Here is a 144,179-nt window from a genome sequence, read left to right as displayed (position 1 = left end):
TTTACAAAGACATAAAGAAGGATATATGCCTCAATTGTATGGTCTCAAATCACACGATTGGCACAAGATGATGTAGAACATGTACATAAATAAACATTTTTCTCGCTTTTGTCTTTTATGACATTATATGTCACCTTTTTCTATAGTTTATACTTATAATACCTTACTACTCATAAAGACGGGAGTTTGGAATGTCACCTATAAATTAAAGGGGTGGCAAGGTTATAACTTTTCATTGTTCACAATTATAAATTGATTGTTTCATAAAATATAGTTTGCATTAACATAATTCTCTTTTGTCTTTCTACATTTTAGATGGATATGCCTCACAAGAGGTCCATCCAAATTCTATTAAGAAGGTTAGAGTTGAGGTAATCAAATGGGTGTATTATGATTAAAGATAACTTCCCAATAATTATACTCAATAACTCAAGCACCTTATGCTACATTCGGTGCATTCGGTGATGGGGATGCGAGTTACCTATATGTGGTATTTTTTACAATCGGTGGATGTTCTTCCTTAAAAGATTCATGAAAACCTTTAAGGTTTTGGCAAGCCCATAGGGGAGCATGGCAGTTGGTTGGTGTAAGAATCCTTGTGTATGCTTACATTTTAGGTGGATATAGCCTCACAAGAGCTCCATCCAAATTCTATTAAAAAGGCTAGAGTTGAGGTATGATTAAAGATAACTTCCCAAGAACTATACTCAACAAATCAAGCACCATATGCTACATTTGGTGGTGGATGAGAGTTGGCTATATGTGGTTGTTAACCATCTGGCATGGTTATTAACATGAAGTCTATGGGCTTTGCTTAATACAATTTGTCTCATTTTAGCCCTAACTCCACTTGTAAATGTAATATGAATATACTGCTTATCTTCTTCAAATAATAAATATGCACTTGTTTGACAACTGCTTTGTCATTTTTTCCATCTTTTATTGTTTGTAAGCAGAATCAGATCTATAAGGCTGCCCACTATATGCTTCATTGTTCAAGGAGGAGAGTTACTAGAGTGTAGAGCTCAAATATTTATTTTGGGCACTCTAGTGTGTACACACTTACTCTAAGTGTGGACACACAAAATTTGTATATAAGTTGATTTCCTCTCATAATATGATACTCTCCCAATAGCACAATTCAGTTTTTCTCTTGTGTTAACCTTTTTCCTAATCTCTTCTTAATCGCATGATGCTAGGAAGTGTGAGAGGGAGATAGAGAGTGTGTAATGCAAGAAGAGGGGAGAGTACATGTAGCAGAACACGACAGTGTGACAACGTACATGGGAAATGAATGTAGTTTCCCACACCGAGAGGTGGAGCTCTTGGAGCACTGCTCAAGCTCGGCCAATGGGGGATAAAGCCGACAACATAGCAAAAGAGGTGAGTGAGTGCACTAACCACTTTCCATTTAGCGCTGATATCGTGGATCAATCCCTTGGCTTATTCTTAGATTTTCTCTATTTTCTATGCAAATATCCATTCACTTTCTAATTGTAGTTTGCCATGAGAGTTGGATTTGATGGAGAATAGTGTGAGATTTGTGTAATTTTCATGGTTTTTCTCTCTCTCTTTTATGTACAAAAAGGATGCAGATTTTTCTTGTTTTCTCTTAATATTTGCTTGTAGATTATGTTTTTAACTTTTAATGTATGCTAAAAGTAGTTTAGATTCAAGTTGAGGGGTTATTTGCATCAATTTGCTTTGATTTTGCTTAAGATTTGCATTTGTAGCTCTCTTTAGAAGAGGTTTATGTAAACCTAGAGCAAACATCTCTAATTTTGGGCATAAATCTTGGTTTTTTGTGCAATTTGTTCGCATAAGCTTGTGTAGGATTTATTTCAGTCCATAGCTATGCATTTAGAATGCTTAAACTCTTTGGAAATTCCATAATTTTTACTTTTTTTCTTAAGTGGACTAGTTTTTTGATTAGTGAGGCTAATTAGAAATGCAAAAATCTCAAAAAAAACTTTTAAAAAATGGTCATGATTGATGCATGTGTTTGTGTTTGGAGGCTTCACTGAAGTGTTTTATACTCACATCCATCATCAAACATAGTCACAATACACAGATTTGGCAATTAGGTGCTTGCATTAAGCCTCTTTTTCCCTCTTTGTGTATATTTTGATTGGAGGCTTAATTAGTCATTAATTATTTCCCAATGGGATGAAAATCAATGCTAAGATGCTTGGAGCTCATTTACTTCGATCAATTTTTGAATTAGCATCTCCCATTAGTAAATAATTAGTGAGTGATTAATGGCAAATTTTGGCTTTTTGTTGATTTTCCATTAGTCCTTAAGCACTTTTCACCATTAGAGAATAAGAGCATTGAATGTTGGGAATATAAGTGTGGGCATGTATAAGAATGAGGTGGGTGGACAACATCCAAGGAAAGGGAGTTGGGTTTGTTATAAACCTTCATGAAGGGTGTCCTCCTTTGCTGCATGTAAAAGGTGTATCCTTTTTCCTTGATTTTTTTTAAAATATCCCCCTTCCTTTATTTTTCTTCTACTTCAAAAGCCAATAAATTACTTTTTATTTGTTTTCATGTAAACATGTTTTGGTTTTTGTATATATATAATCTAAAAAATAAATCAAATCTTTCCTTTTCTCTTCCTCCCTCTCTCTTCTCTCTTCCTCTTCATTTTTGTAAAAAAGATTTCCTCTTTGGGTAAGTTATCATTTTGGGTAAGTTTCCTGATTAGGAAACTTACAAAATAAAAAGTGTTTCTAAATAAATTAAAAAACTTTCTCTCTCTCTCTCTCTCTCTCTCTCTCTCTCTCTCTCTCTCTCTTTTCCATTATATATGTATATGTATATATATAACGTGCATGATATCGATGCCTACTATTGCCGTCCACTAGGTAAAAGCCACAAAAACAACAATAGAAAATAAGTAAAATAGAGGAAAAATATTGGGATGGGAAGAAATTCGAGTTGTTATGTACACTATAAGGACCGAGGGGGTTTCACTTTTTGATGCTCCTAAGGTCAAGACATATTATAGGGAATGAAATTGACCTAGAAGATAGTGCTTCAAATCACCCCAGATCTTCATACCAATGGAGTGCATGATCAGTGCACTCTCGGGAAACACAATTGAGTTGTCACGTGTGGGTGATTGGTGAACATCATTAACAAGTGAGAAATCCATAGAGAAAACAAGAAATGGAAGAGGCCACCAAGCTGAATACCCCACTATGTTTAAGAGAACAATAGATTTTAAACCGCTTTGTAGAAATGGGATTATTCAAACATAATCCAGTGCCTCATGAGGGAACACATGCACGGAATTACAATCCACCAAGCGATATTGGACCCTCACATTCACACACAACAATCAATCTAGAAGAGGGACTCCCTATAAACCACACACCCCAGACTAGAGTTGTGCGACTCACCCACGAACCTGAAACACTCAAAGAACCTCCATCAATTTTTGTTGAGCCCTGTACGAGTAGAGTGATTGAAGAGCTTGTTTTAAATTATGAGAACAATAAAGATCTTAAAGCCGATGAATCGCATGCATGTCTAGACATTGAGCATAGAGCAAGAATGGCTAGATATAACAATGAGGCTCCATTTCCCTCAACTCTAGCAAATCAATATGCTACTCTAACACTATAAGAATTGGGAGGAAATTCGAAACTAAAAACTTGAGGCATACGCACTTTCTCACACACATGAACCTACTTCTTCTCCTGACAATCGAGGTCCTCAAGGAAGGGAATTTTAAGTTCCAATAACCACTAACTAAGGGACACAATACATGAAGAAAACATGGCACTAGATGTACATGCTAGTGGAGATCAACAACATTTTTGAGGTTGGCAAACCCTCCACGAGAGCGAAAGAAATCAGTCAAACAAGAGCTGTATATTACATGGCGGATGCAGAGAATTTGTTCAGATCTCAAGAATTCCTAGCAGAAGCAGCTCGACACCAAGGAGAACTGGAAGAAGAGACTTGACAAGCAAGGAAAAGACCAATCCAAGGTATTCCTCTAGCAACCGATGTACCTCGAGAAACTATCATTGTAAGGGGAGCACAAACAATTGTAAGACGTGTCCTATAAAGAGAAGGAAGGGGATGAGGGATACATGAACCATCTTATATAAACCCCTTCCTATTGACCATGCAAGACCAATTCCTAGAAACCATGCACGCCTTGCAATGAGGCCAATAATGAATCATGGTGTTCCACCACCACCTGGCTATCATTATGCTACATCACTAGGGGTTGCACCTCCAATAATACTCCCATAGAGACACCACCTCATGATCTTTTAGGAATGGTGAGAGAAGTAGGAAGGGGAGTAGCTATCGAACTTGCAACAGTAAGAGATTTGAAAACTAATTAAGTGAAACCAATTCACATTGCCAAATAATGACCAAATTCATAGGTGATGGTGGGTGGTGACTCCATCCAGAATTTGGAAATGTTTGAGAAAATTTGTGAGACCCATGGTGGGAATCTCAACAACCTTACCAAGGTTCATGCCTTCATGCAAACCTTAGATGGAAGAGCAAGACAATGGTATCATGGTCTTAGACCCAAAGAAAAAGCTAACTTCCATGTTTTGAAGTCTCTTTTTATGCTAGTGTTTCTTTTTATGCTAGTGTTTGCACGGAGTGGTGCACATTGGAGTGCAACGATACAATTAAGTAATTTGAAAAAAACTAGGGTGAATCAATTAGAGATTACGTGTCATGCACCAAGCACCTTAACTCACATTGCAAACCATAGGTGAACAATTATCACCAAAGTTTCGATTAGGTTTTACTTAATAAGAAGTTGCATGATTATTTAGTTCTGAAGGACCCAATAACCTTTAAGGAGTGTTTCCAAATGGCAATCGACATCATGGATGATAATATGATGAATATGGAGGAAGAAGTGAGTGAATTTTTTATTCCATCACTTACGTCTAAATCAGATACATTAGACAGAGCCACCTCTAAGGTAAATGCGAATCGACGAGTGGGACATATTATTGTAGAAGAGTTATCAATGCTTTGGTCGAGAAAATCAAAGTACGTGAGGTGCAACCAAATGGTAAACTAACACCTCTATCTAGGATGTGAGTGGGTTTATTGTGCTATGTGTCATCAGAACCACACAAGCACACAGAGTGCTTGCATTTGAGGGATAGGCCCCAATTGTGTTGTGCACATTGCCAAAGATACGACACCAGCCAATGCTATAGTCAACGTAACCCACAAAAGTGCACAATTATGGATAAAGACTATTGCATGTCCCTTCTCAAAGGAAGGTGCTAGCCCTACTTGCTCCTAATTCTACGCAGCCACAAGCTGCAAACATTGTTGGTGTGACAATGTTATGGGAGAAGAGTGACAAAAGTGGCTTCCCACACCAAGAGGTGGAGCTCTTGAAGCAGCGCTCAACCTCTAGCCAACAGATAGACCCCATGACATAGCGAAAGAGGCGAGTAAATGCACTAACCGCTTTCTATTTAGTGCCGTTGATGTCGCCTTTGCCTACTATGTGGCCCCCCCCCCTCTCTCTCTCTCTCTCTCTCTCTCTCTCTCTCTCTCTCTCTCTCTCTCTCTCTCTCTCTCTCCCTTTTTCTCTCTCTTCTTCTCTCTCTTCTTCTCCCTCTCTTTTCTCTCTTCCCCTTCATTTTTGTAAAAATATTTTCTCTTTGGGTAAGTTATCATTTTGGTAAGCTTCCGGATTAGGAAACTTACTAAATAAAAGTGTTAGTAAAAAAAACTTGTCTTCCTCTCTCTCTCTCTCTCTCTCTCTCTCTCTCTCTCTCTCTCTCTCTCTCTCTCTCTCTCTCTCTCTCTCTCTCTCTCTCTCTCTCTCTCTCATTAATTTACTTATTAATTATTTTTTATTTTTTAAAATAAAAAAACCCTGCTATCACTTGTCGTGCCCGCGCCTACCACCTCATCTACCACACCACCGTCTCCTCCACCTCCATAGCCACCTATTCCAATTGTAACACCGATAAGGCATGTGGCTATTGAAGAGCAACTAGAATATAAGATTTTTGAGCTTGAGGAGGTTGAGTACATAGAAACTCCTAAAGCAAGCTACTATATGGTACACGATGAGTACTCGGAGCCAATTCTGGTCTATTATTAAGCAAGAAATTCAACTAAGGTCATGAACCTGAACAACCCTATACGAAGACAATCCTTGCAATGTTACCATTACCAAGGTCTACGCAGGATTGCTGAGTGTCGAACCAAACATCCTAAGTTCTCGAATAACCCAGTACTAGCCCATGTACCAATTATGCAAGAGGGGTACAACTGATTGACACCTAATCTAATGGACTTGTCTATGCCACGGATAGATTCACCTACGTGTAATGAGTGTGGAGTCACTCATCTTTATAAATGTTACCCACTCAAGGAAACTGTTGCATTGAATGACTGAATCTCGTATCTCTACGAGTTTGATTATTTTGAGTGTCAACAATGGAGTCATCAAATCAATTCCATTGAATGTTATTATCAAACTTTAGGCAAAACAAAGGACTGTAAAAAAAAGGAGTTGGACATCTCAATCCCTAGCTCAAGAACAAGTTCCTCAAGGAAATGAAGGGACTAGAAAAGGTTAATTTCCCATCTAGCATGAAAAGAAAGTTTGCAAAGAGTGCCAAGAAACACATTGCTAAAACGCAAGGTAAGGAAAAGAGAATGTTTCTATAAAGAGCGTCAAGCAAGCGCCAAGCAACGTTCGTATTGCTAAAACACTAGGCAAGGGAAAAGAGATTGTTTCTATACAAAGTGAGTCTGAGGATTCAGATACAACCTCTTTAGGACTTCATTTGCCTCACTAGGAAATCAACGAGCTACTAATTCCAAAAGATAAAAATGTTATAAATGTAGCTCCCAAAAATTCACACAAACCTCCAAGAAAACTCTTAAAATTCCCCAATCCAATTGTTGAAAAGGATTAAATCAAACAGGCACAACATTTGGTCAAACAATTGCAAGAAGAAATTGAACCCTTACTTGAACAAGTGACTGAGTATGAGCCACTTATTGCCCAAGAGACTAAGGAGATCCACGACCCACAACCTATGCAAGAAATGTATCCACCTTTAACATCAAAATGGATTAGACAAGAGACCCTTGATTTACCACAATTAAGGACCCCTTGAACCCATCCACAACTCTTTTAGATGTAATAGTTAAGGATACAAAAGAAGGCTATAACAAACTACCTATGGGACAAGACAAACTCTTTTCTTGAGTGATAGGAGACAATTTCTTCAGTGAGCATGATAATCCACATACTAAGAACCATCCATTAAATCAGAGATCCATGACATTTCCTTATGCGATTTCCAATATCTCTAGCCCATCTCCTAATGAGTCGGGATATAGATCTCATGATGTTGTAGGGTTGACCTCATTCTTATCTTAAGTGCAAGTTCCAGTAGGATCACTCCTACAAGGAAATGTGTATCTGTGAAAGGATTCAAAAGATTGGATGGAGGGCAAATTGCAGGCCAAAGTGGATAAGCAAGATGATGACAAGATGATGGGATAAGTTTAGTCGCAAAAGTACCAATGAATAAATTGGGCCAATACTTTGAGAGTGATGACCTAAATGGGGTTTTATCTGTGGAAAACAAGAAACAACAGTCCTAGATGGGGGCGTTGGTGTCAGCATTGTCAGTAAGAAATGTTGGGAGTCTTGGGGAAAACCACCCCTCGACCACACAAACCTAATAGTAAAACTTGCAAATGGGAACACTTCCAAACCTATGGGAATTCTCATTGATGTTAAAATTAAAACCTTGGGAATGGGCTTCAAACACACATTTGTAGTCATAAATTTTGAAAGCTCGGGATTGTATAGCATGATTTTGGAACGTCTTTACATGCATAAAAAGCATGGTTAATACATGATTGGGACACCAATTAGATCTATTTGCATAAGGGTGTGATCCCACAGTCAAAGTAGATTTGAAGACATGGAAGGCACATCCCCTTGCACGAAATATTATTTCGAATGAGTCTAACACAATAACAAGATCCACTACAATTAACATTTGTCAAACATGTAATAACTGTATGATGGACGAGAGTTCAATGCAAGACAAAATTTGCACCTACTCTCGAACCTAATGATTCAGAGAATTGGATGCACATACCACTATCAAGACTCTAAACCATAAATTGGGAACATGATTTGGGTGTCTTAATGGCATAGAAATCAGGTCATTATATACAATAAGCACATCCACTATTTTGAGTGACTCCTATTCATGACTCCACGTCAGATAGTGATAATTCTATAATAGAAGAGACATGTGCTCAAATCAGAAATGGTTGGAAGCCTTAAGATGACAAAAGAACCAGCCAAAACCTCAACCTAATACATAAACTCAAATTTTAATCCACATGGTTTTTCTTGAATCAATTGATGAGATTGAAAGAATAATCAATCCAGCTCGCATTAAGTTGGAATTCCCACAAAAATATCATATAGTCGCGGACATGCAACCTCGATATATGGAGAGAATTCATCCACTTGCTCTGGTGTACCCTAACTTCAAAATTGTTTCTTTACTTTATTGACCTGCATTCATGGAATTAACTCTCAAAGACCTTATGACTAGGATAAACTCCTTTCTAATTGTCACTTAGAGGAACTCTAAGGCCATATTATTTATTAGACTTAGTAATGTCCCTATCTAACCATGACTGACCTTATAATATATGCTAATGGAGTATACCAAGTGCTCCCACACTCAACCTTTAGTGAACTTTAGGTGAGTTGTAGGTTTAAAATAATAATTATAAAAATCAAATAAAATCAAATAACAAAGGTGAGTATGTCTTGTAATAACCCTTGTGTATAACCCTCATGTACAAAGTAGCATTAAATAATATCCAAAATAATTACATAGCAAAAATATCTATCCTTTGCCAGCTTAGGTAGAAAATATCTTCTTTTCAAAGACCAGCCCCTTTTATGGCCATGTGTGGAAAGGAATGAGAAAGAAATTCCTTACCAAGTCTACCATATTGAAAGATTAAATTTGCAACATTTACGCCAAAGCAAAAAGTTCCAAAACTTTACAAAAGTAGACGACGGCACGGAGTGTCGAGGTGTGGGCAAGGAATTCTCCCCGTTTATCTTTGACACTTGCCACCCATGGCAGGTGAGTTTGTAAGGTCCTAAGAGGTCATTGTGTTTGTGTGTGTGTGTGTGTGTGTGTGTGTGTGTGTGTGTGTGTGTGTGTGTGTGTGTGTGTGTGTGAGAGAGAGAGAGAGAGAGAGAGAGAAAGAGAGAGAGAGAGCGAGAGAGAGAGAGAGAGATTCATTCATTCATTCATTCATTTTGTGTTATGGGGTTGGTTCAGAGAAAATGAGAGAGATGGTGAGATTACCTAAAGGGAGTGGTGGGCTTGAGGATGAAGGCATACAAAAAAGGGAGGTGCCCTTCAATGAGGCTCAATATGGTAGTGAGATAAATGTCGAGCCGGGGAGGCCCACGGGTTTTGCTTTAAAAAATGTATGATATCATGCATATGATACCATTTTTAAAGGAGTATTATTTAGAATGCTTACATTTATAAGAGATGTCCTATTTATTAGCTATTAGTGTATTCAACTTACAATAGCAACATAGAATATTAATACGAAACAAATGTAAACATACAAAAATTGATATTTATATTCTTTAAAACCATATATACATATTGTATATTCCTAAACACCATGTGTATAGACCTATTTTGTCTACCCCAGGTGATATGGAGGTTTTCTTAAGAGTGAGGCCATACCAAATGATGGTGGTTGAAGGTGGACTTATAGGTGCTAGAAGGAAGATACGAGTGAAGGGAGACCAAGCTGCCAATATGTGGTGTGTGGCTGCGTAGGATGGATTGTTGAGAAGGATAGACCCTAGTGCATTGCACAGCCGTCTCATTGAGGTTTGTGAAATGAAGATGAGATATGGGAAAATCACCATGAAATGTTACAAGTAATTAGGATGTTATTCACATACATATTCATAGTGCCTAAGTGATTTAGCCTCTCACCCCAGATGTAAATAGCCTTCCATAGGCCCAAATATATGTAAGCCAAAAGGCTCCAAGATTATGTCAAATGATAAAATGTCCAAAAGATATCAAGAAGGTACAAAGTGTATAGGCCATATGCCTTTTATAGTCCCAAGGCCACATGTGCCCTAATCCCACATGTATAGAGATATCCAAAGCCCATGTGCCTAGAACCATACCCCAGTGCATGTGCACCCTAAGTTGTTGCTTCATTAACCATCCCCTACAATGATTTCATCCTTGAAATCAAAGGGTGATCATGCACAAAATAGACACATATAGAAGGCTATATACAAAATCCAAAACTAACCATACTAGGTGTTGATACCAAAGCAAATGGATGCCAAAAACATGAGTCATGCAATGTCAACACCAAAGGCACATGACTCCCAGAATCATATAAAAAAGAGTCATATGGCCTCCAAGCTTAAATGGAAAGGATAACATACAATAAAGCTAACCACAAAAATTTTTGGATCAAATGGAAATCCTAATCATCCAAACTTGAGAGCAATAACTCCCTGTCCACCTGGGTTGAATGGAAAATGTAGGGAATTAAGGTCAATGACAAAGTTAGTCGTGTCTCCACCATAATCAAATCGATATAGCCATGGCATACATCACGGATCTCGTAGACCAATGTAGTAATAACTCTTGGGTCAAAGGGAAAGCTTGCTATGGATTATGAAAATTATAGAAATATTTTTATGGTATATTTTTCATGGATATTTATTTTTAATTATTTTCCACAAGGGTCAGTGACTTACCACCAGGTAGTACTGGTTGCACCATGTCAGGTAAATAGTCATTGGATATAATCTTGTGCATGTGTTTGTGATAGTAGTTCAGTGTCAGGGCTAGTACGAGCGGTATGATGATGGTTACACATTTTTGGCATGCATATTGGATGTACACTTTGGCATCATTATGTTTATGGGGCGATATTATATTTTTGGTGACATTATATTTATGCGACATTCTATGTAGTGGCTTGGTGGCCGTCATTATCTTGTACATAAAATGGCAGCACACATATTTATTATGCACATTTGTTATAGAGGCATATCTATTCAAATGGTTTGTTTACCCTTAGTAGATAGCCCACACTTTGCTAAAGTCAAGGCCCAAGATGGTTCACACTACTTCATGCATAACACTTTCCTAAAGTTTAGGGGCAAGGCCCAAAGTAGAGTGTAAAATTCATTTTTGGCTCACAACATAATAAAAAAGGATATCTAAATACACTTCAAGGAAGTGTATTTAGATATCCTTTTTTATTACGTTGTGAGCATATCTAAAGCAGAGTGTAGAAGTCATTTTTGGCTAACAACGTAATAAAAAAGGATATCTAAATACACTTCCTTGTATCTAAATACACTTCAAGGAAGTGTATTTAGATACCCCTTTTTATTACGTTGTGAGCCAAAAATGACTTTTACACTCCACTTTGGGCCTTATCCCTAAACTTTAGGAAAGTGTTATGCATTAAGTAATGTGAACCATCATTGGGCCTTGACTTTAGCAAAGTGTTATGCATAAATTAATATGGGCCATCTACTGAAGGTAAACAAACCATTTGAATAAATATGTCCATATAACACATGTGCATAATAAATATGTGTGCCGCCATTTTATGTACAAGGTAATGACGACCACTAAGCCACTACATAAAATGTCACATAAATATAATGTCACCAAAAATACAATATCACCATGAACATAGTAATGCCAAAATGTGCATCCAATATGCATGCCAAAAATATATAACCATCATCATGACGCCCACACTAGCCTTGCCCCACTGATCTACTATCAAAAACACTTGCACAAGATTATATCCGGTGACTATCTATCTAACATGGTGCGACCAGTACTACCTGGTGGTAAGTCACTGACCATGTAGCAAATAATAAAAAATAAATATCCATGAAAAATGTACCACAAATATATTTCAATAATTTCCATAACCCATAACAAAGCTCATAAGACTATCCTCGCGACCAAGGTATAAAACTGACATCCAAGATATCCACTAAATGAAAGAACAACTCATGGCTAGAATGTCAAATGACCCTGATGCAAATGAATCATCATGTAGATCAAGACTAAGACATGCATCTAGATGGTATGCCACATGCTCATCTATTATACATCTCAAGTGGCATATGATGCACCCAAAGATCCAAAGATAATAGGATCATGTTAACAATCATGGAAGCCAACGGAGCACATCTCATGGTCGGAATCATGTAAGAACAAATGTGAATCAATGCCATCATCCACTGTAGCACCACTCAAACAATCAAAGGCATGATCTACTGCATCAATGTGTGTATGGGCACAATCCAAAATATGCACCAAATCCTCATGCGCAAATCCCTCTATGTGTGTGTGATCCTTTCAGGCAAAATCAGGATCATTATATGCCTCATCATCTCACTGAAGACTAACAATGTATCCACACATGAGAGATAAGTGGAATCATCCATAAAGTCACTAATCTTGGAATCTAGTCGAATGTAAAACTCTCTAGATTCATATGTATAATCATGTGTCTGCTATACGAGGTCTCACCTCAGTAAAGTCATCACTACCCTCATGCTCAATGCTTGACTGCTCAAATATATGCACTATACCCACATAAATGCTACCATGTAAACTGTGAGAACTAGGAGTAGTGGTATCAAGAATGTCTCCACATGTGAAAGCCCTAGAAGAATAGCCTAATATATCTAGCACAAGAAACTCAGGCCTATGCTCATGTGACTCCACATGCAAAGTATCACTAACCTCATTTGTGTTGATGGATGTATCACATGATCATCTAATGCCAAACTATGATCCCTAGGAAGGTCGGTAGGCCTAGGTGTATCAACACTCGTAATGCTCGATGTTGTCCCTACCCTCAAGATTATGCCCACATGATCTAGTTCACACACATTATCATCATGTTCACATGTATCACTATCATCATGTGCACGTGTGTGTGATACATTAATATCGTGTCATGTGTATAAGATACATCATCATCTCATCATCATGTGTATAAGTATAAGATACATCACCATCATCGTCGTCTACATCCTCAGGGACGTATTCATGATGGCTCAAGATTATGGGACACTTGTACAAGTCACCGTAAGAAGAGTCATCCCATGCAAAGAATATTGAGCCATCCATGTGTCGAGGTAGCTGAGCAATGAAACTACAAAATCACCATGTACACACCAAGTGGTAAGTACATCTTCCTCATCGAAAAGATGCCTCAAGTGGCTAGGCATCAAGCCCTCGAGCTAAAATATCCACCCATGGCATGAGTAGGTTATCTCATCATAGCATGAAGTCAGTGAGGGAGGGTGTGGAATTCTAAGCCTCAAAGTGCAAAAGGTGTGTGTGAATGCAGCAAAAGATACGTGTACTAAGACACAAAGTGGCAGCTCAAGATAACAAGTGTAGAGCCATGATAATAGTGCATGAGCACGTCTCTTTTAATCAAGATCTGAGATGGTAGAGCAAAGGGACGTCGATGATGATGAGAACTCACACTGTGGAGATCATAGGAAATGTAGAGATGGTAGAGCAAAGGGATGTCGATGATGATGAGAACTCACACTGTGGAGATCATAGGAAATGTAGAGATAGTAAGAATAACCCATGGCTAGTAATCACTCAAAGTGTGCAAATCGAGCCCACAATGGACTAAGTGTGTGAACAAGGGCTAATAATGCACCAATGAGCGTGAATAAGCCCCAACAAATCCCAAACTGTGTAAACATCCTACACAACACAAGGCATGTGAAAAATCTATACAAAATACCCCTAGGTGTGCAAACACCCCCCAAAGCACATAAGATGTTTAAGCATGTCCACGAGATGTGTAAACATGTCCATAATACACTAATGCACATGAACAAGCCCAAATAAAGCCAAAGGAATGTGAAGGAATGTGAACGAGATGTGTAAACATGTGTAAACATGTCCATAATACACTAATGCACATGAACAAGCCCAAATACAGCCAAAGGAATGTGAAGGAAACACAAGCTCGTGAACAACAACAAGGACTGCTCATAAATGCCCTCCCCCACAACACCCTAATAGCTATGTAGTGTGTGAATAACTCAAACATAGCATGTGCCCCAAGTACGTGAACACCATCTCTCATATAGGTGGTGAGGGTTTGGGTAAAGGTAGAAATGAGGAGGGTTAGTGTGAATGGACAAAAGACAAGGTACGTGGCTAGATGATCCAAATGCGTGAATTGTGGACAACACTACTACATGTTAGCCTAATACCGGCGCTTATACCGGCGTCATTTAACGGGGTCTAAAAAAGCCTCGTCATCGGTATAAATGCCGGTATAAGCGCTGGAACCACAGCGTCGGTATAAGCGTCGGGTAACAATACCGGCGCCTATACCGTTATCTATACCGACGCTCACCGGGGGTAATACCCACGGCTAAACCGGCGTCTATACCGGTGCATATACCGGGTTGTATACCGGGGTGTATACCGACGTAAATACCGAGATATATACCAATGAATATACCGACGCCAGTACCGGGGAATATACCGACGCTGTAGAAATTTTTTTTGGGCAGAATAGTGCTGCCTGGCTGTTGCCTGGCTGCCTGCAATGAGCAAGATCAACAACAGCAAACAGACAGCACCATTCTGTCTAAAATAGAGCACAAAAACAACCGTGCTCGTTTTTTTATTTTCCTGATCGACAAACAAGAAATTAAATTAAACATTAATACTCAAGAATGTTTTGATCATATTTCATTAGTTTGAAGGTCATCTTACATCATGGTAATGCCTCCCAATTGACGGTCTCTCCTTCTTCTTCAAGCATCTCAAACAAGGCCACAAGGCCATGTTTGTGAGCGTACTTCTCCTCTCGCCTACTTGGTGGGCGATTCATGGCCAACTCCTGCACAAACGATTAACAATTATAACTTTCAGAAATCAACATTTAGCCCACATACATACATTTACATAAATAAAATTGCTACAAACACTTACGAATTCATGGCGCATGGTTTCATAACCACCACTCCCAAGATGAGAAGCCCCTACTGTTTGGAGTCTTGCCCTTGCCGCCTCTCTTTGTTGTTGAAACCTCTCTGGTGTCTCGGTGAGCTCCTAAGCAATGGCTGCCCACTCCCTGTCATCTAGCCAAATAGGTTTCTCTTTCCCCTCTCTAAATGCGTCCCTTGCCTCTAACCTACGATGCCCCATCAAAATGCGAGCTGTATACTGTATCCACTCATTAGAGACGACATTCATAGGGTCAGATGGCTGAAACTCTTGCTTTATCTTTGTATTTATATAATTTTTCTTCCCCTTATCTTGCTGATCCCATTTAGTCATGACAGAGTCGTGAAACTGTATAGTGCACAATTGTCGAATGCGTGTCTTCATTGCCTTCCCTGCACTATCCATTATTGGTGCCCCATCCCTAATTGTGTAAATCTTGCTGTTGTCATGGTCATGTGCACCCCAGGGAGTGGAAGGTGACCCTATGGGTGTGCTATCAACAGATGAGAGCGAAGGATGACGCTCACGTGGTGGTGGTGTCACAGCATCTGTGGCACTACCACCACAACAACCTCCCCCTAAAGACCTACTACGTGAGCGCCGTCTATGTGAAGAGGTGGTAGATCGAGCTGTAAGAGGAGTGGAAGGCTGTGTGGTATGAGGTGTGGGAGCTGCTGTCGTACCCACGGGTGTGGGAACTGGCGTCGGGAAGCCAGATGGTGAGGCAGATGTCCCTGCTCGAGAATCCCAATAACTCTGAGCCATGGCTCTCTGCTCTGGAGTCATGGACGAAAGAAAACCATATAACTGCTGGGGACTCATGCCCTGCGGTGTAGGATTAAATGAGAAATCTAGACTGTAGTCGTAGGGCGGTGAGTCACCCATGGCCTGTTGGACAAAAAACCATATGACAAACTTGTGCGAAATGAAAATTACACGGTAAACAATATATGAAAGAACCATATGACAAACATTAACAATGATAAACAACATTGGTAAAACTATATCAACTTGCTCCTACAGTAGTGATTATGATGGTAAACATTAACAATGGTAAACAATGAAAGGACCTTCAATGTCATAAAACCATTACAAATATGTCATAACTATTTGCATAATCATTAAGATACATCATTTTAAAAATCATTATCTATTCTATCATCCTCATTAAGATCAGTAGTCCCAAAGAGATCTATGTCTATGTACATTTCAGCATCCTCATCATTAAAAGTCCCTTGATGAAGGATGTCTTCATCATCTATGTCTTCTTCCTCAACATGTTTTTCAGCTTTCTTGGTTTACACCTCTTCATTTGGATCTTGCTCTAGTTGCTCCTCTTCAATTGCTTGCTCCTCTTCATTGTTGATATCGGCTTGTTCTTGCTGCTCTCCATTACCCTGTGCATCCACATCACCTTGTTGTAGCTCAAATTCTTCAAAAATTTGCTTACTGCGGGGGGCGACTTGAACCACAAACAGCCAGCGTGGATCTTTTGGATCCGCTTTTTAGACCTGCTCACAATGCTCTGGGCGCACAAAAGTATCTTGCTGATCGGTCCATACCTTTGTGGAGTCCACTTGGATGAGGCCACTCTTATCTCTACGTACAGTTGCATGTGACCCATTCATGATTACCTTGAACCCAAAGATAAACAACTCAAAACTTCTGAAGCCAACCTTTAATATATCTTGAATGGTTCTAAAGTAATCAAGCATTCCAGTAATTGTGTTATCATCACTTGCACTTGCACGACTTTCTTGAACAAACTGTGCTGTGACACCACAATCAAAGGTTGCTCTTCTTTGGTCTATTCGTTCTACTCGAAAATGACGTCCATGTGACCAAAACGCCCCATATTTGTGATACTACAAATAGCACAAAAAGATTGTTGATGGAGAATCAAACACTGAGACATGTAGAGAAAAAAGAGAGAGACATGTAGAACTTAAACACTTACATGCCAATCGCATCCTTTTGTAAGCTCCTCCTCCTCCTCTGTTATAGTTAAACCAGCACGTTTGGCTTCTAAAATTGTAGCTTCTAGCCATCTACCTGTGGGAAAGTCCGGAAGAGCTTGCATACCTTCTGGATATGGGAGATTTCTTGTAGTGCGATTCCTTCTGAAACTTAAACAATCTTGTACTCGCTGTCGCTTGAGAGCTTCATATGTCTCAATCCACTTCTCCATTACATGAGAGTTCAAGATGCAAAATTTGTTGATTTTTTTCCTCAAATTGTTATCCATCTTTCTCTTAATGCCTTGGCCTTGAGGTTCCTCACCAATGACTCGCCTGTTAGACTCTTGAGACCATAGTCGAGGTATCTCTGGATCTGAGGAACTTAAATATTCAGTGATGTAAACAAGGGACTCTTATATCAGCCACCCTTCTGACATACTACCCTCTGGGCGAGCCATTTGGCGAACAAATCCCTTTAATGTCTTCATAAACCTCTCCAAAAAGAACATCCATCTTGAATGGACTGTTCCAGCAACTGCAACCTCATCTACAACATGAACTAGCAAATGCATCTGGATTGTTAATAAACTTGTAGGGAAAAACTTCTCTACCATGCAGACTGCCTCTATGGAGTTTAAACGCGCTGTCTCCAAAGTGTCTCTCTTTATCTCTTTTGAAGAAATCTAGCGCACCAATGTGCCAATCTTATAGATAGTAGCTCTAATGTCTTCAATGAGGCAATCTTTTATTGCTATGGGTAGCACAAATTGTAGAAACTTGTGCCAATCATGACTCTTGAGGCCACTAAGATCATCATCCTTTGTAAATGCACTTTTCAAGCAATGCATACAACCTGTAGGAGTCCGAAACTCTGAAATTGTCCTCTTGACTTGTTGTTCCTCCATCTTGCTAAAAACCCATGGGGCTCTTGGAAGTAGCACCTTTCCATTGGGTCTAGTGCGAGCCCACAACTCTTGCATGCAACCAATCTCTTCCAAGTCATCCCTTTGGCCTTTAGTCGAGTTTTTTCCTGTCATGGTCTTCCACAGAATGTCAGCTACATTCTTGAAAATATGCATCGGGTCAAGCAAATGGTTTATAAGGAGATCACCCCAATAGGGGAGTTGGTGAAAGATAGAGAGCCTCTTCATCCCAGGACATGCCAAGTTGCCACATTCCTCCCATTTGATCTTCCAATCGCTTGCCTTCAATGCACTTGGAGGAGGTCTTCCTAGATTACCATCCCGCAATTCATGATTTTCTGGAAGATACCTAACATGTCCTTGGTAGACATTCTTTCGTAATGCTTTTGAGTATCTTGAATCAAGTCGAGGACCACATACAGGACATGCATTGTAACCCGATATAGACAAACCTGAGCATTCTCCATAGCCAGGCCAATCATGCATTGTCCACATGAGAATACCTTGCACAGTTGTAAGTCTTTGGCCACTCTGCTGCTTTGACATGTCCTTCACTTCAATTCCGTTCCACAAGGTGCGTAACTCATCAATAAGCAGTGCCAAATATACATCCATGTTCTTCACCTTGTACTTTCCTGGAACTATTAATGAGAGCAACAAATGACCTTTCTTTATTGCTAACCATGGCGGAAGATTATAATTCACAAGGCAAACAGGCCATGTGCTCCATGAAGAGCTCCTTAAACCAAAAGGGTTTACACCATCCATTGCTAGGCCAAGACGGAGGTTTCGAGGTTCTTCCTTAAAAGCCGGCCATTTCTCTTCAATGTGTCTCCATGCGGGTGAGTCAGCAGGCACACGCATCACTTCATCTGTGGATCGAGTTGTGGCATGCCATGTCATCAAGCTTGCTATAGATTTGCACCTGAACATGCTTTTTATTCTTGGGATGATTGGAAAGTGCCTGAGAACCTTTACCGGGACAGCTTCCCCCTGATCATCTTCTCTATATCTGTTAGAGCCACAATGGGGACATTCTTGCAAATGCTCATATTCATGGCGGAAGAGGCAACAATCATTGCGATAAGCATGAATATTATTGTAATCCATGCCTATGGATTTCAATAACTTCTTGGCATCTGCACGAGATGGAGGCATCTCGTTGCCAGGGGGCAATATCTGGTCTTTCAAAAGCCTACAAGTATGGCAATATCTGATCGTTACTATCAAGATTTTCTCAAATACAAGTTGATAATTTATCATTTCAACAGTAGGTGTAATCTCCAAAAAAAGTCCATACTTGAATAGTTCAGTGACACTTGTATTAGACCATCCAAAAATTGACTGCAAATTTAGCATCGTAAGAGATGCACGCAATACAGATATGTTGGCACCATTGTATAATGGAAGGCGTGCAAGTTTACGCATGGCCTCTTCCTCTGGTTCATAATTTGACCGTTGAGAATGTCGTGGTTGATGATCTTCATGTTCATGCTCCTCGAAGAGAGCTTCTTGTTGCTCGATGAAGGCATCCAACATTTCTTCCATTGGACCTTCTTCCATTTCCTGACCTTCTTCCATTCCCTCGGGTGCTGTTAATTGAGCTCCATCTGTCACTCCCTCCTGCGATATCCTCATCCTTTGTTGGGGACAAGAATTCACAGGCGCAATGTTATCAAGATGCGGCTGCACACTTGCTTGGTTGTACGATTGAAACCGTAAATTTTGCAAGCGCTCCATTGGAAATATGCCAGCGTCATGAACATGCTGGTTGCAAATCTTTCGTTTTCGAAAGATTTGGTACTTACATCGCATGCATGGACACGCTATTCTCTCTTCAAGATTGAGAGGCTCCATCTAGCAGGATAACATGTATATGCAGCTCATTAAACACAAATCATTATGCATTACACAAAGCACTATGTAAACCATAAAACAGGGCTTCTTTTCCCCAGCCGTGAGGGAGATTTTAAAAAATAACATTTAAAGCGTCAAACGGGCTTCTTTTTCCCAGCCGTTGAGGGAGACTTTAAAAATATTTAAAAAAGCGTCAAATGGGCTTCTTTTCCCCAGTCGTTGAGGGAGATTTTAAAAATAACTCATACATTAGCTTATCTCCTCTCCATACAAAATTAACTCGAATTTGAACAAGGATGGAGAGAGAAGCTATCTCTATTCATAAATAGCTATTTATAAAGGCCTTATGCAAAAATCTAAATGCATAGATTCTGTAAATAGAGCCTACACATTGAGCTCTATACGTAAGTCTTATGCAAGCTTTATGAATAAGGTTTATGCAATCGTATGCATAGTAAGGCTTGTAAGCCATAAGTATAAGCTTGCATAATAAGGCTGCAAGACTTATGCATAAGCTCTATGCATAAGCCAACTGCATAAGCCTTATACATAAGCCTTATGCATAAGCTCTATGCATAAGCCAATTGCATAAGCCTTATGCATAAGCTCTATGCATAAGCCATATGCATAAGTCTTATGCACAAGCTCTATGCATAAGTCTTATGCATACGCTCTATGCATAAGCTCTATGCATAAGCCATATCCATAAGTCTTATGCATAAGCTCTATGCATAAGCCTTATGCATACGCTCTATGCATAAGCCTTATGCATACGCTCTATGCATAAGCCTTATGCATACGCTCTATGCATAAGCCATATGCATACGCTCTATGCATAAGTCTTATGCATAAGCTCTATGCAAGACTTATGCATAAGCTCTATGCATAAGCTCTATGCTATAAGCCTTATGCACTATGCTAACCCTTAATCCCATCACCCAATGGTGTAATAAACATGATCTTGTTTTACATGGATAAGAGATCTTACCTTGATAACATATATAAACTCTATGAATAAAGAGAATACCTTATGCATAGAAAAACAGAGCATAAGACTTATATGTTATATGTATAAGAGAGTATAAACATTCATGTGAGCATTTACTCATTTTTGGATATCCAAAATATCTCATATTTTTTATATTACTCATAGTTTCTTACTAATAAACCTTGTACATAGTCAACTCTTCATCTTATGTGAGCATTTACTCATTTTTGGGTATCTTCTTTTACAAAATTGGATTTATCTCCTCCCTACACATGGATCGATGCTATTGGCCCATAGGAACCTTAATTGGACCATAATCCAAAAATTTCTGAAAATCTAGACCCTTAGGCTAAGGTCCTTCATATCCATTTTCAATTAATCCTAATTGCACATTGTAAAGTTCTTTTTAAATTTCTGTTTCAGGGGAACTTATTTTAATAAGAACATAAAACATTATGTATTAAGCTTTATGCATAGATCTTAATTCATGCATTCAGCTAGATTCATATAGCTCTATGCATAAACTCTATGTATAGAGCTTGCATGAGCTTACAAGCCCTATGTATAGAGCTTTCATAATCTTACAACCTCTATGTATAAAGCCTATACATAGAGCATATGCATTGAGCTTTTACAAGAAGGCTATGCATAGAGCTTTCAACAAGAAGGCTACGCAAGCTCTATGTACAATGTCCATGCAAGCTTTCAAGAAACCTATGCATAGAGATTTTATAAGCTTGCAAGAAACCTATGCATAGAGATTTTATAAGCTTGCAAACTCTATGCATAAAGCCTATGCATAGAGCTTATGCATAGACATTTCACAAGCTCGCAAGCTCTATGAATAGAGCTTATGCATAAAGCTTGCAAGAAGGCTATGCATAGAGATTGCAAGCTTATGATAGGTTTTATGCATAGATATTAAATTAATCCTATGTATAAGCTTACAAGAACCCAAAACTAACCCTAAACCATAAAACAAGGATGCAATAATTCATAGAAAATAGCATAAACAAGAAAAATCGAAAGAGGATCTACCTCTTTTTTGCGAAGTTGAAGGAGAGGATTGGTGAAAGATTGGTGAGGTGAAAGAGCTGCAAAACAAAATATTAAACAAACTAATTAGTAAATTAAACACAAGAATAAGAACTAATACAAAACCCTAAAATCTCTGTGCATGCATTAGGAGATCTATGCATACATAGAGAGCTCTCAACATGCATAGAGAGCCAAAAAAACACAAAACCCTAAACGTCCTAATTCTTAAATTAAAAAGTAAAAGCAATTGCAAGAACATATTAGGAGAAGGAGAAGAGGAGAAAAGAAGAAAGAAGGAGAAAAGAGGAGAGAGGAAAAAAGAGGAGAGGGAGAGAAAGAGACCTTCTCTGTAACGCGTTGTACTCTGCGAAAAAATCAGAAAATAGGCTCTCGGCTGTAAAAAACTTACGAGCGTCGGTATATGCTACAGAATATACGTCGGAATATGCGTCGGTATATACTACGGAATGTGCGTCAGTATATGCGTCGGAATAAGCGTCGGTATACGCGTCGGTATATGCATCGGGAAACGAAAATTTGAAAATACCTCGCCCGACTTGTCTCCTCCAACATTACGACGGGCATACCGACGTTCGACATTTGCGTCGGTATTTTAGCGTCGGTATGCCCTCAAGCTCTTGTAGTGCAATAAGTGTGAACAAACCCACGTAAACCCTAAGGTTTTAATGGAAGTAGCCGCCCTTCTTTTTTTTAAAGCTCAAGCAAAATCCCCCCCCTCCTCACGTTTAATGGTAGGCCAAAACTTCCTCCTCTTTCACTCTACGCTGCAATGTTGTTGGCTTTCTCCCTTTCTACTTAGAGAGCTTATGATAAATAATCTTTACCTATAAATAATCTTTCTTGGTCTTACCTTTTAGTGTTTCGTGTCAATCTCATAACATTTCATCCCCATTGATAGAAAAGTTTTTGTCCTCAAAAATGAATTTAGGAATCCTTTTCTTCAGTGTAGCCACTCTTTCCCAAGTTGCTCCTTCTTCTGGTCTGTCTTTCCACTTTCCTCTACATTCTTTAAACACACAATGTCTAGTTTTATTTTCTCTATATTCAAGAATCTTTTCAGGCTCATGTGCAAGAATAGGTAGTTCTATAAAATCAACTATTGCTTCTTTTCCAATGATGTTATCATTGTTTCCCATCTTGCATTTCAATCTACTAACATGAAACACAAGATGTCCTTCAGGTAAAGCTACCTTGTAAGCTACACTTCCAATTTTTTCAAGTATTGTATAAGGACCACAATACCTTGGGACTTAACTTTGGAACTTTTCCACTATTTAAAGTTTCAGACTTTTCAAAAACCTTTACATAAACTAAATCACCTTCCTCAAAGTTAATTGGTCTTCTTTTACCTTTCTCATAACTAATAAAATGATCATGCGCCCTTTTAACGTTGCTTCTTATAACATTTAACATGTTTTTTAAGAGAAAGTCTTTTACACTCTTAATTTTTTCTTTTTGTAACCCAACTACTATGTATACTCTAGGTTGAAATCCATACATTAGCATAAATGGACTAAAATCGGTAGTAGAATGTTTAGCACTATTCTAATAATGGAAGATACTCATCTCAATCGTTTTGCTTATGATTAACATATGCCTGAAGCATATCTTCTAAGACTTGGTTAATCCTTTATGTTTGTCCATCACTTTGTGGATGTTCATACATACTCATATTAAGTTTGGTGTCCAACTTTTTGAGCACTTCTTTCCAAAAATAGCTTGTAAACTTTGTATCTCGATCGCTTACTATATCTGTTGGCAATCCATACAATTTGTATAGATGATGTATAAACATTCTAACCAATTCTGATGTTTTCACTTTTGTCATTCTTTTTAAATTGCACATGTCCACCATGAAAACCCATTTTAGAGAGTAATATCTCACATTGCTTTAAACATGCATCCGATAACTCTTGTGGCAAAATGGAATGAGCATAGTCAACATGAAGCTTTAATAGCTTATCTAGTATTCTAATTTTTACATGTAAAGTACAAATGTGTCAACTATTTTTGCACTAAAATCTGTTAATTCTACACACTTGCATCAAAATGTCTTGGAAATGCATCAGAATGTTTTTGTACTAAAATCTGTCAATTTCGCACACTTGTATGAATATCTTTGAAATGCATTTTGTACAGTATTGTTTCATTCTACACTTTTTGTAATTCAGAACATGCACCAAACGTTGTTCTTTGTCCATTGTTTTGTTCCTTTTTGAACCTTTCTTTGCAAACTTTGCATGTACAACAAGTTATTTTTGCAAGAAAATGTACAAGAACTATAAAAGAATGAAAGATTAATCTCTTACTTATATGCACAGCTCTATCTAGGCAAAGATTTATAATTTGATCAAGCTTTCCATTGCTGGAACTATTGTAGAGTACACAATATCTATTTTCTTATCTTTTCTCTTCAAAGATTTGTAAAAAAAGCTCTAAGAAACACCAAGAAATTCTTCTTAAACTTTCTGTTACGCTCCATCACTAACATTTCCATCAAAAACTTTGTAAAACAGTCTTCTTTGCAATATTTCTCCAAAAAAACTTCAAGAAAATGTTGTTTAAGCTTTTTATTGTTATAGTTTGCACCAAGATTTGATTTCTACACTCTTGTCTTTGCAAACTTTACATATATGTACCCATATTCTTGTAAACTGTGTATATCTATACTAAGATTCTTGTAAACTTCACTTTGCATAGTAAACTTTGTCAAAAATCTATTAACAAAACTGTTAACTGCATAGAAATTTGCATAAAATCTTCAACATAACTGCAATCTTCACATAGATCTGCTAAAATCTACTATAGAATTGTAATCTCACACTTTCTTGATAAACTTTGTACCAAGATATGCACAGCCACCAATAGTCCTTTCCAAAATGCTGACTTCCCAAAAACTAGGTAAATGTGGAAGAAAACCAGGGTTTATGGATACATGTAGCAAGAAGAAATCCTAATCCAAGTAAATATTACATTAATAACATAGATTATGTGTCCTAAATTCTGTTGCAAATCTATACTTGAAATTAAAGTTTACTAATCAAGATTATGTTAATAAAAAAAATTGATTATCCTAATAAACTCTAATAAGAGATTAAAGATCAAGAACAAAAAAAAAATGAATGCTCATAATCTGCAGAATCTCTATTTTGAAAATGATTAAGTGCTTTAATCACTCTCAAATCAAAATACCATATCAAAGCCAAGAGCTTTGATACTAATTGAAATGAAGTTGAGATATGGGAAAATCACCATGAAAGCTTGCATGTAATTAGGATGCTAATCACATACAAATGCATAGTGCATAAGTGATTTAGCCTCTCACCAAGAGAATGGAAATAGCCTTTCATAAGCCCAAATCTATGTAAGCCAGAAGGCTCCAAGATTATGTTAAATGATAGAATGTCCAAAAGATATCAAGAAGGTACAAAGTGCATAGGCCATGTACTTTTATAGTCCCAAGGCCACATGTGCCCTAATTCCACATGTATAGAGATGTCCTAAGCCCATGTACCTAGAACCATGCCCTACTGCATGTGCACCCTAAGTTGTTTCTTCATTACAGTTTGAGCGGTGGAAGAGACTATGACTTTAGTTCTGATTAATTAATGAAACCAAACCTAAAAAGTCATAGCCTCAATAAGCCCTCTATAGGAATGCAATTAATTCACTAAGAAATTATGTAATATTCTTCTAACTCTAAGGTTTTTGATTGAACTTTATTTTAGAACAAAATCTTAGTAATCTTCTAGCCCAAATATCAATTTTGCATGTAGTCTCTTTTTTAAACTCTCTCTCTCTCTCTTTGTGTGGGGTTCTCCTTTAGTAGGGGAGAGGCCGATAGACCTCTCTCATGTGACTTTTGTAGGAAAGGCAACAAATTCCTTTCTCTCTCTCTCTCTCTCTCTCACACACACACACACACACACACACACACACACACACACACACATTTTATGCCATCAATTTTAAAAATAAATAAAAATCCATTTTGAGCTTTAGTTTTAACCTTCTTATTTAGCAAACAAATCCAATAGAATATATTGTTTGACATAAGTAGCCTATATGCCATTTTTTGGGTAGAGAGAGAGAGAGAGAGAGAGAGAGAGAGAGAGAGAGAGAGAGAGAGAGAGAGAGAGTTTTTGTATTTGGGTTTGGTAGACGAGGCACGAACATGTGTTTTTTTTAAAAGAATGAACTTGGTGTTTTCTCTCTCCCTCTCTCTTTGATTTACCTAGTCTGTGTGTATGCAAAGACATGTATTTGTTTCATTGATGCGTGCTTGATGTTGCCTGGGTGATAGGGGCCTTGCTGTTGGCCATTACTATGGTAGCAAGAGAGCATTGGAGGAGAATGCCTTTGTCATAGGCACTCGAGAATCTCTTCCTCTTTAGCTCCCATTTGTGGCTCTCATGCCGAGATTAAGGAAGTAAAGGCGTTGAAGGCATGCAAGGGATGGCTTGGGGGAGCCTGGGATAACAAATGATAGAAGATTGGGGAGGGTGGTCTAGAAAGCGAAGGTTTAAGTGTCGATTTTTATAAGGAGACATGCAAGGATGTGGTTGGGGAGTGTAGCACGATGAAGAATTGTGAAAGAGATAGTGTTGAGATATTGAGCTCAACTAGTGCGAATATGGATGATAGGCTAAGATGACACCTTTGCACTTATGCCACTGGCATAGTTGGTGAGATTATGCTTGATATGCTAACAGCCTCTTTGGTTACTCGAGTTATGGCATAGTAATATAGGCTACTTCACACTATGAATCTTGTATCTTTTAGTAATAGAGTAGCAATAATAAACACTCCCTCCCCTAGCACTCCTAATTGAGTTGGGCGGCCACACGCGGGCACGAATTTGGTTTAGCTACCCTTTTTTTGAGCTTTTCTGTCAGCAAAGTTCTCATCATCGCCATAGCCAGAGCAGGAATGATCGTCAGAACATACAAGAGGAGAAATAGGGGAGAACACCTCGGCTCGCAGAGCAGCACGAGCCTGCTTACCGATGCCGACGACGAATTCCACCCTCTTGGCTTGCGAACAGCTGCAGCAGACAAATTTTCTCAGGAGGACGATGAAAACGAGCCTGTTTCCTCCTTCTGGAGCTCATCGCAGCAGGCCCGCCTCTCCTTTTCCCTCCCATCCTCCCAGGGCTCGTCGGACGATGGCATATTTCGCGCTTCGTCCATGTCGATGCAGAGCTCAGAGCTTCTGCAGGAATTCATCCCAACCCCAGCCTCAACCGATTCGCTTAAAGGGAAATGCGAGAGAACGTCCTCAGCAGGCCAGAAACTCATCAAGGCAGAGAGTTCGTTAAAAATGGCCAAGACCAGCTCGAGCGGAAGCGGAGGCCGTGTCAAAGCTAGGGCAACAAGCTCTTTGACGGGAGATGGCCATGGCCAAGCTATGGGAAATTTTCATGGACAAGCGAGGGCAACGAGCTCTATGGTCGGAGATGGCCATGGACAAGCTAGGGTAACGAGCTCTGTTACAGGAGATGGCCATATCCAAGCTAGAGCAACGAGCTCTGTAATGGGAAATGGGATGGAGGTCATGGCTGCCTCTGCCAAAATTGCAAGCGTTATGGGACCATGTGCCCCCCCTACGTCTACCCTCTTGGAGGCACAGGAGTCTGGAGAGATGATGGAGCATGTGGATGAGGCAAACTTTGCCATGGATGGCCTTCGCTCTGGACAACCCCTGCGCATCCGCCGTGCTAGTCTCATCTCCCTTTTGTCCATCTTTGGCACCAGGCAGCGTCGCCGTCTTCTTCGAACTCATGGGTATGGTTCTTTTTAGTATTTGGATTGAGAACAGGTCTCTCTCGCTTCTTTCTTCACTGTGTTCTTTGAATGCTATGAACTGTTTTTGCAACGGGCCTTCAGACAGTGCAGCAAGTGAAACTTTGGTCTTTGCCTGTCATTGATACTCATTATGAATGGTAAACATCATTTTGTTAGACTATCGTTGGCTGCTGAGGGTGGATTGTGAGAAGAGGGGTCTTTGGGTATTTTCAGCTATCGGTGCACATTGCCTGTTCTCTTACTCCCTCTCTCTTCATCCACATTACATTTATAAGAAGTTTTAGGGTAAGACATTGGAATGGCAAGCCAAAAGAGTCTTTGAAGTGTCATGCTCAACCGGCATCATCCATGCACCCAAATCTAAAATTTTACCAAGCTAGAACCTTGAACCTTGCATTGTAATTTGCAGACAGTTTCTCAATGAGAACTCTATTAGCACCAATCTCTGGCTTATTATGGGCAGCTTGGCATGAAGACTTTTCTTAGGTTACATCATAGGAGCAGATACATGTGGGAGAACCCCTAGAAGGGGTGCAAGGTGGCTTGAGGACTTTGATTGAGATTTAGTATGAAGCAAAGAACTCTAGCCTGCAAGGTTAAAGAGGTCAAGGAGAAAACATTGTCAAGTATGGGCTGAAGAATCTTTCCATGTTCTTGCTGTGCAGAGGCTTGAGAATTTGATGGTTTGTGTCAATGGAAGTTGGGACCAACAAGCCATCAGAGATGTCACAGTCAAAGTGAAGAACTCTTCAACACAATTGTCTCGAGTCCACTTTCTTATGTTTCTGCTGCGTGTAGCTGAATGTATTCCAAAGAATAGGGTAAAAACGGGAGAAAGGAAAGCAGTAGCTTTATTTATGGGAAAAATCATTCAAAGACAGGTTGGGGTCAGAGGGGCAGTGCAAGTTTGTGCTATAGTTGTGCCTGTGTTGATATGCCATGGCTGTTTCTCACTGTTATAATCTTATCTGGCCGTTTTTCACTGTTTTGGCCCAGTTTTTATGTTTTGGCTCAGTCGGGATAAGTGCAAGATTGTGCAATTTTGTGGCTGTTTATGGAAGGCAACCTAGAGGCGCTAGCTCCACTAGAATGATCCACACCATTTTCTCATTCATTCATAGAGTATAATCTGTTCTTGCCCCATGGAACTTGTTTGATACGATTTGGCTGTTTTTGTGTAACATAGCGGAAGCCTTCATGCCTTAATGGCAGCCCTTAAGCACCCTACAGTGCTTGGTGATATGGCTGCACGTGATGCACTGGTACTAATGTGACATAGCGGAAGCCTTCATGCCTTAATCGTAGTCCGTAAGCACCTTGTTGGAGCATTAACACAAAACGCATGAGAGGAGATAGAGATAGACAGGTTTTCTAGTGTATATATATTATGTACATGGAAAGGTTACCCAAAATGGGCTACTTCTACTTCTGACTACTTCTATTGGTTCTATCTGATCAAACTCCAAAGAGGTGAGAGATGAGAAACGAGCTAACATGCTATGTTCTTATATATGAATCATGATGCTGATATGTTGGGTGGCCAGCTTCAACTGCTGTTGGCCAGCTGATTTGTCCTCTGACATAAAATACGTAGCAGAAAATGCTAACTCTTGCACCTAAATTACTCATAAATGGTGTTGAATTTCACACAATGCTGCTGACTGATATTCTTCTGCTGCCACCTGATGCATGCTGATGAAGATTCCCTAAATGCACCTAATAGTGCTTCCTAATGAGGGATATGATCAGGGATTAGACATGGTATTGCCTTGTTAGGTGACATCCCCTCCTGCTGAGGTACTCCTTTGATGACCTAACTTCCACAGGCTAAATGTTGAGGATTCACCCAATGCATGCTTGACCTTTTTGATGCTCCGTAACTGCTTGCGTTTACCAAGCTTGGACTTGTACACCCCTTATGACATTGCCCTTGAGAACTGCGACAATGCCCTTGTGGTGCAAGTATGACGCCCTTGGGGTGGAGGTTTGGTCCTTGCGCGATGAAGATAGGGTGGGTGTGGCTATTAGTCAAGGCATGACTACTAGTCTTGGCATCACAACTTTACATATTCTAATGTGAAGCTGTGGGGCCTGTAGTGCTTGGTGATATGCCTATACTTGATGTTCTGATACCAATGTGACATAGTGGAAGCATTGAATGCTAACTCTTGCACCTAAATTACTCATAAATGTTGCCGACTCTCACACCATGCTGTTCACACAATGCTGTCGACTGATATTCTACTGCTTCCGACCTGATATATGTATGTGCGTGGAACTGTTGCCGACGTGATGCATGTTGATGAAGATGTCCTAAATGCTCCTAATGCTACTCCCTAATGAGGGATTTTATCAGGGATTAGACATGGCACTGCCTTGTGCACGAGACAGTTTGACTATTTTGGCTCATTAACAAATTTTCACCAGCGTTGACCTGCCTACTCATAGTTGGCCAATGTTCAACTCACATTGACCTGTGTTGACCCTTTCACTTGGGTTGACCAATGATCAACATTTGACCATCAAGGAATATCTCTTTACTATTTTTCTGCCTATGTCTTGATGGGAAAGTTCTCAATCATGAACAGGGTCATAAAATGAGTATGGTACCTTCAAGCTTGGATGCTACTGCAAAGAGAAGTAATTTTTCGTAAAAGAAGTGCATGATGCTCTTTGAGATCTAGATTTTTGATTTGATTTGATGGGTTCGTTTCGTTTGTGAACAATGTGACTCAGTATCAATGCATAGTAGATTTGATTTAATGGGTTCGTTTTGTTTGTGATCGATGTGACTTGGTATTAATGCATAGTAACAATAGGCAGTTGATTGCAATTGAAAAGCTTTCAGATATGCTTCAAGGAGTGCCAGAAAGTCCTTGAAGTAGTCTTCATCTACCCACTTTGCATGTGTGAATGGGTAGTTCTTGAATTTCAGGAGAAACCTCCGCTGAAATTTCCTACCTTTGAGCTTTCGTTCTTTACAGAAAATCATTTGCCAAGGTTGGAGTGCTTCCATCTCTTCCATTTCTTGTGGATCCTCAATGCCGGCTTTGGGTTTTGATACTTTCTTCAAGAACTCACATAGCAAGCATTGTGAATCCTCCAATAATATGGTAACCCAAGTCTAAAAGCCACCAGGTTGATCTTTTTTGTAATCTGAAAAGGCCTTGAGAAGCTAAGGACTCTCTTTAGTAGAGGACAATTGCCTAGAAGTCGGAGGGGATGTCTAGCTTGATTTCTTTCTTTTAAATTAATTGGAATATAGGCTTGGAAGATTGGAGTGTAGCATGCAAGAGGTTGATCGTCGTAACGCACAACAAAGCCTTCTTTATACCCGTGAGTCTACGCAATTCCACTTAGAGAGAGAGAGTAGAAGAGAGAGAAAGCGGACAAGAGTCGACACAGTATTGGGTCCCAATTTACCCACTGAAAGGTCCCCCTGCAAGCATGCAAGCAGGAGTATTTGCTTATATTATTCTTTGGAGAACTTACAATGAGCGTGAATGATGATTGAGGATTGCCAGACACAAGGATGATGTGGACCAAACATAGTCTGATCCAAATGTTGTGCAAGCTCCGTTGAATTGCTCTTCAATGACCACTACGCAACCCCAAAACTGAGGGATGCACATATGCTGGCTGACAGCTGAAGATGCCCTTTGTGGAGACCTGGGAATGCTTGGAACTGATCTTGACTTTGCTGAATTTCTCTGAATACCTGAATGATTGAATGTGGAATGAAGCGCTTGCATTTATATGCTTCCAAGCTGCAGATAGGCCAGTTGCTTTTGGACCAAAATTAGCATTAAATGCTAAATAAATGCGCTTAATGGAAATGCTTTATCTAATGCTGCCCGACTGCATGCTGATCCACACCATATGTTGGCCGACTGAGAACCCCTACTGGCCGACTATAGCTATGAAGCCTTAGATGTTGTAGGTTGAGTCCTAGTGTTGGCCAGGTGTTGCTACTGCTGTCGGCTGGCTCATAGGGTTGTAAACAACCCCACACAGGTTGTCGACTGAAGCCTGTGGCCATGTGCTGGCCTTTGGTTGGCCCATGGGCATTCTTTATCATGCACTTAGCCCCTAAATGCTTACTGATGCAAACCTAATACTAAGGTTGACACTACATGCACTATCTGATAAATTCTCCAAGTGGGTTGAGAGGATTGACACTTGCAGACACTCTATGGCTGTGGAGATTGGCCTACGTAGCTCGTGCTTGACATATCCCGAACTGGGGCTCACAATGGGGCCACGACATATGACAAAATATTCCTAACAAAGGTAAATCCTATTGATGAATGATGCACTGATGTAGAGCTAGTGTGTCACATAGCACTCCAGTGCAAGGTGCATGTGACATTCGCTCCTGCTTAGCTTGGGGGCAGGTTCATCGCTGTCGAATCCCCACGGATCTCCTCGTGATCGTTCTTGGTTCGAGACTCGAATCCTGCAAACAAAACAAACAAACAAACAAGGGGGGTGCAGGCCTGACTCACCTCCCAACCATGACAGCCGTGGGCAAGCTCACAGTTTTGGCTGTCCCCATCGAGCCACGAGCTGAGCTAACTAGGTTGACATACCGACCAATCTCCTCCTCGCGACGTCCCATGCCGCCACGAAGCTGCCCTCGCGGGCCTCGAGATTGCTGCCGGCCTCGGCTGCATAAAGCAGGTGCACGTCTGCACAAGATCCAGGCTCCAAGACCATAGAGCTCTCACAAACTCGCGAGACTCTCTATGTCTCAATAACTAACCTTGGCCACCCTTTTATAGGCTCTTGGCCGGTCATCGGGCGTCCACACTTGGGCGCCCGCCCGTCCATACTTGGGTGCCCGCCCGTTAGTATATCCCTAACTCAGCTCGTCAATCAGCCTGCCTAGTTCCAAGCTTCCCCTAGCCTCGAAACTAGTCTTGCATGCGTGTAGCACACGGTAGATACACACTGTGCACATGACATACTCCCCTTCCTCTAAGAGCTCACTCCTGAGCTCACTAAAAAGCGAGGGTTATCTCTCTGAAGAGTAGTCAATGTCTCCCATGTAGCGTCCTCCTCAACACGATCCTTCCACTTGATCTTGTATTCCGTGATAAGCGTATTACGCAATCTTCGTTTACGAAATCCAAGAATCTTTTTCAACCTAGATCACCTGATACAGTAGGATTCTGAGGACTTCAGCATGATGCAGCACGTAATTTTTTGCAAGATATGCAGGAAATATTACAAGTTGCGAAGGAATCTATTAGAAGTGCTCAAGACCGAGACAGGTTTTATTCTAATAGACGTCGTTCACCCAGAGAATTCTCTGAAGGAACGATGGTGTATTTGTGAGCTCCTAAAGATTTCGAGACTTTACGGACAGGTCGATCTCCGAAATTATCCCCTAGATACTGTGGACCATTTCGTATGACACGACGGATTGGTTCAGTTGCATATGAATTGGATTTGCCTTCTCATGTGAAAGTTCATCCTGTATTTCATGTTAGTAGACTTAAGGAAGTACTGGGTGGAGCAGATCAATTAGTTACTCCTCAAGAAATTATAGATGTCGAGGACATGACATTTGTTCCGCACGAACCTGAAAAGAAAGCATGAAAGGACTAAAACCTGTACTTGTATGCTTAGTACTGTTATATGCAAATTCTAACATAGGAAGATAATCCTCCCATGAACTCTGTCTTTTGGATACATATGCTCGAAGCATATCCTCCAAAATCTGATTCACTCTTTCAGTCTGGCCATCAGATTGAGGATGATTAGAGGAACTCAAATTCAAAGTTGTTTCCAACTTCTCAAAAACAAGTTTCCAAAAATCACTCGTAAACCCTATCACTGACTATGTCCTGCAGTAACCCGTACAGTCTAAACAATTGCTCGATAAACTGCCGTGCTAATCGGGTCGGTAAAAATCTAGCCATTTTTGTCAAGCGATCCAAGGTTGGATCAAAACGTACGTACGGATCCGTTCCGTACCGTACATCCGTACAGCACGGGGATCCGTACGTTTTTTTTTGGGTGGTCGTTTCGGGTTTTGCCAGCGATAGTGTCTCGTATCTTGTTTTTTTGGGTTCGCCGATACCGCCTGGACTTCGTACAGCGTGTGGTGGTCGCCGATACCGTAAGCTGTTCGCCCGTCTGTGTGTTCGCCGCCTGCTGTTCGCCACCGCCCTCCCTTCTGTGTTCGCCGGTTGTAAGCTGTTCGCCTCCCTGGGTTCGCCGATACCACCTGGACTCCGTACAGCGTGTGGTGGTCTCTCCCTTCGCGCCCCTTTCCCCACCCACCCTTGCTCAGGCCCCCAAGGCAGCAACATAACTCTCTCTCTCTCTCTCTCTCTCTCTCTCTCTCTCTCTCTCTCTCTCTCCCTCTCACACTCACTCTCACCTGAGCTGCCCACTAAATATTATGCATTGCATGATTGCTGAATCCTGATTGAAATTGTATGGCTGCTGGCATTGTGCATTGAATTTGTCAGAGCAATCATGCCGAAGCGAGAGAACCCATACTGGAAGGAGCACACAAACGTCATTCGCATTGTGACTACTCCAGGGCAGGCAGGTAGTGGCACTCGACAATGGCAGTGTAAGTACTGCAATTTCACCCTCACGAGTACAATTACTCGTGTCATCAAGCACCTCACAGGCATTGGCACCACCAACAATTGTGCAGGGTGCAAGAGAGTGCCACAAGCATTGAGAGATCAGTTGATTGCTGAAAATTTCCCTGCAATGGGGGCAGCTGGAAGAGGAAGAGGCACACAAGAGACACAGGATGCGCTTCATGATGCTCTTCTTGGGGACTTGGCTGGTCCATCCACGCAGGTTGATGAATCTCAGCCTGCCTCTTCTGAGCAGGCATCGTGTGCCAGAAAGAGGCCTTCTGTCATGCAAGTTGAGAATGAGGGTGATACATATACGGAAAGGCAAACCACCTTGCCTTCTCGTGTGTATGCACAGTCTTGGGTCAAAGAAAGGCAAAAGGTGGCTGAGATGGAGATTGCTCGCACTCTCATAGAGTGCAATATCTCCTTCAATGTTTTGAGGACTGACCAATGGAAGAGGATGGTCAGAGCTATAGCCCAGGTTGGACACACGGAGTCATGGTCAGGGCTTGAGTACAAAAAGATGCGCACCACGATGCTTGATGAGCAAAAGGCCTTGATAGACAAGGCATTGGTGCCAGTGAAAGCAGTTTGGCAACAATTTGGTGGTATTCTTGTCTCTTCATGTCTTGGTACGTATTTCTTACGCGCTGTGGATGCTGGGAAGGCAGGCGAACGCATCATTGCTGAGAGTATCTATGAGCATATTCGCTAGGCAATTGTTGAAGTTGGTCCAGAGAATGTGGTGCAGGTTGTAACAGACAATGCTGCTAATTGCAAGGCAATGGGAGACATGGTGGAGGCGGAGTTTCCTCGCATTGTGTGGACTCCCTGTGCAGCCCATTGCCTTGATTTGCTTATGGAGGACATAGACAAGCTGAGTTGGGTGCAACCCACAGTTTCTGATGCCACGAAGATCACTACATTCTTCAGAAAGAAGCAGCAGGCATTGGCTATCTTTAGGAGCCACAACAACCTAGATATGGTGCGGCCATCCAAGACAAGATTTGCCTATATGTATTTGGTGCTACACAGGCTTTTCAAATTGAGAGATCCACTATTACAGACAGTTGTGGATCCAAAGTGGAGAGATATGTATCATTCACAGACAGAGCCCACCAAATACATACAGAGACGGATACTGGATGAGACCCTCTGGACGGATGTGCAAACTCTCTTAGTGGCTTTGCAGCCAGTATTTGTACTTCTGCAAGTCACAGACATGGAGGGCTCCACTTTGGGCTTAGTGTACCACCTCTTCATGCAGATGAAGTCATATTGCAGCCTGTACGTCCCTGACACAGAATTGGTAAGTAAAATCTTGATTCTTGATGGCCGATTACAGAATCTTGATTCTTGAGTCTTGACTTACTAATTGCTCTACTTCTCTGTTTATCTTACTCTTGCAGCCGAGATGATATATTGGCTATTGTGGATTATCGATGGGGGTATATGAGTCACCCCATTCATGGGATGGCTGCATTCCTCCATCCTTTCTACAAGATGCCACTTCTCTTTCATGATAGGGAGCTGCTCACCTTACGAGATAGGTACATTAATAGTATGTGATGTGGAGCAGCAATTGGAGATTGATGCGGAGCTCTGCAGCTGGGTCAACAACCTGGGACCCTCATTTGCTAGAGTTGTTGCTCTTAGACCAGAGGCCACCAAGCTTCCTCTTACTTGGTGGCAAAACTATGGAAGACAGGGTCTTCCACAGCTTACAGATATAGCTCTGCGAGTGCTATCTCAGGTATGTATATCATGTATGTACTATGGACTATGAACTAGTCTTGTGAAGCTTATTGGGAATTGCTGAGCTCACATGAATGAAGCACTTTTTTTGAATTGGAGTGTAGGATTGTTCAGCAGGTGCTTGTGAGCGCAACTGGAGCGCTTACTCGCTCATACATACAAAGATACGCAATCGTTTGAGCACCTCTCAACTAGAGAGACTGGTCTATTGTAGGGCCAACATGAAGCTCGTACGAGCTTATCATGCTTTGGGCACCCCAAAACAGGTGAGTTTATCCTATTCATTCTCTTATGGGGATTGGCCTCCCATTTACATAGCTTTTATACTATAGTATACAAAAAGTTGAGTCGTTGACACTCCGCATTCTCTTTGGTTTTACGTTGAATAGGTGGATCCAACACGTGTCAAGCTGGTCCCAGATCCTACCACCATTGATGAGGCAGAGCAACGGTTGAGAGATGAGCGGGACGAGATTCTTTGCCTCCTGCATAGAGAGCTGGAGAGTGTAGACAGGCGGGTGACGAGATCGAGAGTCCGAGCTTATAAAATTCAGCTACATGAGGGACCTGCAGATGCAGAGAGTTCTGGCTGGAGAGGCGCCCGGAGAGGGAAGCTGCCTATTCAGACTCCTCGAGCACGTGCGAATGAGGCCGTTCGCCTCATTCACACTACCCAGCAGGATGATGCAGAGACAGGGACAGGGACATCTGAGGCAGCCCACCCACCTGTGCCCATGATGACCGGGCCTGAGTATGATGACGAGGGCAATGTCATCACGGAGGGTTATATGCTTGATTCTCCAGGGTCATCATCCTCATCGGATGATGAGTTTTGATTTGGATTACCTTAGTTTTGATTTGGTGTTGTATGGACATGGCACATTTTGTCATTATTCATAGACTCATTTTCAAATTTCATCATTTCTTGATGTGAATTGTGAGTTGTCACGACTCACTTGTGACAATGTGACTTGTCTTAAGTAATAAGTATTAAGTATTAAGTACGATTAACTTATTAAGTATGATTGACGACTTTGTGATTCTAATTTCTCACTTTTGAATTAGTAGGTTTTTGACCTTGTTGTGTCTCTATTTCGAAAGTTTTATATGTCAATGTGGACATGGATTGAAATTTAATGTAGGTGGCTGAAATTTCTGAGATTTTATGTATTTTTATGTATTTTTACCAATGGTACGTATTTTTACGTACCTTAAATTTTTTTTCCGTACCAAACAACGTACAGTACGTACGGATCCGTACAGTACATAACGTTTGGAACCACCTTGAAGCGATCTACCACAACCCAAATAGAATCGTGGCCTTGATGTGTTCTTGGCAATCCGGTAATAAAATCCATGGAAATACTTTCCCATTTATTACCTGGGATTTGCAAAGGATGCAACAACTCAGCCTGTCTAAAGCGTTCAGCTTTATTTACCTGACAAATTTGACACTTGAGAACATAATCTTCTACATACCCTTTCATCTTTGTGTAACACGCGGAAGCTCTGGGAGTATTCTTTCAGCCCTAAACACTCTTGAGAACCATCTGATGCAAAAACACAGGTATAGAGAGAGAGTAGAGAGAGAGAGGTGTGCTGGAAAATCAGTATATTTCTATGATACAAAAAGGTATCTGAATCTGCAGCCATGGGCTGCCTTACATAAAAGGTGATGACACCTAAATCTGTCCCCTATGGGACCTCTAATGATCCAAACCCCTAGTGGGAGTGAATGAATAAAACATTGAGCAAGGGGGGCTATTTATAGCCCCTTGGAATAAATGGGGAACTGGCTGACTGCTGGTCGGCCAGTCAAAAGTCCATTAAAGTCCTTTTAATGCAGCCCGACTGGATCTGATCCTTGTTCTTGATGCGCCTGCTGCTGCCCCTATGTGCTGGTTCAGCCGACCATGGCTATGGGCAGCCGACACCACCTGTCCTGCAGCCGAGTCACTTGTGCAGCCAGCCGACTGCACTTATCTGGATCATGCTCTTCAGCTGTCTGTTTCCTTCCATGATCCCACTTGTCCTGCTCCACGTCCACTTCAGATGATACACCTGAAGCTCCTTCATTCTGGTTCTACCTATCTTCTACTGGTTCATGGTCTTTATCTGTTTGCCCCCTTCTGGATTTAGCCTTGAGAAGGTCCATGGCATTGCTTATGCACATGACATCCCCCTCTGCTAAACTTGATGACGGGAATCCAACCTGCTCTTGGATGACTGTCATCATCCCAATCCTTTTCCTGAAGTCCCTCTGTCATCCATCCATCCCTGGCAAACTCTTTTCTCTGAAAATCCGGGCTGTTCTCCAAACCACTCTGTCTCTGATGAAGATCTATGCATCCGGTTCCTCTAGTCCACAATCCGTTCCTGCCCTGACTCTGAACACTGTCTTGGTCTTCTCTCCTGGAACTGAGTCTGGCACTCTCACATCACCCTTGGAGGATCAACCTCCCTTGGGACCGTTACCTGAGAACGTATCTGGCTCACGGAACTGCCATCCCCATCTGGCATTGTGGAACACCACCAACCAACCTCCTAGGAGTTCTTCCCGATCTGTGTTCCCGCCTTGGGCTTTGAATCCGTGTACTTTCCTGTACCTTGGACCTGTACACCATCATCTGGGACTGAATCAGTGTTTAGCTTTGCTGAGCCTGATGCTCTGATACCAATGTAACACGCGGAAGCTCTGGGAGTCTTCTTTCAGCCCTAAACACTCTTGAGAACCATCTGATGCAAAAACGCAGGTATAGAGAGAGAGTAGAGAGAGAGAGGTGTGCTGGAAAATCAGTATATTTCTATGATACAAAAAGGTATCTGAATCTGCAGCCATGGGCTGCCTTACATAAAAGGTGATGACACCTAAATCTGTCCCCTATGGGACCTCTAATGATCCAAACCCCTAGTGGGAGTGAATGAATAAAACATTGAGCAAGGGAGGCTATTTATAGCCCCTTGGAATACATGGGGAACTGGCCGACTGCTGGTCGGCCAGTCAAAAGTCCATTAAAGTTCTTTTAATGCAACCGGACTGGATCTGATCCTTGTTCGTGATGCGCCTGCTGCTGCCCCTATGTGCTGGTTCAGCCAACCATGGCTATGGGCAGCTGACACCACTTGTCCTGCAGCCGACACACTTCTACAGCCAGCCGAGTCACTTCTGCAGCCAGCCGACTGCACTTATTTGGATCATGCTCTTCAGCTGTCTGTTTCCTAAGTCCTTCCATGATCCCACTTGTCCTGCTCCACGTCCACTTCAGATGATACACCTGAAGCTCCTTCATTCTGGTTCTACCTATCTTCTACTGGTTCATGGTCTTTATCTGTTTGCCCCCTTTTGGATTTAGCCTTGAGAAGGTCCATGGCATTGCTTATGCACATGACACTTTGGCCAATAAAAAGTGTGTTTCACTAATGATAACGTCCTGTGTGTACCCCAGGGTGTCCAGCAGAAGGGGCGTCGTGACGCTCCTTAAGAATCTTGGACCTAATGTCCGGGATCTGTGGTACACAAATTTTGTCATTACGGAACAGTAAACCATTCCGAATCATCCATTGGCGTCCTGCAGCGCCTGAATGGTAGATTGCTCAGTCATTGAGTCTTGGTCAATCAATGAGCTCCTGTCCTAGATCTTCTGCCAAAATGGACCAAAATAACTATCAGTCCTGCAAAGCCCTCTCAATGATTGAAATAAGTCAGTTAAAATCTCGGTGAACGACAAAGAATTCACCTCTCGAATTCGACTAAGCGCATCTGCAATACTATTCATGGACCCTTTCCGATAACGGATCTCAAAATCAAAATCTTGCATTAACTCCGCCCAACGAGCTTTTCTCTCAAATCATCCGCATCACACACATACTTGATTGACTGATGATCAATCAATACCACAAACTTGGAGCTATATAAATAATGTCTCCAAACCTTGAGAGCATGAATTACAGCATAAAGCTCCTTCTCATAAAGCTCCTTCTCAAGGGTTGGCCAACGAGATTGAGTGTCGTCTAGCTTTTTACTTTCAAAAGCAACCGGTCTACCATCTTGAAATAGAGCAGCCCCGATAGCATAGTCACTGGCATCAGTTTCAAGAACATAAGGCCGACTAGGATCAGGCAATGCTAAGATAGGTGCTTCCTTGACTTTATCTTTCAAAAGTCTGAAGGCCATATCCAAATCGTTATTCCAAGTGATAGGCTGATTTGACTTACGTCCACGACCTTTCAATAAGTCGGTCATCGGTAGTGTGAGCTGAGAGTACTCCCGTACAGATTTCCGAAGAAAAACAACAAAACCAAGAAAAGAACGAAGTTGTTTCATTGTTCGCGGTATAGGCCAGTCCAGAACCTTTTGAACTCGGTCATAGTCAATGCTCAATCCATCTCAAGTGATTTTGTGTCCCAAGTAAATGATGTCGGTCATAAAGAACTCACATTTACTTAACCTAGCATATAGTCGATTTTGTCTTAAAATAGATAAGACAATCGTGAGGTGTCTGACATGATCCTCAAGACTACGACTATATATCAAAATATCATCCAGGAACACCACCACAAATTTCCCCAAATGTTCACGAAAAAGATCGTTCATCATTTGCTGGAAAGTGGCTGGAGCATTGGTTAACCCAAAAGGTAATACGAGAAACTCGTAATGGCCATACCTAGTCCGAAAGGTGGTTCTTTCGACATGCCTTTCATGAATACTTATCTGGTGATAGCCAGTACGTAAATCTATCTTCGTGAAATATTTCGCTCTTGCTAACCGGTCAATCAGGTCATCTGATCTAGGAAGAGGATAACGGTTCTTAATGGTCAGCTTGTTCAATCTCTTGTAATCTATACACATTCTCCAGGTATTGTCCTCCTTTCTCCTAAGCAACACAGGTGCACCCCAAGGTGATTTACTTGCACGGATCTGGCCCATCCTCAAATAATCTTCGAGTTGTTTAGCCAACTCATCTTCCTCGGCTTGGCTCATCCTGTAAGGTGGAATACTGATAGGATGAGCACCGGGGATCAAGTCAATACGATGATCTACTACCCGTTCAGGTGGTAAACCCGATGGCAGTTCCTTAGGAAATACATCTTGAAACGAATCAAGTATCTTCTGTAATTCTTTGCTTTCAAACACACTTAATTCATTTACATCCAAGGAAGGGATGAGAAAGAAAGAAAGTGGAATCAATACACAATGGAAAGCGGTATACAAAGAAGAATCAATTATATTTCCAAAATTAATTGTATTTACAAGAGGTCCCTGAGAGGGATGAATACAATCACCTAAAATACTATACTGGGTGTCCTTATGCTGAAAATAAAAAATATGACTAGACCAATCTATCTGGACTTGAAGAGTCTTAAACCACTCAATGCCTAATAACAAGTCTACATTTTCTAGATGCATTACATAGCATTCCAGAGTATCTTTGTAGTCCTGAATCTGGATTGGAAGCATCTCCATGTTGCGATCCCAAACTTGCCTTCCCGCAGGTAGGCGTACCTCATAGGTATGGTCGCTGAGTGTCGTATCAAGACTCAATTTCTGCACAAGTTTGTAGTTAACAAAGTTGTGTGAGTTGCCAGGGTCAAAGAATGTGAATCCTATGGCCATTCACTTCTCCATAAACTCGGAGAAGATCATGCAAGCCAAATACTTTAGAATTGAACAGACAATCAGAACAAGTAGTAGGGCGAGAAAGTGCAGTAATTGACGTACTTGTCAAAGACAACTGGTTAGCTGTCTTTGGCTTGGGTCCTGCGTTTGTCTTGGTATCCTTTTGCTTTGGGCACTCGTTACGCATGTGTCCTTTTTCTTCGCAGATAAAACAACGTCCTTCCTTCTTGAGCTTTAAAGCCCCAAGGAGTCGTTTCTTCTTTGCTGGTGTCGAACTTGAATTCTTCGAAGGTTGGTCCAAAGACTTTCCTTCAGTCGCGTTAGCCATAGGTGCGGAGAACTTTCTTTTATGCTTGTTTCCCTGCTCGGTAATAGGTTTCGACTTGGAAGAGACCATTGTATCATCATAGATACGAGCTGAATGAATGGCCTCGTCCAAAGTTTTACATGTGTTATTTTTAACCTGTAATCGGTACGAGTCTGGTAAACCAGCTACGAAAAACCCCAAAAGAGTAGTGGGATCCATCTTTGTAGCTTTCATCTGCAAGTCACGAAACTTCTGGAGGTAGACCTCATAAGTGAGGTGCTGCGAGGTCATGGTCAAAGCTGAAAACCGGGCAACAACATCATAATCATCCTCTTTCTTGAGGAATTCTTTCTTGAAGACGTCTTTGAATTGTGCCCAAGTCGTTGGCTTAGGGTTGAGTTCCTTCCACCAAAGCAAAGCTTTACCGGACAGGAAACCTGCTGCTAACTGGATCTTCTTTCCATCATCATATGGATGAAACTGAAAGTGAACTTGCCACTTATGTAGCCACGTGTCCACGATCTCCTTGGTGCGCTGCTTTTGCTTGCCCCCGAACGGTTCCGGAGTAATGTTGGGGCCCAAAGCAGAAGCCAAGGTATCCATACCCGAGAAAGTAGAGAGGGTAGTGGTCAATAGAGCGATGTAGTTTTGCAAAGCTTGCATCTGGGTTGCGATTTGTGCCCGACGTTCGGACGAAGAAGCTTCGAGAGCTACTTTGAACTCTTGGAAATCTGATTTTGACACAAAATCGTCAAAAAGATCGGCATCGGTACCTTCCATAGCCGGCAAGCCTTCGCGTTCCACAAGGGGCTCCAACTCCGATTCTTGGTCGACATCGTGAAGAGGGTACGTGGAGAGAAAATTCGATCTTTGCACAATGAAAGTGCAAGGGAACTTGAGAGCTTGAGAGCTTGAAAACTTGAGAGATGTGTGGCAAGAAGCCCACTTAAGGGGTTTATAAAGATAGCCCCAAAAGCTAAAAATCTCCAAAAGCTAGACTTAGCTTTTGTGTGTTTAAAATATATATATATATTCTAGGTTCTTTAAAAAAAATAAAACACCTTGGAGGAGGGGTCTTTTAAACTTTAAAAAAAATTTAAACTCCCAAAAAAAATGAAAGCTCTAAAAAACACGTGGGCTTTCCTTGTTTTTTTTTTCTTTCCTCCTGGATTAACCGTCGGCGATTGAAGCTGCTATCGGAGGAAGCTGCCGGCGCTTGCTTTCCTGTCTCGGCGCTTGCTTGCGCACAGGTGAGCTGTGCCTCCCTCACATAAGCGTGGCCACAAGGTGGCGTAGGCATAGGCGCCTGCCTTGTGTGGCCTGGGCGCCGGCCTGGCCTGGGCATCTGCCCGCCTGGCGTAGGCGCTGCCTGGGCTGGCTATGCAAGCCTGGCCGCGTGGCTATGCAGGCCTGGCCGCATGCCAGCCGACTGGCCCTGGCCGCCCATGCACTTGTGCCCTCAACCACCCGCAGCACCCGGCCAACCGCACGTGACCAGCAGTACTCGGCCAGCATGCCCACTCGCCAACGTCTCCTTCTCACATACGCTCTCTCTCTCAAACGTTCGCGAAAAGCAAACTTGCTTTTGCGTGTTTTCTCTCTCTCTCTCTGCAGTTCGTGCGACTGCACAACAAATCTCTTCTCTTCTTTGCAACGCAAACGACCCTACTTAGACTACCACCTCCCATCAACATGGGTTTCTTTGATGAAGAAAAACACATACTATTTCTGAAAACAGTAGTATGCACAGAAAAAACAGCAAGCTTTTTTAACACATACCTTTCTTCGACCTCTTCTTCTCTACCTACCGACTTGCTCGTTCACGAGGTATGCTCTGATACCACTGTCAAATCCCCACGGATCTCCTCATGATCGTTCTTGGTTCGAGACTCGAATCCTGCAAACAAAACAAACAAACAAACAAGGGGGGTGCAGGCCTGACTCACCTCCCAACCATGACAGCCGTGGGCAAGCCCACAGTCTTGGCTGTCCCCACCGAGCTACGAGCTGAGCTAACTAGGTTGACGTACCGACCAATCCCCTCCTCGCGACGTCCCATACCGCCACGAAGCTGCCCTCGCGGGCCTCGAGATTGCTGCTGGCCTCGGCTGCATAAAGCAGGTGCACGTCTGCACTAGATCCAGGCTCCAAGACCATAGAGCTCTCACAAACTCGCAAGACTCTCTATGTCTCAATAACTAACCTTGGCCACCCTTTTATAGGCTCTTGGCCGGTCATCGGGCGTCCACACTTGGATGCCCGCCCGTCCATACTTGGGTGCCCGCCCGTTAGTATATCCCTAACTCAGCTCGTCAATCAGCCTGCCTAGTTCCAAGCTTCCCCTAGCCTCGAAAGTAGTCTTGCGTGCGTGTAGCACACGGTAGATACACACTGTGCACATGACAATCACTTCCAAGTAGTCTGCTAGGAGCTAGGGGTACTCGGGGAAGAACTCTTCGTTGAGCCATATTGCTTCATGGGTACCTCGGTCTTGAAACTTTGTGTAGAATTGTCTGTCTTCGATTTGATACATGCTTTCACATGTGGAGGAGAATTTGTTCAAGCTGTATTACTTCGGCTTCGTCCACCACGTCCAGTTATTGTTTATCTGTAATATCCTGCAAAGCTGGACCAATGGAGGGCTTCAACCAAGAAACATGGAAAACATTATGAATAGTCCAACTATCGGGAAGCTTAAGCTTCATAGAGACATCATTTATCTTTTTAATGATAGGAAATTGTTCGAAGTTGCGAAAGGATAATTTTGGACAATGTTTGCCCACTTGTTTCAGTGTTTGCTTCATTATCCGAAGATATACCGAGTCCCCTTCTATAAAGTTGACATCTATGCTTGATTTGTTGGCTTGCCTGGTGTATGCTTCCTGTGCTTTGGCAAGGTGCTCTTTGACAGACTCAATGATCTCTGAAAATGTTTTGTGGTCTTGTTGGTCTAAGAAAGGTGATGCCATTCTTGTCAGAAGTGATGAGAAACGGCGACCAAATGATGTCTCGTACGGAGTTCGACCAATGCTAGATGAATGAGTGTCGTTGAGGATGGACTGAACCAAAGGAAGATAATGCTCCCACTTTGACTGCGTGTCATGGCAATATGATTTGAGAACATCAAAAGCCAGCTGATTGTATATTTTTGTCTGGCCGTCCATTTGCGGCAGATGGAATGCACTGGACAGATGCAACTTGGTCCCAAAGTTATCGAACAATGCTCTCCAAAAATTTGAAGTAAACTTGGGATCCTTGTCTGATGTTATTGTCCTTGGCAAACCTTTGATGGGGTACCAATGGTGGATAAACAAGCGAGCGATGTCTTCAATTGTGGCCGTTTGCTTGCATGGGATCAACATGCATAATTTACTAAATTGGTCCACAATGGTCATGCACTTTGTGTTCCGAGATTCAAATGCAGTGGGAAGAGGTCCAACAAAATCCATTTGGGCATGTTCCTGGATTCATCTAGGTATATATAAACTCAATCCTGGGCATTGGGAACCTATTCGGTTACAGAGCCAGAATGGCTATTGATGGGACAAACCCAAAGAAGGGGGTAGACATGCATTCATGGGGAGAACTAGCAGAATTTAGGGTTGCAATCTTTTTCTAACTTTGGCAGTAGCACCTTTTCGTCCCGATCCTTCAGAGATATTGGCAGGTTCCTCCTTGTCCGGTTGATCATCTGTTATATTGGAAGCTTTATCTAGGTCCTTATTGCTTGAAGTTGGAGGACGCTGGCTAGAAGATCCTCCTGCATGGAAAACAATCATTAGCAAGTGAAAACATATTAGTCTACATTCAATTATAATAGTGAACACAACCTTTTGTTTTCCTCTTTCTTCCCCTTTTCAACATTTTTAAGGCTTGTAGCAGTGAAGGACTCTCTTCTTGATGATTCTCCTTGTCCATGTCACTATCTACAGGATTTTCTACACCCAAGTCCACAAGTTCTCTCTCCTTGATAGGGTCATCCTTTGGATCAGGTTCCTTGTTTTTTCCAAGGAAATCTGCCTATTCTTCACTGTGAGCTTGTTAAGAGCCCTGTAGTCCATGCATAATCATGTGGACTTGTCTTTCTTCTGCACAAACAAGATAGGTCCAGTGCAGAGCACCTGGGAAAGCTGGTGCTCTAGTTCGCTCTCCAGTGTCATAGAAAGGTGATAGGGGAACTTACTGGGTGGTTCTGTCCCGGGACCAACTCAATGCGATGATCCTTAGACTGGGTGGGAGCTGCGGTGTAAGATCTTCCTTAGCATGATGTCCTAAAATTGTGCGAGGAGACCATCCAACTTTATCGTTAATGGGGTTGCTGATTGAACAGCAAATTGTTGGCTACGGACATAAATCAATGTACACTCGGCTCCCTTCCTAATAGCTCGTTGGGCCTGGATGCGTGAGATTAGGGGAATATCTGGAATGCTCCTATCCCCACGAATTAGGACAAGCTTAGGAACACCATTAATAAAGTGTCTTGCCTTCAATGAGGAATGGGTGCATACTCCCTAAACCACTAAATGTTGAGAATCATCTCACACCCCAAAAGAGGTGAGACAATGAAGTCTCATTGAAATGTGGCCTTTTGAACCATGAATGAGAATTGTTGAGCCTTATGAGAGATGTGTGTGCGAAGACCGGGTGTGAACTCGTCTAAGTCCAGATGATGGGGTGCAAGAGTAGAACTCATCTTTTTAGCCAACTGAGGAGAAATGGCATCCTCAGAGCTGCCCATATCAAAGAGAACAATGAACTGTTGTCCCTTTGCTGTGCCATAAGCACGAATGAGGACTTTCTTTTGCTCCTCAACCTCGTCCTCTTGCTTATCCTCAAAGACCACTATAGGTATGGCATTTAAGGCGGGCAAGAGTTGGATTGCATTGGTGGCCGATGTGGGAGGTGTAGCTGTTGGAGTAGCTACTGTGGAGGCAGAGGCTTTGGCTGCCTGCGCAACTTGCCACTTGGTACAATCTTTCTTACCATGCCCCACGGCTTGGCAAAAGAAACATCTGTTCTCTCCCTTATACCGCGTTTTCTCTTCTGGTTAGAGATGTCCACCAATGATGCCCTCCTTGGCCTTTCCCTCATGTGTTTTCTTAGGCACGAAGGTTTTATTCTTCTTGCCTCCTGAAGTGCTCTAGGATTCTTTCTTATTATCTTTGTTATTCTGAGCCCCCTTCCCCCCCTTTTGATTTAGAGCAAGAGTGAGAGCCTTGTCATAAGACTGTGGCTCAAAATTACGTAGAGTAAACCTAACGGCTGGCTCATAGGGCTGTAAACAACCCCACACAGGCTGTCGACTGAAGCGTGTGGCCATGGGCTGACCTTTGGCTGGCCCATAGGCATGCTTTATCATGCACTTAGCCCCTAAATGCTTACTGATGCAAACCTAATACTAAGGCTGACACTACATGCACTATTTGATAAAGTCTCCAAGTGGGTTAAGAGGACTGACACATGCAGACTCTCTATGGCTGTGGAGATTGACCTACGTAGCTCGTGCTTGACATGTCCCGGACTGGGGCTCACAATGGGGCCTGACATACGACAAAATATTCCTAACAAAGGTAAATCCTAGTGATGAAGGATGCATTTACAATGGTGCATTATGCATTTTACATTAAGCATGTTTGTTTGACATATGACATGCAAGTGGGAATTTGTTGTTTCTAACATCCATGAGGCTGGGGCTATTTGAGGCCCAAGGGGTGGTTTCCATGGGTTTTGCAGTTGGCAAGTGCCGGCATATAGCAATATGGGCACTAGTGTCTGGGCCAATGGTGTCCACAAAGACTACAATCTAAGGTATAGACTGAAGAGTGTAGGTGAGAGTGGTCAGCCTTGCTTAACCCTGATAGTGCTACATATATCTCCGAGAGTCCACTGGTTGCACGTACTAAGCCAACTATTGCCTCATATAGTGCCATTACACCCTAGATCATCTTATGTGAGAACTTGGAGCATCCTATCAAACGGGATCAAGGGATGAAGTCAAAGGCTTCAGAATCCACAAAGCAACAATACACGTCTCTTCCGCGACCTTGCCTCCTCTATGATACCCCGTAAAGTAACAAGTTTCTCTTGAAGCGTGCTTGGCTTGATGCTCAGTGTCCCATCCTCTTTATCATAGAGCTCATCATGTCCTCTAGTACGGCTCCATGGTTCTTGGCCATTGTGTGATCAATCATGATACTCCTGTAATTATCTGGGTCCATGGTGTCTTGCTTTGTGGATGGGGATGATGGTGTTGGTGGTCCAAGAGGGTGAGAAGCCTTGACAAAGGGCTTTGTTAAAAAGACTTTCAAGAATGGGAGCCAATACAGTCTACCATATGCTGTTGCCTCCCCTATATCTTGGTTGGCCATCTGTATGCCCATCTCGGCCAAGTCAATCTCTGGCAGCATAATGGCATCTTGTTGGAAGTCATACATTTGCTATTCCTTGGCTGTACGTGCATTTAAGTCTCCCAGCAAGAGGACGACTCCTTGTTGGGAAAACTCTGCAATATCTGCAAATAATGGCACATATGGGGACTCCCCTCACTTTGTCACACTGTGTGCAAATGATGATATCTATGGACACTGCAATATGTATCGCTCTCAAGTTAGTTCTGGCTAAGCGCATCCACATAAAGCGGGCCTCCTCATCCCGTCTGAAACACACCCCTCCAATGGTACGTGTGTCCCATCTGAAGGCTGATTCTTATGTATAGCCCGCCACCTCGGGTAGCCCTCTCTCAGGTTCTGTAAATCCCATTTTTGCGCATAGTGTGGGGCCATCATCCTTAGGCTTCGGGCCTTTCGGGAGGCTAACTACCCTCATGTTGAGCTCTTCGCTCTTCGAATGCTTTTCTTCTTCAAGTATTGCATTCATGATAACACTATATTGTGGCATGGGTGTCACCATTTGCTGCTTGACAACCTCAATCCACTTGGAGGTTGCCTCAAAATCATTCTCAGCCCCTGGGTGTCTGTGGCCATAGTTTGTTTAGTCTCTCCGAGTGCATTTTTCAGTTGCTTCACATCCTGAGCTAGGGTTGCCTGCACGCATATTTCTCTCTTCCAGCCCTTTCCCTATGCAGGCCTTCATGCCATCCAGCTCCTTGCGGAGTTCAGCACATTCCATACATGTGTTTTCAGCCTTCCACAAGGCTTTGAACACATCCAATTCTGCCTTCACATGGGCCTGCATGTCAGCCTTACATTCCATACATGAGTTAATCTATTCTGCCTTCACATTTCAACCATCTAGGCATCTCTCAAAGGCACCTAGCTCTGTCTGCATGCGAGCTTGCACTTCAGCCTTCCATGTGGCTTTGGCGGTAGCTAGTTCTTTCTGCATTTGGGTTTGCATCTCCTGCCTCATTGAGAGAGAGAGAGAGAGAGAGAGAGAGATATTTTACGTCTAGGAAAGAACGAAAGGGTCTATGAGACCAAGTAATACATGTGATCTGTGGGTAACTGCATGCCAGCAAAATATGAAAGGAGAAAAAACTAGCTACCCAAAGAATAGGAACCATGTACTATGTTAGTCCTGCATATTTAGTTTGATCAACTGAATTAGCTGCGTACTATAAGAGAGAGAGAGAGAGAAAGAAAGAAAGAAGAAAGAAAACTATGTTAACGTCCTTTAGAGGCCACATCTGACCTATAGGACTAATCAGATACATCCATGTGATTACATTCCACTTCGGGGGCAACAAAATGAAAATAGAGATAAAATTAAAAATAGTTCAAATTCCCTACATGACCGTAGGAGAATCCTAGATACCATGAAGGATTTCTCTAGCAGCTACTCTTCATTACTACCATGTTTGGTTGTCCTGAAATCTGCAATAACAGCTGTACCTCTACGGTAGACTGCCCATTTTCCTTGTTTCCTTGCTTCGTATACTTTATTGAGTTCTTGTTTCCTGTTTTTTAGTTGTGTGGCTGTGAGAGAGAGAGAGAGAGAGAGAGAGATAGAGAGAGAGATTAAACATCTAGTAACGATCCAATGGGCCTATGAGACCAAAGTGATACAGTAATGTCCATGGCATATCTCATCATGCAATGGAAAATAAAATAGAAACAAAACAAAACTATCTCACTGGAGTGATACAAAACTGTCGTATGGAAATCTCATCATGGAATACCAAGAACATGAAATATGAGAGGAGCATCAGCCCCCAATAGATGGTATACCACTCAAGCATGGGGCTAATGAGTATGGCCGAGAGGTTTCCCTTAGTGTCACGACCCTGTGTTTTTCTCTGGACAGTATGGAGGTATGCACGAGCAAGGTGGTACCAAACGTTATGTACTGTACGGATCCGTACGTATTGTACGTTGCGCCAGTGGCTGTCCCATGGCGACTGCCTCCCGCTCAGACAGAGCACCCTCGTGTATGCATACATATCCAGAGTCGCGTGCTAAGTCTGCCACTATGTGAACGACCAAATGTCGAATCCCTGAGGCATCCACACTCCCGGGATCAATGAAAAAATGAGCCAACTCCCATAGTCGGCCTATCACATCTGTCACCTCCAGATCGCTCACATGGTGAGAAAACTCAACTGCCTGAGTCTTCAAAGTGCTAAGAGCGAGCTCCAGAGTCCACTCCCGGTCGCATGGGCCACTAGAGAGGGAATGAGAAGGCCACCGCTGAATCAAGTGCCTCCCCCCCGCGGGCCGGAGGTATCACTACGTGAACGATCCCACAACTCTATTCATGGTTACATCAATTTGAAGCTTACTTTGCCGCAGTTAGGAAAACAGATACTGACAGAGTGATCTTAGCCAATTGGTACTTGGAAGATGAAGCCATTCCTTGGCGGACTCAGTGGGCTCATGCCCACACCAGAGCAGGTATGGCACCTTATGTGTTAGATCACCGTAGCGCCACTACGGGTGCTACCACAGGAGAGGGGACGGCCTTTGGCTCACCACCCAGCCACAGAGGAAGAATGAGGATTGCCCCTCATCCCCTAGGCTATATAGTGTGTGGCCTGCCGTCCACACTAGCCTGACCACCCATGACTCCACATGGGCGTCCTCTCCCATTGAACCTCGGATGGCCACGTCCTCGGCCATCCGGCCTGCCGTCGGTCACAGGCGTTACAGCCTACGTGACATTACCCTCCCCCCAAGAAGAGTTTTCGTCCTCGAAAACAAACTGGGGAAACCTCTTGGAAATTGCACTACGGGGTTCCCAAGTAGCTGTCTCCTCATCCCTGTCTGTCCATTTAACAAGTATCTTCTGATACACTTTATGTCGGGTTTGTCTGTCACGATACCCTAGAATCTTTTCAGGTTCATGTGGTATCTTTGGTGGCTCTATCAAGTCCACCAAAATCTCTGGAGAAACTGCGTTCTCTAACCCGTGAACTGATTTCTTCAGTTTACTGACATGGAAAACAGGATGGACTTGAGAACTCTCCGGTAACTCAAGTTATATGCTACGTCCCCAATCTTCTTAAGGATTTTAAAAGGACCACAATATCTCGGAGAAAGTTTATCACACTTTCCCGTTTTCATGGTTTCTGACCTCGTAGGAACCTTGAGGAATACAAAGTCACCTTCTGCAAAGGTCACCTTTTTACGTCCTTTATCCGCATAAGTTTTAGCGCGATCCTGAGTGCTACGAATGCTCTCACGTGCGGCTTTGAGCATATCATTCATATCTTCAAGAAAATCCTTGACAGATTGAATCTTCTCGTTTTCTAGGCCTACAACCATCGGAGATCTCGGCTGGAATCCATACATTAACATGAATGGTGTAAATCCAGTAGCTGAGTGTTTGGAGCTGTTATAGGCAAACTCCAATAAGGGCAAGTACTCTTCCCAATTAGATTGCTTCTTACTAACATAAGAACGCAACGTATCCTCTAGAATTTGGTTAACTCTTTCAGTTTGACCATCAGACTCCGGATGATCTGCCGTACTCATACTCAACCTTCGGCCAGTCTCTCCAGACTAGCAATCCGTGCCAACGAGGGAGGTGGTCGCGTCTGTGAAGAAGTGCGTACGCGTATAGCGCGCTGGACCTCTGTAAAAGATGGATCGTGCTCACATAAACCATGTAGTGACTCCAAGAAATCATTCTTGAAGACCGTGAAACTAAGTTCATTAATCTGTGGCATGCGACTAAGTGCATCTGCCACCACGTTATACTTACCTTTCTGGTAACGTATCTTAAGGTCAAACTCTTGTAGAATCTCTACCCACCGAGCTTTTCTACCCTTCAGTTCACTTTGACTTGAAAGCCATTTCAGACTAATCTGAAGCGACTGCTTTGCCCTCTGAAGATTGGCCTGCTGGCCATGCAAAAACAAACCCGTGTCATCAGCAAACTCAGCATCAAGCAGGTCCTCACCCCGGACTGGGAGCTGGAGTCCTCTCAAACCAACCTCCTTTGCCATCACATACATGCTCATAGCCTCAGCAAAGAAGAGAAAAAGAAACGGGGCGAGAGGACACCCCTGACGGACTGATCTGGTCAACTTAAAACTCGGCCCCCGTCCTCTTGCCATCAGCACCTGGCTACGAGCTGTGGAATATAGAGTCGCCACTCCTCGAATCCAAACTGGCTCAAAGCCCAGGTGAAGCACAGTGCCCTCTAAGAAGCCCCAATCGACTCTATCGTATGCCTTCTCAAAATCGAGAAGCATCACGACCAGGTCCTCACCAAGAAATCTAGCTCGGGCCGTCGCCTCCCAGAAGGTGAAAATGTTGTCAAGGATACTGCGCTCCTTGACGAATCCTGTCTGGGTAGCATGGATCAGCTCCCCAAGGAAGGGCTGGATCCTCAAACTCAAGGCCTTTGCTAAGACCTTGTAGACAGTATTGAGGATCGTAATAGGTCTCCAATGCCGAATATCATCTGACACTCCCTCCCCCTTGGGGATAAGAAAGATCAAGCCCTCTGAAAAGCTCTGTGGCATCACCCCAGTGTCCAAAACATACTGAAAGCCCCTGCGGAGGCCTGGCCCCAAAAGGTCCCAATAGCGCATAAAAAAGGCAGGCGTCAATCCGTCCTCCCCAGGGCAACTATGGCGCAGAAGGACCCTCAAAGCCTCAGCAAGCTCAACCTCTGAAAGAGGCCCACCCAGAACTGTGCGCATACGATCTGTGACCCTCCTCTGCACATGGGCCCACACAGTTTGTCTGCAAGCATCCCGAGCCTCCGTGGCTGGCTCCGCTGAAAGCAAGTCTCTATAGAACTCAGTGGCAATGGCTCTGATCTCCCCGGGCTCAGTGGCTACCGATCCGTCCTGCCTCCTGAGCTGGCGTACTCCTGCTCGAGCATGGCGGGGTCCAGTAATCTCAAAAAAACTCCCCAGTCACTCTATCACCAAGCTGCGTCCACTGAGAGGCTTGGCGACGATAGTAGAACTCATGTCTCTGCTCCTCTGCCTCTCTAACCTCCTGGCATGCCTGGCTCAGCTGGGACGCCACCCACTCACATGTAGGCTGCTGCTCCTGAAGGCGCTGTAGCGAAGCAAGGCTACGTCTCAAACGACGCTCCCGCTCTCGAGCCTCTCCCAGCCGTGTCAAGGCTACAACGTGCAAAAAAGAGCTGAGCTCGATAGAGTCCCTGGGCACACTGGCCTGCTGCATCCTGGTCAGAGCTCTGGCTATCATGCCATATCCTCTCAATGTCCTCGGAAAGACTAGGATCTGTAAGTACCCTCTCTGGGATCCTCAACTGCAAGCTAGTCTCCCGTGTCCTCTCCTCAAGTGTCAAAATAACTGGCGCATGGTCTGAAAAAGAGGTGCCAGCGAGAATGCCAACGGAGCCCCCACGCTCCCCGAACCTGTCGCCCACATAGAAGCGATCAATCCGTGTTAGATTAGTCCCTCCCTGCCGGCGATCCGACCGAGAAAAACTAAGACTGTCCTGAGAGCGGGAGAGAGCCTCATGCTGCATCAGTGATCCGCAGTGTCATGCAAAATCGCTCCCAAGGTGCAAGCTCCGTGCCGTGCACTATAACATGACTGCCTCCCACCCTATCGGCCGGGTCCTCAAGCATGTTGAAGTCTCCCCCGACACACCAATGTGCGGCCTTTGGCAATGCATGCGTAACAAGGATCCAGAACTCTGCTCTGGCACTAGCATGGTTGGGCGCATAGACATTGAGCACGCCAAAGAGCTCATCATGCATCCTCAGAATGACATACTGTGCTCTACCAGGCACAATGACCCCGCGATCCACAATGGCCTGCCGCCATACATCCGCAATGACCATACATACTCCTCCCTGCCCACCCAAGGGGCCAAACCCTGCAGACCAAAATGTGTCCCATCTACCTGGCATCACCAAACCGTATCTCCGGATCCTGCTCTCACCCAAATGGTGCTCCTGCATCATCAGAATATCAATACTGCCCCCAACCAGGCATCTCTGAAGCTTCTGCCTCAAGCAACCACGATAACGTACATAGTGTGCGCCGCCAAGGCCCTGTACATTCCATGAGATGATCCTCATGGATGACCTGCCGAGGTGGAGGCTGTCTCAGCCGTACGGCGGGCCTTCGCAAGCGGCTTGGATGGAGAATAGTCCCCATGCGAGCGGCTACGAATCTGCCCACCCGATGTGCTACAAGAATCTCGGATCAGGCGCCAGTGGCTGTCTCCCATGGCGATTGCCTCCCGCTCAGAGAGAGCAACCTCGTGTATGCATACATAATCAGGGTCGTGTGCTAAGTCTGCCACTATGCGAACCACCAAATGTCGAATCCCGGAGGCATCCACACTCCCGGTATCAAAGAAAAAATGAGCCAACTCCTAGAGTCGACCTATCACATCTGTCACCTCCAGATCGCTCACATGGTGAGAAAACTCAACTGCATGAGTCTTCAAAATGCTAAGAGCGAGATCCAGAGTCCACTCCCGGTCGCTAGGGCCACAGAGAGGGAAGGAGAAGGCCACCGTTGAATCAAGTGCCTCCTCCCCTCGGGCCGGAGGTATCACTACATGAACTCTGATGGGTGTTGGCTCATGGGGGCCCTCCGCTCCAAAAAGCCGTGTGAAGGAGTAGTCAAAAGCCTCCGAGCGCTGTCTAGTGTCGAGACGACTCAGCCGACTGCGGATGGAGGATATCCGTGAAGCCCGAATCGGCATGGTAAGTCTCCTCTGCGGTGCTCGAGCAAGGTCGGTGCTCAGTGCCCGCCGGATTGCAGGTGAGCGCCAGGGAACTGCCAGGGCCTCCCGGGGAGCTGAGGCGGCAGAGGGGGAGGAGGGTGATGGGGAGAAAACCAGAATTAGGGTTAGAGTTCATTCATGGGAGACATACACAGAGAAGCAAGGGAGAGAGAGAGAGAGAGAGTTGTGGGGATAAGTCAACTCATGAGGCATGAGTGTGTGACTCCCCTATCACACATGTATATTGCACTAGTACACATAGTGCACTTAGTACATTAAAAGTACTAAGTGTACTATGTACTATAACTTATGGGCTTGTACACACTATAAGGGTGGGCATAACGCCTTTACCCCAACAACCTCCCACTTAAAGGCAAAGTGCCCTTAAGTAAAGGAAAAGAAAAAAAATCAGCATGTACATGATAATATACAAGGCCATATCAAGGCTGAAAATGGCCTCATCCAATGCCCATCAAGTGTCTGTAATGAGCAAACCGCTCCGGAGGCAAACTCTTCGTCAACAGATCAGCCGGGTTGTCATCCGTATGAATCTTAACAAGCTGAATTTGCTTGTTCTCTATCACCTCTCTGATGAAGTGATACTTCACATCCACATGCTTCGTCTTTGCATGAAAGACAGGGTTCTTTGCCAACTGGATGGCACTCTGACTGTCACAATGCAACAATGGAATATCCCCTGTATAGCCCAAATCAACCACTAACCGAGATAGCCATAATGCCTCCTTGCAAGCCTCTGTGGCTGCAATATACTCGGCTTCTGTAGTAGATAAGGCTGTGCACTTCTGCATCCTGGATATCCATGACACAGCACCTCCTGTGAATGTAAACACATAACCGGTAGTAGACTTCCGGTTATCTGGATGACCGGCATAATCCGAATCCGTGTAACCATGCACTAATGCATCCTGTTTGCCAAAGCAAATGCACAAATCCTGTGTGCCCTTCAGGTATCTCATGACACCTTTCACTGCTTCCCAATGCTTCTTGCCAGGGTTGGCCATGTATCTAGAAACCACTCCCACTGCAAATGCAATGTCCGGCCTAGTAGCAACCATGGCATACATGAGACTGCCACAAGCTGAAGCATACGGAATCTTGGCCATATCAGCCCTGTCTCTATCTGACTGTGGGCTGTCCATAGCACTGAGTTTCACATATGGAGGCAAAGGAGTACTAGCTTTCTTCCCCCCGTCCATATTGAACCTCTGCAAGACTTTGCCAATGTATTCCTTCTAAGACAAATACAACACATGCTGATTTCTGTCCCGAAGTATCCGCATACCCAAGATGTGATTTGCATCACCCAAATCCTTCATATCAAAGGTTTCATGCAGCCTCTTTTTCAATGCATCCATCTCTTTACGAGATTTCCCGGCAATCAACATATCATCAACATACAAAATGAGAATCAATAGACTGCCATCCAAAGCTTTCTTGGTGTACAAGCAGTGATCTATGTCACTTCTCCTGAATTTCTGAGATTTCATGAATGTATCAAATTTATGATACCATTCCCTTGGTGCCTGTTTGAGCCCATAAAGACTCTTTTTCAGCTTGCATACAAGCTTCTCCTTTCCACTCACTGCATAACCCTCTGGCTGCTGCATATATATCTCCTCATGGAGATCACCATGAAGAAAAGCAGTCTTCACATCCATCTGAATCAAGTCCAGATCATCATGCGCAACCAAAGCCAACACAGCTCTAAGTGTGGTCATTTTGACCACTGGAGAGAAGATCTCATCAAAGTCCACACCATATTCCTGCTTGAAGCCCTTAGCCACTAACCTGGCTTTGTATCTTGGCTTTGCATCTGATGCAACTTTGAGCCTGTATACCCACTTGCATGGCAAAACCTTCTTGCCTGCAGGCAAAGGCACCAACATCCAAGTTCCATTTTTATGCAGAGAATCCATCTCTGACTTCATGGCACGCTCCCATAGAGCTTTGTCTGCCCTCTGTAAAGCCTCTTTATAACATGAGGGCTCCCCACAGTCAGTAAGCATCAAATAGTCAACCCCTGGAACAAACCTGTCAGGGGCTCTGGAGGGTCTAGTGGACCTCCGTACCCAATGACCATCATTTGCAGGTTGCTGTCCAGCCTGCATATCACCCATTGGTGGCTCCTGTTCCATGCCATAAGGCTGAAAAATCATGCCCGGTATATCCTCTAACTGTGGTATATCCATAGGGATATCTTCTGCCATCTCTGGCTGTCCATTTGGACCATTTTCAGCACCATTTAAGGGCTGGTTTTCCTGCTGTAATGGCTGATTTACAGCCCTTTGTTGTTGTCCATGATGTCCATCATCATCAAAGATGACTCTGCCAGGCTCCTGTTGCCTTGCAGGCTCCTTATACATGCATGTTTCATCAAAAATGACATCATTGCTGCGTATGATCTTTCTATTCATGGGATCCCAAAGTCTATACCCCATTTCACCTCTGTCACCATATCCTAGGAATATGCATTTGTGAGACTTAGGATCAAGTTTGGTGCGCATTTCCCTGCGTATGTGCACGTACGCAACGCAACCAAACACTCTCAAGTGCTTGTATGACGGAGGCTTCCTTGTCCATACTTCTTCTGGCACTTTCCCACCAAGCCTCGTGTTAGGTGACCTGTTTATAAGGTGAACGGCTGTCATAACAGCTTCAGCCCAAAAACCATGAGGTAATGCAGCATGTGACAACATAGAACGGACCTTCTCCTGTATGGTCCTGTTCATCCTCTCTGCTGTCCCGTTTTGTGGAGGATCATAAGGAGTAGAGAGCTCCCTCTTGATGCCTTTAGCATCACAAAAGTCCTGAAACTGTTTGGACGTATACTCTCCACCATTGTCGGAACGCAAAGCCTTCAGTGTTTTGCCAGTTTGATTCTCAACAAGAGCAACAAACTTCTAAAACACTGAGAATGTATCACTCTTCAAACGAAGAGGATAAACCCACACCTTGCGTGTGGCATCATCTATAAAAGACACAAAGTATTTTGCCCCTCCCAAAGAAAGCTGAGGCATCTCACATACATCTGTATGCACAAGCTCTAACTGAGCATCTTTCTGTCCAAGAGCTTTCTTGTGGGGGCACTGTAGTTGCCTACCATATATACAATGCTCACAAAACTGAAAACTTGAAAACTTTAGAGAAGGCAAGTAACCCAAACGAGACAATTGCTCCATTCCCTTGACACTCATGTGTCCCAACCGGCTATGCCACATAGAAATTTCCGGCAGCTCGGTTGCATTTACATTAGCATGGTGACAAACACCTGCATGCATAAAGTAAAGAGTGTCCACCTTAGAGCCTCTGGCAACAACCAGTGAGCCCTTACTAATCTTCCACTTTCCACTACCAAATGTGGTAACATAATCAGCATCATCAAGCTGTCCAGTAGAAAGCAGGTTCTTCTTGATCTCAGGCACATGCCTGACATCATGGAGCATAAGCTGTGAGCCATCTGAAAATACAAGCCTTACATCACCTCTGCCAAGAATCTTGCATGCATGGTTATCACCCAAATAAACCACTCCTTCATTGCCAGCAGTATACCTGACAAACAAGTCTCTGCAACCTGTGACATGAAAGGAGGCACCTGAATCAATGATCCATGAGTGCATACCATGACCACGTGTAAGAAGTGAATGGGCATCAAGTGAAGAAGTAAATAGGACCTCATCCTCACTACCACCTGCATGTGACACATTGATTTCTTCGATCTTGACTCCACTTTTGCCCTTTGGCTTTACATCTTTGGCTTCATCTTTCTCTTTGTCTTTGCCTTTTCCCTTTTCCTTTTGATCATTTTTCCATTTGTAGCATTGCTTTTTAATGTGTCCCTTCTTGCCACAATAATGGCATTCCAAATCCTTTTTGGAGCGAGACTTGCTCCTTCCCCTTCCTTGGCTTTTCCCCCTTTGCTGGGATCTCCCACGTGCATTCATTGCATTGGACTTTCCAACAGAGTTGTTTTTCCTGTTCATCTCTTCTTGAAGAAGAGCACCCTCAACATCTGCATATGATAGCATAGCATGCGAATTGCTAGTGGCTGTCCTGAATGTGTCCCAACTCTCTGGCAAAGTGCATAACAGAAAAGTGGCTTTGAACTCATCGTCCATTGCCAACTTTTGATTTATAACTTGGCTGACAATACCATTAAACTCATTGAGATGGGCTGTCATAGACGCCCCTTCCTTCATCTGAAGACCTATGAGTTTCTTCAACCAATACACTTTACTTGAGGCACTTTGTTGGGCATACAAGTCCTGCAATCTCTGCCACATTCCCCAAGCTGTCTTCTCTTCACGAATGCTGAAAAGTAATGAGTCTAACACAGACAACATGATAGTAGATCTTGCCAGCTCATCCATATCTTCCCACTCTTCAGCAGTAAGAGAAGCGGGCATTACACCCCTTTCTTTGATAGGCTTGTGCTGCTTTTTCTGGAGCAACACATTGTAGCACTGGGTTTGCCAAATATCATAATTATGCGAGCCTTCAAGCTTCTTGATGTGAAGCAATGAAGAGCTCTCACCTGTGGTTGCCATAGCAAAATGCAACCTGTCAATGCCTGACTCCCTGCAAAAATGTGCAAACACTGCACCAAAAGCACACAAAGTGCTCACAGTTGTTCTCCCAAGCTTTATCTCCCACTGCGGAAGCAAGAATGCAACTTTTCTCCCACTTTATGTGATGAAAACACCAAAATCTGGTTGCTGCAGATTTTGGACAGCACCTTAAATGTGCTCTTTTGCCCTTCCAAAGTACTGTACAACAGTACCAATTGCTCACAAATGATGTACCAAACCTGTACCGGCAAGTTCAGCAGCTGAATTTGAACCTTTTGATCACTCAAAACAGTGTACAGCCATGCCAAAACATGCACAAAGCTGTGCCAAATCTGTACCAGCAGGTACAATAGCAATAAATGCTCTCCTGGCTGTCCAAATGAGTGAAAATCAGATTTTTACAGTCACGAACACTGCATACAACAGTTCCGAACAGAAATTGGGCAAAAGCCCCTTGACTGCAAGCTGATTTCTGAGGATTCAAGGCATAAATGTCTTGCCTGCTGCTTTGCCAAGCTCAACAAGCATACAAACTTGAAAAGCCCCTTGATTTGAGATCAATTTCTGATCATGCATGGTACATTGGCGCACATGAAGGCATCCAGAGTGTTCACGATGCTTCCCCTTGGCCACATATACATACAATACATGAAAGCCCCTTGATTTACAGGCACATTGAGTGCTTGTAAGGCATCAGCACATTATCCACAGCATCAAATGCGATTGCCTGCATGCAAATCAACCAAATCGGCACAAAAGCCCCTTGATTTGCACTGCAATTTGCTGCAATTTTGCCCAAATGTGCGATTTTTCACATCATACAGCATGTATGAGTGCTTAATTGCACAATTACATCAAAAGCCCCAAATTTCGACATCCAATTTCCTGCAAATTGATCCTGATTGTGACCAATTTCTTGCAAATTTATCCTGATTGTGACCAATGTCACCCAATTTTGCCAATTTTGCTCAAAAAATTGAGCAATTGGGCACCTGTACCTGCTCAATTGTTGATTGTACTTGCTCAATTTGCAAATCCCAAAAAAAAAATTGAGGCAAATACCTTGTAATTTCTGAATTTTGTTGCAGGAAACTGATGCAGAAAGGGGGAGGCAAAACTGATTCTGCTTGTGTTGATGGAGTTGGCTGCGCCCATGCATGCAAAATGCTGACAAACAGCAGACACCAGAACCCTAATAGCAAGCATATGCCTTCACAGATAGAATTTTTCCACTTCAACGGTTCTTTTTGTCAAGCAGAGAACTCGTGCTCAACTTTGTACTCGTTCATATACGCTGCAGACTCTGGATCCCATAAACTCAACCTGAGATCGAATGCACCAGAGCACGAATGAAAACCCTTGCTCGCAACCTTGGTAACGGAGATGCTCATCCGGTCCTTCAGCACCCCGATGGCGTTGCGGAGCTTCACCTTGGATATGAAGGCCTTCGTTTAACGCTTTGTACACGTCGACGGGCTTTCTTCGCTTATGTTTCGCCTAGCGCCAGCCGACGCCCAGCGCTAGGCCTTCGCTTGCGTTTCGATTGCCACACTCGCCTGACTATGCGCCTTCGCTGTCTCCGCCAGCAGCGTTAGTCTTCGCCTTACAACCCTCGCTTGTATGCATGGGCACGCATGCCTCGGGCTATGGCACAGCTGCTGCTACTGGGCAGCGTGGATTCGCCTGCTAGGCAGCGTGGATGAGCCTGCCCACGCTGCTGCTTCTCTCCACCCACCTGTTTGCGACTGGTCACACAGTCGACCAGTAGCCAGTGCTGCACAAAGGCGACCAGCGCTGCACAAAGGCGACTCACAGAATGAGCAAACGATTCTTGATGAGAGGGAGGGGAACCTGGTGACCAAGGCTCTGATACCAGTTGATGGGGAGAAAACCAGAATTAGGGTTAGAGTTCATTCATGGGAGACATACACAGAGAAGCAAGGGAGAGAGAGAGAGAGAGAGTTGTGGGGATAAGTCAACTCATGAGGCATGAGTGTGTGACTCCCCTATCACACATGTATATTGCACTAGTACACATAGTGCACTTAGTACATTAAAAGTACTAAGTGTACTATGTACTATAACTTATGGGCTTGTACACACTATAAGGGTGGGCATAACGCCTTTACCCCAACAGAGGGGGGGGAGAAGGGGGTGGAGAAGGAGCCGCTACCAAAACCAGAGCGGGAACGGGAGAAGGCGAAGGTGGAAGCGAGGCGGGAGGGGGGGACGGGGGAGGGGGGGTGGGGGCGAAGGAGGGGGTGCTGGCATCTCCTGGTCCTCAGTCGGCGCTGGGGTCTCCTCCTGGAGGGGAGCAAAGCTGTTCCTCACTGGAACCCAGTGATGCTGAGACTGTGGCTGCTGCTGCATCGGTCTCTGGGGGTGCTGCTGTGGCTGTCTCCCTCTACGGCGCCCCTGTCTAGGCTGCGACTCCGAGGTCTCTTCGGGCTGAGCAGGTGTCCCGGAGGCTGCCTGCCGAGCCGCATCTGTGGGTGGGTCATCGAGGGCCCGCTGCTGCGGTGAAGGTCGGGGTCTCCTGCGAGGGCAGGCCTTGGCCATGTGGCCGACCTGCCTGCATATAAAGCACTGGTTCGGGAGCCTTGAAAACTCCACTCTCTAATCAATCCATCCCCCCCTATCCTAGGTAGCTGAATGACCTTCGGAAGGGAGGAGATGTCAGGAACCAGAACTCTGACTGAAGGTAGCCCAGCTGCTCTAGCCACCACCGAAGCTGCTGTGGGGCTAGTCTCAAGCACCGAGCCCACCAATGCTCCAAGCCTAGAAAGGAGCGGAAGGTACTCGCGGCGGAGTCCAGGGAAGCAAACTGTAACATGGAATAGGCGCTCTCCCTGCTCGGCCGCTGCTGGGTCGTGCTAAAGGGAGTGAAAACAAGAAGGCAAAAGATTCGAATGACTCCACGAGCGTTGGAGGCATTCCAGAACCTCAAGGTGGCTTTATCAGAAGCACCTTGTTTAGCACTGGCCTCGTGGGACGACCCATTTCAGGTGATCACCGATGCAAGTAACATCACTATTGGAGGTGTATTGCAACAGAATGGTCATCCAGTAGCTTACATGTCTCGTAAGTTACTGCCTGCCGAGAAGAACTACTCAGTTTATGATCGTGAACTCCTAGCAGTGATACATGCCTTGAAACATTGGAAACATTTCCTGTATGGCTGTGACTTCGAGGTTCGCATTGACCATCAAGCATTACGCTAGATTCAGACAATGCCAAGTGCACAGTGGAGTGATCGACAACACCGCTGGAGTCAGATATTCCAGCGGTTCGGTGGTATGATTGAGTACCTTCCAGGAAAGGCCAATCCAATGGCCGACGCTTTGAGCAGGAAGAAGGGACAAGTGTCTACGATTTAGACCACTAGAATTGATCTTGTTGGTATAGGACTAGAGGACATGAAGTACACGTACGCGGATTCCGAGGAATTCGGTTCACAGTGGGAACAGGCATTGGATGCCACGGACCATGCCACTTTTTGATACGCGATGGTTGGCTTTTCTACAAAGGCCGACTGTGTGTCATGAAGTCGTTCAGGGCAGCTCTTCTCCATGATGTCCATGACGCCATTACAGGTGGTCATAGGGGCATGAATACGACTCTGGAGAAATTGGAACGGCAATACTATTGGCCAAAGATGAGGCGTGATGTGTTTACATATGTACAACTCTGTGACATTTGTCAAAAGGTGAAAGCTCCTCGTGGAAAGAAGATAGGGTTGTTACAGCCCTTGCCAATTCCTGAGGGTCCTTTCCAAGACATTTCCATGGACTTTGTCACGAATCTGCCTCCCAGTTCGAGTAAGCGTAATACGCAATGCTTAACTATTATTGATAGGTTTAGCAAATTTGTTATGCTTATTCCTTGCAGAGCCAATGTGACCGCCGAGGATGTTGCCCAGTTCTTCATTCGGCATTGGTACCCGATTGGCGGGATTCCTAGGACCATAGTGTCAAACCGAGATGCCAAGTTTACCAGTCATTTTTGGAGGGCATTGTTTGATAATTTTGGTACTAAGTTGAATTTTTCCAGTGCATTCCACCCACAGACAGACGGCCAGACAGAGATATACAACCAGTTGGCCTTTGATGTGCTGAAGTGTTATGTCCACGATCAGCAAGGTAAGTGGGAATCGTATTTGCCTTTAGTTCAAGCTGTTTTGAATGACTCTTTTTCTTCAGCTATTGGCAGGATTCCATATGAGGCAGCGTTTGGAAGACCTTTCCAGTCGTCGTTAACCAGGACTTCGTCTTCAGTACCGGAGGCGAACAGAGTGATGGAGTCTTACCAAGAGATCTTAGAGTCAGTAAAAGACAGATTGGCTAAAGCGCAAGAGGCCTACCCTCGACAGGCCAATAAAGACCGAAGGGATATGAAGTTTTCGGAAGGGGATTGGGTTTATCTTCGGATTATGAAGCAAAGATTGAAGCAGGTGGGCAAGCAATGCCCAAAGTTGTCTTTTAGGAGCTTCGGACCTTTTTCCATCAGGAAAAAGATTAATGAGGTGTCTATGCAGTTAAAGCTACCTCCGAGTTGGACTATGCACGATGTATTTCATGTCAATTGGTTAAAGCCATATGCAGGTCCAACCCCTTCAGAGGTCAAAGACGAAGCGGAACCAGACATTGTGGATGAAGCAGAAGTTATGGTTCCAGAACAGATCCTTCTGCACCGTTTCAAGCATGGCTCAGGCCGAAGACTACGACAGTTCCTCATGAAGTTTCAGGACCGAGGAACTCATGAAGCGGTATGGCTCGACAAAGAGTTTTTCGAAGACTATCCGGCGTTATTGATGGATTATTTGGAGGCTATGCAGCTTTCCTCAAGTTAAGCAGAAGGGGATGTCACGTGCATCCCGCACTTGGATGCCACGTAGACATTTCTGTACAGAAGGTGCACGACCTGGGATGGTGAACTAGTCCCATGTGAGCCCAGTTGGGACGAATCAGCCAGGGATCCATCTCAGATGTCCAAGGTCAGGTGTGCATTGTACTGTCTTGCACATGAAATAGTGCCAGTCCGCGCTGTGAGTCTCCCTCTAGAATGATGTCAGTGATTCTGTGTATCTGGTATGGTACCGGATGCCAGATCATTGAGTAGTTAGTGTTTAGGACAAGGGGCCAGCCCATAGGGCTACCCCGGATCTTAGTGTGGGCATGGGAATGGTGTGGAACCACCCCCATGAGGGCCAGGAAGGCCTAGGCTGAAACCACCAGCCATGGAGGGGCTGTAGGACAGCCCTAGGGCAAGAGTACGGCAGATTCCAGGAGTTTACAGCCTTTACATGGCTGTAGGGCAAGTATGGGGCAGCCCATACAGGCTGCCCAGCCCTTGGAATGTGGGCAAAGGTTGTGCCCAGCACTCTGGAAGCAGGCGCATCACCTCCCAGCCAGTTTGGAATAATGCGCAGCATTTTAGGTGATTTATTTTAGCATTTATTGCTGAATTTTCACAAGTTGTGGGACATTTGTGCTGGCCGCTTGGTTCTATGCTGGCCGACTGCTGTAGTTGGGCTAGTATAAAAGGGAGAGCCCATGTTCCCATTCATTCATCTCATTATTCACCAAGAGCTCAAGCAAACAAGGGCTAGACAAGCCAAGGAAGTTGCTAAGCAAAGGGCTGGAGTACTGCAGGTCAAGGGCAGGGAATTCCCAGCCAAGAAAGGTCCAAGATTGTGGTGAGACCAAATTTTGATAGTGTGTTAATTTGGTCTCATCGTGATTCTTGAAATTTGACCCTACTAAATTGCCAGTCAAAGTGCCAATGGCCCTTATTGATACATAGTGTATCCCAGATTTTGCCATGATTCTAAAGGTCTATGAAATCATGCGCGTGATTGTCATGTCACAAACAATCATGGTGCCATGTCACCAATCACGTCTATAAAATTACGCCCGTGATTGCCATATCACCAATCATATCTATAGAATTACGCCCATGATTACTATGTCATCAATCACACCTATAAAATCATGCCAATCTGTTCGTGACTCTCAAATTATGATTGTATATCCCCCGCATAAACATTAAAATCCTAGGCCACACCATCTTACCATGCCTCTGGCACAGAAAAACCTAAACCATCAAACTGTGTTTCACACCATGATTTTGCAGCCTACAAAATTAGGCAAGGAATGCCATGTCTTCATGAATCACGGAATTAGAGACCACTCTCAAATCATCAATTAACTACTTCCAAAGTATCAAGAAATGTCCAGGAACCCTCCCCAAGATCAATCTCTACAAATCTCACACCATGATTCTACAGTCTATAGAATCATGCCTGTGATTACCACATCACCAATCACGCTACCACATCATCTCTGCACAATCATGTCCCCCCCTCTCTCTCTCTCTCTCTCTCTCTCTCTCTCTCTCTATTTTTTGCACATCTCCTTTCAGTTTGTGCGTTAATTTCCGTCGCGAAAAGAGTGCGGAATTCTGAGTATTGAAGTTACCGATTCTTCTCCAAAGCTTCCGCATGTTACACAATGAAACCTCCGTGGATCTCTTAGTATACTGAACCTCTCTGGCATAATTGGCAAATCCTGTCCTTGGGTCTCGATATGAGCTCCCTGGTTGTGAAGACACACTCAGTGCTTCTTGTCTCCACTTTGAGGTGGTGGGATGAAACCCGTTATTGGCCAATCGCGATCTGCATGGCATGGATCCATCCTCATTGAGCGTGAGGAAGTGATCTTTGTGGAAGCGCATCTTCGGTGGAAGCTCCGAAGGTGTGATCCATAACCCGATAATCCTATTAGTGTCCTCATGAGAGAGCTTGAGAAAAGGGGAGTCCAAACTGTACTGAAGGGGTTGGAGGCAGTCTATGCGGAGCTCATATCTTGAGAACCAAGTGGAAATTCGGGCATACTGTAATTCCATTGCATGTCGTGGAATGTTTGGTTGAACATAATGCTAATCAGTACACTTAAAGACACTAAGATTTAACAGTGGAAGTCTTCGTGATGGAAGTGTCTGAAAGGCTTTTGTCGCGATCTTTCGTGACAAGTCTTCAAGCATGTGCAGGGAACCTTGGGAAAGCTTCCCCTATGGTTCTACTTAAGAAAGGATGGCTGAAATTAGGGTTTTCAGTCAAAAGACCAGAAATTGCAGAAAATTCAGCCAAACACCAAAAATTACAGCAAATAAATGGACTGTTTTGCTGAATTTGAGCCATGGGGAGTGTCTAGGAGAAAGAATATGACTTGGAAACAATCCTGGATGCTTGAGAAACACTCTAGCAAGCTTGGATATGGAGTTGGGAGAGAAGAAGTGAGAAAATACAGCCATAGATCCCTCTTGAAGTTGGCGACCATTTGTGAGAAGGGAAGAGAGGGAGGGATAGAGTTGTCCATCTACAAAAGGGTTTACTGGGCTTCGGCCTTCCGTACTTGTTGCGAAGGAGACTAGCATGAAAAGCATTGGGTATATGCCAATTACTAGGCAATGCTAACTTGAAAGCCACTTCATGGATCTTCTTGATGACTCGAAAAGGCCCATAGTACCTGGTTGCAAGCATAGTTGTTATGACCTCTAACAGTTCGAAGCGTACGACTGCTTGATCGAGATGTCCACAAAAAAAGTTTTTTTTTTGTTTTTTTTTTTTGGGCTGGTTTGAGTCTTTAGATGGGGACTTTAGGGGCCCAAGGCAACCCCTCTCACACACACTCTCTCTCTCTCTCTCTCATACATTCTCTCCCTCCCTCCCTTAAGCCTTTCTCAAGACCCAAAGTTCAAAGTTCAAACTTCAAATACACTAGGATGATGATGTTTTTTATACCCACTTTTGGAGCTATCTCTATACTCTACCGGTTCATTTCATTTTACTTTGTACCCTTGAATCTTGATGATGTATCCAGATGATGAGGATGGATTTTGGTCTCATAGGTCAGCTGCAAATATATCATCCTTTGTGTGAAGGATGGCTGGCAAAACCACCTTACCATTAACAATCTCAAACAGGGTCTTTCCCGTAGATGCATGCACTGTGTTGTTGTATGCAAATTCCACAAGTGGTAGTATTTCTCCCAAGAAGACTTTTGATCCGCCACAACATTTCAAGAGATCCAACATGGTTGAATTCGCAACCTGACTTTGCCCATCCGTTTGAGAGTGATAAATTGATGAGAAGTCCAATTTGGTGCCAATGGTGACACATACCATACTCCAGGGTGGCCTTTAAGTGATAGCTGTCTCGAGAACTCCAGGGCAAGCCTTAGGCATTGGAGAGATGCAGCAGCCAATCAGAGAAATCCACACACACACACAAAGAAGTCCAGTCATGAGAGTACAAAGAGAGGTGCACAAAGCAACGTTGTAGATTTAGTGATAAGTTACAAAAGTACAATATAAGACAAACCCTATAATGAAATAAGGGTGGGTCAAACCTCCCCTAGAGTGATGATGTGAACATGTACAAGGAGACGACGGATCAATTCCCAAAAGGCAGTAAACCCAAAGCTTCGCGGAAAGCTTCAAACTTTTCACGAGGGAGTGTCTGTGTGAAAAAATCTGCCAGGTTATCATGTGTAGGAACATATACCAAGCTGATCTCCCTTGCAGAGAGTCTATCCTTGACATAATGATAATGCACCTCAATTTGCTTAGTGTGAGCATGGAACACTGGGCTCCTCGAAACTGCCAATGCGCTTTGACTATAAGTGAAAATGGTAAGTGGAGGACGGTTGTTGAACACCCAAATCAGCCCCATAAGGCGTCTTAGCCAAACACACTGAACTGTAGCTGAAAAAGCTGCCTTGTACTCAGCTTCACAGCTCGAAGTGACCATTGTTGGTTGCTTCTCGTTAAGCCATTATATACATGAATCACCAAGATGGAAGCAAAAGCCGCTAGTGGACACCCTAGTGTTGTAGTGTCACCAATTGGCCAACCATTTGGTCCATCTCCAGTTTTGTGTCTCGTTCACTTGAGGCCAGGCCAGTGTCTCATGTGAAGAGGTCAGTATTTTTGCTTAACATGGACGGGAGCCAGACTGGTGCCACCCACGTGTTAGCAGGATGGTGTCGTATGGACGGGAGCCAGACTGGTGCCACCCGTGTATGACCTGGACTGTGTTCTATCTATCCATGGGATTGTCACGCCATGGAAGAGCGAGTGTTTGTACCGTGTCTTACCTATGGGATTGTCACTCCATAGGGAGGCTTGTGCCTGGAACTGTGTTTTACCTATGGGACTGTTACTCCATAGAAAGACCAAGATTTATGTTTTATGTTGTGCCATTTTTGTGCCCGACAGATATTTTGTACTTGTTCCATGAACGGGAGATATGTCCATGATACTATTTGCACATGCACTCATGTTTTGCATGTTTGAAACTGTTTTCGCATGACTTGTATTCTTGTGTTTGCTTGCTTGACGTGCCACTTACTGAGCGGGGACGCCTGCCAGTGAGTCGTGAAGTTTGCTCTGTCTTCTGACGAGTTTTGTTGCATGTGAACAGGTGGTAAGTGTATTGCACTTGTTGGTTTAATAGTTTTATTTCTAACCTTTAATGCCAGCAGGAGACTTAGTCAGTAGGCGGCCAGGTGTTAGGCAGTTGGTCAGTAGGTTTTGGTCATTGTTGGATGAAGCGCAATATTTATTAGAAGTATATCATGAACATTGAATATATGCTCTTATGTGTGTGTGTGTGTGTGTGTGTGTGTGTGTTTGTGTGTGTGTGTGTGAAGAGTGCGTGTGTGAGCATATCTTGATATAGAGTTCTACACCCACTATTGGGCACTGATGACGTCAATGGGGATGTCGTAGTATCTAGTCCATACTATGCATAATGGAGTTGATAGTTACATAGTATTGTGGGTTGACTACCATGAGTATATAACATGCACGTTCTTAAAAGGTGAATTTGGGCATGTTCCTAGATTCATCTAGGTATATATATATTCATGTCCAAAGCTAGCCGACAACAGCATCTGCTGGCCCACCAGCACTCCTTGCACATACATAAGCCTAAAGTCATCATTCATTAAGTCATTCACCATTTTATAATCCTAGAAGTCAGAAGAAGTCATGAAAGGGACCAGAAGTCACCCCTTTGGGACTGACCAAGGGCCTAACCATGTACAAGCATTCACTCACCTTTTTGTACCTTATAAATACAAGAAAACCCTGACACAAACTCTCTCTCTTTTCTTCTCTCTCTTTTGTCTTAACCATGTTTAATCAGCATCTTGTTCTTAATTAGGCTTAGGGTTGTGGATTAGTACAATAAAGGCTTCCACGCATGCAACATTGATATCAAGCCAGGTTGATCTACAACCCTAAGCTTGATTAAGAACAAGATACCTATTAAACATGATTAAGACAGAAGAGAGAGATAGTTGGTGTCAGGGTTTTCTTGTATTTATATGGCACAAAAAGGTGACTGAATGCTTGTACATGGTTAGGCCCTTGGTAGCCCCAAAGGGGTGATCTTTGGCCCCTTACATGACTTCTTTTGATTTCTAGGATTATGAAATGGTGAATGACTTGATGTGTAATGCTGAACATAGTTGTCAGGTATGAAAAGTACAATTTGGTATGGTACGATCAAATACGCTCTCGGAACACACTACTGAATTTTGAAAATAAAAATACAGTGGAGGTATGGTCCATTTAAAAAATACTTAAAAATATAAATATATATTGTTATACATACATACACATAGATGCAAAACTTAGAGAAGTTTCATTAGAAATTTAGAATGTTGCATAGAAAATGAAAGTAGACAAATGTACATGTCAAAGAGTCATGAATATATATAAAGCCGGCAAAGTCGGCATGGGCAAGTACAAAAATGTGAGTACAAAAATGCAAAAAGGCTAAAAGCCTAGCTACTAGGTACTGGAGGTGAGAAGGGCATGTCGCCACATGACTAGATAGTAGACAGTAGAGTCTAGACTATAGAGGCTAAAAGCCTATGTTACCATCTATGTTAGAGGTGTTGCTAGGCTCTTCAATATCCTCACTAGAAGAGGACACCTCAGAGCTCCCACCAAAATCCCCATTGCTAAGAACATTGCCCTCATCATTATATTCGGGCTTCCTGATATCATCATGAAGTGCCGAAGAAGACTCTGCAATGGGAGTATCCTCAACTCTAACTTCTGTGGGGTTAGAGCTCCGACTCGTGGAGCCACATCTGACATAGGTAGCAATTGGGCGATTAGAGTCTCGGGAGCCAAAAGTAAGAATGCTTCGAACTTGTAATCCATCTCTAGCTCAGCGGCCACAACAAGTACGAGAGACTCATCTATCAATCTCCTCTAGCTCTTTTGTAGAGCTCCGCATATATGGCCCCCTCTGCATTATGCTCCTTGTGAACACTTTTAAGAGTGTCCACCGTCAACTTAAATTCGTCTACGTTTATCTATAAGTTTTGTAATTGATTAGGAGCCGTGGGCTTATTAGTAAATCCACAAGTTACAACATATTTCAATTGTAAATAATAAAATATTGAAGGTTATGTAGGTCTAACGTAACAATATACCTGTCTACCTTGAGCCATATCGTGCATTGCACGCACCATGTGCAAGTTATTGCGGCAATAGACCACTTTCTCTAACTGTCTCGTGCTCAACCGATTGCGTAACTTCATATGTATAAGTGAGTAGGAACTCAAGTTCCTCTCACATGCACCCGAAGAGAAATCCTAATTCACAATAAAAATAAACAATGTTTAGGATTCTAGTATCTACACATAATTATAATTTTTAGCTCAAGTCTTAAGAGTTAGAATCTCTTAACAAGTTAGTAACTTAGTGGTTACCTATGCTAGAATCCTCAAAGCTACTCTTTGTAGGTGAGGCTGTTGGTAAGCAAATGACTCCCACCAAAAGAGAGACTTCACCATAGAATCTCTCCTCCAACATTTCGCATTAGCAAATGCGAGGCCCCTAGGATTGTTATAGTTGATGAGCTCTTGTAAGAACTGAAATTGTCCATTCTCCTCATCGGTAATGCTTTCGGTAAGAAAGCATCCCTAGCTGAAAGCAACTCATAATCTGTGAAAAGTGAGTGCGCTTTGTAGGTAGGATGCAATAAAGCAGCAAGGCCATGGATAGGCCTCTTCATCCACTTCCATCACTTCTCCACGAGTGTCAAGATAGCATCTCGTCGAGGAGTAGCCTAAGGGGATCACTGAATTCTTAAATGAAAAAAGAATATATTATATGAGAAAAAAGAAAGAATAAGTATTTAGATTCATCATTCTATTTTAGTCTATTGAATTATTATTTATCTTCTTAGCATATACTCTGGATCAAGCTTATCTAGGATTGTGGCACAATGAATCTCGGCAATGGCCTCTCATAAAGTAAGTGAGGAGCCCCAAATAGCCTCCTCCATGTTTGTCATGCGTAAAACCCTATACAAGGGAGTAATCGCAATGACTATGGTGCAGACCTGGAACCAAAACTCCTCCCTCAAGCATAGCCATTGAATGGCTCTTGCCTCATCGACAAGCGAAGGTATCTCACTTTGTATCCATTCCTGCCACTCCGTCGAAACCACTATTACCTGGAGCTTAGGCATCACATCATAAAGGTGCTCTAGAAGAAGCCACATGTAGGCAAAGCGCGTCGGGTAGGGCTTCTTCATCTCCAAGTCGCTATGATGGCGGAAGATAGTGAGCGCCTTGACTTTCTGACTGAAAAAAGTGACAATATGATTGGCTTGTGTCACCATAGTCTTCACCCACTCTAACTTGCCTATGTTCTCCATAAACAAGTCAAGGCAGTGAGAGGCACAAGGACTCCACGCTATGGACTTGAACTCCGCATTTGGACGCATTCTCCGTAACCACTTGAACCACATTTTCACGGCCAACCACTTGAATGAGAATATGGAAAATAAATGAGACTTGAAAGTTGAAACGTGAGTAAAAGGCAAAGGCTAAAGCTTCAAACTCAAAATTGTATCTCACCTCGATTATGGCTTGTCGAATGTTGCGATAGATGAAATCGATCTCTCCTTTTCTTCATCAAGTGCTTTCGTGCGTATATCGTTGTAGGTGATACCATGCCAAGGGCCATGGCATGGTCTTACTTCGGTGATGGCCCTCACTATCCTTTGCCATTGAGAAGTTTTAAAGACACGAAATGCGAGATTGCACTCAACGACCGTGCATGCAATCTCCACGTTTGTCTGTTGTTGCTTTGCTGTGACCCAAGAGAGAGGTCACATTCACTCCAAGGGTGCCTCCACCAAGAGTGGCTTGCCTCTTGTGTGGAACCCCAAACTCACTTGGCCTCTTTGATGAGGGGTTGGAGTTGGTCAAGGGGGAGAAGGATGCAGAGAAGGATGAGGATGTATCCCTTGCCAGTGGGACGACTTCGTCTTGAGCGGTGCCAACGGCAGGGGAGACTCCTCCACTTTCACTTGCTTTGCTAAGCAAGGAGTACTTCTTCACAATGCCATCGGCAATGTCTTGAGGGATCATCTTGCAAGGTGTAATTCTCTCCTCCATCTTGGAGAGATGTGCAAGAAGCCTAGTGACACTACTAGTGGAGACCTTGCCACAATACTTGCAAGTCCACTTCCATGCCCCTGACTTCCCCTCATTCTTCTCATGGGTAATGGCATGCAAAGTAGAGGCTTCATGCTTTTCTCTCATGGTGAAAGAGGAGAGGGGTCCTGGGAGAAGGAAAGGGAGAGGGAGGGAGAGGCTTGAGCAAGAGGGAGAGAGAGGGAGAGGGAGGGAAAGGCTTGAGGGGGAGGCTTGACGACGAGGGAGAGGCCTGAAAGTTGAGGAAGAGGGAGAGGCTTGAAAGTTGAGGAAGAGGAAGATGCTTGAGAGGGGAGAGAGGCTTGAGCCTTGAAGGGGGAGAGGATTGATCTTGAGCAATGAGCACTTGTGAGGGGAGGGTTGAGCAATGAGCACTTGTGAGGATGAGGTTGGAGGAGGGGCTATTATATAGGATGCATCATGCAAGCAAAGGCAAGCAAAGGGCCAAAGGCTAAAGCCTAAAACAGTCCCCAAAACGCCCAAGAAATGGCGAGAAAAACGGTTAGAAATATGGTTGACTAGATACGACCGTTATCGCCGGTACTGAATCGAACTGACCCTATCAAATCAAATCGAACCGGCTTGGTGGTGCCATTGTGATGCTGAATGATGAATTTAGGCTTATATATGTGCAAGGAGTGCTAGTTGGCTAGCAGATGCTGCTGTTGGCCACCTTTGGACATGAATATTATATACTTCTGATAAATGCTGCGCCTCATTCAATTATGACCAAAACTTGTTTACCAACTGGCCGCCTGTTTGATCAAGTCTCCTGAAGGCTGTCGACTGGGTACTCATGTCCTCCTTATGATGCTTATGCTGGTGATGGTGATGGTGATGGTGGTGCTGATGTTGATGCTACTGCTGATGCTCTAAATGTTGACTTAACTGCTATCTTAACTAATGTCCTAATTAGGGATTATGATGTTCCTGCTGAATATTAGCTCTGGCACGAGCGTGCATGTGACATCGCCTCCTACTTAACTTGATGACGGGTTGGACACTCTGTCATCCTTCGTGCTTGGACTACTGACTTTTGACTTTCTACTTTGACACTGACTTTGATTTGATATTTTTGTATGAACACCTTCCACTTTTGATCCCCACTTCCTGCTATCCCTTACCCTTAAGAGAGCGGTGGGTCACATGCTGGAATTGATTATACCTGTTGCTAGGCCTTTGACCACTCCATCTACTACCCTATTGCATTCTTTTGACGGATCTGTGCACCTACTCGAGACTTTGCTTAGTGGCTGAGCCTGAATGCTCTGATACCAATGTTGCATGCGCAGAAGCCTTTGCTGTACTGATCCACAACCCTAAGCCTGATTAAGAACAAGATGCTGATTAAACATGATTAAGATAGAGGAGAGAGAAGAAGAGAGATAGTTGGTGTCAAGGTTTTCTTGTATTTATATGGCACAAAAAGGTATGGTACAAAAAGGTGACTGAATGCTTGTACATGGTTAGGCCCTTGGTCAACCCCAAATGCTAGGCATCTGGTTGCAAAACCAAACACTAAGGACACTTGACATCATTCTAGAGGGAGATTCACAGTACGGATTGGCACTGCTTCATGTGCAGGACAATGCACACTTGACCAAGATCATGTACATGACTTGTACACCTGACCTTGGACGCTTAGAGTGGAATCTGGTTGACTCATCCTGGACTGGGGCTTACATGGGACCGGTTTCCACTGGAGGTCCTGCACATGTTGTTTAGATATGTCCATGTGGCATCCAAGTGGTGGATGCACGTGACATTGGGGCAGGCCAAAGGCCATGGAATTTGTATAGACATATACACCTTTTTGTGTCATATGAATATACTGAATACACATCCATCTCTCTCCTCTCTCAATCTTTGTTGATTGTTCTTGCACTGAGAGTTCCTATGCAGTGCTTAGGGCTGATGAAAGAAGACTATCTAAGCTTCTGCATGTGACAGTGGCGCTGAGCAACATAAGTAGGGTAGTATGTATGGCGGGCGGCACAGTGGTGGCATCCTGCCAGATTTGGGTGCTGCAGGATGGCAAATGTTGGCCAGGAGTGATGGCCCGAGGGTCTGAAAAGAGCAGCACAGGTGAGCTGAGCTGTGGCGGCGGAAGGTGGCACTGCTATGGTGGTGCGTTGACAGCAGTGGCAGCTTGGCGAATAGGGCACCTTCCTTTCCCCTAGGTCGACCCTCTCTCAGCATGGTCATGGGCGCTTCTTTCGAAGGTGGGGTGGCCATGCACTTATCCTCCATGTGACAGGTGGGATGGTGCCAAATGTTGGATGGCAGCCCACATTTGTCTTGGTAGCCTCACGTTTGGTAAGGCCATACATGTAGGCACCCCTTCCCACACACAGAGCTTGGAAGGGCGTCCTTGGATGGTGTCCTCTATCATTAATGGTGGTGTGAGCCTACATATTATATGCTAACAGAATGATACAGGTGAACATTGTTTTTTACAAGCTTCTTCACAACAAGCTTGGCTTCTACACACAGCTTCCCTTGTCCTCTCCAGCTTTACATCCCATGACATACTAGTAATTGCTCAGACTTCAGTCCCTTTTTCTAGCAGTTTTTAATTCCAACTTCTACTATCGTAGTCAGATCTTAGAAGGATGATAGAATCTTATTTTTGAATCAACCAGATGATGCGTGGCATCTCCAACTTCGGAAGATGTATGCATCAAGTCACATGAGGCCACATAAATGCTGGAACTGCACGAGTCATTGCTTTAGTTCCCATCTCATTACATTAGCATTTTTGGAGCAAGTAATAAGGCTCCTCAATACCACAGTATGTAGGGTACTTGTTGTAAGGTATGAATTGAAAATTGCTGCATTTCTTTGGTGGTAGCAATGGCTATGTAAAGTGTGATAATGCACATTTGGAGAATTATCACTTATGATTACTCTAGTTGCTCAATAGTACTCAGGGTATTGTTTGTTGCAAAATTTAGGCGTTTAGAAAATGGAGCACACAAACGTTTCTATTCATGTTGAGATCTTTCTATTCTGCATTCTGTTAGTTTTGATCCCTAGATAAAGGTTCTTTCAAGGTCCTCTTTTTTTTTGACAGGATGTTGAAACCTGTGCTTGATGCTGTCTTGACGGTCCCTACAGACGATTCTCCAACAGCACTTGCAGCTGCCGCTTTGCTATATGTTATGGCTTGCGATGTAAGTGTAATTTGTTTTGGTTTGTTCTAGGCTTCCTTCAAGGGTGCATTAACCATGATTAATCTTGAATTGGTGCAATGGTGGCATGCAACATCTCGTTAGGCATAGTGACCAACCTATATTGACAACTGACACTTCTTAGAGCTTGCATAGCTCATAAACAGCCCACATAAAACATGGGCTCTGGACAGAAAGTAATGCTTTGTTGCATCAATATGGGGTTTGTTGCAGGGCCAGGACGAAGATTTCTTAGACTCACCTGCTTGTATACACTTTCTCATGAAGTTGCTGGGTCCAGCGTGTCCTCCGGTCCATGAGAAAAGGCTCTCTCTCCTTGGAAGTAGATTGCTAGCATTGGGCTCAAATGCGAAGTCAAACAAAGTGGAGGTTTCCTCAACTGGGATTGATCAAGGGGGAGCTCTTGTTGTGGAGAAGGTCAAATACCTTCTATCTACCATGAAAGAATGGAGGGATGGAATCCTAAAACCCGATCATCAGAGTGCATCTTTTCCAGTGGAAGCATTAAGCTCTGAATGGCTGGTCTTACTCACCTTTGAAAAAGCATGCCTGTCAACTGTAGTGCTCGAAGGTTTGTTTAAGAGATATAATGTGCATTTATTTTGTTCTTAAAAGAAGTGATATACACAGACATAAACATATACATGTCTGTGTGTAAATGTACACTCACATATATACATACATACATATATACACATACATACATGCATGCATACAACATACACATACTCATATACACACATTGACACATACATACAGCTACAGTAGCGTAATGTTTCAATTCAATGGACTGGATTATGCATTTAGCACCTGATAGGTTTTCATAAAGTTCTTTTTTATGATAGAAGGTGCCAATATTTTGTGTGTATGATTTGTCTGTTTAGATTTTGGAGTTGGTAGGCAACTTCCACACTTATTAATGGCCTGTTGGATCTTGGTCTTGAACTAGACAATGCGGGGTCTGTCAGACGAGTGGGTGGATATTTCAAAGAAAGATTGCGGGAACTTGGAGGCCTGGATGCAGTTTGCGAGTTGGCTGCAAATTGCTTTCTCAACCTCAGAGTACTGTTTTTTCCCCAACCATGTTCAAGATCCTGATAGTTGTTTCTCACGAAGAGCTTTTTTCTTTGTTATGCCTTTGCGATGATTTTCCCAATGATAAGATGCTAAGTGAGCTATTAAACAGATATGAATGTGAAGTAGGCATTGTTGGTGGAGCTGCACTTTGCAGCAAGGTGAGGCTATGATGGGGGAGTTGGGGGGGGGGTGCGAACAACATCATTTTCTGTTTTTCTTTTTAGAAAACAAAAATAAATGTGCCAACTTTTGTTGAATCTATCTCTGTTACATGCCAAGTAAGTGTAGAATGCAAAAATCAGCTTAGTTTGTTTGAAAGACCTATAATGCAGCTGCTTAAGGCTAAGAGTCTTTACTCACAGACGCCCCTCCATGAGGGACAGGCAGGTGAGATTTTCCCTTTTTACTGGCCCGCATCTGTCTTAGAGCCCCTGACCAAGCTGAGATGGACCAAGAAGGGCAAACTAGGACACTTTGTATGAAAGGAAAGTAATGAACTCTCCTTTACATGAAAACCAACTTTCAGAAAAAAAAAACCAACTTCGAACGTAACACCTTCAACAGATTAATGAGCAGGGGACTGAGCTTGAGTATTTTCAACTTCTTGGCTTGAGGGACCTTAATATTAAACTGGGGAGTCTGACCCGGGGGGCGGGGGGAGTTTGGGATTTTGTGCTTCATTTGTGTATTGCTTGCTAAGTATGCCATTGTAGCTTGAGACTTGGCACCATCTCAGGACACTATTTTCCTGTTTTGAGGCTTGGAGGCTAGAGCATTGATCCTTATGGTGCAGAGCTAGGACATGAGGTGCCTTGATGGACGTCAAAATTGCAGTTTCCTCCTTGTATGGCAAATCATGATTTGTTCTATAAACTGATACAAGCAAGACTTTCTAATGAGAGGGGCATTGAAGTGCGTTGCTATTTTGATAAAATCAAAGGTAATTTTCTTATCTCAGCTTTGGGGTGTATGAGATAAGTTGCACAATATCACATACAAATATGGATTGTACTCATATTTATTCTACGAGACCTGATACCATGTAGTGAAACACCCTCATGTAGGCAACCGGGAGCAACTTGTATTCAGAGCACCAAACACACTCAAGTCTCACACATACATACAGACAATATGAGGACAGTAGTTGATGGACTCACCAACCTAACTATAGCCCCAACTTCTTTGGGATCATGATTCTCTCTCAGCATAGGAGAGTAAAGACATGAAAAAAAACTTGAGTATGAGGTCTCCAGATCATAGGACACCTTGCCTGTGGATGACTACTGTCGTGTGACGTGTTCCATACTGTCTGGCAACCACCAGGGGGTTCAGCAATCCTATATGGCCTCATGTTTCCATTGGCTCAGCACACAGTTAAGTGCACACCCTGTCACTTATATAGGTCCCAGAAAAGTGCACACCCGCTCACTCAGCACACAGTTAAGCGCACTTATATAGGTCCCAGGCCCTATCGATAACCATGCTTTTGTGGGATTATTAATTACCTCTTCAATAGCCAATAGTCTATACTTTGCATAACTCGTAGAGGATGAGCCCCATCCCTTAGCTGGCCCATGCCAAGGTTGCAACATAAAGTATGCTGCAACGTCTCCAGGCAGGCTGCAGCAAAGCATGTCAGCTGTACATGTTAAGGAAGATTGAGTTGTGACTTCAGCATGAATGCTATCAAGCAGCTGAGTGATCTTACAATCATTTTGATGCTATGTTTTTAACGTAAAGATCGTCTTATTGTAAAAGAATGTTTATATTAGTAAAATTTTTAATGGTTGTGAGAATTTAACCCAAGATGCCAGGGTTTGAATCTGGGACTTACCGCTAAAAGCCCAGTCATAACCACTTGGGCCAGATCTGGCTGGCTATAACTTTTTAAAGAAATATATATTTTTTGTGCAGAAAGTTGTGAATATCAATATGAAGACAAATGGCTGCTTACAGCAAAACACACTCGTGAAAGGTTCAAGAGGAGTTGGTTTGCTACTAAGGTGTTTGAAGGTCATGGAGAATGTCACATTTCTTAGTGAGAATAACCAGGTATCTTCTATGCTGAGCTGTCTCTCCTCAGTTCTTAAGAATGTATCTTTTAAATATTTCTCTAAGAAAACATTTCTCTTAAATAACAAGCTAAAACAAGTTAGAAATTTGATAATGTTGGCTTATAGGTAAAGTTTCAAGTATAGAACCCTATAAGGTCTGGTCAGGTGAGAAAGAAAGAAAGAAAGTTATGTTTATGTCTTCAAAAGATCCAAAGCGTTTATGATACCGAAAATGAGTTACAAAGCACATGATGTGGTAATCCATCATGTGTGTGTGTGTGTGAAATCCATCCTTGAATCTCCATAAACACAGCTGAAAACCAAGGTTAATCCTTAACCAAAACATGAAGTAACATGCTAGCTCACCTCCCAACCATAGGTTTTGTACATTGAACCATCCCTGAGCAAAAGCTAGGGCTCCAACACAATCCCATAGGCCCGTGTCTAATTCCGGCGTCCCACACCACCGGAACCCGCCCGTAGGCCTTTGACACGCCATTCTAAGTACTCGCCATGTGCGTGGCCAGACTGTTAGCAGTGCATCCGCACAACTATGTCTCATAATAACCTAAGCTCTCACTTATATAGTAATAACTATGCCATAAAAGGCCATTAAGCTTGTTGTATCAATCCAGGAACTCTAGCCAAATATCAGCTTGTTAATCCCGAATGCTGAGCCCCCTTAACCCCACCGGATTAGTCTCTAATACATAGATTAGATTAGTGTCCAAGTACATAACATACTTTCCCCTTCAAGTCTTTTCTCATATGGGATTGAGCTGTCAAATATCCTAATCAAAAACAAGCCCCAATTGAGCTGTCTGTTTTTGAAATCGTGCTCACAATCAAACCCATCAGAAACAATCCAAATAATCACCCAACCTCAACAAGTCTCACCACTTCTCTCACTCAGAAAGTCTGGTAGCACGTGAATCCTTAGAGTCAGTTCCAGTCAATTGCCTACCCATAGTTGGATGCGGTAATAATCTTTGTCTACGGGATACACATCATTACATTCAACCTTGTCATGAACAAAGACCAAGTATGCAGAAACACTCTTTCTCATTGCTTTATTAATTTGAACATGAGATACAACTGGGATGGAGTCTCCCTCTTGGCCACTTAGTTGCTAGGTGTTATATGAAACATGTTTCATCAACGTTTCTTTCATTTCCTAGAAGTTTCAAAAACGTTTCATACAAAAAGCGGGGGTACAGGCCCCAAAATTTATGTATAACTTTATAATATGCTAAAAATATGTTGCCTCCTGCAAAGCAATATTAAACATGCATCATTTACACATAATCTGGGTGACCCAGTTACGGTGGGCACCCACTTGACCAATTGGCATAAATAAACTGGAAACAACAAGAATCAAGATCTGGCAACTACGCAATAATGGCACTCAAAGTGATCACAAAAAGTCTTAATCCTGAGCTGATACAAAAAAAGAAAACTGAAGTTTGAAATACACAAAGTAAAGCATGTTGATACATGCAATCATGCATGACAAATAGTAAACTAGAGGAGCTTGATAGCCCCAAAGACTAGAGTCCTCAATCTGGAGTTTGGGCACACAATCCTCAACATCCTCAACGTCACTCTCAGAAGAGGACGAAGCTGCCTCAGCTGCCGCACTCGTCTTAGATGTTGCACTGGTATTAGCACCTCTTGATAATGATGTTGTAGATGCTCGTGTGCCATGAGCAGATGCCATCAACTCCTCATACAACATGGCATATATGTCGCGCTCCTCCTGAGGAATCTCTAGGACATCTTTCATCTTCTCAATGTCGATTTTATTGACATTGACCTGGCGAGGCTCTATCGGATTGCCCGACTGCTCAATTAGGCGGAGATTGCAATGGCAATACACCAACCGCTCCAACTGAGCAGTAGACAACCTCTCTCTCTTCTTTGTATGGAAGAGGGCCCATGTGCTCCAGTTCCTCTTAGCAAGACCCGAATTGCAATCTTGTGAGAGGACTCGAATGGCGAGGCGTTTCTGCCATTAAAATACAGAAACTTTGTAAGTACTAAGTATAATCATCATCGACCAATGTATTATGTAAATAATAGACTTGTCTTTTAGAGTTGTACTCACCAAGTGAGGGCTACTGATCCCATACTTCTCCCACCATGAGACCATAGTTGTTACGAGGCGCGCCTCTAACAGTTCGAGGCGCCGAGGCGTACGACTGCCTGATCGAGGCGTCCACCCAAAAAAATAAAATAAAAAAATTGGCTGGTTTGAGTCTTTAGACAAGGGCTTTAAGGGCCCAAGGCAACCCCTCTCACACACACTCTCTCTCCCTCATTCTCTCCCTCCCTCCCTTAAGCCTTTCCCAAGACCCAAAGTTCAAAGTTCAAAGTTCAAACACACTAGGATAATGATGTTTTTTATACCCACTTTTGGAGCTATCTCTATACTCTACCGGTTCATTTCATTTTACTTTGCACCCTTGAATCTTGATGATGTATCGAGATGATGAGGATGAACTATTTTGGTCTCATAGGTCATTTTGGTCTTTTGCAGATGTTTAATACAGCTTTCTTTCTTTCACACACACTCTCTCTCCCTCTCTCATACACGCCCTCTCTCTCCCTCCCTCAAGGCTCATACATACACATTCTAGTCTCTCTCTCTCTCTCTCTCTCTCTCTCTCTCTCTCTCTCCCCCGGATGATTAGGGCCAAGGCCTCCGTACCACATGATATTATCCGTGCAGAGATGGCTGCCCCCCCATTGGTAGTAGAGGCACTCACTCGATCAGTCTCCTTTATACATAGCACTTGGGCTCTCCCTAGAGACAGATATGCTCGCTTAGCCCTGGAGTCTTCACAACAGTTGGCATCACAGGGAGACGGATCATGTTGGTATGCACAGATGACAGCTTGGTTCCAGCTGCATGGCTTTAGTATGGACAGGCTACCTCCATTTCAGTACTCCCTGGATGCACCCTCCCTCTCTCTCACACGTGCAGAGATTACCAGACTTATCAGGCAGGACTTGATTCAGCTGGACACTAGGAGGACATGGATATAGCTGGACACTAGGAGGACATGGATACAGCCGACACACGAGCTTGGTACGAAGACGGCTTTCTATAGAGATCATCTTCTCCAGCTCACGGAGGATGGGTTTGTGATTACATGGATACTCATCTTTCTCATGGGGTACGGTGTGCTATTGGTCAGATGGGCACATCCTCACACCAGCTAGAGATTGAGACTGGCAGATTCAGAGGAGTACCGGCTGAGGCCAGGATTTGTCAGCTATGCCAGATGGAGCCAGAGACAGAGTTACATTACATATGTCACTGTCCAGTATATTATGAGATACGAGGCCGTTTTCACTGCCTATTTAGAGAGGGTTTCGGACCACTTTCTAGAGTCATGAGATACCAGGATCAGAGATGCCTCAGATTATACTTGCTGGAGCTTCGTAGACATAGAGAGGGTCTCTTGAGAGGGAGGGGATCAGAGAGGGAGAGACACCTACAGAGGCAGATTACAGATTTCTTTCGACCAGAGATTGAGCAGTCAGGCCATCAGGCATTGCAGATAGCCCCACAATATAGCTGCACCAGAGGTACACTGAGTGATCGGGCTATAGAGCTGGGGCGGTCTAGGCGCCCCAAGATGAGAGGCCCATCTTGACATCGGCGGAGACTACAACAGAGGATCAGGACCATACTAGCACGGCATGGGAGACGTCCAGTCAGAGTACTCACCATGGAGGACATTGAGGATATCCGCCATCGACCGATGAGAGACATCTTTGGATAGTGATGTGTATGATGCTTACCTTTGTTGTTGGAGTTTTCCTCCCAGATGTTATCCATTAGGAGCTCCTAGTACCGTACTTTTCCTCATAGTTGTTTCAGTTTCAGTTAGTTGTTTAGTTGTTTTTAGCTTTTCTTACACAGACATTGTATCAGATCCACCAATTGTTGTAACCTTTTTGGTCTCATAGGTCATTTTGGCCTTCTGAAGACGTTAATATATCATTTCATTACATGTATATATATGTATATATATATATACATATACATATATACATATACATATATATATATATATATATATATATATATATATACATATACATATATATATATATACATATATACATATATATACATATATATATATATATACATATACATATATATATACATATACATATATAGCAGACGCCTCTAACATCTCTAAAAAATACGAGTCTTTCGAGGTGCGTACCATACCCGCCTCGTACCAAACACCTATGACGCCTCTAACAACCATGCATGAGACTGATCCTCCAAACGTCTCATGAGCCCCATGTCTCCTCCTGTCCATTTCTGAATGTAATCTTGCCATCCATCTTCCAACTCTTTCATTAACATACTGCGCCTTACTACACGCCAGAGAGGGTGCAATATGTGGGCAACCGCGTGGATTGGTCCATGGAACCAATCCCACCGGTCGTTCCAAACCCGTCGAATGTCCTCAACCCTGAAAATTAGCCATGAATGATCAAAGCTCTTAGCTAAAGCCTATGATACAAGTTACAACAGGAAGGCAACTAGTTGGAAGTTCAGTACCTCATTTGTCAAGAGAGTGCATTGGTTAAGAGCCTCTCCAATCCGGTCCATGAACTCGTACAAGAGTCCAAGAGTGCTGCCCTCCATGTTAGTGATGTGAAGAACGCTATAGATTGGTTGAAGAGTGCTCCACAAAGCCTTTGCCTCCTTCCATCAACCTTCTTGCATTACTTTGGGTGCAAAAGCAACTACCTTCAGGTGCTCATGGTCCTCCTAGCTCATCCACTCTCGGCAAACCATTGTGCGTGAGTCCCTGTCGGACTCTCACTACCCTCTCAACCACAATGAACATATATGCAAACCTGGTTTGTGAGGGCTTCAGAAGCTCAAGGTCACTATTGGCACGAAACATTGCCAAGACCTTGGGCCTCTTGACAAACTTCACCAAGCTACGCGCAGTGTTAGAGATGTCAACAATCCACCTAATCTTGGCAAGATCTTCAATGAACAAGTCTAGGCTATGGGATGTACATGGAGTCCATACAAGCTGCGAGAACTCACTAGCATCCGTCCCATAAGGACAGTTGCTACCATTATCGGTGACCACTTGCACTATGTTTTGTGGGCCTATCTCCATGATAGCCTCGCGGAGGTGTGACCATATAAACTCTCTTGACACCACTGTCCTAGGCACATATACATCAATGGCACGCTAAAACATAGTGCCCTTGCAAGAGGACACCAAAATATTGTACACATTCCTCTTGCATATATTTGATCACCCATCACATAACAATGTACAACCATACTTGCTCCAAGTGGCTTTTAATGGCTCCATCTCCACCTCCATTGCTTGTTTCTCTCTTTTGAGCTCTTTAGTGTGCAAGGTCTCATAGGAGGGTCCCTCTCACTCACAGCCAATGCGGCTGATTATCCTCATGGACTTTTTCCATCGTGGTGTGCGCACAATGTGAAAAGACAAAGCGCATTGGATGAAAAGCCTAGTGAGTTCCCTAGTTGCATCTTTAATTGCCTGCTCTTGCATGCTTGCTTGAATGCTTGTTCGCTTTAGAGAGGCTTTGGGTGCTGCGGACAAAGGGGTTCGTGGTACTGGGGAGTGGAACTACCAGCACCCCCGAATCTTGCTTGGCTCTGTGCATCTTCCTCTGAACCCAACCATGTTCTCTTTGATGCATCACCAGCATCGTCACTAGCCCCAATATCCTCAGGCACAGGCCCACAACCGCGTCCTGCTAGTTGCTGTCTTTTCCATTCTTGTAGCTTGGCTTTGATGTTTGCAGGCACAAGTTTGCATGCACCAATGCCTTCCCCGGTTAAACCTGTGAAATGGGCCTTAACACGAATTATGGACCCTCCTGAGCAAACCCCGTAAAAATTGCATTTCCACTTTTGTGTGCTTGAACCACCATATTTAGATACAAGAGTGACATGGGTCCACATGGCATCCTTTGTGTGAGGCATCTTGACAAAGGCAGGACTGGATTGGCACCTTGGCATGAAAACCCCCAAATTTCAAAATTTGTGTTTTTTGCAAAATTGAAGAAAAAAAGCACCAATTAGCACAAGCAACGTGAGAGATGGCGGGCACGGAACCTGGGAAGTGCGGGAGGAGTAGAAACGGGCTGATTTGTGCAAGGCAGGAGCTCCTTCAATCTGTTTCACAGGCGCTTGTAGACGTTTTTACGAAAATCGAACTCTCTGGATAAAAAAAACGCTGAATTCGTAGGTTTTTCCCAGTTGGCATGGAAGAAACGCGTTTCATTGCAATGAAATGCTTCGTTTCATTTAGTTGCGTTATGCTTGGTCAGCATCACTAACATGCATGTGGCCTCTATGCATAAAAGTAATCCGGTGGGTCTTGTACTCCTTGCGTGGCTCAATGCGGTGATGCCATGGCTTTCCTAGCAATACATCACATCCTGCAATGGTGCAACCGAGAAATTCTCATGATCAAGACACCCCTGGATGTGTATGCGCAACTTTCCAATGCTAGGGGTCACTTGTACTTGTTTGCCCACAAAAGCGGCCTCTGCCTCAATATGGGGTCTGTCACCAGCCACCTGGACATTTCCCAGTATGAAAGGGGTCCAGGATGTCTAAATATTTGGAAAGTACAGGCTTTGGGAATGGGGGATTATCCTAGAATACAGAGGACCACACTCCTAAAATTTAGGAGAGTTGCTATTTTTGGCCGACTCCGATGGAAATTCTGTTCGTGTCATTACATCTAGAATTGAGAAGATACCAAGAGTTGGCAAAGTGCCTATTGACAGAATGTCTACCAGTTGGGATATTTTTAGAGATAAAGTTTATGGAAGGACCCATCTCTTAGATTGGGACATGTGGCAAGAAAGTGGATCAAAGTGAGACAAGTGGCCTCACACTTGTCAGAAAGTGGATCAAAGTGAGACAAGTGGCCTCACACGTGTCACTCCAGCAATTGTGTGGCTCTCCACTTGTCATTGTAGCCTTCTCTTGCCATTTTAGCTCATGGGAGGCCCAAATCTATAAATTGGAGCCCTCTCTCTTCATTAATGGAGGATCTCTTGCTGTACACTAGCCTCTACCACCGTTACAGGCTGCCCTAATGATGGCTACTCTCTTTCTCTCTCTCTTGAAGGCTGCCCATGAAGAATACCGGCTGTTGGGGACTGTTTTGGAGGCTTCCATCGCGAAGAAATACTGAAGGTAGGGGTATTTAATCATTTATTATGATTTCTAGCCATTGTACTTGTTGTACCAGTCTTTGTACCTGTTGTACCGGCCATTGTATTGGCTGTACCAATCCTTGTACTTGTTGTACCATCCATTGTACCGACTGCACCAACTTTTGTACTTGCTGTACCAGTCACTGTACCTGCTGTACTAGTCATTGTACATGCTGTACCAGCATTTGTATTTGCTGTACTTGTTGTATCAGCCACCGTACCGGTTGTATTAGTGTAAAGCTTTTATAGCTTTATTAACATGATTAAGACTTAATTAATAAACATAAGACAAATGCTGATAGAAAGATTGAGTTATTTGCATTGAGACAGGGACCTTTCTTAAATAGAGGCCGAAAGGGTACAAGTGAAGAGACACATCCTTGGGAAGGGGTGTGGCTCTTGAGTCAACGGTTATGTCCGAGTGTGGCTCTTGAGTCAACGGTTATGTCCTTTGGACTTAGGGGTGTGTCTTTTAATGAATAGACATGTCCTTTGATAGTGACCCATGTGTAAGGGTGTGACCCTTCACAGGTGTCCTTTCAGTTAATAAGGGATTAAGGAGTAATTAAGGAGAGATTAAGAGAGTTAGTCACAATCGTGACATTCCCTCCTACTTAAAATAAGACTCCGGCTAAGAAGAGATGGTTGTCTTTGAAAGAATTCCCGAAGAAGTTCTGGATATTCCTGTAAGTCTTCATCACTTTGTCAAGTAGAGTCGGAATCATCAAGCTCTCTCCATCAAGATCTCTCCATTTAACCAAAAATTTTGTAGTGAGTTTATGTCGTGTTTCTTTCTGTCTGACATCAAGAATTATCTCTAGAATTAAGAGTATGTGTTCATCTTTGATTTTTGGAACATAATCCAAATGATCTAAAACTGGAAAATCACCGTCCACAAACTTCTTGAGCCAAGAAATGTGGAAAGTTGGATGAATTCTACCCCAAGAAGGTGGTAATTCCAACTTATAACTGAGAGATGAGTTCTTCTTAATAATACGAAAGGGTCCATAATATCTTGGGCGAAGCTTTGGGAAAACTGATTTTACTGTCTTATATCGATGAGGGGCAATATATAATAATACCAAGTCTCCTTCTTGAAATTCAATGTGACGACGACGCTTATTAGATCTGCGTTGATATTACTCTTGGACGCTGATCATCTTATCCTTAATCTGTAATAGAATATCTTGCATTTCCTGAATGAGATGGTCTGCTAAAGCCACTTTATGTTGAAGAACAAAGTTGGCAGGAATAAGGGGAGTATGGCCATAAGCTGCTTGAAAAGGTGTCATTCCAATAGCTGAATGATAAGAATTATTATAAGCAAATTCCACCAAAGGTAAATATTCTTCCCATGAAGCTAGTCGAGACTGAACATAATGTCGCAGCATTTCTTCCAGAATCTGATTAACTCGTTTCGTTTGTCCATTTGTCTGAGGATGATAAGCAGAGCTAAAGAGTAAATTTGTATCAAGAGACTTGAATATCGAAGTCCAAAAATGTCCTGTAAACTTTGGATCTCGATCCGAAACTATAGATTTTGGCAATCCATGAAGTTTGAAGATATACTGTATAAACAATACTGCAATATCTGAAGCTTGGGCTGCTTTCTTGCACGGGATGAAATGTGCCATTTTAGAAAATTTATCAACCACCACAAGAATCTGTGTATTGCTTTTAGAAGAACGTGGCAATGAAGTGATAAAATCCAAACTAATACTTTCCCAGCGTTCATTGGGAACTGGAAGTGGTTGAAGAAGACCAGCTGAAACTTGTCTGCTAGCTTTCATATGTTGGCATGAGAGACACGCTGTAACAAACTTAATAACATCTTGCTTCATTTGAGGCCAATAGTATGTAGCTGTCAAAAGACGATAAGTCTTGTTGATGCCTGGGTGTGTAGCATAAGTGACCTCGTGATGTTCTTTCACCAATACTCTTCGAACATGAGTATCATGAGGTACACAAATACGGTCCTGATAATATAATAAACCATCCACTATTGTATATGCTCCATAAATTTTTAAGTCGGAAGGAGTTGCATTCTGAGAATTGAGAATTCGAAATGCATTTCCAAAATCACGATCTGTTGAATAACGGTCCTTGAAACTTTGAGGTATATTCATTTTACAGTAGAAATAGCCAAAACCGAAGCTGACAGCATACGACTGAGGGCATCCGCAACCACATTGGTAAGACCAGGAACATACTCAATTGTCATATGAAAATTGGCTAAGAATTCGACCCAATGTGCTTGCCTAGCATTCATAACTGGCTGCATGAAGATATATTTCAAAGAATGATGATCTGTTTTTACCATTGAATCCGCACCAAGGAGATAATGTTTCCATGCTCGATAGGCATGAACAATAGCTAAAAATTCCTTGTCATATACCGGGTATCTTCCTTGAATTGCAGAGTGCTTATGACTATCAAACGCAATAGCACGTCCTTGTTGCATTAAGACGGCACCAATGGCAATATCAGAAGCATCCGTGTAAACATCAAAGGGGAGAGTAGGGTCTGGAATAGCCATGACAGGAGTTGTTGTCAAAAATGTCTTTAAATTTTCAAAAGCTTGTGTTGCGGCTTCAGTCCATTGGAATGTAGGAGCAGACTTTAGAAGTTAGTGAGAGGAGCAGCTATTTCGGAAAATCGATGAACCTTTGTGTGATAGAAGTTGGCAAGTCCCAGAAAAGAACGAACATCATGGATGTTTGTGGGAGTTGGCCAATTGACAATAACCTGTATTTTCTTTGGATCCACGGAAATACCGTCTGCTGAAACAACATGTCCAAGGTATTCCAAGGATGTCTTGAAGAATTCACTTTTGCCTGGATTAATATAAAGAGCATTGTCTCAAAGCACCTGGAAAACAATCTTAAGATGTGCCTTGTGGTCTTCCATATTACGACTGAACACCAAGATGTCGTCAAAATAAATAATGACGAACTTGTGCCATATTTTGTGTGAAAAGCTGTCTTATATTCATCACCTTTGCGAATGCGAATTTGATGATATCCAGACTTAAGATCAATTTTGGAGAAGACCTTTGCATGGAGCAATTGATCAAACAATTCATCAATGCGTGGAAGAGGATACTTATTCTTGATAGTTAACTTATTAAGGGCACGATAGTCGATGCAAAGACGCATAGACTTATCCTTCTTTTTCAGCAAAAGCACTGGAGCTCCAAAAGGACTTTTACTTGGTCGAATATGTCCTTTCTCCAAAAGTTCAGTAAGTTGTCGCTGTATCTCCTGAGATTCCGTAAACGAAACGAAACACGAGTAGGTGAAGCACTGCCAGGAAGAATATCAATAGCATGGTCGACTGGTCGATGAGGTGGGAGAACCGCAGGAAGCTCGTGAGGAAAAAGATCCAAGTATGGAGCAAAGAAAGGTTGCCTGAGATACATCACCTTTGTATCTATGTCCTCGGGAGGGTCGTTGGCTGAATAGACCATTAAAAGTGCTGAGTAACAACCACTCTTGCGGACCCACCGTTTCACTTGAAGAGTTGAAAGGGTTGGTATAGAAGGTTGGTCTCTGATTCCTTCGAGAGCCACAAGCATACCATTTTGAGCAAATTGTATAGAATGGTTCCGGAAACTGATCAGGGGATCATATTGATACAACCATTCTTGACCAAGGATCATATCATAATGTGCTAAATTCATGACTTGGAAATCCAATTTGTCACGATAGTGCTGAATTGGAAAGGAGAGGTGTTTGACAATGGTGTTACACGAGGAAGTGGAACCATCGGCAAGCTCTACTTCATAAACAACATTACTTGGAGAAGTCCGAATCTTCAATCTTTGAGTCAAGGTGGTTCCCACAAAATTATGAGAACACCCACTGTCAATGAGCACCTGAATAGGGTGACTGGAAATAGAACCTTGAAGAACCAAAACCTGAGTAGACCGCTGAGGCAACGGTGAAGAGGCAGTTTGTGCTGTAGCAGTAGTGGTAATTACTGAAGCATGTGCAATAGCATGGTGATTAACTGCATGCTTTCCTTTGTCAGCTAGGGGTTTCTCCGTGGAAGTGGGGGGTTCAGCATTAGAATTCTGTCGATGGGTTGGTCTTTTGGGGCATTCAAACCAACGATGAGGTCCATTACAAATTGTGCACAATCCCGTCTTTTGTTGATCCCGTCTAGAAGGAACAATAGAAGGACGAGGATTGCGAGATTGGTCACGTCCACGATCCCGTCCACGATCCGAATTGCGTGGTTGGAAGGAGTGAGAACGTCAGAACCGAAAAGAGGGCGATCCTTCTGATCGGCGAGGTTGTTGAGAATTATTCCATTGGGGATTAGGCCGGGAGGTAGAAGAGCCAGATGACTCTCTACGATTATCTCGGCTCATACGAGATCCATTGGCTTCTGAAAGTCAATAGCTCGACCGAAAGAGGCCAAATTTCGAGAATTAATGTCTGCAACATGCTCGGCATATCGTATAGCATCGGCAACAATAATAAACAAGGGTTAATGAATACTTATGACTTGTTCACATGCCACAAACCATGGCACAATACAGGGCATTCACATGGCTCACGGGTGGGTGTCCCTTGCCTATGAACTGGACACGTCATAGCAGGCATTCACATGAAAACTAGTCACGCGAAAACAGCTTCAAGCAGGCAGAGATGCATGCATATGCATTATGCAATGGAAATTTCTCCCGTTCGTGGAACCTATAAATAGTAGGTATTCCCAAGCACAGAACTGGCTTAGTGGGAAGCCTAAACTGGGATCCGTGAAACAGTGGGTTGCACGTCCTGGCTACACTACGGGTGAGACAAGGCCCGGTCTCCCGTAGGTGACGCGAGTCCTGGCCTTAGTATGGGTGACAAAGTCCCTGGCCTCCAGTACCTTGGCACGAAATAGGGGAAGATCACTTGGGCGACCAAATGGTGACACTTTTTTTTTTCCGAGAAAAGATCCTTTCATTAGTTATAGAAAAAACGCCCGTAGGGCTACAAAAGATCTCTCCTGCTCATAAGAGAAACAGAGCAGTGAATACAGCATGGCAGCCCGGGAGACTCTCCCTAGCTGCTGCAAAATACAAGCATCAGTACAAAGGACTGAGAGGCTAAATCATACAATAGGGGGGGGGGAAAGCCAAACAGGTGGCCTGTAGTGCCAACGGGGGGATCCCGTGTGTAAGGTGTAGAAGGGGCCACAACGCCAAGTGGTGTGAAAGGCCTGGCGCCGCAAGATCGCCTCATCCGAGTCTCCCTGGATGTGGTCGTACTGTCCTCGCAGGGTGTGGATCAACTCCTGCCAAATCCCACGTACAGTCTCTGCTGGTGGCTCCAATCTCCCCTCAAAGGCCGTAAAGCACCGGGCCCTCCAGGTGAACCAAATGGTGAGGCTGCTGAGGAGCTCCCATCGTAAATCCCGTTCCTGTGTCCAGCTGGCGGACGAGAAATCCGGTGCCGGAACCAGGCGAGGCTGGCCCCTAATAAATCTGATGGCCTGACTGCCCTGCTCCATCTCATAGCCCATAGCAGGCCCTGACGAAGTCGACCAAGCAGCGGCACCCCACGTAAACATACCCTCTGGAGAGAGGGGAGCCAGAATACGCAGCATCCGCAGCCAAATCTGCTGCGCCTGAGGGCAATCCCAAAGGCAGTGTCTCTGTGTCTCCATAGGGTGGCCGCATCGGACGCAGGCCGCCGGAAGACCGCTGTAAACAAGCCAAGTGCCAACTGCTGAGCCCCTGTGGGCGACCAGCCACTGAAAAGTCGAGATCCTGCGGGCCTGTCGACTAGCCCAGAGCCGAGCCCAAAAATCCTCCAGGAACTCCTGTGAGAGTCCCTGTAGCCGCCAATGCCCCGCTGCCACTGGAGAGACCGTCCTCCTTGCCGTCAAAATATGCCGCCCCAGCCGAACAGTATACTGGAAAAAGGTAATCTCTGTGGTCTCAAGGGATGCATAAGGATCGTGCCACTCATACTCCCCGGGGTCCCACTGTAGCCGGGCCAAGGGGCGCGTTGCATATGCCCATATGCGCCAATCCGGGAGCACATCAGCAGGATCGAGGTCTATATGCCACTTCCGAGAAGCGGCGGCCACTACCCGAATCCTCTGAAAGGTGCACTCTGCAACCAAAGGCGACTCCTCCTCCACTCGCTGGAGTCTGCCCTCATCCTGAATCTCATAGTAGAGGCAACTGCCATCCTCAGTGCAAGCTCTGACAGCAATCAGGATCTCCAACTGTGTAAAGGCTCCCATCCACCGTGGGGTCACTGGCTCGAGAGGCGTGAACCACTCCTCTGCGAGTGCCTCCTGAATATCATCTCTCATAATCAACCCCCCTCTGAAGTGACTCAGCCTCTCCACCTGGATCTTCTCTGGGAGACTGCAGAAGGCCTGCCAGTCTCCAAAACTACGAGCTGGGCCTGCCGCTAAAGGCCCCCAGGCTAAACGAGGCCGAGAACCCAGCATATGACCCTGCTCTGTGCGAACCGCTGGGCTCCAGATGAGCGGCTGTCCCGCTCCTCAACACAAGAAGGAGGTCGCTGAGAGAGCCCCGGTCTCAGCAGCTCCCAAGCTCTCAGGATACTCAAAGCAAATCTGTCCTCCCATCCTCTACTGAGGCCTGTCCTCCTCATCTCTATGAAGATCCAGCGAATCTCTGGTGCCCAAGTGCCCCCTGCTGGGGGCGCCCGAGCCTGCAGCCGCTGCAAGAGGAGCTCTTTCCAAGGCTCACCGCCTAAAGCAACCCCCGAACAATAAGCTTCCCCAATAAGGCTCTGCTCTGATCGACTGGATCTATAATGCCCAAACCTCCGTGAGCCAGCGGAAGTGTAATAACTGCCCATGCAACCTTTGCCCGAGCTGGCTGACCGTCCCGCCCAGACCACAGAAAGTTCTTGATCAGCCTCTGTACCTGGCTGATGCAAGAGCTCGAGAAGATCCAGCAAGACGTAATGTACCACATGGTCGCTAACAGCACCTGATTTGCCACCACCACCCTCCCAGCCAAGGATAGTCGAGCTGTACTCCAATACAAAAGCTTCCTCCGAATGCTCAGAAGAAGCGGGGCAATCTGCTGCTCAGGTGACAAATCTAGGCCAATCTGGCATCCCAAATACCGCACTGCTGTGCCTGGAGGAATCCATCTAAAACCGGGGTCCGGGCTCCATGCTGGAGTGGGAGCACTACTGTTCCAAAAGGCCACTGTCTTGCGCCAATTGATCAATGCTCCCGAAGCTGCACTAAAAACCTGGAGCAATTGCTCTGCCCGAAGAAGATTGGCCTCTTGGCCATGCAAAAATAAGCCCGTATCATTTGCAAACTCAGCATCTAGCAAGTCCTCCCCCCGGACTGGGAGCTGAAGTCCTCTCAAACCAACCTCCTCTGCCGTCAAATACATGCTCATAGCCTCCGCAGGTGAAGGGGTGGAAGAAAGAAGGGTGGTGGGCAGAGCAATGAGGGAGGGGGGCGCAAGAGCAAGCGCAATGGCGGGGGGGTGCTGGTGTGCAGGTCGCGCAGGCAGGAGACGGGGCGTAGCTTCAGCGAGCGTTTTTTTTTCAGACAACTTAGGAGTTTGAAGCCACTGATCCTCAGTGACATGCAAAATCGCTCCCAAGTTGCAAGCTCCGTGCCGTGCACTGTAACATGACTTTCTCCCACCCTATCAGCCGGGTCCTCAAGCATGTTGAAGTCACCCCCGACACACCAATGTGCGGCCTCTGGCAATGCATTTTGTGCAAATCGCAAGTGAGAAGAAGGAGCCAGATCATTTGCGTGTGGGCACTTGGGTAACTAAAAGCCTTCCATCGTGGTTTTTGTGTGTAGAAGAAGCTACCCCATATTTGGGGGAAAGGGCAAAATCAAGAAAAATTGGGCAAAGGGGCAAAAATTGAATGGCTCATTCTCTCTCGCTCTTCCATACAACCTTGCTAAGGCTAATTTTAGGGTTAAGGCTGGTTGATTTTCAGGGTTAGGGTTTGCTGTGGGCATCCTACAGGTTGGAATGTGTTTGCTCTGATACCACCGTGAGGACTTCTCAGCCGATTAAGTAATTTATAAGACATGATTAGAGATATAACACTGAAAATAAAGATGCTTAGAGCGGAAAGCTATATTGTGTTGCATTGAGACACAAGGCCTTCTTAAACAGTGCCTGAAAAGTTACAAATGAAGAAGCACATCCTTGACGAAAGTGTGTGACTCTTGAATTGAATAGTTATGTCCTTTGGACGTAGAGATGCGTCCTTTGATCAATAGATGTGTCTCTTTGAAGAGATGTGTCCTTTAGTGATGACCCATGTGATAGGGTGTGACCCTTCATTGGTGTACCTTCAATTTTCGAAGGCTAATCAAGAGTAGTTAGAGAGATCAAGTCACAGTCATGACAGCATCGGCTAACTCCTCTACTTGAAAAAGGGCCGTCCAGGTACACAAGTAGGGCAGGCTGAAACACACAGTTGAACATGCTGCCACTCTTTGGCGAGCCTCCTCCATCTGCGGGACAATTAGGTTAGCTATAAGGAGAGATCTGTAATATGTGAAAGCCACCTCCCTGATGTGCTGATGCTTTGAGGCTATGAAACCATTCAGCCTCTAAAGGATGTGCACCCCCTCTTGGTAGAAGTGGGGACTCGAGGCAGTAAAGAAATTTCTGGTGACGTGATCCCGTGCTTGGGTCCAAAAGGAAGCTCTCGCATGATATCGATACTCAATCCATTGCTCCTCCAAGGCCTTGAAGGCGGTACATGTTGTCTCCATCTAGGCGCCTACCCATGGGCTCTTCGAGCTGTTGGAGGCGCTAAAGGGGGATCGGAAACTCCGCTCCTGCTCCCAAAAGGCTTGAAGTGTCTTGGGATGATGACTGCAAGAGACATCTTGAAGGGCACTGTCAAGGTCCTCAACGGCTCTTTTGGGGGTAAAGTTGTAAGACGACCATATCCCCTTAATCCGTCTAGTGATGATGGGGTCCTGGATGAGGCTGTCAGGGATCTGCGTTGATTGCTGATGGTGCTGCCAAAGATTGAGGAAGCCCAAGGCTGGTCTCCCCAACACCAAGAATCACCCATTGAATGCGGCCTGGTACGATCGTGCCAAAATCCTCAATCTGGGAGGCTATGGCTTCGCTCACTGAAATGCAAACTCCCCTCTGGTTCCCTAGGGGGCCAAAAGGTGGGGACCAATAAGTATGACTCCTGCATGGGAGAATCCTCTTGCAACAGTGGGTGCGGCTGACTATGAGGTGGTGCTCGGATCATAAGAACATCAATGGCGACCCCTACCAGGGCTCGCTGAAGCTCCGCGCGAATCCGCTGGGTGCCTCGCCTAAAGTGGGCTCCTCCCAGGCCGCAAATGTTCCATGAAGCTAGCTTCATGGTAAAAGCTGAGCCGGCGGGCTACGACAAGGGTCTCCATCTGCCGGATCATCTTGGGGGTCGGTTTCGATGGGGAGTTGTGGCTGTCCCTTTGTGGCGGTAGCCGCCTAAAGATGTCCCCATTCGGATGCAGCTGCTGCTCGCGCTCTTTGGGGCGACCCCTCAGGTGGATGAAGGCAGGAGCGCAGTAATGGTGGGGTTGAGGGCGAAGGTGATGATGGCAAAGAGGCAAGGGCAGCATGAAGGTGCGTGAGGCAAGGCTGGTTGGAGGGTGGGGGGTATGCAAGCAGAGGATACAATGAAGAGGGGACGGCTGGCCACGTGGAGTGTAGCGATGGCGGGGGGTGAGGGCGAAGCTGATGTTGGTGAAGAGTCAAGGGCAGTACGTAAGGTGAGGCTGGGGCGCAGCGAGGGCGAAGTGATGTCAGCGAACATGCAAGGGCAGGGTGAAGGTGCAGGAAGCAAGGCTTTTGTGGTGGGGGGGTGTGGCGCTCTCAGCACGATTCTGATTTGGAATGGTTTGTGATCTTACCACTTGCGTGCTTGACTTCTTCTAGTCAATGGCTAATACAACATCAAGTTGTCAATATAGTTTGTAGTGCAGCTTGTGATATTTTCTATCCCTACTCATGATTTGCACCCTCTTTTGCAGAAGCATTTATTGGACATGATTGTATCGAAGAATACTGGGGATTCACCACATACTTTTATTGGTCTTGTTGTTGGTACCATCAACATAATTTCTGGTTGGTATAATCAGTTTATGTGTTTGGGTGCTACTCCATTGGCTTCCTTGAAGTTAACCTTCTATTGTCGAGAATGGTCTTTTTTCCCCCCCCCCCAAATAATTAGGCCACCAATTTGGTCCATACTTGTCTTGTATGCAATGTGTGCCTTGCTTATGTCTGTTTTGATTGGCTTTGACCAGATTTCATTTTGGCAAGGAGACATCAACAAGAAGTCACATCATATGGTACGAACTCGGATGTATTTTTCTTACACAGCTGTGTGCAACTGCAGTCTTACTTCTTTTCCTGTTTTGAGTTTTGACTCATAAGTTTCTCCTAGGCCCTGATATCAGTTGAAAAGGGGGGTGTGTGGGGGGGGTGAGACAGAGAGAAAGAGAGAGATATTAAGGTCTTCAAAAGACCCAGAGGGTCTACAAGACCAAAAAGGTAATACAATATATCCATGATAAATACTGAATCATGGAAAAATAAAATCTGTGCAAAACCAGCTATGAAGCAAAAGTATCCGTGTGATGCTACATTGTGACAATGTGTGGTCATGCAGTGATACCATCCTCCTCTAGAGTAGAACTCAAAATAGCCATAACATCTCTCCTCTGTGATGGCAGCTCACTATACTGCCAAAGGAGATCATGAATGTGCAGCTGTCAGGTGAAGGGATGAGGCCTCTGACATCTACGCCGTCTGGCTCTTAGAAGGGATTGCACACACTTGGTAGTGACGCCCCGTGTACGTGGTGCCAAAGGATCACGTGTCCATGTAGGCCATCGTGGACGTGGCTGGTCCTATTGCTGCTTCTGTCGGGCCAAGGAAGTCGGTGGCTGTGACCCAAAGAAATCTGTGATGGAGGTCTGGGAGGTGCCTCACTGACACCGTCTCTCGGTTTGCTGCCTAAGCATGAGCTGTCTGTGATGGTGAAGCTCCCCTAAATACATGCCTAATCATCTCTGATCTTCATACTGCATGACCTGTCACAGGGGACCGAATGGCTGGGTGGTTGTGTAAATTGGCACCTAATAACTTAGAATTCTAAGTTTTTAAGAAAGGGTTCTACAACCGCTAGTGTGTGGGTTCTTTTGTGTGTGGGAACAACCTCTTAAGAGGATCTTATGTAAGCAATGATGTATGTAGGTGACACCTCTTAGAGACACTTGGCATCATGGTTTGACATGTGGCATATGTGGTGGCAACATACGTATATACCTTGTAAAGGGATGTTATGAGTATGCCTAACCTTTCAAGTTAATCTCGTGCCCTATGGTATCGAGCCACCCTGCTAGCTACGCCTCTGCCAGTTTCTGCCACCTGTTTGTGCCACTATCGCCGGTGGAGCGAACTCCTAATCCCAACATTTGGTACCAGAGCCTTCCTGCTAGCTGCCAGTTGCCGCTGCCTGTTTGTGCTACCATTGCCGGTGGAGCTACTGGACAATGAACCAAGCCACGGGAGCAGCACCGCTCATCTTGCTGGCAGCTCTATTGCATAGAGAACCATTGCCACTTGGCCATTCGATGTTTCCACCGGTGCTCGCCACCACTTGGGCGGCTCAACCACTACGTGCCACTGCCGCCAGCAGTTTGTCCTTTTTTTAGGGTTCTCCTTCGCAAAGCACAACCGGCAAAAAGGGGCATTTCACACTAGCACTTGGTTCACCACCTTGTCATCGGAGGTCAGGGCAGTCATGTGAACGAGGTACTTTGGGATTTTTGTTTGGGCTTTCTCTCAGATATATTTTTTGGATTAGGCATCCATAGGCAGTCTAGAACTCAGTGCAAATCTAGGCACTCTTGCATCAGTGCAATTAACTATTTGGAGCTTGTTCTAGTTTTGAGAGAGAGAGAGAGAGAGAGAGAGAGAGAGAGAGAGAGTCCTTTTTCTGAAAGGGCGATGGTGGCTTCTTTTATGTCACAGGAAGCAGAGATGGAAATCCTAAAGTTGATTTGAAGGGAAAGGAGTCTTTGTCTCACAATGGTCCAAGTTGTTATTGAATTTGACTATGTAGTCAGTCTTGAAAAGGAAACTTGAATTTTTAGTGCAAAAGGCATGCTTGTGCAGGAGCTGCATTGAAACATGCTTGTGTGTGAACTCTTTGAAGCCTTACTTTTTATATATCATATGGTGATTGTGTATGCAGGGGTGCATTTTGTAAAGTTCCAAAAGTTGCAGACTTTAAAACTACAAGGTAAAAAGTCTTTAGGGTTTGAAGGTAAGGTATCAGGACCAGCAGCAAGTGAGAAGAGAGCACCATCAGAACAAAGCTTGGAAAGACATAAAATGAAAGGAAGCTTTGAATTTGATGAGTTGGATGGGAGCATTGAGAAAGACAGTATAAAGACGCAGGTTTTGAAGAGACATAAGTGCCAACCAGGTACAAACAGGGATTTCTTTATTGATACATCTGCTCATAGTGTAGTGACGGAGAGTGGTGAGATGGAAAGACCAGGTGAAGAACCCCATGAGAACCTGCTGGAGGATTGCTTGCTATCAGCTGTGAAAGTGAGTGTATTTGGCTGATTATAGAAAATAGCAGAACAAATCATGGCTTTCTTCCTTTTCCTGTTTTTACAATAAAATGGGATACAGGTACTTATGAATCTCACAAATGACAATGATCTTGGATGTCGACAAGTGGCTGCTGCCGGTGGATTGGATGCTGTGGCTCTACTTATTGCAAAGCTTTTCCCTTCATTTCAAGCTGTTTCTCCCGAAGTCCATCAAAGAAATGGGGAGGACAAAGCGAATAAGAGTATCACACAGGAGAGTAATGGTAATGATCAAGACCAAGACTTGGATCTTCTTGTGGTTGTTCTTGGTGTGTTGGTGAACCTCGTGGAGAAAGATACCAGAAACAGGTCAGTCCTTTGCATCACATTACAGTTTGGAGAGAGAGAGAGAGGTTTATCTTTCGTGCTGCTGGTTTAAATAGGCTTCTGTTACTTCCTTTTGAATAAGACTACTGCCAGAGCAAGATATTAACTGATATTTTGCTTCAGTACTCTCATTTTGGGTCAAATCTCATGCTGGTAAAGCTTTGGTGGCAGAGGACGACTTGTATCCTTGAACACTGAGGGTTCTTACCATGCTGTAAATGGTAGCGTTGTGCAAAGAGATCATGGCGTCATCACGCAGTTATGCTCCATTTTCCTAAGCAAAGAAGGCACCGGTAGAGCTATTGAATCAACTGGAGGCGAGATTGATGCTGAGAGTAGCTTCAAGCAAGGACAGCAGGAAGCGGAGGACATGATTTTGGAAGCTTACTCAGCTTTGTTGCTCGCCTTTTTGTCGAAAGAAAGGTATACACTTGGCATTGCCACTACCTATGGCTTTTCTAGCAAAATGACTGTTGATTTATAGGGGTGCCATAGCTGCAGGCATTTCTGTTGTCATATGGGAAATCATTAAACATAAGTGATTATACAGCTGTCTCCAGGCTTTAAAGGCTTCCTTCTTATCATGGGCTGCCCTTTTCCTGGGACTGGTTTACAGCACCTTTCCTCACTTAGTTTCTATACAAAATTTGGTCTAACGTTTTTGTTCACTATCAACTGTGCTTGTTGCATTAATCCTCAAAGAGTAGGTTTCTTTTAATAATGAGTGAAGGATATGTTTTTTTTGGTTATGTATGCCTAACACAGAGTTTTGTGCTTTTTACAGCTTAACCGTGCGCAGTGCAATTGCACAACATCTACCTGAAGGGAACCTTAGCGCACTTGTGCCTGTGCTTGAGCGTTTCTTGGTAATGACTCTTTTAGTTTTTATGGTCTGTTAATCTTAGGTCAGATTGCATATGTTGTGGTGGTGTATCTTTGAACTTGCCTTGATCATCCATAGCTAGAAATAATGGGTTAACTTAAATCAGAATGTGGTAAGGGGTAAACCCTGCACATCCTGTCGGATATGAACATCTAGGCTATGCAAGAATCCTTGGCTGTTTTGTAATGCTGCAACACTAATTGAGGTTTTTTGCTAGAGCTGCGAGTAATGCAAAAGAGACTCAGTAATACCTTGTCAAATGTCACCATATCAGTTCTTGAACTGCTCAAGATATTGGTAGGGAAGAAAGTGGTTCCAAAGGTTGGTTTCAAGATTTATCCAAGCATAGTTGACAATGCTTGTTAGAGCATTGTTATCTAAGCCACTCCACCACCATCTCCAAGCTTCCTTGGTGAGGTGAGAATATGCCACACCATACCTTCCTGTGATTTTTATACATTGTACTACTGAAGTTTGCAGCATAGTCACATGAAAACCCGCCGTTTTGTCCCCTAAAAACACGAAACAACTAAACACACACAACATTCACAACTGAAACACCATTTCGTCCAAAATTGAGATCTTCCGAAATTTGATTAAAAAAACTTGTTGCTACCTTAAGTCTCCACTCCAACAATTTGTACGTACCTAGTGCTAATCGTGGACATTAGTGGCCTAATCTGGCAAGGTTAGGGGAGCCTTGGGATTAGGAGAAAGCAAGCTAATACGGGTAACCTCACTATCATAACGTCACTATTGGTTAGAATTCGACCAAGATTCCAGCCATGCATGTGGCATAGATTGGGATGCTGAAGCCTCTATGGAGTAGACTCGCATGGATTTCTGGCAGTCAAGCCTCAGCCCTTGGCTCGGGGATGGTTAGAAGCATTGAACCTACTGTTGTGAAGGTGAACTAGCCTGCACCCCTCTTAAGGGGTTTGTACTAATCACTTGTGTTTTGTGTTTAGGAGATTCGTGGGCTTGTAACACAATTGGTATCAAAGCAGGTTCTCTTGGCTCTCGCCTCCATGCTCTTGTCATCATCTCCTCGAGGTGCTCTTCTGATTGTCTCAAATTGATTTTGGCAACTTTTGGGCGCGTTTCGAGACCCGTTTGCATGCTGTAAGATTTCCACAGACATCTCGGGGGAGGATCAGTTCGAACTGTCTTTGTTTTTGCAGTGCAGTAGCACAAATTTGGTGTGCATACATTGTGTGCATATTCCGTAAGTGTTACGGGGCTGTCATCGCCGCTTCTCCAGCATCATTTGACATCTTCGAGCTTATTGTGTGCATATTCCGTAAGTGTTACGGGGCCGTCATCGCCGCTTCTCCATCGTCATTAGACATCACATCTTTGAGCTTATTATCAATAGCTTCATCAGCATTGTCGTCGACTTTTGCATCCTTGCTAGTAACATTTCTACACTCTATACTCTTGCTAGTAGCCATCTCGGTTGCTTTCAGTGGGCATTGACAGTACTTGCAAGTGGTTGGGATATTTGCATTTTGTGTTAGAGATTCACTATCTGTAGGCTAAAATGGCAAGCATTGACGTATTTGGGATGCTTTCTGCTAAACATTAGCTTAATGGGACCAACTACCCGTTGTATGATGCACCATGTATGGTTCCCTAAGGACTTTGGAATGTTGTTATTGGCATTAAGGCATGCCTTGTGTCGCCAGGCATGCCCTATCTCGCCTTGCCAGCGTGGGATAGTACAATTACTTCGGATGTAACTGTAGCATTCGTCTCCATACTCCTCACAGCGGAACAAGGCAAGTGGGATGACAGGGATGCACATGCACATGCATTGGTGGCACTTTTTGTGAGAAGGAGCATTATTTCTAATAATTGCTCATGTAAAACTGCCAAGTAGGGCCAATGAGGTGATAGCTCAAGTGGTGGTGGTGTTTGCCTAGGACTAAGAGGTCCTAGGTTCAAAACTCCCCTTGGTGCTTTCTCGACGGCATTGCCTACGGGTGGATAAATAAGCGTTTGCGGGGACGGCCCGCCTATGGACGGTGAAAATTGGTAACTATGGGAGAATCTTGGGCCAAGGGCTAGTTGAAAAAAAAAACCTGCCAAGTAGGCTAAGGATGTGCTTGCACTTTACCAGGTGTGTAATGAGACATGTGTGGCGTACTTACGTAAGTAGTTAGAGTCCGAGCAAATGAATGAGAGAGCCTTGATGAATGAGTTTAACACAAGGATCAAAGATCTCAGAGTGTAGCTTGCATCTATTGATTGGGCCTATCCAAACATGTCATTGGTGTCTACTTTTCCCAAAGCTTTACCGATTTCATACTAGGGTTTTACATCCACACTTTGGCTTATGATGTAGGATAATCCTAATGCACTTACGTTTGATGAGTTGATTGCAGTGCTCTTGCAAGAAGAGAAATCCTGGAAAACCGAACTAGTATGTGTGTGGTAGATCAAGCATTTGCTGCCAGTCAAGAAAGTAAAGGCGAATCCTTGTCTCAAGGCGGCTATAAGTTGAAGGCAGAAGTAGCCTTGTCTTCTGGTAAGGGTGCCGAGAAGGGAGGTGATAAGCCTAAGAAGAAAGGCATATGGCCATTATATCAATGACTTTATATCAATGAATGCAAAAAAGGACTTGAGAAGGAAAAGAAGAAAAGAGCCAGGCATGGATGTGGCTTATGCATCAGCACTAAGCGATGAAAAGGAGGAGTCAACGAATTATGCACAAGATGTTTGGCTTCATTGTGCAGTGCAGTTATGATCCTTCTGTCCATGATGTATACATGTCAGTGAGACAGATTAACATGTTTGGTCTTTTGATAGTGGTGATAGTAAGCACATTACTTCTCAGCATGGTTTGTTTTCCTCCCTTGAGACTGCTCCTCAAGGAGGCACAGTCACATGTGCAAACTACTTCTCATATCCAGTGAAAGGAGCTGGTAAGGTTGTGCTCATTGCTGCAAATGGTGGGACAATCAGTCTCGGAGAAGTCTTGTTTGTGCCATGCATTAAAAAGAACTTGCTGTCAGTCTTTGCCATTGCTAGGGTAAGCCTTGTGGTCAAATTTGTTGATGACAAGTGTACACTTCATGATCGGAGTGATGGAGACATCACTGTAGTATCTGGCTCTCTAAGCCATGGGCTTTACAAGTTGGACAGGCAATGAGAGACTGGCATGTAATGCTTGTTCAATTACTACCATTCATGCTATGAGTGACGTGGAGCTATGGCATGCTCGCTTTGTTTACTTGAATTTCGTTAGTTTGTTGCACCTTAAAAGGCAAGAGATGGTGTCAGAGTCGCCAAATCTTGAGGCCTCCGTCAAACATGTATGTGATGGGTGTATTTTAGGCAAGATGCAAGGGGCATCGTTCCTGAAAGATGGATCAGTAAGGGTTGTGCAGAAATTACAGCTTACACATACTAATGTATGTGGTTCTTATGAGACACCATTGATCCGGGGATATCTCCACTTTGTGACTTTTATTGATGATTACTCCAGGCACATTTGGGTGTATCCGTTTGCAGGTAAAGTCAGAGGTCTTTAGACACTTTGTTTCTGTGGCTGAAAAGTGTCTGCATGTAAAGTTGGAACCCTCCCTTCGTACAAATCGAGGGAGAGAGTATATGCCAAATGAGTTTTATGCAGATCCTAGCTTGAAAAACAAAAACAAAAAGTATATGCCAAAGAGGTTTCATGCATATATGGATGAAAGAGGTATAAAACATCAATGCACGGTGACTTACATACCTTAGCAACATGGTGTGGCTGAGAGGAAGAACATCTCTCTCATAGAGATGGCAGGTTGCATGTGTTTTTTAGTTGGAGGTTGTTATGTGCTAAACAAGTTTCCCACCAAGGTCCTGCATACAATTACACACATGGCTGCCTATCAGAGATGAAGATGCCGTTGATGAAGACCCCGTTGATGCTAGTTGGCTTGCTTAGACTTGATACCGCCCTTTATGAAGACCCCGTTGATGCTAGTTGGCTTGCTTAGACTTGATACCGAGCAGTAGGGTTACGGCCGTACTCTGTGGCGCAGCTGTGATGCTTACTGTAGCCAGCCGGGATGCCCAGCAGCGTGTTGCCCTGAGGTAGGCAGAGCACAGAGGTGCTGCACCGGATGCACTGTGGTTGCCTGCTTGCTGCTGAAACAATGCTCACATAGTGGTGCACCTCCCACATGGAGGAATCGGGCTGCTGCTGCTTATTCTTCACGCAGAGCTCAGAGATGAAATGGCCACCTTTCTTCTGTTGTGTGGAGGCCTTGTTGCCTGCTCCTTCTCTTCCTCTCTGACTACATCAGAGGTCACCAAGTTCATTTCATTGAGCTCAAGTGACTTGAGTGAAGTCTCACTTATCAATGAGCATGAGCGCAACATGAAGCTGCCAATACATAGACCTTGAGCTTTTCTCTCCCTCTTTCACATAGAAATGATGAAAGGCTCTCTCTTACTTAGATTTTTCGAAATGCAACCTCTCTATCTCTCAAGCAATTAGCAATGTGCCAACACTTTTCTCTCACAAAGAATGAAAGAAGGAACTCTCATAAACTCTCCTCTCCCAATGATGCCTCCCTCTCTACCACAATGTAGAAGAACTAATCTCACACAAAGAATGTTGCTTCTCTCTAGCTCTATATCCTTGCCACTAGAATGGAGAGTGGACACACCTCTAATGCAAACACCAATGCCACTTTGAAGAATGCAAAAGTTAAGAGATTAGCACTAATTACCAATGAGAATGACTCATTAGCAATGCACAAGAGTATTGAAAAAATTCTAATGCCAACTAAGCTAAGCACTCCCACAATCCACTCACCCTTTTGACACATAAAGGAATGAGCTCCCAAGTGCCAACAGCTCACAAGGTTGATGTATACCCACATTCACAAAGATGCCCTCTCTCACAACTAATGAATGAAAAGAATTCCCATGGAAGGAAGCACTAGAGTTTGGTAGCCTAGCACCAAGCTTAAGGCAACCCAAACTTAATCAAAGAAAGCACAAAGCTCATAGATAATAGAACCAATCCTATGAACAAGTACTAAACTTGGTTAGCCACTTAAAGAGACCAAGCATTAAGCGAGCTTGTCTCTACCATAGTTGGCTACTTAATCACTAAAGTACACAATCTTAAGAATCAAAAACAACGCTCACTTAAGACAATACAAGAGCTTATCTTCCACAAAAGGATCACTAAGCATGTATTACCACAAGAGGTACAACTAGCCCAATGGCTATCCAATACAATGAGTGTATTCTCACAAAGAGCTAGGTGATGGTTATACAGGAGGAGAAGGAAACACCAAATCAAGCTTCACCACATGTTCCTCATATACATATACCAACCCTAAATTATATGTACAATCCAAGGTTAGCTAGTCCTTGATCTATACCTTCCTAAGGATATAACCTTTTACACTAAGGTTCTCCACACAACACATGATGGAGATCAACATATTCTTAACACCCTATGGGACCTCAAGATCCAATTTTAACACATGTAATTTTGAAGGTAATACAAGACAAACCCACCCCTAGGCTTTTACTTAAGTTGAAAAATCATATGATCAAGAAACGTAGGGCAATTTTCAACAGCAAAACAAAGCTCAAAATCTCCTTCCTTCTCCTTATTCCCTATTTTGAGAAGCGTTCCTTCAGATACCTTCTTAGAGAAAACTACTTTCTTAGACCCAACACTCATGACCTTTAGGTTCCATCCGTTCAAGGCAAATTCAGTCAGAAGAAACATTTCGTCTATTTACGTTTCGGTTCGTCTCTATGGACGCAATGGAGAGGTTTTGAAGCGATATTGTCAAATTGAATTCATAAAAAGTGAGAAATTACGAAAGATGTAGGAAATTTCAACAATTAGGTGTGAAATAAGATGCAATTGAGGTTGAAAGTACGAAATTGGGACTTATAAATTAAAAGAAAGTTTAAAATTGAAGAAATTGTGAAAATTTTCAACAAACGGTGCGAAATTAGGAGTAATTGAGACTTAAGTATGAAATTGGGATTTATAAATTGGAAGAAAGTCAAAAAGTAAAGGCTAGTGGAACACTTAGAGATGTAAGGAAGCACAACACATGTAGATTAATAAGGATGAGTGAAGTGGCATGATTAAGTCACTTACACACTCTCATAAAAGGATGTGCATACTACACACGCTTGGCGGAAAGAACCTTTTAAGAAGGAAAAATTTACCCCGGCTCATTATAAGCCTATGTCCACACATCACTACCATATAAATGGCTACAAATCTCCCCTATAGTAATGATGTGAACATGTGCAGAAATCATGTGATCAATCCCCAAATCATGTGCAGAGGTAGTCACCGTCGATTGTTTTTTATTGAGCCATAATATACATGAATCACCAAGATGAAAGTAAAAGCCGCTAGCATAGTCGCGTGTCATAACATCCAGCCCAATTGGAGTCACTGAAAGCATGTAGCTGAATATCAACCTCATTAGAATAGAATAGCCCAAGGGACTGAGTGCCCTGCAAGTATCGGAATACTTGCTTGGCCAACCTTCCAAAGCTCACTTCCCGGACTATGCATAAACTTACTCAACTAGAAGACCCAAACTATATATTGTGTATTACCTGACAGAACTGAGAGGCAGGCGGCTGTCATGTTCTGTTTTTAGTAGAATCACTTAAGCTACGTGCATGAGCGGGCCGTCTATGTGTTGGGGAGCTTAAAACTTCTATTTTCAGGCACAGCAGAAGCGTGGAGGGCCCACATCTTTTGATCTCTCAGCAACATCATTCAGCATTTCTATTTTTTGTTGAACCATTGCAGGTTGCATATTTCCAACCTTAGTGTTTGGATCCCTTTTTTTGTGAAGTGTCACCCTTTCAAAACAAAGCCTTTGTGATCAACCATTGAGCTACTCTTTGTAAAATCCATTGTATGCCCTAAAAATTATGAAGGGTAATCCTATGTGGTGACAAAGCATTTGTGTAATGCCAAGATCAGTAGACTCAGCAGAGTCATCCAATCAAAAATATAAAAAGATCAAACCTAGAAAAAATAAAAAAATAAAATGCACTAATCCGCACTGACTTAGGGTGGATGGTGTCAGGACACTGTCTCATATCTCTTTGTACAACCCTCCAAATATAAAGGTTTCCTTGTACTATGTGTGCACCATGATTACTAGTATGGGAGGGTATTTTGATGAGTGAGATTTTGATGGATCCAAGTTTCACACTTGGAGCATTAAGATGGAAGTGGCTTTAATTGATAGAGATATGTGGGGAATTGTCAATGGAATAGAAAGAAAACCAACTGCTTGGGATTCTGAGATAGTTTCAAAATGAACCGTCCTTGATAGAAAAGCCCTCTCTTTCATCATCAATGGGTTAAGTGATAGTCAAATTCCACAAGTGAGCTCTTCAAAAATCTCAAATGAAGCATGGACTAGACTCAAGGCAATCTTTGGGCTGACAAATGTTGTAGCAAGGATTTTTCTCCAAAAAAAAAATTTTGTATCGGGGAGAAAAAGATGATGAGACTAATGTTGCTACTCATATTAGTAACATTAGAAGTCTAATCGACGAACTTACTAGATATTGACGAGGAAGAGGCAGTCTTTGTGCTATTGTCTAGTATGTCTCCTCTCTATGAGCATGTGTGTGAGTTATTTCAAATCAACCTAACTTAACTCTTGTCTTAGTAGCATCCTCCTTGATCTTGGAAGAAACAAGAATAGAGGCTAGTTTATTTTTATCGACAATAGCTCAACCGGAGTAGGAGAGCAGGCTTTCTTGACAGAGGAAAAGAAGCAAAAGTCACCTCGATCTTGCTATTACTGCAAGAAGAAGGGTGTTAATCGAATTCTAGGATTAACAAGAGATACCGCCATTATCTTACATCAAGGAGTCATGGTAGATACACCAAAGGGTCATACATTCAAGATATGAAGCAATAGTGTCCAAAGCTACAACTTGGACGGGCGCCCGTAATGGTGTGACGGAGTATTTATGGCGATTCGGGCTTCAAGAGCGTGTGGTAGCAAGTTAGGATGAAGTCCTAAGTGATATACTTTATGGATATATTATGAGAGTAGTCATTGTTATGGCATTAGGCCTCTTATGAGCCTAAAGTGTCCGGCCGGCCATAGTTTAAGTGAGTGTGAACACTTATGGCCATGTATATAAGTGAATTTCTCTCATAATACAATATACTCTCCCATTGTGCAATTGAGTCTTGCTCTTGCTAATCTCTCTCCCTAATGCATGCTAGTAAAGTATATCACTTAGGATGAAGTCCTAAGTGATATACTTCATGGATATATTATGAGAGTAGTCATTGTAATAGCATTAGGCCTCTTATGAGCCTAAAGTGTCTGGCCGGTCATAGTTTAAGTGAGTGTGAATACTTATGGCCATGTATATAAGTGAATTTCTCTCATAATACAATATACTCTCCCATTGTGCAATTGAGTCTTGCTCTTGCTAATCCTCTTACTAATCTCTCTCCCTAATGCATGCTAGTGAGTGTGTGTGAGTGAAGTGAGGTGAGAGGATAGACGAGGACCCATAGTGCAAGGTGGCAGTGTGACAACGCTCACGGGAGACGCGGTGGAATTGCTACTCAAGGAGTTGTAGAGCTTGGAGACCTCAAGGGTTACGAGCTCGGCCATTGGAAAGATCCTGTTGTGGTTCACCAGGTAATCTCTTTTTGTATGTGTTTCAAGGAGGGTTAGGGTGAGCCTTGACATTTTTGGCGCCGCTGCCAGGGAGCCATCCATTGGCTTTTTCCATCGTTTTATCTCTAATCTACTCATAACCCATTATCTTGATTAGTGGTTTTCCATGAAAAAGATATGGATTTGATGGTGATTTCTGTGAGATTTAGTGTAGAACAACTCTCTTTTTTTTTTTGTTTTTACAAAGAATACTTTTTTCTTAATTTTTATATTAATTTGTTGTTTTTACTGTTATTTTTGTGATTTTTCATGTTCTCAAGGCTTGCACATAGTTTGTATTAGGCTTAGTTTGCATGCATTGCATCAAACAATGCAAGAGAATGCATTTCTTAGTGAATGTTAGCTCTCTTTAGTTTAAACATAGATCTAAGATTATTAATTTTAGTTTAATTATGTGTTTTTTGTTGAAATTGTTTGGATTAGAGTGTTACCAAGCATTAGGAGTACACGCGGCACGTCAAATTAGCACGGCACCAAAAGTTTTTCGAAAACCCCAATTTTTAGGGCACCGTACGGTTCACCATTCCGTACGCTGGCAGATGCAGGCGTGGGTGGACGTCCGAAATTCAACGCGGACGCGTGGGAAAAAAACTATGGAGAGGAGGGGCTTCCTCTTTCCTTCAAAGGTGCCTTCAATGAGATTATGACCATGGGATCCATGCTGGAGAGGCTGTTAGAGGATCAATTCATTTGATTCCCAACGAGGGTGGTGACAGATTGGAGATTTGGTAGTGGAGGCCATGTTAGGTACTCTCTCGGGAAGTGTTTGGTGTGAACACGATCTATCCACGAACACTTTTTACCCTGATTGGACAAGGGGTTTTTTCCCCGTGGGACACTCCAGTGTGTTGGCCTTTTAGGCTTAGGTCTCATATGTTGTACTTTTTAGTCTCATTTCATCATCAACAAGTACAACTTTCCAACACTCTCTCCCTTTCACTCATGTTTTCTGTTCAAGCTATGTCATGTGTTTGTGTGGTTGCAGAACTTCCCCCATACCCAACATTGGTATCAGAGCCAGCTTAGCTAGTCGTCTTGCTACCTGTACATGGATTTGGACCGATCTGCTGTTGGCTTTTTAAATTTGCAGCCCATACAACTCTTGCAGTTGCTGCCAAGCGCCGCCCATAGTCACCAAAAAACCCATTTTGGTCTGGCGAAACTTGCGAAACGTTTTGTGACAAAACGTTTCTACAAAACCTTCAAAACCTTCAAAACCTTTGACAAAACGTTTTGTTCACATTTTTTGTTTTCTGTAAGTCTCTATGTTGCTGCGCCGAGGCCCCACATCTGCGCCCTGTGCCCCTTGCCACTGTTTGTTGTCCCCTGTGCCCTCTAAGCAATGAGCATTTGCCACTGCTGCCCCCTCTTCTCCTCCTCCTCCTCCCCCCCCTCTTTGCCCTCCTTACCCTGATCTTCTCTTTTCTCTTTCTTCCCTCTACCATGTATATGTAAATTAAAATTTCACATATATATGTATATATTTCCAAAACTTGCGGTTTTGTAGGTGACGGACAAAACCTTTTGAAAAAAAACCTTCAAAACTCGAAACGTTTCAAAACTCAAAAACGTTTCTTGTGACTATGGTGCCACTTAGCTGCCTTGCTGCCTGGTGTCAGTGGCTGCTCCGCCCACTACTCCGCCATTTCCCCTATGCCAAAAGACTCGTCTAGGTTCTAATTAACAAAGCTCCAAATCAATTTTTTGATTTGGGCATCTCCACCTCCTCCGCCCTAGCAGCACCCATCCGCCGGCTACGCCACCATTGTAGTGCCTATTTTTCAAAGTGAATTTGTTTTTACCGTTTTTGAAAGCTAACGTAGATGTGTTTGCATTCTTCCGTGCTTTTCTACCCTTGGGCTGAAAATGCTTGTGGCCCATAAGCTTGTCACTTTGCGTACAGATCGAGGGGGGGAATATTTATCCAATGAGTTCACAACTTTTATGCAGTCTCGTGGAATATCTCATCAATATACTACATCTTATACTCCTTAGCAAAACGATGTTGCTGAGAGACGTAATCGTACTCTTATGGAGATGGCCAGGTGTATGCTCAAAAGCAAGGATTCGCCAAGTAGATTTTGGCTTGAGGTGGTCATGTGTGCCAACTATGTGCTGAAATGCTGATCTCATTAAAGCTTTGAAATCTATGATAGCTTATGAGCCTTGGAATGGTAGATTCCCAGTGATTACTCGTATGAGAGTCTTTGGTTGTCTGGCTTATGTGCATGTACCAGCCCAACAAAGACAAACTTGATGCAAAGGCCATTAAATGTATCTTCACAGGTTACAACAGTGAAAGCAAAGGGTATCGACTTTATGTGCCCGCTACAGGCAGATTCATCGTGTCTTGCGATGTTACCTTTGATGAGTTTGCATCTCAGCCATTGCTGTCATGTCAAAAACAGTCATCAATTGGACTAGATGATGTCTTTGATACATTGCTGCCTTTATTTAGGTCACATGCCGATGATGTAGAGGCCGCTTTGGCTCATTTACAGCCATGACATAATGCTGAAATTCTTGAAATTCAGCCACCCACCACTACTCAAATTGGTCTTGATGTGTCACATATTCATCAAGAGACCTTGGGTGATGCGTTGCCCTCAAAGGAGGCTAAGCATGGGCGTTGATGATGTCAATTCTTGGGCTTCTCAAACTATGTGCAATGTTGATAAAAATAACTTGTCTTCCTCAGGCTTAATGCTCCAAAACTTGCTTATAGGCGTCTCATCAACACATCTCCACGGTCCCAGTTCTAGCTCCTTGCTTCTGATCATTGGACTCCTGGTTCTCGCTAGAGATAGGAGATTTGCAGTAGTATTGTTGCGTGGCATATTTGGAGAGCTTGCCATAGCGATTCAATCGAGGGCACTCTCACCCCGAAGCAGAGTCCGTATAGCATGTGGCTCGATATCATTCATACCTTCCATGGACATTGGGGGAAGCTTCAGGGTGGTTCCGATCGCATGCGGAGCCACCTTGAGGCCTTCCTGCGGATTTGGCCTCATTGTCTTTTTCACATTGACAGTGTTGGTGAGGCCACCTGGCATTATAGACCACCTGTGATGAGGTAGCCTTCTCCTAGCAGCCAGCCCGGGGAGAAGAACACCCTTTCCCCCCCTTTTTTGATTATCGCTCCCCTCCATGGAGCTGAGTTGCCACGTGTATTGATTGCCTCCTTGCTCTATGCATCCATATCCATGAAGAAAACATTAATTTTGATGGTAAGTGTCAATGGGACATGTCACAGTGAGCTGTAGTGTCAACCAATGTTGTGCCACCAGTTCAAAAGTCATGCACGATATTAGCAATTTCTAGTCATAGGTGGATGATCGCAATTCTGCTCCAGATTTCAAAGGATTTTCGTTGACCATGCTGTTGTTGCACAGGACTGAGTCTCCATGGGCCTCAAAGGAGGCTAAGCACGGGCATTGATGATGTCAATTCTTGGGCTTCTTGAACTATGCGCAATGTTGAGAAAAATAACTGGTCTTCCTCAGGCTTAATGCTCCAAAACTTGTATTAGAGCATCAAAAAAGTAGTGAAATTCTTGCACATTGTTGGAAGCAGCCATCAAGAAAATTACATCCACTTTGCTTGGCTCATCATCAAACTATGTGCAATGTAGAGAAAAATAACTTGTCTTCCTCAGTCTTAATGCTCCAAAACTTGTATTAGAGCATCAAAAAAGCTGTGAAATTCTTGCACATCGTTGGAACCAGCCATCAAGAAAATGACATGCACTTTGCTTGGCTCATCATGACGTGAAGTTCTTTTCCCCCTTGAAAAAGAGCTCGTTGTTGGCATCTACTTTGATTGAGCCATATGCACAGCATCAAATAAAGGCAATATTCTCGAAAATTTCTTTTCCCTCTTTAGAAATATCTTGTTGTCCCTTATCAGCAGCATGACAATTGCCCTAATAATTTGTATCTGCTGTACACTAGCCTCCTAGGCATTGTTGATGAAAAGCTATGATAAATTGGCCAATAGGGATGTAAAAGTGGTCTGATTTGGATCTGCTGAGGGTTGTGGGGGCCATCTTCCCTCCTCCCACTTGATGGGCTGCCTACAAAATGTGCGTGACCATAATTGTTGATATCAAGTTCAAAAGATCTCAAATTATGTGTTTGGTCTGTATCTGTTCTGGTGCTTTGGCTATATGTTTTTTGTGATTGAATATAAAAAGCTGTACAGTTGGAAGCCCCCTCTAATCTGTATTCTATGGCTTTGCTTTTGTTTATGCAGGCTTTCCACCTCTCTCTTAACATGTTGTCTGCTGAGACTCATGAAACAGTTAGAGGGGTTATCGAATCTTGTAAATAGCTATGGTTCTTCCACACCTAGTCCTGTAGTATTTTTCTGTTCATGTCTAGAAAGTAGCTCTATTTACACCCACAGCTGTTCATTTGGTAATGAACATGGGAGATCAAACTAATTATTGTCAAAACTTAGAAGGATGCTGGCTCGGAGACACGCCAATTGGAGAAAAGAAACGTAAAGCTGAGTTCAGAGTGGAGGGTATTGTCTTCCAAGAAATTTCAAATGCAAAAGCTGGCCGATTGAGCTCAAGGTGAATACTAAGCAGTTGTCTGTCACCCATTTTCTGGTAACTCAAGTGCTTTGCAAGCTAGTTTACAGCCATGCAAGTGCATCTTCTTTATCAAAGGTGACTAACTATTGGAAGGTCGTGGTTGTTAATCGCTAACAATAGGATGGTTCAGCCTGATCGTCGTGTAGGAATGCAACATTATCAACCAAAGAACATGCCACAATTACTGTGGTTACACTTTGTAAAAATATCATCTCACACTACAATGCTATCCCAAGCTTCTTATTGCTGAGTCTGGTGTAACATGTATTATTCTTCTCAAAAAGAGTAACATTTTCTCCTATGTTAAGATCTACACTTTCCCCGTTGTTGAAGTATGGGATACTATCAAAAAGGTATAATGCAAGTATAGATTTATCCATAGTTGTCCATGGCTGTTTAGTGGCATCCATGGAGTCTTCATACAGGCACACACACATGTGCATGCACGTATGCACATGATTTCTATTAGTTTAAACAAGTGTATAGATTAATAAAACTGCTGAAAGGGGGTTAGAAGAATGTCAATATGGCAAGAATTGGGCCTTAACAGGGATCTGGTGGAGCTCGTCAGTGCACGGAGAATTGAGTTCTGCATAGGGTTTTTGTGGAGCTAGTCGCTGCAGTACGCCTGAGGATGCAGCGCCCAGGTATTGGTGCACATTGATCGGGTAGCTCTGTTAATTAAAAAATGGCCTTGAAAAGTGCCATTACTGAGATCACATTGACGGTCACTTTAATGAGGCCTTTTTGCGCAAGAGGTTGTGGGGGAAGGAAGGGCTCCCAAAATCTCTTTTGAAGACATTCTTTGGAGTTGAATTTACATAATTTGAGGGGCCTTCAAGGCTACGGCTGTACAAAATACCACCCTTGAAAATACATATGTATGGTGCTATCTTTTTCATCCTATTCATTATCACTTGAAGGAAGTTTTTAATAATTTTACACTATAGGTAGGTCCTTTCCAAGTAAATGAAATATGGAAAACATAAGTGAAATGATAAAAACTCTACTACTTACATTCTTGGTAACAAAATTAAGGATCTAGAGAGGGAAAAACAAGTTCTAAAATGAAGAAAGGTAAGAGCGTAGAGGGTCCAATTCACAATTTTTTTGAGACCTTGAATTGAAATCATTTTTATATGATCCAAGCGTGTTTCGTTGTTCTAAAACTTGGATTTGGTAATGTGATAAGTTACACAAACCCTACTTTCCCTCTAGGTCATGGTTTTCATGGTAGAGTAGTGACATGCGTTTCAATAAATTTTTTCCTTGTTGCCAGCATTCTTGATCCAAGTTCTATGTGCATAAATATATTTCTCTTCTTGTTGAGTGTGGTAGTAGTTTTTTTTAAGTGCTGAGTGGACAAAATGTAGAGGTTCCAATAGCCTTTTTTGGATAAACCTGAGCAAAACAAGATTGTGGAATCTCTTATGAAAATTGATTTATAGATACCATTATGGAGTTCTTTCCACACTTACCATTTTGTTTTTGGTCTCACCCAATTTGATAGGGCCCAAAAAGAACAAAAAAGTGAGTGTGAATATCAAAATGGTTGATACGTGATGATCACTATCCATTGCCCTGCACAAAACATGTGCTCAAGCGGGATGCAGGAAAGGAAGCCTATAGCTTCCTTGATGGGTTTTCTAGTTACAACCAAGTGCTGATCGACCCAAAAGATGAATATATAACAGCTTTTGTTATCGAATGGGGCACGTATGCATACCAAGTCATGCCATTTAGGTTGACCAATGCCCTAGGCACCTTCCATCGCCTAATGTACATAGCTTACATGGAGTATCTATGAAATTCCTTGAAGGCTTTATGGATGACCTTTGCATCGATTCTACAAGCAAAGCACATTTTTTGTGTATGAGAAAAGTGCTAAAGAGCTGTGTGCTCTACAAGATCTCTCTTAACCCTCAAAAATGTCAATTTTGGGTCCGACATGGAGTCATCCTATGACACATTGTCTTAGAACATGGTATCTCCTAGATGATAGCAAGGTGCGACTCATTCTTGACCTATCACTCCCTACTAACTTCAAGGGAGTCCAACATTTTATGGGGCATGTAGGTTATTATCAACGTTTCATCTTTATGTATGTGGACATAGCTCGTCCCCTTTATGGACTTGTGATTTTTGAATGGATAGAGGAGTGCCAAGCGTATGATACTCTCAAAAAAGCATGGAAAAGTGCTTCCATCTTGATATCCCAATTACCCTAATTGGGAAATCATATTTCATGTCCACATAGATGCCTCTGCCTTCGCAATTGGTTGTGTGCTGGCTCAACCTAAAAAACACAACAATTAAATGAAGCAGAACGAAATTATACCACCATGGAAAGAGAAGGGTTGGCCATGGTCTATACAGTTAAAAAGTTGTCATTAGCTTTTGGCGACCAAATTTCTTTTCTTCGTAGACCATTAAGTTCTTCTTTATCTGGTGAATAAACCTTGCACTAATGGGGTGAATCACCAGATGGCTTTTAATTCTACTAGAATTTGCTTTTACCATCATGGTATGTAAAGGATCCCAACATATTTTGGCCAACCATATGTCGCGCATTCCTAATGGAGAGCCACTGGTGGGTGTTGATGAGATGACTTGCCAGATGCTCCCCTGTTCCAACTATGCCCAATTCCCGAATGGGGAGAGGAAGTTGCACACTTCCTAGCTAATGGCCTATCCACCAAAACATCGATCAACAAGGATCGGGCAAGACGCCTCATCAAAAAATCCGCCCCCTATGATTACAGGGCATTACAAACAAGGGAAGGATGGAATAATGAGACGCGGTGTCTATGAGGACACATACGTCTCTATTTTTTGAAACAAGCCCACTTGAGAGTTGTAGGTGAACACTTCACACACTGCTCGAAAGATCCTTCTGGCAGGCTTATGGTGGCCGACCTTGTTTAGAGATGTGGCTGAATATGTCAAACGATGTGATGAATGCCAACGAACGATGATTCCACATAATAAGAACATGATGTCCCTTTACCCCGTCATGTTGTTTACAACCATTTGAGAAATGGGGCATCACTTTTGTGGGACTCATTCATGCGGTCGTGGAGCCAAGGACGGTACATCATAGAAAGTGGCCACGGACTACTGCACAAAATGGGTTGAAGCAAGAGTCACAAGAAAAGGTAATACAAGGTCCTCCCATCCAATAAAGCCTCCTCACAACAACAAGCTCTGTAGCACAACAAACCCTGCCAAAGGAGCCTACTAACACCCCTAACACTGCTAACACCACTATTGTCAGGGGCGAGTACAACACCCCCGTTCCACCCGAACCATTTATACTCATTGTTGGGTACCCAAGAAGATCCTTGCGCCCAAGGTTATTATGAGTGTGCTACCCACCTTATGGATTCCCCAGATCCAACCTTTCCCCTCAAACCTCGGCAATCCCAAAAGTTTTTACACATCGACATACTACCTGAACCATGCCAGCCTTTGCCAAGGCAACCCCAAGCCCACAAAATCAAGAAGAACATCCCACAAAGGACCTCAACATAGCAAAATGGTCACCAAAACCCACCTCGTCCTCACACCGCAACTACTTATAGGTGGGTACCTAAAAATCTTCTCACATCTCAAACGTTCTATGAAGGCAATTGACAAATCTGGCTACCACGACTGCTGATGTGCCACGTCCCTGACCGCACTGTAAGAATTTCAATGGAGGCCAAAGCTGGCTATTTTGCCACCACTAGCACTCTGTTGGGATAAGGGAAAAGGAAAGATCTAGGAGAAAGCCAAGGCCACGCCACCCCTACTCACTATCTCCACCAGTGATATCCCCTCAACCTTGGACACTCCACCTGCCCTTATTATCATACGACTCCCCCGTTACATCCCTACTTATGCTCTTCCCTCTCCAACCTCTCACTGCCAACAAGCAGCTCTCTCCCAAGAGGTAACCCGAATTCAAGCGGAGCTACCAACCTTGCCCAAACCTAATTAGACTATAATTCTCACTACCGTTGCCAATCAGGACACAGAAGTTAGTACAAAACCCATAATGGGGTACTGCTGACCACATAGTTCCAGGGTACAAAACCTATTCACACAGGGTGCCCAAAAAAAATCTCTCTAAGGGAAAGCGAATGGCTATTCACTCTTCAAGCCACGACCGTTCACTCAAGGGGATCCACTACTGTTCATTTGTAAAGCAATGCCACCCAATCTCCCCCACATCACCCTCCACCCCACCCACACTCCGACTCCCATCTAGGCTCCAATTCTCAACCACCACCCAACCCACCCCCCACGCTGGTGCCCACCAACACTCCCTCACAACCCCCCTCCCCATGCCAAACTCCTCATGGGCACCAGCTTCCCTTCTCCATCCTCTTCACCCGCCACACTACGCATCTTTCCCTCACCTCATACAACCCCTCCTCATGTTCCCTTGCCACCCCCTTTACCAACACCACCGTCACCCCCTTCCTCCCTCCCTCCATCTCGGATTGGGCCTGCCATTGCACCCTTAGGATGTCCCTTCTACATCGACACACCCATAGCCTCTCTTTGATGCCTCATTCAGCACCGCCCCCTCTACCTCCAGAACTCCTCCGCCTCATCAATGCTGACCCACCAACCTCCGTTCACCCACCCTGATGAAGGAGGTGAAATCCCACCCTAACCCCACAAGAGCACGAGGAAGTTAATCCCCCAATCAATCAATCCCCTTAACTAGCACAATCCCCTGATTTCGAGTAGTAGGCAATCCGCATCCTGCTAAGAGCTCCACAATAGGAACCACTCAAAGATAACGGATTGCATGGACATTTATGTCCTCCGGATCTACATCGAATGCCAAGCACGATGCATGGAAGTGCCAACACCTGCACTGCGACAATGCGGCTACAGTACATCTAGACCCACTCCGATGCTTAATCCCTTGCTATGGGCGAGGGACCGGTTTGGCGACAACCCTTTCTACTCAAGCCGCACATCTGGGTTGTGTACAACAACACACTCGACAATCTCTGCATCAACCCAACTTACCTCCCCATCTATCGTCTAGGACCACACCAAACAGAAAGAAAACCCTAAGCAATAGTTCAACTTCCCATTGTTCCCACCTCCTATGTCCCAAATGTATGCTTTCATAGAAATTATGATCAAGTGTCGGATCCCGGCATAGTCACCACAATCCGCTTCTTTAACCTTTTCCTCACCCTTTTGGCGGACTTTCCCTAGTGGTGCCATTACATGAAGGAGCCCAAGGCCTTGCCTTTGGACCTCAATAAGGCCCCGCTCTCAAGCAACCTTTTGGCTACTTTGAGTGCATCAAGTGGATGTCTCCAAAACTTTGAAGACATGATGGAGACCGCCTTCTGTATGAGCTACAAAGCCTTCCATCACGGTACGATTTTGTCCTCACATACTCCCTCTACTACCACTAAGTCTTCTTGCCAGTTTCGAGGATGTACTTGAATTAGGGAGGGGGGTATGCTAACCACAATGGTTAACATCATTTTAAGCGAGTTTCATTCTAATGTAAAACAATCGATGATTATGGGTTGGGAGTTGTTTACTTCATCCTGAGATGGTGCAATCTCGCCAGGATTTTTGAGTTGAAGGAGACCCTCTTTAGCATATCCTCCATAGGCATATGATCTATGGTATGGACGTGTGTTGGTATGGGTGGGAGGAGTTGCAGAGATTCTCTGATCATTTCTTCGGACCTGCTCTATGGTCCCATTAGCCTTGGTGACTATGCCCCTCTTGGTGGTTCTATCATATGTCTTTAGGAACCCTGCACATAGTTTTGTGTTGATTGTGTGCGGGAGGATCTCTGCCATCTTGCCCAAACCTACTTTCTCCAATTTTTTCTTGACATCTGCATCCTCTAATATCTTCAAACACTCTGGGTTGTGATACTGAAACATGTTTTTACCGAACGTGACCTATCCGAATGTCCTTTTGAATTAATGAAGAACTGTCTTTGCAAGTGGCCCAAGATAGGTGAGCTTGGTGCCGTGCGGTTCTCTCTTCCTCTTTGCAGCTAGTGATCCTGTGGTACTAGCCTGGGTGACGCAGCTAGGTTCCCCTCTACCTCTGGTTTTAGATGTAGCAGAGGAGGCCATCTGATGTGAAAACACATCAATCATTGTGACTGGTAGGAGCTCGTGGTTCTCCTTTTTTTGAAGTTAGTAATTTGCATGGGTGTATGATGGGAAGTGTGTTAATGTAGTGAGCAATAAAACAAGAAGGGATGTGTGTGAATAAAACCGTGAAGTAATAGACCGTGAAATGGTCAGGTGTGAAGGAGTGGTGCGTGAAAGATTAATTCATGAGGTGTTAACCCATGAAGGGTTAGCACGTGAAATGTTAGTTCGTGAAGCATTAGCACACGTGAAGGGCTTAAGCCATGAAAGGCTTATTCCATGAAGGGCTTAAGCCGTGAAAGGCTTAACCCATGAAGTAAAAGGCGTGAAAGCGCAGTCATTATTTTGTGAAAGTACAGGTGTTTACCCGCGTGAAGAGCAGGTGTGTTGGATTATTTGTGATGATGGGTAGTTCAGATGTGGGTAATGCAAACCTAGTGATTTCATTATATGTGCTTCAACTCGCGAGTTGCATTTGACTCCGTGAAATAGCAGACTGTTGCTATTTCATGGGTCATAACTATGTGCATTTATGATGAGGAGAGGAAAAGCACAAATGTCCTAACCGTGGTCTGCAAACTTAAAGCACAAAGGACTAGGCAAAAATCAAGATGAATGAATATAAGCTTTCACAGACTTAATCCATGTGTGCAAAGATGATTTTATGAAAATGATTTAGACCATTGTTTTCTTGATGTAAAGAATTCGAGTGTGAAGAGCTCCTACCTGGAAATCAATGGTTGCAAGCAATCAGGGAAGATGATGCAAACGACGCATGCAATGCAATAGACAATGCATGCGAGAAGATCACGAAGCAAACAAAGCAATGGAAAAATGACAAAAATGGGAAAGAAGATATATTTATGATCTAGCCGTCAGCGGCCCCCCGACGGCCATCTTAATTGGGTATGCCATGTGTCTACTTGTTATTTGTTTGGTATGCCATGTGTTTACTTGTTATTTGTTCGGTTTTTTACCATTTTATGACGTGAAGTGGCTTGAGTTGGTTCACGGCTTGAACCATTTTGAATTGTTTCATGGCGTGAAGAAGTAGTCCTAAGCGGTTCACAACGTGAAACAGTCTTGAGCGGTTCACGGTGTGAAACACTTTGAACCTTGATACATGCAAATATTTATACCCTATTGCGTTCTATATGCTCAATCATTCCAAGGCTATATGTTATACATTCTGAGGAAGAGTAGAAGTGTGCACGTGAAACGGATGAGCATTTTTACCGACATGAAAAGCATACCCTTTTACCTTGTATCACCTAGTTGTTGGAGCTGGGTAGCCTTCATCATCCTCCTTCATTCTTTTAGTGCCACGGGAACCAATGTTGTACTTTGGAGCCTATGGGAATGTGTTGTTGCAATCACCGCATAAAATCCGGGTGAGAACTTTTAATTTTCCCTCCATACAGTGGAGGAGTACATCCACTGAGTCCTGTTGGTGAACCTGTTTTGATTCTTGTTATTGTGAGTGCACGTCTTTCTTACTTTGCACCACGGCTTGGTTCAACTTCTCCTTCTTGGTGGGTGAAATTGGCAGTGTTGCTTTCCTTTTATTACTTTGGTTGAACTTGCTTCTTTTTCCAGAGATCGGTGCTTCCTTAGTACTTGATTTAGTTGGAGCTTTGTCTTGTCAGTGCTTATGGTACTCTTCTATTATTTTGGAAGCACTTGTAGAAATGGGTTTTGAATTTGTTTTTGGTACCCATACCATTTTGTTTCCTTTGATAATAGCCATGTGCCACTAGTAACTACTTTTGGACCCATTGTTGAATGCTGAGTTGTGTGCGGGCTTGCCTGTTATACAGCTTCCTGTCCCTGTTTGGCTTTTCTTATCTCTTGCTTGTAGCATGTATGTTTTGCTTTGCTACCCATGAGGCTTTGTTACCCATGTATGTTTTGCTTCGCTACCCATGTATGTTTTGCTTTGCTACCCATGAGGCTTTGTTTGTTCCATAGTATCCTTGTGCTTGAAGCTGGGCCTTGGAAACCCATTATTTTTTGCTTGGATACGTTTGTTGCCTTTGCTTTGATTCTCTTGAAGCAGGAAGACCTTTCGATGAGGATGCTTGTTCTATTATGTCTTTTGTTTTTCGTGGCATTGGAAATTCCATGTTGCATGCTTCCCCTTATTTGATGGACTCCATAAGGGCACGGTGATGGTGTCTTTGCCATCATTGAGTTGCACTTCTCATTTTGCCCATGTGGCAGGTGCTGGCGCAAATCCATGTTCATCCACGAAGCATTTCCTCTTCCATTGTCGCTGTTGTAGGCATAACAAATACATTCTCGACCAAGGGATTATTTTCGACAGAGATGTTTACATTCAAAAGTCCTATTGCATGTGTGATAGATGGATGCACACTTCGAACCTCAACATTAGTTTCCGCTAAGGGAGATTTGTTTAAATTTACCCATGTCTCATAAAATCAAGTTATGACTTGACCCTATATCAATGAGTGTGATGCTTGTCGTGTGGATCTCCCTTGTAGACACCCTTACATTGAGCCGTGTAGGTTCAATATCCAAGTCATTCTTGTCAAGAAGAGTGAGTGAAGCCATATTTACATGTAGCGTTCTCCCTTGGAGTCTTTGTTTTGCTTTGGCTTCCCTCACCTTGGCTTCCTCTTGAGCTTGTTTGATCTTTTCCATGACTAGCTCTTTTTTTGGTTTTAGGAGATGCTCTTGTGTGAGCATTTCCTAGGTTAGGGGTTCATAATATTTCTTGAGTTTACTCCCATTGATGTACCCTTCCATTTCTATCCCTTTGATAGTTTCGATTCAGACTGATCCTTGAGGAGTGATTTTGGACACTCTAAAAGGCTCTAACCCTCTGTATTTGAGTTTCTTTTTCTTGGTGCTTCCCACACCATACATGAGGATGAGATCCCCCATTTACACTTCTTTTTGTTTCAAGTTATGGTCAAACTAGTGTTTCCTTTGTAGTTTTTTGACCATAAGTCCATGCGAGGCTATCAACCGGGTTTTATTGGGTTTTTCCAAGTCAGGTTGCATTTTCATTGAGCCTTTCTTGTATGGCAATTTGCAGGTTGGGAACTAAAAATTCCATAGGCATTACCGCATCAATGCCATAAGCTAGGCAAAAGGGAGTGTATCCTATCACTACCTTATATGATGTATGATAGGCCCATAGTGCTGCAATCAGCTTATGTTCCCAATATCTGTGCGACTTGCTTCTAAAGTTTTAGTCAATATAGCACACAAGATCTTGTTTGTTCTCTCTACTTGGCCATTTGTCTTTGGATAATAAGGTGATGATTTGCAGTGTACTACAAGGAATCCTGTAAGTGTTCAATCACCTCATTGATGAAATGTGAACCTCGATCATTGACTAATTCAAGTGGGCAGTCAAATTTTGCAAATGATATGTTTATATAGGAACTTGGTCGTATTTAGAGCATCGGCTCGAAATAGAGGCTCTCGCCTTTTCCCACTTAGTGAAATAATCTATAGAAACGATTACATAATGTGCTTGGACAGATGCGCTGCTCGACTAATGGGTTCAACAAAATTGATTCTCCATTTTTCAAAGGGTTGTCGCACAATCACAGGGGTGAGTGGCTTCTTTTCCTTTTGTGGTGGAATAGCAAATCATTGGTACTCCTCGTATCTCTTTGCAAATTCTATGGCATCCCCGAATAATGTAGGCCACCACAGTCCTGCTTGAAGCACCTTGCAAGCTGTAACTTCTCTCGCAAAATGGTCTCTGGCTATTCATGCGTGTGCTTCTTCTAAGATAGTGATAAACTCAGCTTCTCACATGCATCTCATGAGGATATCGTCCTTGCCTCTAGCTTATTTAATTCTCCAACAATCAAATGATAAGGTGCGGCCAGCTTAATAAGCCGATGCATTTTATCCTTGTTCAAAGGTCAATCTTGCAGAAAACCATGAGCTAGATAGTCAGATATTTCCTCACTCCACTCAGGTACCATGTCAAGTTTGAACAGACAAGCATCTGGAAGGTCATTGTCGATGCCTGTTTTACAGGTTCTCCGTTAGGAATACCAGACATATGGTCCGCTAAAACATGTTGTGTTCCTTTTCTAACCGCCGTGATCGTAAAGTCGAATTCCAAGAGTAAAAGCAACCATCGCATGATTCTTTCTATGGTGCAAGGCTTATTCATCGGATATAACAGGGCCTGATGGTCCACAAAGAATACAAATTTGTTGCCCAATAGGTAATGTCTGTATTTCTTTACAACATAAACCATGGCCAACCCTTCACGCTCCGTGGTGGTGTAGTTTATCTCTGCATCATTCAGTTGATGACTGGCAAAGCAAATTGGTTAATCCAATTTGAATTCCCTAGGTTTTGCCAATACGTATCCTATAGCAAAGTTTGATTCATCAATGTGCATGTGGAATATCCCAGTTGGGTGGTCTCAAGATTGGTGCATGAGCCAGTGCATTCTTCAACTTGTTATAGGCCTATTGGCATTCCTCACTCCATTCAAAGACAATGAGTAGTTTATACAATGGCCTGGAATATGATGAAGTGTTGATAATACCCAATGTGTTCCATAAACCACCATACTCCTTTGTAGTTGGTTGGTGTGGGGGTAATTCGAAGATCAATTTTACCTTTCTCTCACTAGTGGAAATGCCATTTTTAGACACAATGTGCCCTAAGATTACACCGTGCTTAACCTAGAATTCACACATCCCTAGCCCGGTTAGTGTTGAAATATGCAAGTGAATGGGTGTGTGCGGGAACAAGCCCTTAACAAGAGACTTTAAAAGGGAGTCTATATTTGAGTGGGTAGCAGTGAAAAGGTGAGAGGTATCTACTGATGAGAGAATCAAGGGTAGCATAAGTGAATATAGGGGTGTGGAAAGATTCTAGGAAAAGATGCCCCTCGATATGGGGGGTGGCACAAATCAAGGAGAAATCAGTGCGATTAGATGCTTGGCATCTTGTGGATGTACAGCCTATAAATTGAGGCATTGGCCTAATGAGAGATTACTGGTTTTTGAGTATCCATGCCTACATTATCCTATTAACTTAATTGCTCATTGATCTCATCTTGAACATCATCTGATGTTGATCCTTGCATTTGATACACCATAGCTCATCACTTTGCTTGCATTTCAACTATTAGTCCTTAACTTGGCTTCATATTGCATTGACACTCCTCAACCAAGGCTTTAGCTTCTTCTAGCTTTCTTATTTCTTCTTTAGCATTTGGATATTCTCCAATCTCCTTAGGGGTCGCTGGTCTCTCTCTTGCAAATTCTTGGGTCTACCCATCCTAGGGGTTCTCTTCCACAGAAGAAGACGGAAGTTTGCTCCAACATCGCCTCAGGAGGTTTAGAGGTTCAAGAACGATGGAGATGGTGTGTGAAGGATTCCACAGACAAGTCAATGGTGACTCAGGTTTTTCGAGCAAATCTATCTCAGCATTTGCCATGTAGTTCTTGCAATAAAGAAATCTTTGGCTCAAAGGATTCAACTCCTGTAGTCGGCCTCAATCCTGGCAGAAAAAGTCAGTAATAAGGGGGCAGTGGTTTCAATGGAGGAGGATCAACAGAGGAGTCGAAAGGTTGCCAGGTGTACCACCCAACAATAGTTTAACAGAGGGGAATATCACGTGCACACCCAGAAGGTGTACAAGTGACATGGCATATCAGAGCATTTATAAGCATTTAGCAGATAATATTCAGAAACATCAAGTATTATTAAGGGCATTTACAGCATGTGTAGCATGAGTTTGGGACTAAGCTCCCACAGCAGCACAAAGCATGTAATAGCATTTAATAGCATTCATTAAATCAATTCAGGGCCTATTATGACCAGCGTGTTGGATTATATAATCTCCAGAGGGTCTACATCACCTTTTTCATGCTTGTATTGGCCATTTATGAGGCCCTGCATTGGCATATCTTAGCAGAGATTTTTCAGCATTTTTTCTACCATTTTTTAGAATTTTAAACATTTTTGTAGCATTTTATGCTACTGCCATGCTATCGGCTTGCTAGCTGGCCGACCATGCTGTTGGCTTGCTATAGCTGGCCGACCAGCATCCTTGGGGAATATATAAGGGCTAACGTAATGACTCAATGGTGTTTGAGGGATATACGATATAATCGACATCCCTCAAACACCTTCCTTAAGCAAGCCAAGTGCTCAGCCCAGCATGAGTTATGATGAAATTCAATATATGTGCTCAATTTCATGATGAAATCCACAGCAATGAGTTTATCAATTTCCTCCTTTACAATTTTCACATATTTTGGATTCATCTGAAATATGTTATCAATTTCCTCCTTTACAATTTTTGTATAATTTTGGATTCATCTTATATGATTTTTACCTAGATGATCTTGATCCTTCCATGATCAGAATAGTGTGTTGGACCACCTCGGGTGGTACACCCTTTATTTCCATGTATTTCGAAGCAAAAAAGTCCTTGAATTCTTTTGAGAGAGCTATGAGTTCTTCTTCTTCATCCGTAATTAAGTCTTTAGCAATGTAGATAGGTTTGGTGTCCTCTCCTAGCTCTGCAATATCAACCTCCTTAACTTCATCTAGGCCGTCATAACACGTGGATCGACCATCTTCCTTTACTCTTTTTGTCATCAATTGGACCACCTTTCGTTCATCAATGGTGTATGTTTTGAAATGGTCTGACACACTGAGAGTAGGTCTGGCTTGTCGTTCTCCTCATCCTTTGTCTGAGCCATCACCTTCTTTGCCTCGCGCTCGACTTCAACTAGAGCTTTATTTCATTTTCTACATCTTGTCTTAGTGACTTTAGGCATTTCCAGCTCTTGTGGCATAACCTCTTTCTCTCTTCTAGGATTATCTTACTGAACTCCTCACCCCAGTTCTTAGAAAACTCTTTGTGCACCTTAGTGACTTTGAGATATCTTAGCCATTGGGCATCTGCTCTACGGGTTTACTTTGTTAATAGGGTATTTTGTCAACGATATACCTATTTTGTTTTCACCATCTCCTGAGGTGTTGTTGGGTGCTGTTGTTGCGGCCTTGTAAGTCATACCCTTCTGTTTTGGAGGCTTCATCCTCTGTTTCCTCTTCTCTTGGTTGCACATCTACCATACGCACTGAGGTGGTAGGAATGTTTCTCAATTCAACGTATTGGATTCCTCTAAGGGGAAACGCATCTATAGTGGTGGTGGCAAGCACGTGCATCCACTTGATACATAAATTGCGGCCTCTTTTCCTCAACTAGTTGTGGCAGACTTGTAAGGATGTGGTTTGCTCTGTGGTGGTGACTGAATCATTTCCAAACAATTGCCCTTCCATGGGATGTGCCTTCCACATATGTAGATCAATTTTTAGAATCTGCGAATCCTTTCGGACATAAGCCTGATCTAACGCCCAATCATGCACCAATTTGGCTTCCCTCATGAAAGGTCTTCCTAATATAATGTCATATGAATCCGGTTGGTGCAAAAAGTCTATTATAACAAATGTATGATGGTAGCAAAACAAAAAGACCTTAAGCTTAACGTTTTTCAACAGCCCTATTAGTCTTGAGGATGTTCCATCTGCCATCTTGATGATTAGATCAGCTCTTTCCATTCTAGTTTTCCCCAGTTTTCCCATCATCATTTGGTAATAATGCTCACACCCACACCTCCATCCAGGATAGCTAGTGCTTAGTACCCGTTGTAGTGGATTGGAATTGTGGCATTCGTACTATCATTCTCATCATATCGGCCTAATTGGTTGACAACTATTTTGAGGAATCTGGGTGTTCCTTCTTCCTTGTGCACTAGGTTTTTCTCTGTTATAGGTGATTGGCTACCCTCTGTAGTGGACATTGGGTTCAATCTTCCTTCTACCCAGTCCTTGACATCTGCTCATAATGCTAGCGTGTTGCATAACGGGGTCCTAGTGGCATTTTGACAATTGTGGACAGTATGGCTGCAAGACTGCCTATGTCTCTAGGTTCCCTAGCAAGTGAGGGTTCCTTACACGTGTTTGTCGCGTATTCAATCCTAGGGAATTAATGGATTGACAAATCTTGATCTTCTTCCTTAAACATTCTTGCCATGAGGTCACTTTGAGTCGCTTCCTCGGACTCTTCTGGGATTGGAGTTGGCACGTCCAATCTCCTTTCTTTTAATAGCTCATTTCTTGGATACACTATATCCCTAGTCGGATTAGTCCTTAAATTGGCTTCATGATTGCGTTGACACTCCTCAGGGCTTTAGCTTCTTCTAGATTTCTTATTTCTTCTTTATCATTTGGATATTCTCCAGCCCCCTTAGGGGTCACTAGTCTCTCTCTTGCAAATTCTTGGGTCTGCCCATCCTGTTTCCGCTCTTGGTCACCTTCTTTCCTTGATTGGGTGGATCCGGTGTGTCTATGGTATCTTCTTCGGATCCATCTTGGATTGTGACCATGGTATCCCCCTTGCCCACTTTTTTCACTCTTCTTCTCCTCCCAGTCTTAGAGGTTGTAACACTTGCTAGGTTTTTCTCTTTGTCCACTTGTCTCGCTTGCGCTCGTGTCAAAACATTAACTGACGTGATATTCCCAAGCTACACACTTATAGTCCTGATAGTGGCATGCTTAGAAGTAGAAGCGGAACTACCGGTGCGCGATATGGGAAGTCTTTGATGAAATGATCAATAGCACACTTCACACATGAAAGTGTAGGCATTACGTTGGTCTGAGCTGCGATTGGCTGAGCTTGGCCAGCATTAGCCACATTCTTAAGAGGACACTCCGCTACTTGAAGAGGTCCTATGTCTTTTCCTTTCCATTGTACCATTGTTTGAAACACTGGTACTGGCGTGTTGTTCTGTAAGACTTAATACTCTAGTTTGTTCTCCGTGGGCTCCTTATAGTAGTCATTATTGACTTCTACCTCGCGCATGATTTCTCCCTCATCCAAGGGCTCCTTAATCAAATCTTGGTTGATTTTAGCTTGTGGTGGCTATGGGGGTAGAACAGGTGGCGGCAAAGGTGACATGTCCTGCATTCGACATTCGGAATATCCCTCTGGGTAGTTAGATATTTGGTTGCCTTGCCACATTGGTTTGTATTGGTGATGATGGGTGGCAAGGCTAGCAGCACTCTGGGTGCAAGCAGTTGTGCTAAGGGTTAGACCCTCAGATATCTACACATGGCAATGTCATGGTTTCCCAATCTCTAAGATAGTGAGCGCAATAGAGTAATTGCCTTAATCTTAAGTGAGGGAATTCAATGCTCGTATGATCCTGTCTGCAAATTGAGCACCAAATTAATTTTCTCCGGGTGTAGAGATGAGAATTTCCTGATAATTCTCTCCCATCACTGACCCTTAATTTCTCTAAGACGGCATTACTGAGTTCTTCCACTGTCATATTGCCAACTTGCTTGTTCTTGGTTTCCTGTGTCGTCCTGATGACTTGAGACTCGTGATGTTGCCACTATTGAAGCTGCCTTGGCATTTTCAGGTCATGGCAACTTAAGCATATTGTCCTCATATTCAGTTGCCATCTTACAGGAGGTATCTAGAATAGCTGGTCAGGCTAATACTAGACAATCATGCATTTTATGATCTCGAACTCCTCTTTGGAAGCAAGACAATAATTGATCATCACTTAACCTTGCCCTCAACTTAAGCATATTGTCCTCATATTCAGTTGCCATCTTATAGGAGGTATCTAGAGTTGCCATCTTACAGGAGGTATCTAGAGTAGCTGGTCAGGCTAATACTAGACAATCATGCATTTTATGATCTCGAACTCCTCTTTGGAAGCAAGACAATAATTGATCATCACTTAACCTTGCCCTCAACTTGCATCTTGAATTTAAGTGCTTGAGCCAAGAAACATAATCCCAAATGGACTCATTTTCCTTTTGCTTGATATTGTGGAGATGAGCCACCACAGAACTCCATCTGTTACCACTTCCAGCAAATCTCGGTATGAAAACATTTTCAAGTCGAGTGAAATTGACTTTATCCTTAGGTTTTAGTGTTCGATACCATCGTTGAGACTTCCCTTCTAAGGTCAGGAAAAAAGCATGGTACTAGCGTGTTGTTCTGTAAGACTTAATACTCTGGTTTGATCTCCGTGGGCTCCTTATAGTAGTCATTATTGACTTCTACCTCGTGCATGATTTCTCCCTCATCCAAGGGCTCCTCAATCAAATCTTGGTTGATTTTAGCTTGTGGTGGCTATGGGGGTAGAACATATGGCGGCAAAGGTGACATGTTCAGAATTCGGAACATCCCTCTGGGTAGTTAGATATTTGGCTACCCTGCCACATTGGTTTGTACTGGTGTGATGTTGGCCAAGGCTAACAGTACTCTAGGTGCTGGCAGTTATGCTAAGGGCTAGACCCTCGGATATCTGCACATGGCAATGTCATGGTTTCCCAATCTCTAACAGTGAGCGTAATAGAGTAATTGCCTTTCCCTGCCACATTGGTTTGTACTGGTGTGATGTTGGCCAAGGCTAACAGTACTCTGGGTGCTGGCAGTTATGCTAAGGGCTAGACCCTCGGATATCTGCACATGGCAATGTCATGGTTTCCCAATCTCTAACAGTGAGCATAATAGAGTAATTGCCTTAGTCTTAAGTAAGGCTATTCGGTGCTCGTATGATTCTGTTTGCAAATTGAGCACCAAATCAATTCTCTTTGCGGGGGGGAGGGGGGGTAGAGATGAGAATTTCCTGATACTTCTCTCCCATCCTTGACCCTTAATTCCTCTAAGCTGGCATTACTGAGTTCTTCCACTGTCATATTGCCACCTTGCTTGTTCTTGGTTCTTGTGTCCTGATGATGATTGAAGACTCTTGATGTTGCCACTACTTAAGCTACTTTTGCATCTTCTGGCTATGGCAACTCAAGCATATTGTCCTCATATTCAATTGCGAGCTTACACCAGGTATCTAGAGTAGCTGGTCGGGCTAATACTAGACAATCATGCATCTTATAATCTCAAACTCCTCTTTGGAAGCAAGGCAATAAGTGATCATCAGTTAGCCTTTCCCTCAACTTGCATCTTAAATTTAAGTGCTTAAGCCGAGAAACATAATCCCACATGGACTCATTTTCCTTTTGCTTGATATTGTGGAGCTGAGCCACCATAGGAGTCCATCTATCACCACTTCTAGAAAAGCTCGGTGTATGAAAACATTTTTAAGTTGAGTGAAATTGGCTTTATCCTCAGGTTTTGGTGTTCAATACCATTGGCAAGCCTTCCCTTCTAGGGTCAAAAAAAAAAGCATGTATCATGGTTACATCGCTCAATAGCCCACATGTTTCACAGGTAGACTCAAAGATTTCTACATGTTGGATCGGCTCCCCATCTCCTAAGAATTTTTGCACAAGTTTTGCACAAGCTTTGAAATAATATGTGACTTATCTGGGATGGTCTAGATTCCAGGGCAGTGCCTAGTTCCCTAACCATTCCTTGGCCCATTTTTGTGACCATATTTAGTAGATCCGCCCTTCTGACTGCATTTAAGTTTGCATTAGGATCTACAATCAGCTTTTGAGGAGCTACCTCCCCCTACCTAGACCACGTCCTCTCCCTAGATAGGTTCTTCTATTCAATTTGGGTGTATGGTTGGGTTCGGGCAATTCCTCATTACCTGGCTCATTGTTAGCAGCCTCGGCCTGCCTTTGTTCAATCAGGAGTTCCATGCCCCTACAAGAACGTGGGATCATTAATCATTTCTTGTATATCCTCTCTTGTATAGAGATGATCCTCACCACCTGTGTAGGTGCCCTAGGTAGGTTGTCTCAAGGCTCTCATCAGCCCCCCTTGGTCCCTCATTGATGGGTTCCAGAGTTGGTAACACTCCGTCTGTTACTCCCATTCTTATGCTATCAGTAGAGTTTCTAGATGTTTCTGGTTCCTTGCCACGTGGTCGAATGGATTCACTTCCTCCATTCCTTGCTTTTGCTTTTCTACCCTTGTTCTTTGTGTATCGAGCTCTTGTTTTCGTAAGCTCAATAGCCGCAATTGTCGCTCTACCTCAACCCTCTTTAAGTCTGTTTCTATTTCCTCCAATGTGAGGAAGAAGACTTGACCTATCCTGGCGGCGCTTTCCTTATCCCTTCTAACCGTGGGGGTCACCCCACTGATCCTTATTGTGTTAGTCTGCCTATAGGGCTAGAAGGTTGGGATGGTAATTCTGGTCTTAAACCGTGTCTTGCTGCGCTTGGTTGACGGGCTCGTGCCCGCAGATTGCGCTTCATCTTCCATGCCATATTGGAGACCAAAAAATACCCTAGTCATATCAAAGATTCCGTTGGATCACGCAAGTGAAGAGGGGCTTTCTTCCTCTCCAACGCCAGAGAATCTTAGCCCTTCTTCTATGGATTCCTTGCTACTTGTAGCAGGGTAGCAATTCACATCGTGAAATAAAATGTTGTTCACATCGTAAACTATTTTTCATGCTGCTGCGGGGCATTTGATGTTTCACGTTTCAGTGAGTCAGATAGACTCCAATAGTGTAATTAGGGTGCTTCTCTTACTGCTGGTCTAACAACCTTTAATTAGTGAACTAGCAGTCCGTAAGCTTAACTCCTGAGCTACTAATACGTGAAGCGCTAAGGTGTGAAGGGTTAACTCGTAAAGTATTAACCCATGAAGTAGCAGGTGAAACAGAATATAATTCACGACGTGAAACAGAATATGGTTCACGTTATGAAACAGAATGTGGTTCACATCGTGAAACGCTTCACTGTTGCTATTTCACATGAATAAATTTTTCGATTTTGCTATGTCAGATGTGTCAGGATAAGGCGACCTAATTTTAGTAAGGTGATCCCGAGATTCACGGCACTGATTGTGGAAGGTGTTTCACGCTATGAAGTAGCAAGGAATGGTTCACTTTCACGTGTTAACAACGACGTTGACAGAATGAAGGTTAGAGGGTGATTTCCCTATCCAAATGACCCCAAACGGTTGTGCCAAGGATGAGAAATGCAATGCAAAACATAAAAAACAACACATGGCTCTTTGTTTTTGTAGTTTTTGTGATTTTTTTTAAAAAAAGAACCAAACATGTCACCTCTTGCTAGCTCACATTGTAGGAATTGGTGACAAAAAACAACAAAATTGAGTGTAGCTTTCCTCTAAGTACTCACCCACCCTTTTAACACACAACTTTCTATAACTTTTTCTCCGCCACTCAAACCTTATCTACACGGTTTCTTCACATTGCACCTTCCAAATGCAAAGACAATTGTGAATCTTGCATAGTGGGGGAACTGAAGCTCTAAGAGGATGGAAGAAACAAAGTTGTTTCCTCGGTAGCGGTGCCAAAAATGTTATGGGCTACTGCACCTCCCAAGAGGGAACTCCACACAACCGCAAATTTGAGAAGCAATAGACACAACAATCATTGGGTACTTATAAGTGCTTCTCTAGTTCACATCCCTTGAGGCTCCCCAAGCTCACTTGGAAGCTTGTCACCGCGGAGTCGCTCGCCACCACAATGCAAGGCCATCTACCTCTCACTCTCTCACACACATGTATGAAAGAAGAACATGCACTAGAGTATACTCTCCCACCACTCTCTCTCTCTCTCTCTCTCTCTCTCTCTCTCTCTCTCTCTCTCTCTCTCTCTCTCTCTCAAAGAAAAGAACAAGAGCTCTCATAGCACAAAAGGGGATTGTGTCATTTCATTTATGAGAATTTCTTTTTATACAACTGGCCCTTATTCACATGTGGGCACCCAAAACTTACTAACTAAGGCCTTGGATGGCCAGTATCTCAATACAACTTTTATAGTGCCTTTACATGACACCTATTAATGTCCTCAATTGGAGGAGCATAGTTGTTAAGCCAAAAGGGATTAACAAGTGTACAAAATTACATCAAAATAATATGAAAATCAACAATTGTTTGTCATTACAAGAGATGGAATACATTGAAGAGGGTGCCACAGGGCTGATGATGATGGAAGTAAGGTGGCTACATATGGGGAGCTCTACCTAATAGTGCAGATTGTAACAGCGGCCTTGCTAGTTTGAGACATTGTGCCCATGATGAGGGCATCATATGAGGAACCATGTGGGACATATGTCACATAACACGTCAAAATGGGGCCTCAAATAGAACACTGTGTGGCCATGATGAGGCACTCGACCTTGTTGGGTTCATGAGTAATGGGATGGGTGAAGGACTGTGGTGGTGAACATGTGGAGATAATGTCTCCACCACATCCCTTTGTTACTCCCATCGAGAATAATCGCCATTGTCTCCCTTGAAATGATGTTGCTTGAATCATCGATAATGTGCAAAAGAGGTCATATACGAGAACTAAATCACACCTCATCCCACTCCATGTTGATGCAATGCCAATGTAGTCCCTATTGAGATATCGAGCTCAACTAGTGCTATGGCAGACATTGATGACCCGCCTAGGTGACAGCTTCTTCACTTATGCCACTGGCATGGTTGGTGAGATCATGGTCAGTATGCCGCTAGTTGTAGCATGCCCATCTTCAATAAAAATATATGTCCATTTGATAGATGAATTTATAGTCTTTTTAGTCTAAAAAACATCAATTTTAATAATTGAGCTATTTCCCCATGGAATCTTAAAATTTTGAGTCCAAATTTAGAATCTGCGCGTGATTTAATATAGGATTTTATAGCACTCAAAATGGAAACCGGAATAAGCCTCTACGAAGATTTTTAGTTAAAGTACGGTAAACTTTCGACCTTAATAAATGCATGTCCGGGTGTCCAATTGATGAACGAACTGCACCCGTATGACCAAGGAAACACCTCAAACATTTTCAACAAAAAATAATTTTGTAGCTGTCAGGCATACTGGCACGCATATCAAGGCCTGTGTCCCAAAAAGATGTCGTACACATAATCGGGCTGGATGGTACAATTGATCTACAGTATGTGAAGACTGATGAGCAGGTGGCTGACATCTTTACCAAGCCACTTAACGGTCGCATAAGAACCAAAGGCTGACCACCCTAGAATGCGGTCCTCCCACTAGCCACCATGTGGACACCCATGGAGCCACACTAACTCGGAAGGTACATGCATACCTCCCCTTTTGCCCGTGTACCATCCCTTTCCCCAAACTCATGCAACCACAGACTGGTGTACTTTCACCATACACCATCCTTTCTACCCTGCTTTGCTCTCCCTTTCCCTACACCCATATTCGTACCAGCTCCCCCCATGCTCGATACCCTGACGCCTTGTATTACCGACACCCTGACACTCTGTAAAGATTGTACTTGACAGTCCATACCCGACCTCATAATATAAAACTTTTATAGTACCTTTGTATGACACTTATTAATGTCCTCAAATGGAGGAGCATATTTGTTAATCCAAAATGGGATTAACATCCCCCCTACCTGATGTAGGTTTTGTCCTCAAAACCTGTTACCGAGGTCGAAAGACCTGGTCGCCGAACTCATGACGATAGAATTTACGGCGTGATTGAAGCTTTTTTAGGGTTCTTTTGAATGTCGAGTGTGATCTCCAGAACTCGAATGTCGACCATGTCTTTGAATGTGACATGCATATAGGTTGGAAGACACCTTAGGTGATGATAATACAACATCATGCCTCAGTCAGAGGGTCCTTGATTCATGTCAAACTGTAGCTGCTCAGCATCATATTTATCATACCTTTCCTTGGGTTGATCTATCCGGACCACAAGCAATTTTAGGAATCGAACGCTGGCCACTATTACCGGGTTCAGGATACAACGCCATGCCTGTATCCAATTCAGCATATGCTTTCTTTGCTCTCCTATATTTGTAAATGTGGCTAGCATATGAAGATGGGGAAGTTATAACATACATGCGAATCCCATTGCTTGGCCTCTTGAAACTCCAAAGGTGTCCATTCTCTCTTTAGTGGCATGTACAAGGGATCCACTCTTTGAGTTGGTGGCGCACACATATATTCAGGGCCATATTCCAGAATTGTGAGGTACCTTTTTCTCCAATCTGATTGGATGCCAAAATCCTCCAGCTTGGGGTTTGCATCATCTGTTATAATTGTTGTGTACCCCCCTCTTGTGTGGACTAGATTAGTCTTCCTCCAACTGCAGAAGCAGTAAACTGATCATAAATGTCACCATTTTTTTTTCCAACAGATAGGCCAATTGTGGATTTGCTAACTTGGTGTGCCATGCCATGTTAAACCATAAAGTTCCCTCTCTAACCAAGGCAAGAGCTCTTCTAATTCTGGTCGATGTGCTTTGTCGGTGTGACATAGGAGTATGCTTCTGGTAAAATCCGTCGAGTTGGTTCAAAGGGTGTTATTTGCATTAACACCTTGAACATAAGTTTTGGCTTTAGTAGTGGATTCCTAGCCCTTATGAATCCTTCATATTCTGCTGTAGACAAGGACTCAGAACAGTATCATCAGTAAAAGATTCAATGGTGTCTTGTTTGTGAGAGAGTGTGACGTACCTCCTGAGTTTGCCTTAGGGGAGACGGGTCAGGTGTCGGTACCTCCTCGGGGGCGAGAGTGTTAGTAGAAAATTCTAAGGGTTGAGAAGGGAGAGTAGAAAAAATACAATTTGCTGAAGCTTGTTAGTAGGCAGAGCATTAGGATACAGATTAAGTAATTTACTGGCGACATTAGAATATACGGGGTAAGTAGGGTTAAATAATGAACTTGAAGTTTCTTCCTGACCATGGCCTAAACTTGGGGGTGGGTGGCTAGGTTTATGGAGTTCATAAAATCTTGGAGCTCAGTTATATCCTCAGGATTTATGTTTGGATACTCAATATGTGTTTTATCAAAAGTGTAAAGGACGTTGGCTAACATTGCTTCTAGATGTTTGTAGATATTATGATATAGTTTTAAAATACCAAAAGGATGATATAAAGAGGATTCACATAGGTTTAAGTGCTGGTGAGTATTGTATACCTCTATCCACCCATGGCTTATGATCCATTGATAACTTTGGGCTACAACCTCATAGTTGGCCGGTGTGTCAGGAATATCATCTGGAACAAAACAAGTCTAATTTATCGATGTTGTTGTTCCAAGATTTCAGAGTTCTGGAGCACATGACACCAACTACGAAGGTTTAGCAAAATTGGGTGCAAGAGATAAAAGTAAATATCCTAAGGATCAGTTAGTACTATATCCCTCCGAAAAATTCCCATGATGATAGTGGGTTCAGCATCACATTCGGTATTTTGTTTAATGAGTATTAGTTCTCCTAGGCTTAGGTCCTCAGACAGGTTTATATCATATTGAAGCAATGAGAGGGTTAATGTAAAAAAAAAGAGAGTAAGAGTTTGAGGAGGGGCCCGAGGAGTTACACGCAACTAACCTATCTCCGAGACTCGCTCAAGGAGTAAGCACATCTCATCTATGGGTTCTTGTCGTTGACTTCATTGTTGGATGGCCAGTTGACGTTCCAACTCTTGGATGCGTGAGTCCTTGGTGCTGAGAAGGTTTGAAATCGTTGTTTCTCTAACCATCTTGGCAGCATCCAGCTCTTTAGAGCGCCTTGTTGCTTCTTCTTGCACTCGTCTGGCGGTAGCCTCTCTTCCCTGAGCCTCAGTAATCCTTTGAAGTCTTCCTACAGCCAATTTTTGACTACCTTGTAGCTGTTGTGTGACTTGCACCATCGCTTCTTGGTGTGCAATCATCATTCTCTGCATCTCTGACTAGTTGGTACTAATGGTGTCATTAAGCGCTCTAATCTTCTCCACATTTGCTTTGTTGTTCTGTTCTCTTTCTTGTTACAAGTGGGTTACTCTATTTTCTGCTTCCTTCAAAGTTAAGGATAGTGTTTGGATTTGGCCTTGTAGTTCTTCTTCCTTGGCTAGGGAAGTGTGCTTGAGCTCCTGTACCTATTGGGCATGGATAACTGCTTGCTCCTAGTTATGTGTGACTTCCTTCTGAAGTTGTTCTTTGGCTTTCTCTAATTACATTTTCAAATCTGTATTCTCTTAATCCTTTGCACAATTGTTTGGCTTAGAACCAGATTATTTTTTTTGAGCACTTGATACCTGGCTTTCTGCTCCTCAGTTGCCTTAAACTCTTTAGAATCACATCCCTATGGGTTGCTTCTGCCATTGTTAGGTGTTCTTGCAATGTCTGTACTTGGTTGTTTGCCTCTTGAACCTGCTTCCAGAGTGTGGCATTGTGATCATGAAGCATGTGGGTCATGAGAAGATGGCACCGCCATACCCCTTGTTCTTGCTCCCAAAGTGAAGCACTTGTGGCTACGGCCCCTTCCAATCCAGCTTGTGGCAAATTCAGGAGCTCGTTTAGTCCAATTACATTTTCAAATCTGTATTCTCTTGATCCTTTGCACAATTGTTTGGCTTAGAACCAGATTATTGTTTTCGAGCACTTGATACCTGGCTTTCTGCTCCTCAGTTGCCTTAAACTCTTTAGAATCACATCCCTATGGGTTGCTTCTGCCATTGTTAGGTGTTCTTGCAATGTCTGTACTTGGTTGTTTACCTCTTGAACCTGCTTCCAGAGTGTGGCATTGCGATCATGAAGCATGTGGGTCATGAGAAGATGGCACCGCCATACCCGTTGTTCTTGCTCCCAAAGTGAAGCACTTGTGGCGGCGGCCCCTTCCAATCCAGCTTGTGGCAAATTCAGGAGCTCGTTTAGTCCTTCCATGATTTCTTGAAAGAATTTTTCATAATCCAAATTATGTAGGAAGGAATTTTTTGGTATCACCTCCTTGTCCTCCAGACGTCTCCTTTTGCTTGGACTCGGTGTATCTTTAGCCCTTGGCCTTTTGCCTATATCCAGTGGCTCTTCTGTGAGTTGTACTGAGAGCGATGTAGCTTCTTTGAGTCCTTGGGGTTTTGCTACTGGCAATGCTTCTAGTTCATGCTCTGGCTGCAACCTCGCGGGTGTGTCTGACATTGTAGAATTCTTCAAGGGAGACAAATTTTTGAAGATTAATTGGGCTGGGCTTTGAAGAGGAGTCATGTGTTGTGCTTCCGTCTTCTCTGATGTGTTGCCTCACTGACACTGGCTTCCTGCTGCCCTAATACCTCTTGGCCTCAATTCTTTTTGTTCTTTAGTAACATTCCAGTAGTAAAAGTGCTCTAATTCCTTTGATTCTTGTCAAAATTGAGAGACCAGGCATTCATTAGCTTAGCAATGATGTCTACTAACTCCATATAAAAGGAATTAGACCAATTGTTTAAGTTGAGAGAGTAATCAGCCGATTAGTCACCCTCTGTTTCACTAATCACAATAGACAGCCTATTTAATCAGCTCATAATCACCCTCTATTTTACTAATCACAAAAGATAGCTTATAATCATCTCCATAATGCATAATTGCTTCAACCAGTCATATAGCAACCTCCCCATGTATGTGTGTCACACAATTGCTAAGCAAGTTCTGAATTTAATCAATCAACCAAGTAGAATTTGGCCTCCACTTTTCAAAAATATGTGAAATCTGCTCTATTTCCTCCCTATAGGCTGCGTCGCCTGCTCCTGAGGTGATTTGAGATATTTGTTGTGATAATTGAAGGTATATATAGATGCCCAACACACCTAGGCATGTGCCCAATCCGTCAATCTAGTGATTTTTGTAAACAACTACCTCCAATTGCATCCACAATGGACATCACTTCTCTGTTTTTGTGAGGGCTTCAAAATAGTGAACTTCCACTCACTAATATGCATCAAAATTGCTCCAAATTCAATGTAGGGCTTGCACATGAGTTGCTAATATATTCCCATTTGCCAGATACATGGTTCTTTGTCAGATTTGCACTATTTACCTCATACATTCACCACACTCAAGCTTTAATGGAGAGCTTGCAAAACAGAAATTTCTCTTTGCTCAAATATGGTGTTGTTTGTGTTTTTGCACCTGCAATCCTCTCAAGGATGTTTAATAGTCCTTACTTGGTAGGCCAAGCTCTCAGATTTGATGGAAATCAGTGTGCTCCAAGCTTCATAGCTCCAAGCAAGCTTCACAGCTTTTCTTCATAGCTTCTTCTCCCTCTTCTCTCACTCACTCATAAACCCTAATAAAGAGCACTAGGCTCTGATACCATGATGAAAAACAAGTAGAGAGAGGAGACACACACACAGGAGCAAAACCTAATATATTTATGCAAACCCTAACCATAGAGGGAAGCCATCTCCCTTCTCACACAATGCATAAAGCCATAATCCAACACACACTATGTGTGGTGTCCACACACTACTAACCCTAGCTAATGTCCACACGCTATGCCCAGCTGGACGCGGTCATTTATGTCTCACACATGTTACTACCTAACATGCCAGCACATAGTGCAGCTAGCACAAGCTGACATCGAGCTTGAATCTCAACAAAAATGGGTAGAAAGCTAGAGCCTCGAAGTGAGCTGATGCACGAACAACAGCAAAATTCCTATATGAGCAAATTATCTCGAGATTAGAATTAGTTAGTGATCACGGTTCACATTTCATTAATGAGGTGATTGATCATTTACTTTGCTGGATTCTTAGTAGTCCATTGGAAGTCATCACCTTATTATCCATAGGCTTTCAAGCAGAGAGTAAAAACAAGATTTTGTGTACTATCTTAACAAAAACATTGGAAGCAAGTCGAACGGATTGGGAGCATAAGCTAACAACATCCTTATGGGCATACCGAACATCATATAAGGTAGCGACATGATACACTCCCTTCCGTCTAGCTTATGGTGTTGAGGTTGTAATGCCTATGGAATACCTAGTTTCGAGCTTAAGGATTGCAATGCAAGAACGTCTTATGAAGAATGCATTAGTTGAAAGAATAATCGATTTAGAGAAGCTTGATGAGACCAAACTAATTGCATCGCATGGACTCATCGTCGTCGAAAAACTACGAAGAAAACATTGGTTCGACAATAACTTAAAACAGAAAGAATTGAAAACAAGGGACCTTGTCCTCATGTATGGTGTAGGGAGCACCAGAAAAAAGAAACTCTAGGACCCTTCCGTGTCCGAGATCACACCTTAGGGATCAGTTAAAATTGAGATAATTGAGGATGTATAGATGGAGGGTTATGTTAATGGGAGAAAATTTAAAAAATATTTTGGACCCCTAACCCAAGAGATGCTCTTGTAAGAACATCTTTTAAAACAACAGAAGGAGCTCACAAAAGAAAAAATCCAGCAAGCTCAAGAAGAGGCTAAGGCAAGGGAGGTCAAAGCCAAACAGATACTCGAGAAGTGAATATGTGAACAAGGCTTCACTAACTCTCCTAGTCGAAGAGGAACTAAACATTGAGCCAGCACAACTCAGGGTGGGACTCTCTACTACGGCTAAATGTCATGCAACGAGCATTCCATTGATAGATATGGGATCAAGTCATAACCTGATCTCATTAAGACATGGGTAGCCTTAGATAAACTGCACCTTGAAAAACCATTGATGCATAAGTATGCAGTGTGCACTTGACAACTACGAAAGATGAGGGATTTTTAAGTGTTAATGTTTCCATCAGAAATAATTCCTTGGTGGGGAAGGTGTTTGTCATGCCTGCAATTCCATGGAAGAGAATGATCCTGGATTTGCGCCAGCAACTGTAATATCCAATTGGAGGAGAGGACAACACTGCTGAATGAGGGCAACAATGTCATATCCGTACCCTTATGGAGCTCGATAAACACAGGGAAGCAGGCCATGATTGAGGAGATAGAAACATCAAGCACAGTGACATAAACTCATGAAGCAAAAAAGCAGAAATTTTGCAATCCCTATGCAAAAAGTATCCCAAGTCACAATGTACACAACATTGGGTGCCTAAGGGTCGACTTGGAAACCAGCTCTACAAGGATAAGAAGGGCATCAATAAGGAATCAACAAGAAGAGTTTAAAAGGGAGACAAGGGATAGAAATGGTCTTTACAGGTAAGTTGGGCAGTACTCCAAACAAAACAACACTCCACAAAGCATTCGTGAGCAATGGGTCCGAAAGGACTTGCTAATGGCACAAGGTTACTACCAAGGCAATACAACAGTATGGGTGCCCAAACCCCATCTAGTGGCCACCATTGCAAACACCTCCGAATACAAAGAAAAGGGTAGTAAAGGCATTCATAACCAACTCCCAACTAAAACCAATGCTAAGAGTGCACAAACACTAATATGGAGGAAGAAACCAACCCAACAAGATGGGTTAAAAATAACCAAACCAATACCTGTAATAACCACCTCGATCAAGGAGGTGGACAAGGATATAGAAAGGAGAAAAAAGTAGGTGTAACAAATGGACATTGATACAAGCCCCAATCTATAGGACTCAATAGAAACATTGTTCAGTTGGGTGGAGGGAAGAATCAAGCACTCCCACACGTTGTTAAAACGCCTGCAACAACACCTACCCAGAAGTGCCAAAGTACCACCTTGGTTTCCATGGTAATAAAAAGATGAAGTTATCCATTAGTCACAAAATGGATACAAGGTAAAACTGGGTATCATTAACTCCTTAAAATGCATGTTTGAATGTCTGAGCATGAAGAGAAATATAGGGTATTAATCTTGCACACACATGATCCAAAAAGGTTTGCGCCGTGAACTGATCTTAAAAGGTTCACGCTGTGAACTAGTACGAAAAGGTTCACGCCATAAACTGATCTTAAAAGGTTCACGTCGTGAACTAGTACGAAATGGTTCACGTTGTAAACTGGTCCAAAATGCTTCACGACTTAAAACGGTTACTTTTTCTAGACCAATTGTAGGAAGACACATGGCATTCTTCATTAAGGCAGTCACCCATTTCTTCATTCAAGCAAGTGGCCATAAACTCAAAATTATTTCCTTTTTCTGTCATTTTTCAATCGCCTATCATCGAGTGCACAAACGCAATCGCGCGTTCCTTGCATCGTCTCCCTCTTCGCTTCCTTGTTTATTGCTCACACCACTAACACCCTTCCCATCACAATTAACCATCACTAACAAAAAGAAGAAGAAGAAGAGAGCAACAAGGAATGGCACATGCCAGACCAGTCAACCTTGGACCCAGAAGCCGCAAAGACCCCGTGGTAACATAGGCGAGTGCCCCGACGAGCTAGAAGAAAAGACAAACATGGAGCCCAAAGATGAACTACTTGGGTCCATACGCCTAGGCTTTCCGTGGTGCCATCATTAGTAAGGAGATCCAAATAGCACATGGAAAGGTGGCCTTGCAATATCACAACTTAGAGTGCCTCCAAATTCTAGAAGAGGCAGAAGTTAAAGATAAGCTGGAGAAGGTGGGCCTCAGCAGGATGGCACAGGTTCTCCTCCCTAGGAACATAGATACAGAGCTTTGTGCAGAATATATAAAGACGTATGACAAAGCCACCACGAGGGGGACAATAACAAAATTCGATGGCACCACGGAACAAGTACTGAACACAGAAGAGTTATACGTGAGGCTCTGTAGCTCCCACCACCAGTCAAGATCCATACACATGTCTTTGACAAGATGCCCCTAGATGCCATGTTGAAGAAGAGCTCCTACAAATCTAATGGAGCTGAATACGAGAACATCAGGGATGAAGCCACAGAGAAGGCATGTAGGGCGATGTCACTAATCATGCAAGTAAAGCCAGTGGTTGGATATGTACAACAGGGTACCATTGAATAGAATCACAAAGGTACATGAAGAAAAGGAGGAGGATTGGGTATATTATATCCACAGGGAGGCCACAGAAGAAGAAGCACAACAAATGACTCCTCCTCAAAGCCCAGCTCAGCTAATCTTCAAAACCTTTCCCCACACTAAAGAATTCTACTATGTCACACACACCTACGGGAATGTAGCCAGAGACTGAAGTAGAAGCAGTGCCAGTGGAAGAACCCCAGGAACTTGAAGAAGCAGCATCGCTCCCAGTGAAAGTCACAATAGCACCATTAGATACGGGTAAAAGACCCAGGGCTGTGAAGATACACCCAGTCCAAGCAAAAGGAGGCGTCTGGAGGATGAAGAGGTGATACCAGAGCCGTCATTCCTACATAATCTAGACTATGAAAAATTCTTTCAAGAAATGGTGGAAGGATTGGATGAGATACTAAATCTACCACATGCAAGATTGGAAGGGGTAACGGGCCACAAGTGCATCACTGTGGGAGCAAGAACAATGAGTATGGTGGTGCCATCTCCTCACGATAGATATGCTTCATGATCGCAATGC

The 144,179-nt window shown here is 43.4% G+C and overlaps 2 protein-coding genes across 8 annotated transcripts; both read left to right on the top strand.

Annotated features, from left to right (window-relative positions):
* Positions 1-26,547: 26,547 nt before the first annotated feature.
* On the top strand, positions 26,548-114,254 carry LOC147635225 (wings apart-like protein 2). Of its 7 annotated transcripts, none has more exons than XM_086802445.1 (14): positions 26,548-27,666; positions 76,282-76,381; positions 76,613-76,970; positions 77,349-77,461; positions 79,391-79,528; positions 96,796-96,889; positions 97,072-97,116; positions 98,804-98,840; positions 99,028-99,388; positions 99,476-99,744; positions 99,934-100,185; positions 100,547-100,628; positions 101,614-101,698; positions 101,827-101,962. In XM_086802445.1, exons 1-14 carry the CDS (start codon positions 26,813-26,815, stop codon positions 101,832-101,834), a joined length of 2,796 nt encoding a protein of 931 aa, XP_086658571.1. In that variant the 5' UTR covers positions 26,548-26,812; the 3' UTR covers positions 101,835-101,962. The 7 variants fall into 7 exon arrangements, with proteins under 7 accessions (XP_086658571.1, XP_086658566.1, XP_086658567.1 ...); XM_086802440.1 differs by having other exon boundaries at positions 98,804-98,869; positions 99,027-99,388; positions 101,827-101,955; XM_086802441.1 differs by having other exon boundaries at positions 98,804-98,863; positions 99,027-99,388; positions 101,827-101,954.
* LOC147635226 (uncharacterized) lies at positions 35,274-37,080 on the top strand. The gene is made up of 3 exons (XM_086802447.1): positions 35,274-36,045; positions 36,152-36,313; positions 36,437-37,080. The coding sequence occupies exons 1-3, from the start codon at positions 35,761-35,763 to the stop codon at positions 36,881-36,883; spliced, it is 894 nt and encodes a 297-aa protein (XP_086658573.1). The 5' UTR covers positions 35,274-35,760; the 3' UTR covers positions 36,884-37,080.
* Positions 114,255-144,179: the final 29,925 nt, after the last annotated feature.

Source organism: Cibotium barometz, chromosome 9 (assembly GCF_041138505.1).
Source record: "Cibotium barometz isolate CiBa-2024 chromosome 9, ASM4113850v1, whole genome shotgun sequence".
In the NCBI taxonomy this organism is placed as follows: Eukaryota; Viridiplantae; Streptophyta; class Polypodiopsida; order Cyatheales; family Cibotiaceae; genus Cibotium; species Cibotium barometz.
The sequence above is the reverse complement of the archived record's forward strand: the minus strand, read 5'-3'. Positions and strand labels throughout refer to the sequence as shown.

Bases quoted from the DNA above. Each gene is read 5' to 3' on its own strand.
- LOC147635226 (XM_086802447.1), top strand. From the start codon at position 35,761: ATGGGATGGCTGCATTCCTCCATCCTTTCTACAAGATGCCACTTCTCT. The intron at 36,046-36,151 runs GTATGTATATCA...ATTGGAGTGTAG, and splicing joins CTCTGCGAGTGCTATCTCAG to GATTGTTCAGCAGGTGCTTG. The intron at 36,314-36,436 runs GTGAGTTTATCC...TACGTTGAATAG, and splicing joins CTTTGGGCACCCCAAAACAG to GTGGATCCAACACGTGTCAA.
- LOC147635225 (XM_086802439.1), top strand. From the start codon at position 26,813: ATGATCGTCAGAACATACAAGAGGAGAAATAGGGGAGAACACCTCGGC. The intron at 76,971-77,348 runs GTTTGTTTAAGA...GTCTTGAACTAG, and splicing joins GTCAACTGTAGTGCTCGAAG to ACAATGCGGGGTCTGTCAGA. The intron at 79,529-96,795 runs GTATCTTCTATG...CCTCTTTTGCAG, and splicing joins TTCTTAGTGAGAATAACCAG to AAGCATTTATTGGACATGAT.